This window comes from Physcomitrium patens, chromosome 13 (genome assembly GCF_059467195.1).
Source record: "Physcomitrium patens ecotype Gransden chromosome 13, ASM5946719v1, whole genome shotgun sequence".
NCBI classification, from domain to species: Eukaryota; Viridiplantae; Streptophyta; class Bryopsida; order Funariales; family Funariaceae; genus Physcomitrium; species Physcomitrium patens.
In genome coordinates, this window is record NC_143422.1 from 17,307,607 (window position 1) to 17,451,785 (window position 144,179).

Sequence of the window (144,179 nt, forward strand, 5' to 3'; positions counted from 1 at the left end):
CTCCCAACCTGGTTTCCCCGTATCATCATCCCCTTGACAATCTTTGCAAGGGGAAACATTCATGGTATGTTCTACACACCGTTGCAGCGAATGAACCCAAAAGAATTATAAAGCCCTGCCGCTGGATTTGTCCATGATTTGCAGGCCGAAATTCTACCTCACTTTGTTGGAGTCTGTGAAGTTGAAATGTGCGGTTTTACTTTGATTCTACATGAGCTTTGAATGGGCACGACCTTCTAGTTAGAGATGATGTAGAGGAGCCCTAGAGCAACCAGTACATCTAGATAGAAGCGACATCATCATGGCTATGGGCTGGTGAACTAGAACAATCAGATCCAGCTCTGATGCTGCAGTTAGGAAAACATCCAACGCAAGTCTTACAGTTTGAGTGTACACTCCGCACTCACTGAAAGCCTTGAGGAGCTCATTCAAGGCTCATTCCGGACCTTGGAATCCTCATCATAGCAATCAGTTTCGCACAACCCATTTTCCCACCTCACGGAACCCACACGCCAAGCTGGCACGCCAACTAGTTGGAAATATTTACCAAAAACCGGGCATATGGGCATCAACTTGGAATAATGCTTCTCCCTACATATTCCGAAACCTACTTCTTCTCTATTTTATTTTTTTTAATTAAAAAAATCAATACTTCTTACATCGTTCCGCTGACCTTTGACTCCGACGGAGAAATTTGTAGCCTGATCATTAGCCAATAGATTCCACCAAATTCCAAATGAGGCAAGACGAACAAACAGAATGTGTTGGGAAGAGTAACAGTTCCGGATTCAATTAGTGGGGGGAGGGCTTTTGTGCTGTGATTTGCGGAATTGGGGTGAGCTCCAATCCTGGAAACCAGGACTTCCAGCAGATCCACATATTAAAAAATGACAATATGTTTCCCCCAGAATTCCACTGAATCAACCCCCCCCCCCTCCCCTCAAGAATACCATCCACGGAAATACCGCCTGCAACTCAAAACTTGCCTCGGTTTTTTCCTTTGCCGGTTTCCTGACGAAGATTGAACTTCACCCATCTGGATCAACTACCTTGTTTGCCGGTCTTTGCAGAGCTGGGGATTTGCTCTAAGGGTCACCAAGGCAAAGGGTGGTGCCACCATTGGGCCAGTTGTGGGGTTCGTGAATATGAAAATGCTATATTGGAGTTTTGTAGGCTTGTACTGCATCTGCCACTCGTTCGCATGTGGGAATCTTGTTGCGTGAGGTTCAAGACTTCCAAGGGATGCAACGGCACCATCACTGTTGCAAAGCTGGAGCGAGGTGTGTGTATGTGCTCTACCAGGCTTGGTAGGTATTGACCAGGATTGCAAAACTATTCCGGTGATAAATTAAAAAATAAAAAAAACTTGAAATGTCTTGTGGTTGTGTGTTTAGAATTTTGACAAGTCATGCTATGAGCTCTGAAACGTTCCTAATCAGGCAAGTCTTATAAGCAGGGTTTAACAATTTTTAGACTTGGAATGTCAAAGTTGAAAGGTCTATTTTTAAGTTAAGAATATACCTGCTTCCGCAGATATTTAGGAAACTGATTTTGTATGATTTGACAATCAGATGGTGACAACTTGGTCAATGTATCAACGAAAAAAGAAAACAGGACAAAAAACAAATTGCGATATGTATGTACTTGAGTGTGTATGTGTGTCTGATGGTTTCGTGGGGTGTGTTTGGTTTATTTATTATAGAATGTGATACATTTGATGTCTTTTCGTTCGAAATTGTTATTTACTGGAATATGCATAAATTTTGATGGAAGCTGAGAGACTACATTCAGAAAAAATTCCTTCTTTTACCATTTATGAGGTTTTATTGATGGTTGTATTGTTAGATGAAGTCAATATTCGAAAATAAGTGTCATGAAAAAGTAAATATTTAGAAGAAAAAAACTTTGATTGAGATGCACTTATTCTCAATGAGGACTTTCCTTCAAGTTCGAAAACTGCAAAAGCAAATGGATAAGAATACAATATTACTTCAACACAAAATCTTTAGTATGATGAATGTGTATAATCATTAAATAAAAAGACTTAAAAATCTATTGTTTAAAGAGTTGAAGTATTATTCTCAACCTAATTGCACATACAGTATCAATTCTACAATAATAATAAATTGACTCAGGTACTTAAATGTTATGTTATAAAAAAAAATTTAAAAAAAATACATATAAAAACAAACAACAAAAAGGAAGACTGTTTTTAATTTTTTTCTAAAAAAAATATGTTTTCATGTTTTTGATTTCATGTATTTTATATTTAATTTCCATTAAGTAGGGAAGGGCGTTGTCATCAACATACCCTTTACAATTCACTTCTTGTATTGTGGTCAATACCAACTCACAGAATTGTATATATATATTTGCAAATGGTATATGGGCATTACAAATGAAAAAAAATTGATTCTAAAATTAGAAAAAATCACCTTCACTATCTATATGTAACTGAATGCACATGGTTTAGCTCATGCTGTGAACAATATTTCTTATTATGCATCCCTATAAGTGGACTAGACACCCATAGAAAATACAAATAAATAAAAAATACAGGGATTAAAATTCATAATAATAGTAATAAATAAATAAATAAATAACAAATAAAAACTATTCATCTACACATTCATCCACTTGTGAGTATATATATATATATATATATATGCAAGGCATGAGAACATGTTTGACTCCCACCACCATCCTCATGGATGAGACATAGGGTGTGGTGTCCCACACTTCCATCCCTTCAAATTGTCCCATTCTGGGGCATGGGCTGCAGCTGCCACTCTCTAGATTCAATATGTGTGACCCCCCATGCTTTGCTTTCTCTTGCTCTAACTAGCCATCTCTTTGCATCCATCCCCTCTTCAGCTCTGGAGCTCTCTCTTGCATGTGCCCCCAATGCATACAAAAACCCCACCCATATTCAATCACTTTCTCTGTTTTCCTCTCATGAAAGAGGGCAACCTCTCCTCCACTACTTTGCTTTCCCTTCTGTTCATTTCTACATACATTTATTTTAGTGTCTGTGGAGTGGAGGTGGTGGAGGAGCAACAGGCAACTGAGCCAATGCTACCACTAGAGTGGCTTCTTCTTCTGTTGGGTGGGTGTTGCTTCAGTTGGTTGGTTTGTTAGATTGTGTGAATGTTTTGTTGTTTGTTTGATTGTTTGTTTGTTGGCTCAGCTCAAGAGTGTTGCTGCATTGAAAAGGGCTGCCTGGCAGGGGGAAGTAGTGCTGGGAGCCAGGCCTTGTGATCCTAACTGAATAGTGGAAGAACTGAATAACTTCTCTCCTTACAGGGACATAATCACATACTCCACCAGGACTGTTGTGATTTATCATTTGAGCCCCCCACCCTACCCTTCTCCTCTGAGCTAGTTCCTTCACTGGCAGCCATTCCCTACCATGTCACCACTCTGCTTCATTCCCATTCCCCTTGTGTTTTTCTGTAGCCTTGGTCTCTGGTCATTCACTTGCCCAGCCCTGCAAATTCAATCACTGGGGGGCTAAATGTGTGCATGCATTTCAATTGTTTATTCAAATACTGAATCATGGTCAACACATTATTCTTTGGCAGAGATGGTACATATATTGTTTATGAGATACTGAAACACATGGGCAAGATTTACTCTGTGGAACATAGCTCAATGGCAGCACCTTCACATACTGTGTGGTATGTTTGGTGGTGGTGGTGGCTTTTTTCTTTTTTCCCCTCTCTCTAGCAACAATCACAAATAGAGTCAAGTATGTATCTATACAGATTTGTCATAAGCAAATCTGTATAGACAAGGTAACTGTATGTAGAGAGAGGTTTGTTGTAGACAAAGTCATCTGCATTCATGTATGCATATAGAGGGTTTTGTTACTGCCACAAGAGTTTTGGCTATTACTATCACAACTTCTCACCATAGTTTTTGCTAATTCCATCACAAGTTTTTCTAAACTCGTGCTACATACCACAATGTACTTTTATGGAAACATTACTAATGCACATCACAATGGATATATTGTATATTCTTTGTATATATATATATTTTGGTATTTCATAAAATGCAGCATGGTGTGCAACACAAGCTTGGAATGGTTTGTGGTGGAATTAGCTAAAACTATGATGACACATGATGAATGGCACGTCATGATGGATAGTAAGATGTGATTCTTAGCAAATAGTGGTGGTATTTGCAACAAAGTATTCATATATATATATATATATATATATATAGTGTAAAAAGTAGTAAAGATATAAGAAATGTCTAATAAATTTCAATTTTATTTACACAAGAAGTGTGAAATTACTGTTTCATGGTTTGATGTAGATGTTAAATTCATGTGTTATCTGAAATTCTATGAACAAGTTAGCTCTTTCTTGACATTAGTTGTCATATTTAGAGGTTTGAATAAAAGATGATATTTAGAGTTTTTGTAAAATAAATCATGTGTACATATGTATACAGGGATGCGGTACAACAAGGTGATAATCATGCTCTTGTGCCCCCATGTGAAAAACCTTGAAGTTTGAGTAGAGTAGATTGGGACCATTCACTTCCAGAAGAGCCAAACCACAAAGAAGAGAAACTGGTTGGTGAAAAATCAAAACAAAACAAATTGCAGGATAATTTCCAAAGTAGAAATAGTGACTTTCATTCAATGACACAGCAGTGAGATACTCATTGAAACAGCCAGATTATTAATTTGATGTATATATATATACACACACACACAGGATGCTGTGCCCCATGTTCCAATTCTAGAGGCATGTAAGTTCTAATCAGTTTGGGCAGATTAGACAGCTTGATAGTGTGATGCAGACTGTACCCTCAAGCATGGATGCTTATTGCTTTGGGAACACTCACATAACATAGTCTCCCTCTCTCTCTCTTTGAGCATTGGGAATGGTGGGGGCTTTAATGCAGTGCTGCTTGACAACTCTTATCCATTTATCTATTTGAATAGCCCTCAATCAGTGAATAAATTTAAGGAAGGATGAAAGGGGTTACATGTATTTACATGTCCAAGTTTTGAAGTTGGGTTTCTATATTATACACCATTGTAATTCATCCTTCACAATGTCTCTTCTTATTGTTGTTGTTGTTGCTGTAAAGTGAAAATACTTCACTTATCAAATTTGTTGATCAAAATTGGATGCAACTGGAGGTAGTCATATTACATGTTAAAAGTCTATTACATGTTAAAAAAAATTACTTAGGTTGAAAAAATCAGGACATCAAAAATGGAGTTTGGTCATGTAGATTAAAATAAGAAGTCTTGTATGGATGATGTTCAGTTTATGTGCCATTGAGAACTTAATCAAGGCCAAGCATCCATTGCATGTGACAAAAGGCTTCCTGACAGTTAGAATAATCAGAATATTATCTAATTGTTGATGGGGCAAGAATATTACCTAAATGTTGAAAGGAAGGCATCATACGATCTCATCACTCTTTAACTAAATATAAAAGAAAATCGGTAAATAAAAAATAATAATAAAATAATGAAGAAATTATCCAAAATTTGCCTTAAATGCTTGAGGATCAATTTCAAGACTAACATGACTTTTCCTCAATTATGAATCCCCTATCAATAGAAAGCAGAATCATTGATGTCATGCTTCATACTTGAAATCAATCTCATGACCAAGAATACTCTTTAGTATTATTATTATTATTATTATTATTATTTTCTGGTTTGTGTGGAGAGGGTCCTTATAGCTCTACAAATTCACTAGTTTGGTTTTCTAAACAGTTGTACAAAGGGCACCATTCTATAGCAATAGATGTGGTGGCAGTCAACTAATAGGGTTGAAGGGTGCTTACATATGTGCCAATTGCTGTCAATGGCAACCAGTGATGAGTTAGTTCTATTGTGTGTGTGCCCCTAGCTTTGAACCATGTTTCCACAAGGGGAACTTGCCAAGTATGCACCTGTTTTCCTTGTGCTGCTAGCCCTTTGTACCCCTTTGCCCAGCTCTGACATGTGAAGTTTGTGTAGTGAGTGAACATGGGTTGGGCAGCCTCAGAAATTTTGAAAATAATAATAACAACAAATAAATAAATAAACTGCTCTGCCCAGGATACTCTTAGTGAAGGGGTTTTTTTCTGTCACCCAGGTGCTGAAAATGGTTCCATGTGGGATTGTGCACATGTGGGGTTGGCATCCTTCTCAAAAATAAAAATTTAAAGGAAAACTTGTTCCATATTTACATGCATATGCATACATGTATAGATATTGATTTTGACTATTTGTATAGATGTCCTTTGAGAAGTTGTAAAGGAAAATGTTGAACAATGATGTGTCAAATGTGTTGTTTAAGAAATATAAATATTGATTGTATTATTTAAAAGAGAACCTTGATTTCTGTGCTATTTGATTTCATGTAACATAGGCATGAATGGCTTGGATATGCTTTTTTGAGATTTTGAGTGCAAAAAGAAAACAACATTACAATTAAAATACATGGAGCAATTACACATATTTCCATTTAATTTCCAATGAAGAAATAAAGATGTATGCACAACCAGCATCATCATCATCATCCAAAATATTATGGCTTTAGTTGCTTTTTGTATCTACCATATTTTACTATAAAATGCATGTGTTTCATTATTATGGAAATTATTTAACTATTTTTTCACTCTTTATTCCTCATATATTTTTTAATATTTTTTTGTGGCATTGTAGTCAAATTTCCTTAGAATAATGTAATTTTCTGCTAAATATACTTGAGATGGTGGCCATTCTCAATCTTACATGGAACATGATTTCAAACAATTGTTATGTAATGTATGTCATCATATGAATGATGGTGAATCATGAATAAACAAACAATACTAATGAACATATTCCAAAGGCAGGTATTGTACATGGTGTCATGTGTACAAGACCAAAAAATTACAACTATGGCATACAAAACTTGTTTAAATAAATGAGTGTGTATGTGTGTGTATATATATATATATATATGTATATATTTGACGATTGAGAATTTGACAACCCAGAGTTCACCATAGCCATCCACAATATTAGCACCAAAAAGGTCCCACAAAAATCATGCCCAATTAAAGCCAAAACAAAACTAAAAATGAACAATAGTACAGAGAACTAGTTTTTTTTAATTATTTGAAATAGTTTTATCACAATTAAGTATCCTCCAACAAAAGCTAAATAGTACTGTATTATTTTGGTTGTTAAAATAGTATGTTTACTATTTTCCTCATTCTCATTGATGATGTTGCACCCAAGCAACATTGTGTGATGTGGGTGAGAGCTAGATGAGGAGTGAAAGAAACAGTGCCAGAGGCAAGGCAGGGGGGGGGGGAGGCACTGGGGCTGGAGCTTGTGCTAAGGGCAGGAGGGTCCGGGGGAGGCGAGCCATGTGCAGCGCGAGCTCAGACCCCGCAGGCGACGCGCCACGGGCGCCACGGTGGCTGCGGCCCAGCCCAGCCCAGCCCAGCTCGCGCGTGGCTGGCTATAAAGTCGTCGCGGTATCCACCTCGCAGCGCCATACTTACCGCGAGCTCCCTCCCGCGTTCCCTCGCGCCCGCGACTCATCGTCAGCGTCAGCGTCGTCGAAGTCGTCATCGTCGTCACCCCCGGCCCTCCCCACCACCTCCTCTGGCGACTCCCTCCCCTTTTCCATTCACCTCTGTATTGTTGCCCCTTGTTTTGCCTCCTCACGTCTCAGTTTTCTGTATTCACTCCCATGGTGAATCCGCAAACGTCGTGGCCGGCGTTGGCACTGCCCTCGGCGTGCTTCGATGCTCGCGTCGTTGGTGAGCTAGGCTGTTGAGTAGAGCAAGGCGAGTGTGGAGTGTTTTATGTGACCTATGTTGTGGTCGTTCTGAATTTGAGCCTTTTTGGCGGATCTCCATGATCGGGTCTGGTTCTGGGTCTGCTGGATATGGATAGTGGCGCCACGCGTGCGATCATCTGCAAGCCCTCTTGGGTTAGAGGCCAGTGAGGGAAATTGAAGGCGCGATGCTTGGCCTCGCGGTCGACGCTTGTTGCAGATTTCTTTCTCTCCTCAATGTTCAATTTTGTTTTTTGTTTTTTGTTTTTTTTATTTTATTTTGTTTTTGTTTTTTGTTTTACCCAGTTTGCTTGGGTTATCCCTGACTGATTCATTCTTGTACTCGACGCTGTCGTACTGATTGTTGCCATGTATGAGTGGAGTGAGGCTGTTTTATAACTATGGAATTATGTCTTGTTGAAATCGCTGAAGTCAGTGATGTGCCTCCGACGTAAATCAGTTTTTTACATTAAATCTAATGTCAATTAGTATGTGAGGCCTGTGGAGGTCTCTTGTGACGGTGTCTTCAAGTCTCAAGGTAGTACTATCACTACGTGCATGCCCTATATTTCTTTTCAGTATCTCTGAACAATTATCCTTCATGAGGGCTACTCACACTTCAGCTCGAAACATGCAACAGTGCACTATTCTTCAGTCTTCCATTCCTCCCCCTTTTTTGGATTGCTGTTGTTTCTCAATCCAGATTGAGCGCAACAATACTGCATTTTATTTATTTATTTGTTGTCTTTTGTTTGAGAGGTCATGCCCTGTGCGGTGCCTGTGTAGTATGTGACGAAGAGGCGTGTGCGGAGCACCGTGAGTCTTTTCCTGCCTCTCACTAGCTTCTTCCCTCCCTGCCTGAGTCGCAGTCTGGGAGGTAAGGAGCTATTGGTAGACAGGAATAGCGCGCACGTAGTCCCACGCATGTTTCTGTGAAAATATCTTACCGTTGCCCACCTCTCACAACGAGCAGCATTGCATGGGTCAGACTGCTGACTGCAATTACTGCACTTGTCGACCTTTGTGAGGGTAACATCTCTGCGGCCTCTTCCTGCCTCTCACTAGCTTCATCCCTCAGAAGCTGAATCTTCTCAGGGAAGGAGCTACTGAAGAGCAGGAATAGATTGCACTCTTGGACTCCAACCAATCTGTCTTCCATTATTTGTGTACTCAAATTCTTCTGTTGTAGTGGCCATTCTGGGGCAACGTCATTGTCGGTCAAATTCGGTGCTGATCTCTAGTAGCAATTCTGTAACGATGACCGCCGTCTATTTGTATATTAGATTTGCCAACTTCATCGGCGGCAGGAGCTCTCCAGAGTTTGCTCCAAAGGTAAAGGACATGATATAAACAATTCTTTCTGCGACACGTAATTGTCGTAAGATTGATTGCCTGCGCCCCTAGCATGCGTACTGAATGAAGCTGAGTAATGACACTGTCCTGTCTCATCTGATCGCCTTTAGCAGTCGCTGGTTGTAAGTTTGCTCTACACCCCTCGAGGAATATACATACAGTGTTTTCGGGGACACTCTGCTTTCGATTACCACCTGAGCTTAGCTAATCTGCAGAGCAAGGAAAGAGCAGACTTCCCAGTTACTGGCCGCAAAATAAGTCATGTGACCATCTAAGAGAAAGACGTGGAGTTCCATGTGTGGTGTCAGCAGGGCGGTGAAAGGCGAAAACGCTGGCGTTACGCGAATGCGACCGCAGAATACACGGATGGCTTCCACGACGGAACCTGTCAGCGGCTAATCTCGCTCTCCTTCTCTCGTTTTCATCTCTTGCTAGGTAATTTTCCTCCACCAATGCCTGCGCCATGGGCCTCACTTTGCCTATAAATGAACGATAGTCAGCTTCCGCTTAACCGTCGACAAGATATTCTTTCCAGATCTCTCACTTTGAAGCTGGGTCGGCGGCGTGCAGCCGTGCATCACCGTTTCTCACCTGCGCACTCCAAATGAACAGCAACAGGTCAATGACCAGGTTCGCAAGCAGCTTTGATGCGACCGAATGTGGAGGGTGGGTGATTGTTGTTGATCTGATTTAAAGCATGTTCACTATACGCCCACTTCACAAGCGCCACCACTCGTGCATGCTGCACCTCCAGACACTCACATTTCTACCGTCTCGTAAGTCAATTGTGGCAGTTTAACATGATTGTGAAGTCCAAAAACATGATATTTGCATGATTGGGTTGTAAATATAGCCAGCGCAGAAACTCACTCTTTTTACCTTCATTTTTTTGGCAAAAATGAAATAATATTTCATTACAGTTGGGATCAGTACAAGATGTTATGGTTCAACAGGATTAAATAATCCCTCCACAACAGGACTCCACACTGGACCCTAAGTAATTATGGTACAACCCAAAGCCTATTGGGGGTCGGACCTAGCATCGGCATGATGCATGTGAGGCCGCCACCGAAGTGACTCACATTCTACGTTCAATCATCTCATCGGATCCCCGTTTGGATGTTTGAATCTGTTCGAAATCGGAATAGATCCGGCCAGTTGTCAAGTGACCAGTTAGCAATTTATATTAGAACTTACCTTTGTTCAATAAATTACTTCACTATTTTACGCACATTATGTAACATCATGTCAATATGTCAATTGGTAGTTACCCAAGTTTGTCTCCAGAATCGCGGTTTCTTATTCTTAAGCGATTCAACATATTATAAAATATCGTTGATGAAACAAAAACTCTGATCAAGATTTTTTAGACACCAACGTACATTAATAGTGTGTAAGTTGACGTATGATTATTGCAATTCATTGAACAAATGACTGTGGACTACAGTATTAAAAGTTAGTTAGATGGACTTTCACTCACTGGATTATTGTTTTAAATGTGAGCTGACTACAGTTGTAACATGCGATTTATATGACATTCGACGTGCAAGTGATTCATTATGAGATAATGAATTTAGTATGGTTCATCACTGTTTATACTTGTGAAAAACCGTTTCATTGGTTTGTGTCACGGATAGAAATAATTTCCTTGTTGCATACCATGAATACGTAGTCATGAAATCATCTTCTTTTTAAACTTTATTCCAAAGTCATCCCTAAGAAAATCAAGCATAGTTGGAATAGCAAGTAGTGTAAATTAATAGGTGTCCCATAAATTACACTTTTCAAAATTTATTTTGGTTTTGGATTGAATCCATGACCTTCTGTTTTTGCAAATCTTTCAAGCTACTTAATTTTAAACAACGTTATGATTGTATTGTTTTTTGTTCGAAAATTGTAAACAAATTAAGAATGGATTGAAAATCTGTTTAAGAGCCTAGTAACATAACATTCAGAATAAGTTTTAGAAAAATCTAATATGATGGCTTTATGTTGAAGAATGTCCTAATTTGAAAATCAGCATTTTTGTTTTATTACTGGATATGTAACTCGATACAATTTAAATTTAGATATTCAAATTTATATAAAATAAATTACTACAAACAATTGTTTCATAATAGATTATTCAAACTAATAAAAATCAGGATTGAAACTAAGATTTCAGATTTTAGAGAAATATAGTTTTTTAACAGAGGTCTTATCCATGATAAATTATACAATTCACTTTAACTTCTATTTAACTACCATTATACATATATATATATATATATATATATATATATGAAGTTTTTAGAATATAATTAATTAAAAATCATTTTACAGATTAAGAAAAACAAAAAATTATAATCTTGTATTTACACTAATTTTAATGATGACATTATTCATATTTTTACTCAATGAAAAAATAACTTATTATAATAAAATTCTTTGAATTTTTTTGAGATATTATAATATTGATAAATGATATTAATTTTGTTGAATTTTGACCATCACACCTTCTAAAACATTTTTTTTTTCTTAAATGTTTCTTAGAATTGAATACTAAAATGCTACTACAATATATTCTAAACCATATTCTAAGAAAGATCATAATAAAAGAAGAAAAAAATTTATAATTTGGTTTCTATTTCTATTTTTGAAAATATTTTAGTTTGAATACAATTATTCCTATCATTTAAAATTAAACATAGTAAATTTACATGTGAATTATTACCAACAGTATTAATATTTTTGTTAAAGAATAAATAAAAAAAAATACATTCTTAATATATAGCTTATGCCACTATACTTTTAGTTTTTGTTATGGCTACCACAACCAGCCATCTAATCAACATATTTCTTAAATGAAATTTTCTTCTTGAAAAAATATTTTGTATATATACAAGTTATGTAGAAAATAATTTAAATTTTCTGAAAAAATAACTTAAATATAATTTATAATAAAATAAAAAACTTATTATTATTTTTAAAATACCAAAATTTATATATATATATATATATATATATATATAGCATTGACAATAGATATGGGAGGCATGTGGTGGATGATGGATTGTATTGGCAATAGAAAAAATTATGGTTGCATTAATAATACCCTATATATATTCAAAAAATATTGTAATAATATATTTTTACTAATATTAATGCATATTTTTCTATGTATATTTGTGAGTATATATATATATATATATATATATATATGTACATATGTATTCTCATAAGTATATATTTTAGAATTATGTTAAAGGTATAAGAATTATTCAAATACGTTATTAATTTTATTAAAATAGAAAAAATATATTAAATAAATACCATACTCTTAGTTTTGTATGAGAAATTATGTTAAAGGTATAAGAATTGGAGAATGAATAAAATAAATAAAATACATTTCAATGATATGTTTTGTATAAAAAACATAAATATTATTTGAAAGTATTTTTTATGCATTTGTAATTTAGATCTACCATATATATATATATATGGTAGATCTAAATTACAAATGCATAAAAAACATGTATATATACATACATATACACCAAAGTATTACCTACGATCTAAATTTTAAAAAACCACCACATTAAAATTTAACTATATATATATATATATATATATACATATACAATGTATTGAATGACTAATAAATATTTTCAAGAATATCCTAATAGATTTGCACAATTCAATCAACATATGCTAATGTTTTCGAAACCAAACTAAATAATAGTTTTTAAAGAATGTATAACTACTATAAACGTGGACCTCAGTATTCATAAAACTTTATAATATTACAGATGCATTGTATTTTTAAGATTGATGTTTCTGTCCACAAATTCATTTTGTCTACTCAACATTGAGTTGCACCCACCACACCATTATTGTTGTTCTGGATTTTTAACTTATTCAAATGTAATTTTGTTTTAATCAGTTTTCGAATGACAAGGCCCTTAGTCTTTATCATAATTTTTTTCTTTTTCTTCCAAAATGCCCAACTAAAGCTGGTGCTAAAATGCAATAAGTCACAAAACCAAAACAATAATAGTGGTGTAGTGGGTGCAATATGATGTTGAGTAGAAAAATCAAATCCCTATATTTATATATAAACACAACCTTTGTAAAGTAGCACACTATACAAAATCATGTATTTTGCATCATGTATTTATGATTTCTTAATGCTTTCATCCTCAAATTTCTAGCCAACAATTGCCATATATGTACTATGTGCCTCCAAAGCATTCGAAGTAAAGCAAGTGATCTCAGATGATGGATGTAATTTCTTATTTTTTTAACATTGCATGATGTGCAACAAGTACCCCTTTCCAAAATAAATGAATAAATAAGGTAAAACTAAGTAAGATTTTCAAAAAATTATAAAAAACAAAAAACAAAAAAAATATAGATAATGAGGATTGCCAAGAGAATGTATGGTTATGAGTTAAAATTACATTTCAATGGTCAAACCTCCATGCACAACAACTTTCAATCTTTGCCGAAGAGTACCATACACAAATGAACTTCTTCAATATTTCTTTTTTATATGAGGGAAGAGGGACAAGGTGTCAAGCCATGCTCAACACGGCACCAAAGCTTGAGATCCATTCTAATAACATGTTCTTGTGTTTATATTCTATTTCATTAGTGTGGTAGTGTTTAAGACAATTGGGAGCAAGGTGGGGATGTGGAAGTGGAGGCATGTGGGTGAGGACGAGGGGAAGGGGGTGGGGAGATTGGAGAAAGAGCCCACATGCCGCATGGTTAGGTGCACATGGGGGGTCATTGTAGCCCTAGTCCATAGCTTACCAAATTAGGGTTGATGCCCATCACATTCTTCCTTGGGATTTGAGCCCCACACTCTGAGTCTGTGCCAGTCTCTCTGTAATATTAGAAGTCACAACAGTAGGGCAGCAGCAGTAGTAGTGATGGAGCATTGTCGAATGTTGTTGTTAGTGTGTGTGTGCGTGTGAGATGGCGGGGTCCAGAACATGTGCTTGTGAACAGATGGAGGCATGGATTTCTCTTATTAATAGATATAATATGGATATATCAATAGTGGGTGTGTGTGTTTGTGTGATTATATATAAATAGGCCCACATGTAAATGATCCTGCAGTCATAGAATTTTATTGCAAAGATGAGCCATGAAAGAGTGTTCAGGGGGTGTTTTAAAGTAATTAGATATTACACCTAGTTCAAATAATTAGCATGATTTCATTTGCAGTTTAATTTGTTAGTGTATTCATTCTTTTAAGGAATTTTTAAGGTTGTTAAAAAAAAATTTGAAAAATTAAAAATATTGTGGAATATTCTCAAACTATGAAAATGTGTTTTGGGTTTGGCTTAATATCATGAGATTTTGCATTTATTATTCTTAATATTGTTATTTGAGATGTGTGATACTGGAAAAATAATGAAATCTTGATTAATAAAATATAATTATGCAGAAAAGAGTAAGATGGAATGAAGATTTGTAATATTTTTCTTGAATTTCATAAGTATGTAATATAACACTCAAAATGATCTATACATACATGTCACTTTACTTGGTGTCTTACTCCCATACATGCAATTAAAACTACATAAATGATGTTGAGTTGATTGATTTACTTCATTGAAAATTGTTTCAACATTAACAATCATTCATTTGGTATCAATAAACTTACTAGTGTAGCATATTTGAACAAGTGTTATAGGCTACAACAATTGAATACTATATGTAAAATATTAGTTACTAGTGTAACATGTTTGAAAAGCTTGACCACAATTATACCAAAATTGAAATAAGGATATATATATATATATATATATAATTCAATACCAAGTTACTGAGTAACATTTATTGAATGATATTTTAACCTCCACCAAGTCACTTTCATAACCATAAGTCAATATTTTTATTATTTGATATCTGATGCAACTTTCATGATTAATTGAGCTATGTAGCCAACCATCTAACAACACATAGTCAAACTAACTAACTACACGTCATTTCAGCTCTGTAAAATAAACCTCACAGGTTTTATTCATGAAATATTTCTTTTTCATAATTACCGTCATACAAAAGCAAAGGTTCTAATTTAATTTTAATTTTTAATGTATTGTGGTCAGTCCAATATAATTTTGAGGGAATCAGAATCAAATTGTGTAAACCATTATACCTCAAAGTATACATTTTCTTGTGGCTGATATGGAATACACCTTGAATACTTTTTTATGGAGTTCATAACATATCAACTTATGATGTCATTGTGCACAATAGACCCAGCAAAGTCACCTAATTTAGGAGATGTAAATTTTCCATCTTTGAATTGAGATTGACAGGCAGGAATCCGGGTGCTTTTAATATATATATATATATATATATATATCTGTAGATTAAATATAAAAAATAAAAATTATGTTAGATCAGAGCGGTAATGTAGCATTGGATAATAGTCTACCTTTGCAACAAGTAGAAATATATATATATATATAAATATACATACGCACTAACACATTTATCCAAATACTGCTTGAACCCAAAATTTTGTTTTGTAAATAGTCAAATTCAGTTCAATTAGCACTCAAAACGTGTAATTCACTTTGGTCCAGAATGACAACAAACTACAAAATAATGGCAGAAGTAGCACCACAATTAAGTGCAAGTTAGTACCTTAGAGATTGGCAATTCAAATCTCAACAATAAAATCCTCACATAACTTGTGCAAACAAGTACCCTTGATGTTGCTAGAGGAATGAAAGAAGCTTGCATTCTAATCACTCCTAACACGGTAATGTCCAGTAGATCCACGTCTTGTAGAGCTTGGACGGTCTGACTATGGGCTCAGACACCCTGAGTGTATGGGCACAAGCACAAGCTCACAACCTAGAGAAAGCAAAAATTCAACCTAGTCAGAAACAGGTGCAAGCAGTGAGGGAGTTGTGCATGTACTCATTGATATCTGACACCCTGGGATATGGAATATAACAAATTGAAGGTAACCGTATTTATTTTCTCATACATACATGTGAGAAATCACGTCACATTTCTAACTACTTCTTGGTAGTGTCGTCAGCACCATAAAATCAGTGTCCGTATTCACAGTCGTCACAACGTTTCCCAGCTTCCTTAAGATAATATACTAATAATAAAAAAAAAAAAACAGAAGTGGGGCGGCATTGTAACGCTTGTTGCTCGACGCCACAAAGACTGTCCATGATCGTGGCCACAGCGAGATTCAGACAAGGCAGGAGAATGTAAGGTGCTGGCGCAGCACCCACAGGCAGGCGGCACTGCAAGCTGCACTGTCTCTCTCTCTCTCTTTCTGTGTGTGTGTCATAGTGTTTATGATTGACGCAGCCATGCTGGAGGGTGTTGGAGATCCAGGCCGTGTCTGCTGCGAGGAAGGATCCTTTTTCCAACGGGAATGTACCAACTTCGTTGCGTCGTTTCGTATTTTAGGAGCTCGCTCGCCATGAATCCATCACGTACCACTTTAGCTTTTCAGTTCATCCAGGCCTCAGGCGGCTTGAGATTCGAGACTTAAAAATAAGGGGCTCTAGTGTCTCCCCAAACGCCTTGTGTTCAAGACTGGCGCCAATGCTGACACCATGACGAGAAGCTAGCTAGCTGCACCGCCCCCTAGGACCCAGCTTCTTATTTTTCACAGCTTTGCATCAACGGAGTCGCATAGAACACACGCCACGAAACGAGACGAAACGGCGTGATGGTGAGAGCATGTGCAGAGGAAGGATCCTCGCAGACTCGTTGCGACAGCATCTCCGTCCACACGAGGCTGCGCCTATGCTGAACAGTGAGGGCACAATCTCATGGCACAGTGCGCTGGTCTCGGAGCCCGCTTTCAAAGAGCGTGGATTCGGATCCGCTACAGCTCCGGTAAGACTCAGCGCGTGTTGACCCAGCTGCGAACTTGATGAGGGGAAGCAAAGCAAGGAAAGGGAAGCAAGCAGGCAGGCAGAATGGAGGTTGGGGTGGGGTGGGTGCAATTGGGGCTGCAGCAGCACCTCGCGTGATCTGAGCCAGGGGGCCATGTGGCCACCACCATGTGTGTCTCCTTCTGTGCCAGTGGGCTTCTTCACCTCCACCTCCTCCTCCTGCTCATGTTCTGGTGGCGCTGGTCCTGGTTCGTGCCGCATTCAACACAACTCCCCCTCCCCCACGCTGTGCACGCTCCGGGGCGGCTGAGCTTTAAGTCCACTACCTCTCTCTCTCACTCTGTGTTTCTCACCTCTCCCCCCTTCATCAGTTGCGGCACTTGGCTTGACCGTCTTAGCCTTCAACATATTTTTCATTACTTATAATATAAGCTTATATAAGCTTTTATAGTGACTATATATATATATATATATATATATCCTAAGTCATGAATAAATTCTTGAAAAAATAACCTAGTTGCAAGCATTTCATGTGGACTTAACTTGCATGAAGTATTTCATGCAAGAGGAAATTTTATCTTAAAATAATTTTAGAGCCAAAATAATAGAAAATTTACTTAAAGATATGTATATTGAGGACAATATGCCTAACATTTGTGGACAAATTTCCACATACATACATCTCTATTACACTTAATACATCTTTGCACTAAAATACAATCAAAGAAGCAAAAGTTTATTTTAATTGATGTTAGATTGTCTTCCTACTGTAAATGTGTCATTTGTCTTCTTTTGACTCCATGTGAAGTTTATGGAATTTAACAGCAAGTATTTTTTTTCATGTTTCTAATGTTACTGAAATTGCAAATTTTACAAATACAAGGAGGAACAAACAAATTACAGTGTCTATATTTCATTAGATCAACGAGGATGGAGTGATTCTTAGTTTGAAGAGATGCTACATAATCAGCCTCTGAAAAGGGTTCAGACATCTAACAGTTTAGTGCTCTGAAATTTTCTTCCAATCTTCTCCTTCAGAATCAATCTTTTTGGTTTGTTGTGTGGAGGTGTTCGTGTGATGAGTTGTGTGAACCTCCACATGTAAATATTGGCAGGAATTAAAAAAACAGCACATATTTTTAGAAGGTGAGTAATCGTTGAGGATTCTAGTTGAAAAGATACAGTGTCAATTTACAGCTGCTTCAAGTTCTGTCTGATATGTTAGTAACACTGTTTCAAAGCTTGACGGTTTTCAGATCCACAATGAAGCAATGGCCAAAGGAGCAAAACACAATACAACCCTTAGCTTGATTCTGCAAATCATTTGATAATAGATACCATGAGCAGGATTACTTTAATTAGAAATTTGAGCGAAATTCGATTATCAAAGTATCCCACGCAACTGCAGATGAGCATTGCTGCTGAATCTAACTTCGCTAGTCACGATGATCTTAACAAATTTGTAACTGCAATCATATGACTGATGTGTAGCTCAATCACTGAAGAGATTGTGTGGGACCGTTGATCAGGTGGAGGGAGCAAAGAGAGCAGTGTGCATCAACTCCCGGCAGCGGTGACAACAGCGGAAAAGAGCGGACACATGAACAAAGGAGTTAACGTCCTCACGAGGCAACTTGTGACAAGCGCAACATGCAACGGATGAAGCATGCAAACATGGGGTGGGACTTTTGGCATGGAAATGCTCATTGACATCGATTTGGATGTTATTTTACTATTGTTAGTAGACAGATGGAACTGTGAGGTTCAAGTGCATGGAGAGGAAACCAGTCTTTGACAACAAGTATCACTCTAAGTGAGTTTGATAGGAAATCAATCAATCAATCAATCTCCACATTGCAATCTATATCTCTCACACATCCTTCCTTCTGGCACCTCAGTCCCAGGATTAACGAAGGACCACATCTTTTGCATGATTACTATTCTAATTTTGCTTATGTGTTCTACAACAGAATTTATTATTTATTTATGTGTGTATGTATGTGTATTAAGATATGTGTAACTTTGATTCAAAGTAATGTCTAGTATGTGTGTATATATATATATATATATATATATATAGTAGTTTTGTGTTATGAATCATTTTAATTAAGTGTATTTGAATCAAATGATATTTAGTACAAATATATTTTTTCAATTACAAATATTATTTTTAAAATACGATTTTTATTGTTTCAAGTTTTAATATTTAAACCATATTTTTTTAAAAAAATTGAAATAAAAAACTATATCTCATTTCAAATACATTTATGATATATACATACATACATACACATAATAGTTTTTTGCATGAACATATGAAATTTTAAAATGAGATACAATTGCATAGTCAACAACATATCTTATTATTAATGAATAATTTTGCAATTTATTGAATCAAAATTGTTTGAAGAGATTTATGTATATGTATATATATCCATGTTAATTACTTTTTGATGGGTGATATAAATGCTATAATATTAACAAAAAAAAAAAAAAAAAAAAACCTAAACAAAAAAAACAAAAAAAAAATAGCTTTGCCGGAAGAAAACTATCTCTTATGACTTATAGGAGGTCCAAATATTAGTTTATAAATTGTATTGTATGAACATTTGAATAGAAGATTGTATATGCCATTATAAATTTTACTATTTTTATGAAAAATTGCTACTAATTTAATATATTTATTTTAGTTTTTATATTTTGATTAAATTATTTGTTAGTATTTCTATTATATCAATATAAGTATTAAAAGATATATGTTTTTTTTATTTCTCATTGACATATGGTGTAAGTGGCATGTATTGGACAATGGATTTTGGTGGCAATAACAAAAACTATAATGGCATTAATAATATTTTAAATTATTAGTCTTTTATTTGACTAATATATTTTTTTAGAAGAATGTTAAATTGATCCATCATATTGTAACCATCATTACAATTATGATCCTTATTCCAAACTCCCTTGTTCCTAACCTCCCACTCTTTCCATACCTAGCTTTCATCTCAATCCTCCTTGTTCCCAAGCCCCTATTCTTTCCATTCTTAAACTTCGTCTTGATCCCTTCCATTCTCAATCTCTCCTTCCAACGTCCATCATTGTTCTTTTGTTGCTTAAAAATTAAGTATCTTTTTTTATTCTTACAAAAATACTCTCTATAATCATGGATTTCCTTCACCATTGTAGCCACACCTAAGATTGATTCTTCTATCTAAAGTGAAATATAAGATGTTTAATTTAAAAAATAATAATGATTGTTATCACTTTTTAGCTTAACCCAACCTAGAAGAATAAATTATAAATACTTAATATTATGAATATTGGATTCTACAAGTAATTCTATTTCTATCAAAAAATGATTTTAATTTGAAGTATGTGCAAAGAATATTGAGATCAACTAAATTCTACATTAAAAAAAAAAAAAAAAAAAAAAAAAAATCCTTTGAAATGAGATTTTTCAAATCCTATCAAGTTGTGAAGCTCTAAGGAGTCATTTGTAGACTAAGGTGATTTTGCTCATATGATCCACGCCATCACAAAAAAATTGACATTTAATATTTGTTTTTAGCCCCCAATTGCAAGCTCAAATTATGGACTTACATGTCGGATCTTGGCCATCTTAATATGGTAAATATCCAATATTTTAATCATAATATCCTTTGCCTTTATTGCCAAGGTTGTTGCATTTGAAGCAACTAGCAATGTTGTACCATGCTTATTACAAATTGTCATATAGATTGTCAATAATTTCAAGATTTTTAATTCCAAGTGACCTTGCACTTTAAGTTGCTTGTATAGTGCTTTTTGCAACAATAATAAGAACAATTTCTTTCTCTTTTTGTAATCATAGCTCATCTTTTATGTTTCATATATAGCCAAGGTCTTAAATTTTTTTTTTCACTTAACAATTTCTTTTGCACTTACAATCAATCTAATAATCCACATTATAGACTAAATACTATAAGCAATTTTAACTCAAGTCTCCATATTAATAATTCTCTAAAACTTGCCTTCAACTAGAAAAGATGAATATACCTCAAATTATTTAATTGCATCATTTGTTGACATGTAACAACAATGGAAGTTGAGAAGGGAGGGAGTTGAGATAAGTGTAGGAATGGAGAGAACAGGGGGTCAATATGAGAGCTAGGAATGAAGGAAGTGGAGGGCTTGAAACAAGGGGGGTCGAAATGAGGGTCATAATTGTGATAATGGTTAGAATAAGGTAGATTTATTGAATAAAAATAATGGATCTATTAAGCATTTTCTTCTTTTTGTGACATTATTGTAATTAACATTTGAGCCCGAAATTTAATATAATTAAAAACTTTAAACATAAATATTAATAAAAAAATAATTTTATATTAAAAAATTAGATATTTTTTAGAAATAAATAATTAAAAAATATTTTTTAAAATATTTTTTAAATTTTTATAAAAATAAATAAAAATATATTTTAAGAAATATATCATTTTTTATAAATTACAAATTAGGAGTAAAATTATAAGATTTGAAGTTTTTTAACTATTTCTTTAAAAAAATATCTACTATAATTTAATTATTTCAGATAAAAATTATAATATAAAAACATATTAATTTATCAAAATAAAAGTAAGAACAACTATATTATTAAAAACAAGTAGCCAATACTAGATTCCTTATCCTTTTATAGCAGACATAAAATAGTGTTAAAATCTGAATTATCAAAGATCTTGACATAATTTTTTATACAATATTTTATTTATTTGTTTACCTAATAAACCTCTAAAATACTCTAAAATTTTTAAAACTTTTTTGAAATTGTAAACCTATAGTTGTTTAGCAGTTGTTGCAAGTCTCCTATATTTTTATTAAAACCTTTGTAGTTTCTTGTATCTATTTAGAGCCTCATCTAATCTTCCAAATATTTTTATAAATGTCTTGAAAATTTTATAACATTCTATAGTTATTAAATCATGTCTAGAACCTTCTTTATATTCTACTTAATTTTAATAAAAATGAGAAGACAAGACAATATGTACATTAATCTTGATTATACATTTTTTTGGAATAATCTAAGGAGTTTTTCTTTTTTAAAAATATTTATTTGTTTGAAATTATAAATAAAATTTTATTTAATTTATTTATATTTTTATTTCCATTTAAATTTAATTATTTTCATGCATAAATCTAGTTTTTTAGCATTTTTTTGAGTAAAAGATCACAATTTTGTGCAATGTTGGCACTCCTGTGTTATACAATTCTAAGGTTTAAGTATATTTTATAGATTTGGTATATAAATTTGGTGTGTTATGCAAGTAAACATGTGTTTATATGTAGGTGATTGCAATTCAGCACAATGTTATTATTTTTGAGTTCTTAAATGGATTGTTTTATTGATATTAAATATGATTCGTAATGAAAAAATTGCAAAGAATTTTTTACTTTCTTTTGTAGAATATTAAAAATTTACTATATACTGCAAAGCTTTAATGTACAACTTTGATGTGCTTTGTTAATTTTATGGGATTCAATTTGTAATTATAACACATATTGCGATTTTAATTTCTTACACAAGCATGTTTTTTAAAGCAAAGTTTTCGTATTGATTTGTGCCTGATTAATATTACATTTCTTTACTTTATATAGTTATTTTTTCTAATTAGATTAGGCGCATGAGAAGTCTTTTATGTTGCACCTAAGCAAAAAAAAAAAATTATAACTATTATATAACTACAATCTAAATTTTTCTTTTTAAAAATTAAATATACTTATAAATTTCCTCTTTTTTTATAATATATATTTATAAATAATATATGTACGTTCTATAAAATAATACTATTAATCCAATTAAAAATAAAATTGGAATATTAAAAAATGAATTGTAAATATATTAATAACTCAGATGTGTTAATACAAAAATTATTTTGATAACTCAAAAGAGAATAAGATTGTTGTGGCTTCAACATAGAAGAAGAAGAAATAAAAAGTGCACTCTTCTTAATAAAAAAATTCCCAATAATATCATTTGAAATAAATTTAGAAATATAAATTACATATGTATATATATAAATATATAATTTTTTTATAAAGCTATAATGTGGCACATAAAGAAATTATAATTTTAAAATAAGCATATTTAATTAAGATATTTCAATTTAACACTTAATTTAAACAAAATTTTATTAATATTTATAACTTTTTTAATAAAATATAAAGACTTCTAAATTATTAATAAATACTTAAATATATTTATATATTAATGTTTTATTAAATTTTACATATAATAAATACATGATAATTTTACATATTTCAGTGATTTCCTTAAAAAAAAAAATTGAGATATAAGGTAATTTTATTTAGTTAAACAAGTAACTTATATGCAATAAAATAAAAATCAAAAAACATACCTATAAAACAAAGTCTCTCATAGTTTATTTTATTTTATTTTTATTTTTTTTAACACAAATACACATACACACACACACACACACACATATATATATATATATATATATATAGATCAAATACCATTTATATCAAATTTTTAATATTTGATGTAAACACCATTTAAATAAAAAATTATTTATATATTATTTATATTAATCTTAATATGTATATTAAAAGAGAATGATAAAGTGATTCAAATTTTTACTAAAGCAATTTGCTCTATTTTAACTAGCATTGCACCCTTACAGCTCCCATCTTTGTTCCTAGCCATTCTCTATTTCCAATTATTATTAAAAATAGGGACAATGTAATAGAACATTTGTATTATTGACATATAGAGATAGGTAGTTGGAGCTGTTTTTGAAAAATTTCTAGAAGTTTTTAGAATTGGAATTAGATTACTGGTATATGTAGGATCCACCATGGAACATTCTAGAAGGGCTTAAAGCTGTTATTTAGATAGAATCAACTTCTAAAACCTTCTAAAAAAGGTGGTTATCTTGGTAGGATCTACCATTATGATCATTTTGGAAAGTTCCAGAATGGTTGAGCAAAGTATAAATAGGAGTGACCAAGGCCATTTGGAATATTTGGTCAAGTATGGCTTCAATTCTTTTCTCTCAAAAAAGTTTGGTTTGCATTTTTTATTTTGTTTTATTTTGTTCTATTCTCTTTTGCTCTATTTTGCATTATATGTTCCATTCTATTTATTTTTGTTTAATTTTGTTCTAATCCGCTTTGTCCTACTTTGTGATGAGATTTATGTTGCTATAGATTAGAAAGATATTAGATTTTAAAGAGAATTCAATCATGTTTTGGGCAGAGGACTGGGAACATCAGGAACAAGGGCAATAGTTGAGAACCATGGAATGGCTAGGAATAGGGACAAGGTTGAAAGGATACAATGATGGTTTAAATATGTGGGTTGATTTAATAAAAATTTGGATTTCTTTATTGTTTTTTATATTAAATTATATATATAGAATAAAATCAATATATTATTTATAAAATTTACATGTAAAATAATATATTTTTATATAATAAAATATCAATATATATATTATTCAATATATATATATATATATATATTTATTTAAATTCAAATATATAAATAACATATTAAATATGATTATAGATAAATATACTTTTAATATTATTATATTAATAATTCGATTTAATTTTATATTTATGTTAATTTTTTAATATCATTTATATATTTAGTAAAATTTTGAATTTTTATATATTTATATATGTATTTAAATATATATATATATATATATATAGAGAGAGAGAGAGAGAGAGAGAGAGAAAAAAAAAATACCATTTATTTAAAATATGTTTGTTAGATTGGATTTTTAAATCATGGACCATTGTATGCATATACTTTTTTCCATATCAAATGTTATTCAATACTTTAAGAATTTATACCAAACAACAATGATCTTTTCTACTTTTTAAAACTTATCTAGAATTGTTGGCATATATTTATGTAATATATAATTTTTAGCATATATTTATGTAATATGTAATTGTTGGCATATATTTATAAAATTACCAAGTACATTGCCTCATGTGATTTTTGTACAAAGTGGCTATTTGTCTTTAGAATAAAACACACACACACTTATATATATATATATATATATATACATTAACATATATGTTATTAATTTATTATTAATTATCTAACAAAAACATGCACATTTAAATCACCACATTCTCTAACAAAAACAAAAAACAATCTTGCAGTGTTGTAAAACTAATTGTGCTAAGATTGTATAGATTTTGAAGAACAATTATAATAACGATGAAAATAGCTGAAGAGCATTTGTGTTCAATGACATGATTTAATTTTAAAAAACTCAAAATGTTCAAAAAATCATCAATTTGCAGTACTTAACAATTATGGTGCTACTTACCTTCAAAATGTGAAGGTCTTTTACAAAAATATGGTTGACAGCTTTGACCTCTAGCAGCATTGTTTACCTTCAAACTAAAAACAACTTTTCAGTATTGTTAGATAGAAAGATATAGATTAGCTATTGTCCCTCAATGGCACTAATCAAATTCAAATCCCCATCAGTTTAAATATCAGTTAAAATAAAAATAATTAACACACGGTATTGCATCTCAACTTTCATTTTCAATTTAGATACAAATTCAAAATATAAACGATTTTATGCATGGCGTTTGCCTCCCAGCAAGTCTTATCTACTTCAATATATATATATATATATATATATATAAACACGTCTCATATTGTTTCTCCTTTAACAAGCTGCACTTTAAGATTGCATTCTTTGACCACAAAACCTAGTCCACTAAACCACAAAAGAATCATGATGTGCATGTTTTATTCTTTTATTTTCTGTATTGAATCAAATTGAATGGATGCTAGACATGGCTGCTCTCGAGATTTTTTTTTGTTGCTGTATGTTCCAAGGAAGTTATATCCTCTCAATCTTCACGCACAACTATATTGCAACAAGATGGATCAGCACAAAGGGCCACCACTTTCCCAAGCATCCGCGGCAGAATGTGAATGCATGTGTGGGAGGTTGCGTGTGACCCTGCGGGACTGATTTGCAATGTGGCCTGCACACAACCTCGATTTGGATTCCACGCTAGAAATCCGAGTCCGAGATATGGAGTAATGCCGTGTTAGAGAGAAGCGGTAGGAGGTGGCGTCGGAGACAGCAGGGCCTGCACCTAGACGAAACCAAGCAGGCAGACGACAACGACACAGTCAGCCTGGAGGGACCTGGCGGCAGCATCACTTCACTTGCCTGAATAGGGTGGGTTCGGAATCGCACGCGGCATCATCCATCACAGCATCCGCCTCTCGCACCCCAAGCCGATTCGAATGGTTGCTTCTTCGCCGTGCTGAGTCGTCGAGCTTGATCGCTTCTTCCTCTTCTACTTCTGCTTAAACTTCTTCACACCCCTCGTCGCGTTGCGTCGCCAGTACTTCATCTCTGCGCCAACTCTTGCAGCGCGGCGCACAATTCGATTGGCGCCTGCTTCCGTCCCGAGCAACGCAGTTATAAATTCTAGACTCTCGCTTGTCCCACTTCCGAATGCCATTTCCGGCACCATTTGTTCGGTGCTGTGTGATGGATTTTGTTTTTTTGTTTTTTTTGTTTTTTTAATTATTGTTCGACTCGTATGAATTAGCAATTCTGGTTTGGGTTGGAATTAGTTTCGGATGGAATGGAATGGGGATGCATCGAAGGCATCGCGCTCCGGCATCGGGGCCGCGCTGCTGGATCCCATCGACAATCCCACTCTCGCACGGAATCGTGATTCTTCTTCGCCACCGCATCTGGAATGGCGCCTGACGTGACCCAGGTCAACGAAAAATTCGATGAGAATCTTTGGAAGATTCCATGAGCTACAAAAGAATACTCGATAAATTCGTCGACGATCGGATCAAAGGGAATATGCGATTAATTGTTTATTTAATACTAATACTTTTGTGATACATATACATATATGAGTGGAAATCCAAGTCATGTGGCACTGCAATCTTTGAAACATCCATTCATCCCCTTATTCATCCATGTTCCCTCGTTCCCACGTTCTCTGGTTTCTATGTTCTTTAGTTATGTTTTCCAAGGTCTCCACATTCCCTTCTTCACGGCCAATCAAAAAGCTTCTTTGTCTCTTTGTACCCAAGTTGTTTTATATAATAGATCTTTTTAAGAAGTGAAATATTTTCAGTTTGGTCTTTAATAAACAACTTTGGTTAATGACTTTTTCAAAAAAAAATAAATTTAAAGCTTGCTAACAAAGATATTTGTTCACTATGCCTTAAGTGTGGCAATTTATGTAGATTTTTGGTTTTTTTGCTTCTTTCTGCAAGAAAGAAGATGAACAAATAAGCAAATAAAATCACAAGTAGAAGTAAAGTTTTTTTAATTTATTATTTTTTCTTCTAAATAAATGCTCATATGTTGCACTAACATATTTTCTATTTACTTTATGTTTTTAAAATAAATTGATTTTTACAGTATTAAGTTGGGTGTTTACATTGAATTGCTGTCACGGACATACATATAATTACCTATATGAATAGATAAAAGTATGTAAAAGTAGGTTAATTGTGTAATATCTTCTAGAGAAGCTTCTTAGAAGCTTCATAGACGCTGCTTTGACTTTATAGGAGTCTATAGTTGACTTTTAGGTTAGAAACTTGGTCAACAAGTTAGCCATGTGCCACACATGTTGGAAGCTTAAAGAACAAGCTAACTACGTGGTCCATCCATAGAAAACTTGCCTTGCAAGCAAAGGCATGTGGCCTAGAAAGTCAACATATATTGGAGGTCTTATAGAACATCGCCATGTGGCTTCTAGTTAGATAGTATATATAGAGGCAAGAGTGAAGCCCTCTTCACTCTTGTCAACTCCTTTCTTGCTTCTAGTCTAGTTTCAAGGGTCTCTAGTTTTCTTGTATTTTGGCAATAGCCATTCCAGTTTCTTTCTTAATATACATATTTCTATTTTGTCCTATTTCTTTTTGAGAAAAGTCTCACTTACTCTTTAGCTTTCATCGAGTTCTTGTCCTTGACAGATTGACAAGAGTACACTTACAATATCAGAGCTTTGTCTTTTCTTGATTAAGAGTGGATTACCCCTTTTTCTTGATAAGACATAAGCGCATTAGAAGTTGCGGATTACCCTCTTTTAAACTGATATTGTTCTTAGTATTTTCTTTGTTATCAATTCCTCTCTTCTATTTGTTTTGAGCGTTGTTAGACATCTTCTCTTTTCTAAGTGCTACTATGGCAGAGCTTGTTGAAATGAAGAGTGCAATGGCACAGATGCAAGAACAATTGAGGGAGTTAATGCTTGCTATGCATCAACTCAATTTACCACCACAAGGAGCAACAAGAATGGTAGGAAGTGAAGATATAGAGATGATTGGGGCTGCTTCAACATCTGCACCAAACCATGTCCCTTCTCCCAGAATGGAACACCCTTCGAGTGTTAGAGAACCGAGAGTTGCCTTGCCCGAGAAGTTTGATGGTACCAGATCCAAGTTTCGAGGATTCATCAATCAGGTCCAACTAGTGATTGAACTACAACCCCAGAGCTATCCAACTCCAGGGTCACAAGTTAGATTCATTGGTACACTTCTTTCAGGTTCAGCATTGTCATGGTTTTCATCTTTTCTTGAACGACGAGATCCAATATTGGATAATCTGGAGGCTTTTTTGGCGGAGTTTCGATCCATGTTTGGAGAACATGATGCAATTCGTGTTGCAACCAACAAGATCCGTATTTTGCGACAAGGCAATCGATCAGTAACATTATATGCTTCGCAATTTCGACAACTTGCAACTGATATCAAGTGGGATGATGCCGCACTTGTGAGTCAATTTCTCTACGGATTACAATATGAGGTAAAGAAATTGATGCTTAATTTACCTGATCCTCAAACATTGAGTCAAGCAATTGACTTTGCTGTGAAGTGCGACAATCGACTTTTTGAATTTCGATCCGAGAGTCGCACAAGTGGGCCTCAACGTTACTACAATTCAATGGCAACACCGACGTCTCCTCAACACATACCTTCAGAAGTAGAGGATATGCAAATTGATGCGGTACGTTTCAAACCTCTTACTGAGCAAGAAAAGTCTCGTCGTCGACAAGAAGGATTGTGCTTATATTGTGGAGAACCTAAGCACACTGCTCAACATTGTCCAAAGAAGCGACGTAACTACAAAATGAGGAGTACGGCTGTCAAAGAAGACAGTATGTCGGAAAACGAGTACGTCCAGCTACAATAGGGACCGTGCGGCTGGAATCTTGTACAACTTCTAATAAAGGTCCTATCTTCTCCTCAGAACCATCTCCTTGTTTTATAATAGATGTGCGTTTAGGACCTAATAATTACAAAGCCTCTGCCTTGGTAGATTCAGGAGCCTCATCTTGTTTTTTAGATGAAGAATTTGCTAGATGTCATAGAATATCATTAATACAAAAAACTAAACCTGTACACGTAGAAGTCATAGATGGTCGTCCGTTGTCTACTGGAGATGTAACTCACGAAACACTTCCTGTAGATGTAGTAATAAATGGTCATAGTAGTTGCGTAATTTTTAATATAATTAGATCTCCCTCTAATCTAGTAATTTTAGGCTTATCATGGTTAGAAAAGTATAATCCTCGAATAGATTGGATTTCTCGTAAACTTGATTTTCCTCAGAGCATTAGTAACAGTTCTATTAACCAAGTAAAAAACCATGAGTCTAGTATAGTAAAACTCGCACCTATAGGTGCAAAAGCATTTATACACGCAGCAAAAGAAGGATCAACTTTTGCTATTTATGCTGCACCTATTTCTGAAAGCGTAAAGACTTCAAGTGGCATTCCAAGTCAATATCAGGATTATCAAGACGTTTTTGAGAAAAAGAATGCAGATATTCTTCCTGAGCATCGCCCATACGATTGTTCAATCGATCTCAAGGAAGGAACTCTGGCACCATTTGGACCAATTTACAGTTTATCGCAAGATGAGTTGGCTGAACTCAAGACATATATTGACGAGAATTTAGCGAAGAATTTCATACGCCATTCAAAATCTCCAGCAGGAGCTCCAATTTTATTCGTAAAGAAAAAAGATGGATCTTTACGAATGTGTGTTGACTATCGAGGACTCAACAAGATCACAATCAAGAACAGGTATCCATTACCTTTGATATCAGGACTCCTTGACCAGTTAAATCAAGCTAAGATCTATACAAAAATAGATCTAAGAGGAGCATATAATCTAGTACGGATCAAAGAAGGAGATGAATGGAAGACTGCGTTTCGAACCAGGTACGGGCATTTTGAATATAATGTCATGCCTTTTGGACTCACGAATGCACCAGCTGCTTTTCAACATCTCATGAATGATGTATTTCGTGAATTCTTAGATAATTTTGTCGTCTGCTACCTAGACGATATCCTGATTTATTCTAAGAATGTTGAAGAACATGAAATACATGTTCGTCAAGTATTACAAAAACTCAGAGATGCAGGATTGTACGCCAAGATGGAAAAGTGTGTATTTCACACTACTCAAGTTGACTTTTTAGGATACATCATTTCAAATGATGGTCTTATGATGGATTCTAAGAAAGTCCAAACAATCATGGATTGGAAGATTCCAAAGACTGTAAGAGATGTCCAATGTTTCTTGGGATTTGCCAATTACTATCGGATCTTCATCAAAGACTTCTCACGAGTTGCAGCTCCACTTACACGCTTGACTAGTAAAGATAAATTCCAATGGAATCAAGAAGCGGAAGCAGCATTTGAAGCCTTGAAGACATCGTTTGTCTCTGCACCAGTCTTATATCGTGTTGACTTTTCCAAGGCATTTTTTTATGGAAACAGACGCATCGGATTTTGCCTTGGGTGCAGTTTTATCACAAATGGGAACAGATGACAAACTTCATCCGATAGCTTTTCATTCAAGAAAATTCTCAGCAGCCGAGATCAATTATGAGATCCACGATAAAGAACTTCTTGCAATCGTTGATTCCTTTCAAGAATGGCGTCATTATCTAGAAGGTGCTTCTAGTCCAGTCACTGTGTATACAGATCACAAGAACCTCGAGTATTTCATGTCAGCACGCGTGTTGAATCGTCGTCAAGCTCGTTGGAGTATGTCTTTGTCAAGATTCGACTTCATTATCACTTATCGGCCAGGAAAACAACAAGGTTTGTCCGATGCCCTATCTAGACGTTCTTATTTTGCACCAAAAGAAGGAGATGCAGCTTTTGAGCAACAAAGAACGGTCCTCTTGAAACCGGAGCAATTTCATCTCCGAGCAGTGAAATCAACATTGACTGTTGATTCAGCTTTTCTCAAGCAAATCCAGTCCAGTATGTCCTTAGACCCTCTTGTTCATGATATCGAGAATAATTCTTCCAAGTCTCATGATTCTTCTAAGTTCGAGTTCAAGAATAATCTATTATATTTTGAAGGACGCCTATATGTTCCAGAAGGAAAAGCACGTTTGCGTGTTCTTCAAGCACGTCATGACTTTCCAGCAGCAGGGCACTTTGGATATAATAAGACTTTGGAACTCATATCAAGAGATTTTTGGTGGCCACAAATGTGGAAGTCAGTCAAAGACTTTGTACAATCATGTGATATTTGTTCAAGATCAAAAATTCCTCGACATCGACCTTACGGACTTCTTCAGCCATTACCTATATCAGAACAACCATGGTCTTTTGTTTCTATGGATTTCATCACAGATCTTCCAAACTCAAGATCTTATGATTCTATATTTGTGATAGTAGATCGTTTCACCAAGATGGCACATTTTATGCCATGTACAAAATCTATCACAGGTGAAGAAACAGCTAAGCTTTTCATTGATAATATCTATCGCTATCATAGATTACCTAAAGATATCATATCGGATAGGGGAACTCAATTTGTGTCGAGATTCTGGAGGACTCTTTTCAAGATTTTAAAAGTGGACATAAAGCTATCTTCAGCTTTCCATCCTCAAACTGATGGACAAACAGAGCGCGTAAACCAAGTCTTGGAATAGTATTTAAGGTGTACCATCAACTATCAACAAGATGATTGGACAAACCTTCTGCCATTGGCAGAGTTTGCTTATAATAATACGGTACATTCCTCCACGCAACAAACACCTTTCTTTGCCAATTATGGCTATCATCCACGACTTGATACTTTTGATTTTTCAAAAGTTGATAATCCTGCAGCAGAAGATATGGCAAATCGGTTGTCAGAGTTACATGCAATAATGAAGGCGCAGTTAAAGAAAGCTCAAGAACGGCAAAAGATAAATGCAGATGTATATCGTAAAGAGCAACCACAACTCAACGTGGGTGATAAGGTATGGCTACTTCGTCGCAATATCAAGACCACTCGACCTTGTGACACATTGGACTATCGTAGGCTTGGCCCCTTTTCTGTTTCTGAACAGATCAACCCAGTTGCATATCGGTTATATCTACCGGAGTCAATGAAGATCCATCATGTATTCCACGTGTCTCTTCTTGAACCATATAAGACAGTGGATATACAAGGAAGAAGACAAATGCCACCGCCTCCTATAGAAGTAGATAATAATGAAGAATTTGAGGTGGAAGAGATATTAGACTCAAGGCGGCGCCGAAATAAGCTGGAATATCTTGTTCATTGGTGCGGATATGATATTAGTGAGCGCACATGGGAGCCATCCAGGAATCTAGCAAATGCATCAGCTAAAGTCAAAGTTTTTCATCAACGACATCCATCAAAACCAAGATGAAAACCTCTCTTATAAAAGAGACAAGATTGAGGCAAGATAACATTCAATTTCCTATCCTTGTTTGTAACTTCTTTGCATTTTGTGATGCTAATTAGATGGAGAGCCAACAACCAGCGGATTCAACTCAAGAACCTTCGTTTGCTGACTTACCGGATGAGACATTGCGATTGTCACAACCTTCAAGACGACGCAACCGAGATGAAGACCCTCAAGAACGACATGTTCTTCCTCGAATAGATGGTGAGATACAACGCGTTTGGTATCACGACCTTGGAAGAGATTCTCGATGTTTGGTGATATTATTGGAGATATGAACGACTCCTGATGGTGTTTCAAATGTATTATTTGAAGGAAGTTATGAAGGCCTCAACAGTGATCAAATAACAGGGTGGTCTTCTCGCCCTGGAATGGGACACTATCGATGGCTAAGAGGACCCATCAACTATCTTCGAAGAGAACAAAGATCAGAGTATGTAGCAAATACAATTCGCCGCATATTAGATTTTCTCAATATATAATCACCGATCCTCGTGGAACTCGTCCCTAGAAGGGGGGGTAATGTCACGGACATACATATAATTACCTATATGAATAGATAAAAGTATGTAAAAGTATGTTAATTGTGTAATATCTTCTAGAGAAGCTTCTTAGAAGCTTCATAGACGCTACTTTGACTTTATAGGAGTCTATAGTTGACTTTTAGGTTAGAAACTTGGTCAACAAGTTAGCCATGTGCCACACATGTTGGAAGTTTAAAGAACAAGCTAACTACGTGGTCCATCCATAGAAAACTTGCCTTGCAAGCAAAGGCATGTGGCCTAGAAAGTCAACATATATTGGAGGTCTTATAGAACATCGCCATGTGGCTTCTAGTTAGATAGTATATATAGAGGCAAGAGTGAAGCCCTCTTCACTCTTGTCAACTCCTTTCTTGCTTCTAGTCTAGTTTCAAGGGTCTCTAGTTTTCTTGTATTTTGGCAATAGCCATTCCAGTTTCTTTCTTAATATACATATTTCTATTTTGTCCTATTTCTTTTTGAGAAAAGTCTCACTTACTCTTTAGCTTTCATCGAGTTCTTGTCCTTGACAATTGCTTGCCAAGTTATATACATATATAATATTGTAGAATTATTATTGATGGTTTTAAGTAAATATTCCATGATTTCATTCACAATAAGAAATTTTTGAAAAAAGAAAAATGAAATGTGATGAGTTAATTAACAATGATCAAGTGCAATATTAAACATGCAATATCAAACCATGAAGATCTTTGAATGAAATATTTTAGTTTACTGTAATGTTTCAAGAAATTTTACAGTAATTTTATGTCTCAAAAGGTACTTACAAATTAAGAAAAAAAAAATGATTAGAATTAAATAACACTAATTTCTTATCTTGTATTTTTAATGATCTCTCACATTATATAAAAAATTAAATATAATTCAAATGAAACATCTATTCAATGAGATGATAAGAAATTAAAACAATTGCACCATAATGATTTATCTTAGTTTTTTTTTGTGTGATGTATGTATGTATGTGTATTTCTTATATGCAATGATATAATTTATTTATTATTTGTTAAAGTGCACAAGGCTTTTTGACCAACTACCTAAAAAACACAAAGCTTTTAGATCAATAATATAAGTTGTCCATAGCTTCTATAGATGCTTTTTAAATATAATAAACTTCGAAAATAAATTTTTATACCTACATGGTACACTTAAGGACACCTAAAGCTAAAATACTTATTTAAATAGATTATTTGAATATTCTTTTAAAAAAAAAGGTATGCTTGATATGTTTTCATCTACTTTTAATCATTTCTATTTATTTAAGTAGTTTAGGTAAATGTGGGAATTATTATAATTTGTTACCATAAGCAAAACATAAAATATATTTAATATATATATATATATATATTAAAGATAAATTAAAAATAAATATTATTTTATTAAATCTAAAATAGATAGAAAAATCAAATGTAAAACAATACAAGAACATATATATATATATATATATATATATATATAATATTTTACGACACTATTTAATAAAAAATTCACATTTTCTTTTCTAATATCAAATAAAGCAAAAGAATCAATAAATAAATAAATAAAGCAATAAAAGAATGAATAAATTATTTATGCTGACATTGAAGAATGTAAAAATAATACAACAAAGTTTTATAATGATGAAGTAAATAAATGGTTAAAAGAATCTTATGATATTCATCAAAAAAAACTTGAAAAAAAATCAATAATTATATACTTTTAAAAAATTATTGCATTTTAAAATATAATAAAACCATCCATAAACTTGAGATAGTATATTCTAGGGATGTTGTGTTCTCACTTAAGTTTTACATGTAATTGTTTTACTGAATTAAAGAAAAATATGCGTAGAATAAATATTTAAATAATATAAAAATAATAGTTATTTTCGAATTAATGATATATTTATAAGATTTAATTTTTAAAATTTCAATGAATAAAATTCGTGCAGTTGGATAGAACATTCTAAAATATGTTTTATGTTTTTTTTTTAAATGAGAAAAAGATTTTTGGAAATGTTGTTTTATATATATATATATATATATATATATATATATATATTGAATTCCTATCAGAAATTTTATTTCAAATGAATGAAGATAATTTTGATATTTTGATATTTATTATCTAAAAATTTGAGGATGTAAAATTAAGGGAATTAGTTTAAAATGTTAAAAACAATTGTGTCAATCACAATAACAATTGAATTCCTATCAGAAAATTTTGTAGCTAAACAATGACCCCTGATGCTACTATATATCTAGAATTGAAATTATTATTATATTTATTATTAGTGTGGGTAGTGAAAAGGAACATGCCAAGTAGGCAAAAACACCATCTAATTGTTCCATCCGCCACTATATTATTTGTGGCATTGCCTCCCACTCGTTCCCTCTTCTCCCTATTGAGTAATACAGAAATCATCTTGAATTTCCCATAAGAATAAGAACAAAATTAATAAAACGATTAAAATGGTGAGAACAACTCTAAAATTAAACACACATCAATATCGTTTATATCATGAAATGGACAAACGATTCCTAAAATGGAACGAATGCAAGTTCATCCAAATGGATGAACGTGCTTCCACCGGCACACAGCGGGCAGGGGCCGGTAAGAAAACGGGCGCGGTGGCGGAGGAGCAAACGTGACGCGAGGAACGCGTTAAGGGTACCGCACCACCACCACCACACCACACCACGACGGAGCAAAAGTTGCAAAGGAATGCATGCGGGCACGACGGGAAATGAAATCACTCTCTCACGCTCTCACACTCACTGCGAACGAAGCCCATGAGGAAGCAGAAGACGAAACAGCCCTCAAAGATGTGGGTGGGTTGTTGTTGAGGAAGAGAGCACACAAGCATCTCCGATAATTCGGAAAATTGGACCGCAGCATTTGTTTGCTTGCGGGAGCAAACGCCAAACCCAGCCAGGTGCTGGATGCATGGGGCGACGAGGACGGAGGCTAAAAAGGCTGCTGATGCAGCGCAGCGGCATTGGAGAACCCCCCGCCCCCACCTCTCCCACTTCTCCCACCATCCCTTGGATGGCGATGGTGGGCGAGAGCGAGCGTGTGGGGACTGCATTGCAGACTGTCTGCCCCGGAGCCGCCACATCTCTGCGGGATTATGGTTGACTGCTGCTATAAACAGAGACGTCGCTCGCCCCCTGACTCCACACCCTCTCTGTCCAGTCTTTGCCTCTCCCCCTGCTGCCCTGGGGAGAAGCAGCTTTTCTCGCTGGTGCTTGTATCCCTCTTCCCTTTCCTATAATTGCTCTGTATGCTGTTGGATTCCTCGTTGCTGGGGGTTTCAGATGGTGGGTGCGCGCGTGGGTAGGTCAGGCAGGTGATGCTGGCGCTTTCTCTTACCTGTGTTTCGTTGTCAAGGTTCGGTTGACGAGCTTTGAATCGTATCCATCGTTTTTTTTTGCAAGCGAGGTTCTGCTTCGACGCATTTGTTTGCAGAGGTGAGGTTTTAGTGGGTGCGAGCGGGGTTTAGGTTTAGTGCTGGCTGGAGATTTAATCTGGATGAGCTCATTTAGTAGCTGCGCTGCTCGACAGCTAAGCGCGCAATTTGTAGCCCTTTCTTGAGCATTTAGCTGTCCCTCGTTGTGTATTTGTTTTTTTGTTTGCCAGTGTGTTCTGCGAAGTGGAGAATGTAGATTGCAGAAGTAGCAATTGCTCTCAAGGGCTCTTTTTTCTTGATTTTCTCAATTGATGGGGAGTAAGGTTCACATTGTTGGGACTGAAGTTGCACGGACTGCTGCGAGAATTGTTGCCTCGTGAATTGTACCGGGAGGTGTCAGATTTGAAACACCAGCGTAGGAGTATATTAATCTTTATGATAACCTCGATGAGATAATCGACTCGTTTGATACTCTGGACTTCAGTGTGCTTATTGATACACTCCACGTACCGTACACTAGTATTTCGTTTAGAGCAAGATTATCAACAGAAATTTTCTTCATCTACAAAATGAAATAAAAAAATGATTACAACACTGCATGTAAAGCTAGCTGGTGAAGTATGTCCATGGCTTGCACGCACAAGTAAAACTGCTCTTAATCACAGTTTTTGAATTAGGATTTGCCGAATGGTCGAGCGAAGGAGATTAGCTTGTTTACGTTCAGTGGTTGGATTAAGCAGTCATTTGGGCTCACATTTTATCGGACACTGTTATCCATAACCAACCCAATTCATGCTTGTGTGCAGATTATCCGCCGCACTTGTGAATTCTTTCAATCATCATGTAGGTACGAATTTTCTTTACCTCAAAATTCCATAAAAAAATCCTACTACTGGTTTGGCTTTGACAACAAACAAGTGAATATTAAGATGCTGATCAGTTTGTTGTTGATGCTCTATGTCGTTGTATCCACGAATTGTTAAATCAAAAGCAAATTTGGAATTATTTCGGCTAGGTGAACTGTGAATGCCAATTCAAGTTTCTGATCCAAAACTCTTTGTTTACAACAGAAACGCGATTTTGTTGTTTGGGCCGGCTCATGAGCTGCAAATTCAGTTTTAAGAGCTTATTCGTACACTCATGTAGTTGAAACTGATTCATTTGGTGTTTCAATGTCTGAAGAAATGGTGACTCTCAATCGGATTGCTTAATTGCACTGTTGACGCTACCCTTCCTGAGCTAAGTAGGCACGTGGCCCGAGGCAGAGCTGCAGTGCAATCACTCTGAAAATGAGAGTGCATTGAAACTCGTCCCTGCCTTAAGTCTAAGGAATAGATTAGGTAGGGTGGAACGATTGCTTAAGCAAGCAAGTTCATATTTGCCCAACCAGCTACCCTTGAGACAAGGCTTGTTTGCCTTTGGGCAAGGGCTTTAGAGATATTCCTAAGCCCTTGTTGTTTTGTCTATCACTCTTGAGCTATTTGTAGCCTAGTTATATTTGTTCACCACTTTCCTTGATAGAAAAGGTTTGGGTTATATCTTCTACTGTAAGAATGACAAAATGGTAGTAAAGTAGATATCACATTTTGTCAATGAAGATGTTTATTTGTGGCAGTCTTGGTATTGAAATTTGAAGTTTGAATGGAATCCAAGTGAGATTTTTATCAAAAGTTTTTGCACAAATTTAAAATGATAGTAACAAGATGTTTTGAATAATTTAATGTCCATCGATCATAAATGAATGTAAAGTTCTATTTATTGAAAAAATTTAGAATTGTCAGTTAATCAACAGTTGTGTAATAACAGAACATGATGTGAAATATTAAAACTACAGTAGATATAAGATTATGACACTTTGATTTGAAATTTTCGAGTTAGTATTGCAAACAAAACATGTTGTATGCAAAATGTAAACTGTAATACTTGTTATTGTAAAAGTGACATATATATAAACAACCAATTTAGTTAACACGCATATGCTTGATTGAAATAAAATGAAACATTTGTTCTCCTGGAGAATTCAGAATTGACTTTAATGGTCTGGATCAAGAACGTCTTCTCACATTCATTAAAAACTGAATGCCAACACAAGAGAATGAATGATGCCAAATAGGAGAGTTTAAATATTTTCAGGAAAGTTATAAATAATAAAGATTTATTTCAATATTGTTAATAATACACAGTTGAATTATTTAACAATATTTAGATACCAAAAGTTTAATATTCAAAATATGATACTAAAACAGTTTCTTAATACATATTGATAATTGAGTATTAAAATATTAATGAATTATATTAGAATATTTTAAATATAAAATTAACAATTACATGTGTAATAATTACTACTGCAACTACCTCATCAGCTCCTTCACACATAAACGCAGACACAAAGGTGTTTTTGATACTCTGAAAAGATACTGCACAGGTAAGCTGCAAGAAAGAAAGAAACCACCACCCCCAACATCACCTCCTCCACAGTTGAACAAACACAACGCAATCCCATCTGAAGGTGCCATGCTTTTGAATGACCCGTCACATCGCAACTCAACCTGAAGTCATCAGAAACATGATCAGGTCCGAATTGGGTCCAAAGTGGAATACAGACAGATCCGACGACTTGCAGATCCACTGCTTCCCGATGACTTCAGTGATTCGCCTCGCTTTGGTGATTCATCACAAGATCACTGAATCTGACGGAGCTCCGCTGTCTACTTCGGTCAACTGCGCAAGCGCGAGTTCTAGAGTTTCCCATGACCGACAACTAGAATCTCGGCTGGTGTGAAAAGCTACCAGAGGTGAAGGGCGTTTCAGTGCGTGACCAAAGTGCAGTTGACATTTGGTGCTATTGACCTTAGGTCTATGATTTTGTAATACATCCCACTGAGCCCTCATTAAGCCTCATTTGAGCTTGCCTTCCTTGACTTATGGATTGCGTGGACAGTTGATGGGACAGACTTGATGGGGGCTCAGTGGAATTTATGTTCACTGCAATCCAGCTGTAGGTGAAAGTGTCGAATAAATGCTACTACATCCAATTTTTGTACCAAAGATTATTAACATATTGTTCTCTACTTGCACTTAAAGTGTGACCAACACCATTTTGTAGTGCTAGATTTTGCGAATATCCTAACTCATCTTTTTGTGAATGTTTTACTCTGTCTTTTGGTTCAATTTTTTTTTTAGCTTTGAAGTGGAATTGTCCAATATTATAGATAAATAACGGTAAATGAGGTCAGCTATTGCATTTTGGATTGTTTTCAATAGCATTCAACACCGTGCCAAACCCGAAAACCTGAATCGGCAAGGATATGTTTTTCACACAAACAATTCGACTGTCTCTGCAGCCTCACAAATCCTGATGCGATCAATTCACAGATGAAATTCTGCCACTCGCCGATCATCACATTGATCACGAATAAACGATCGACAAATAACTGAAGCATCAACACATCATATCAGAGTCTTCCGAACTACGAAGAGATATCCCGGTAGAACAATGCGTAGTGGAAATTTTCCGGTGTGAACAAATTGATAAGAGGAAATAAACAGTGTGCTCTACACATCATATGACGTATTTTTAATTAATCATCTCAGCAAAACTGCAAGTATTTGGCTCTAATTCTGGAGAGATCAATGTGTGAATTGCAGGTTGCTTTCGGCTGATTACGATTCGTACTACAGCGAGCTTTTTGATCATCGTAACAATAGAAAGATTAAGAGCACCCTGGCAAAGATCATGCGAGGAGGGCTGGAGAAACGCCGCCGCCGCCGAAGTCAGCGAAGAATGAGAGGCATCCGTCGAAGCTTGGCTGAGGAGACGCAGGGCCCGAATCCAGTTCGGGATGCGTAATTGACAACAGGTTCTCGAGGAGATCTGTCCCGAGATCTTGCAACTCCAAGCCAGCTGAGGATGCAATTGGGTCTGCTGCAGCGGGGGGAGGAGATGGACACTCCGTCCTTATGACGATCATTTCAGAATCCTCCGTGTAAGAGTTGGTGATAATTGATGAGGCTTTGAGCTCTAAGATTTGCTTCTCCAGTTGAGGAGGAGGAGGAGGAGGAGGTAGTAATTCAGAAAGTGCAGCTTCCAACGGGAAGTTGAGAAGCGCTCGGTATCCTCGCATTTCGAACGCGGCGGCATCGTAAGCCCTAGCTGCTTGCTCCGCTGTATCGAATGTGCCCAGCCAGACGCGCTGTCCTTGTCTAGCAGAATTTCGAATCTCGGCTGCGAACTTTCCCCATGGCCGTTGCCGAACACCACGATAGTGCGGAGTGCCACGCTCCACCTTCCACTGCGATGCCTGGGTGAACAATCCGCTTTGGGGTGTGGAAGAGATATGCGCGTTCATGATTGACGCTGGTTTGCTCGCCTGCTCGGGTTTAGTGATCCCCATGGCGTCTGCCTCCGGAAATCGGCGCCGCGTGCGCCTCAGCGGAATTCGCTTAGCGAGGGCTGATGCGAGTGGAGGTGCAGTCGACTTGTCCACAAGGTGCTCTTTGTGCAGACCGGCACCCTCTGAGTCATTGGCGTTAAGAGGCGGTTGAGTGGTAGGCTCGTCGAATAGAGGTGGTGCAGGTCGTCCTCTTGGATTATATTGATTCTGCTTGTCTGACCAAACGTTGGGCTCCTTTGCACGAACACGGAATGAATGCGGGTCGATTGCATTTGATTCTGGTGCTAAAGAAATTTTATTACATGGAGATTGTGAGGACCAGGCAAGACGCGATGATGATGTGGTGGTCAAGCCGTCTTCCTTTTTCACAACTTGACCGATGGTCTCGGCGAAGTTAGGGCCAAGAGAATGTCGCAACTGGTTGGCAAGCAACCAAGCTCGGTGGCAGGGCTTCTTCTGTTCCTCAAATCGAGCAATCTCCTCTGAGCGCGCTCGCTTCAATAGCGGGTACCCCGCTCCATGATGTGCCGCTGAGGAGGTTTCACAGCCAGCAGATAGTTCCTTGTTTGACAATCTTTTGACGGCAAATTCTGCTAAAGGATCACGATTCACAGCGTACGACCTGAATGCATCTAACGATGCTTGCTGCGGTTGCTGCAAAACTTCTTCGTCTATGACGCAGTCTAGGCCCGTGTCCTTTCTTTTCAAAATCCCTCTGCTTCTCATTGTTGATGCGAAACTGAAAATATTCATTCTCAATAACGATGATATAGACTCCGTTCTTACAGTCAAAAACAATTAACAAATCCCTCCTAGTTTCAACTTTCTGATGCTTAATCTCTCTCACACACGCGCAAACTCAAACAGATTTTTTAAAAGTGAAAATAAAAATAAAAGAATTAAATAAACGAACAAAAACTAAAAAAATCTCTCCTCGTTCAAGTTGGTTTCAATAAATCGAAATGCATTTCGCTCCCCATTGTGACATCCCACTCAAAAACCAACACAAATCACCCTTCTTGACCACACAAAGCAGAAACCCTACACGGAACAAAATACCACTACAAATAACTAACCAAACCAACACACGCACACCCTTCACACTGCAAGGAAATTTGTTCCCACAAAATGCAGATTTGGTTTATTTATGTTTCACCTATTCGCTTACAAAGGGAGGAAACTCAATTCCAGTTCCAATTCCAACCCTTCAATTCATCGTTCGCCACTCCAGGCCACTCACCTCTACTCTCACAACCACCCTTTCATATACACGCTCGTCGTGGCGCACTAGTGCCACTGCACGTTGGATTTGAGACTCATCAAACGGATTTAACACTCTCAACAAGACAACGAGTAGCCCTCGGTAGTTATAAATGAGGAGCACAGATTGGTCGCTGCTGAATTCCAAAGTCTTGCCCCCCAATACACTGCTCTCCTTTACACGGCGCCGCACTCCACACTGACTCACCCCCCCTTTGCCTTGGTTTTTCTACCTTGGGTCAAGGCTGCCCCTTGCTTCCCAAACCCAACAACGACATTCATGTCCACTGACTCAATCCCTACCTCCCTCACTCACTCTCCTCCACTCGCCTCACTCGCTGGCACCTCCTCCGTCAACCGGCGGCGAATGAAGCTATTCGCGGGGGGGGGGGGGGGGGTCCCATGCCACTTCGCCCCCATGCACCTGCCGCTACCTCTTCCAGACGAATCTTACTTGTTCACCAAGTAGAGGCTTCCATCTCGCGATACATGCAGTTCAGGGTCTCTCGCAGCGATGGGTTCCCCACACTGACGCCATTGACTCTCTCTCACGCGTTCTTCTTTCTTACCTCGTGTGTTGGTGGTTGTCTTGACACAATTTGTAGGTTTTGCGCTGCTCTCTCTTTTACTCTTTCTCTTCCTCTCTTCCATTGCTCACCCTCTCGAATGCGCGATCCCATCGTCAGCAGCATTCTTCTGCAAATTTGCCCACTTCTCCACTGCAGCAGCAGACTTTTCTCCTCTACCGCATAGCCTTTCGGTAACTGTGGCCAATCTCGGGGATATTGTCTCGCACTTATGGACAGAGTTCATCCATCCGTTTGTCTTTCGAACATTCGTCGGATGAGATTCGTTCGGGAGGCTGAGGTTGAACCAAGATTATTTAGTATTGCCATGTACCTTTGGAAACGATATTATTGGTGAAGAAAAATAATTTCGAGAAAATATTGAATCAGCTCCTCACTTTAACTTTCTTTTTACAAGCATCCTGATTTGTCTCTTTATGGTGGATTACAGGATTTGGGGTTTTTATATTGTTATAGGATTTGTGTTGAGTTCTGAGAGAATAATGAAAAGAAAGAAAAGATAGGTTGGTTAATATAGAGCATAGATTATCGAAATGTAAGGGGAGAAAAAGTATTAGAGGAATTTATTTGGATTCACAAGGAAATTGTGGGGTGGGGCATATGATAACACCTAATTGAGTACAGAAACAAATGACTTTGAAGAATTCATTGGCTTTGTCTTCTATCCGAAATTAAATAGGAGTTGAAGATGGATATGTACTCATTACAACTTATATATATATATATATATATATATATCTTTACACTAGTCAAAACCCATGTCATTGGGCATGAGAAAGTTGCAAAATTTAATTTGTGGTTGCTAACTCAAAAATTGACCACTCTTAAAGAAATGTTGACCAAGGAAAAAGAGAAAAAAAGAAGGAAAATAGTATACACACAACAATAGGACCATTTATGTTTCTTTAGTGTTATTGGTAAATACAATTCTTGTAAACTACAATAATTTAAATATCTAAGTTAAAAGAATGTTGTCTTATTTGTGAATATTTGTTGTTCTTTCATAATGTTCAATGAGTAGACTTCTTTATCTCTTTGTCTTATAACTAAGCTTTCTTATTACATAGAATGTATGTCTGTCTGTCTGTATGTATACATACATATGTGTGTGTGTGTATATAGAGTTTGTGAATATCTTTTTTCAAGTAAATTGTGTAAAAGAAATTTAACATCGTTGTTAAGCACTATTTTTGAGATATTAAGATTTGAGTCAGAAGGCATTACCAGCAGAACAGATTAACTACCACAGAATAACCACGACATTTTAAAAAAGACCAATTCATCTCCAAAATACAAAAAATAAATAAATAAACTCACAACATGTTATTCAAATTAAGACAATCTTCTCCATATGTGTAATACCATTTGAAAGTAGAAAACCATATTCCATCATGAATTTATTTGTTCAATCATTCCTTCTCATATACCCATTCATTCCTATGATCTTAGATTCTATGGACATGGGGAGATAATGATGTTGCTATTGTTTCGAAGAAGAGACCAAAACTTTTTGAACATGGACACAATGATGCTCTAGGGGGCACTGTTGTGTAGCGAGAGGGGACCATGAGAGCAGATGCATTGTGCACACATTTTGTCCAATGAATAGTAAATGTTCCATGGTAGACTTAGTAGTTGATCCTTTTACTATTAGTGTGTGATGGAACAATTGCCATGGGACATCACATTTATTAGGGTTTTTAATTAGGATTAGCCACTAACTAAACAACTAATACAAAAGGTGACTGTGTAGCCAGGTTGATCATAGCCTCATAAGCAGACATGCTGCAGTCAAGGATGGCACATGTGCCAGTAACAACCATGGGGGAAGAGGGCGATTGGAACATTGTAACCTAGTCCACCCCAGATCAAATGGAGTGGTTAGAAGATAATGCGAACCCGGCTGAAATTGCAGAAACCGAGATATAAACAACACTTATACGAGGATCGCCAAAATTTCAAGGACCAGAACCATTCGGGTTTAAAGCAGTTTGGGTTGACATTGATCTGAACCAAGGCCAAACCTCGCGCTCGGCCTCCATGGACACGAACAGACATAGTTTTCAGGGATTTGTGGGAGCATTGTGTCTTGCTCACTTAGGCGGGCACGAGCTGAGATCAGAAGGTACTTTATAATTCCATGGCATATCAACAAGAGTGATGCGCAGAACAAATCGGGGTATAGCAGCGTATTTAACCTCCATATTCACGGCATGGTTAAGAAGGCCGGGGATTATAAACAAATTAAAAAATTCCCCTCCTTAGAATCAAAAGTCCAATAAAACCATTCTACGCAGGAACCAACAACTGGAGGCACCGAGAAAGTAGCGCTCCCTTCGATTCATACAATAATAAGGAAATGGATGGCTCTTAGAACACATCGAAGATAGATCCCAAGATTAGTTCCTCCACGCCCTCCTCTCTGATTCTTGAAAATCGACATCCTAATGTAGAACATACGTGGTCTAAATGATCCAATGAAAATTAAAATTGTAAAGAATTACTTCCGCCAACATCTGCACAGGGTGGACGTTCTTTATTTACAAAAATAGAAACTGAGAGGAGTTAAATTAGCGGGTTTAAAAAACATGATATGGCGGGGAACAAGTTTCTTTAGCCAGGATGCGGCAGTGACGTATAACCACAACGCGGAGGATGCGAGTGCTGGTAGCGGCGGGGTGTCTATGTGGATCATCCCCCGCTTGGCACATTCAATAACATCTTCAGTTGAAACGAGGTCTAGAAGACCACATTGGGTGAGACTCAAAGGGACTCCCAGCAAGGGCACTGCAATACTCAATGTCTACAGTCCACATACTACGCGAGAGAGGTGCAAGTTGTGGAACAAGCTGCTATTTGCACTATCCATAGACTGCCGGTGGGTAGTCACGGGTGATTGGAACTGTGTAAAACATGCGAGGGATAAATCCAATGTCTATGGAATTGTCATATCAAGGGAGAAACAAAGAATGTTTACCGCACTCAAAAACACACTACAGGTCAAGGATAACTTCCCAACGGCGAATACAGTGCGGTACAGCTGGGATAACAGAAGAAGGAACGGGAATTGCACACTAACTCGGCTGGACAGAAACAACTGTTTCATATCACCGAGCGACAACACAACGGGTACTGAATATGAAATCCATGGAGACAGAATATTCTCAAATCACTTGGGGGTGTGGAGGCGGATCAACCACCAGCCAACACCAAGTTGCAAATCCGCTCATGTCATGAAAGCACAAATTTTGAATACGGCAGAAATACCAAGCACAAATTTGGAGCATATGGCAAGCGCACCCAAATCTGCCTTTCATTGGAAAGCTTCGCAGATGCACAAAGACGTACCGCAGTTATTGTATCACCATAGCCGTCGCACAAAAGAGGGAAAGGAACCAGCTATGTAAGGAGCTCACAGAAGTATTGGAGGTACTTCATTGGGACCCTAGGGGTGCGGCCCGATAATTGAAGTTGGCCGATTGTTCAGACCAAGTCCACAGACTCAAAATCCAGAAGGCATAGGGAAAAAGCGTACGCTCAAGGCTGAAGTGGCAGAGACTTGGGGACCGTTGTACGTCGGAATTTTTTCAATCAAACAGAGAACGACCTGCCTCCTTGCAAATCACAGAATTGGAGGATACATATGGCCAGTTGCATAATAACTAGGACATCATGGCGTACATATGTTAGAATTTTTATTGGAACTTATACCAGGCTAGGCCACCCACAAAAGAAACTAGGAGGGCAAGCCCGCTAGAAATGAATGGCATTAGGGGCAGCCTAGATCCGGATTCTATTCAAAAATTACAAAAGCCTCTCACAGTAGCAGAAATTACAACGGCATTAAATGAAATGTGTGTAGGAAAGTCACCAAAACTGGATGGAATGATTTAGGAGTTTTACAAGGAATTTTGGAACATAATTTGAGTTGAATACTTAGCTATGCTAGAAGGAAGCATTATGCAAGGGCGCCTTCTCTTAGTGTCACAAAAAGAATGGTAGTGCTATTCCACAAAGGAGAGCAAGGGCACCTTCTCTTAGTATGACAAAAAGGATGGTAGCGCTATTACACAAAGGAGAGCAAGGAGCAACCTTACTAATTGGAGGCCAATCACTCCTCTTAAAATAGCCTACAAGATTTATGCCAAAGCACTTTAAATTTGGCTCCAACAAATACTAACAAAAATTATTAGCAAAGACCAATTGGCCTTCTTATCCAAGAAATTCATACTTAATAATATAATTCTTACTTATGAAATAATATTGTGGGCAAAAAAGTCCAAGCAACCACTACTCTTTCTAAAACTTAACTTCTTGAAGGCATATGATATGGTGGAGTGGTATTTTCTATTTCAAATAATAGAAACAATAGGTTTTTCTAATGAATTCAATTGCATGGCTTGACTTTCCTTTCTTGATACTTGTACCTATATTAAAATCAATGGATTTTAGAATTATTTAAATAGAAAAATGAATAAGACAAGGTTGCTACTTGGTTCTATATATATATATATATATATATATATATTTTATCATTGAGGCCAAAGTTCTTAATACAATGATCATAGAGAAGATTAATAATAGTACTATCAAAAACAATGAGATTCTAATTGCTCATAAATAATAATTTAGGCTCAATATGTGGATGATACATCATTGGAATCATTAAAGAAGAAGGTAGTATATAAAACACCAATCACACACTTGAAACATTTTGTGGGGTTTAGGTTTGAAAATAAATTAGGCTAAATTAAATGAACATTGGAATAATAGTCATGAATTAAATCGTCCAACTTGGACAAATTGAATGGAGATTAAGTAAACATAGAAAAGAGAAGTTAGAAAAGTTTTAGAGGTTCTATTTGGTTTCTTTTTCATGGCAAAAGATATGGATATCTTCTTATAAAATAGAATTAATAAAAAACTATATTATTGGTAATCAAGAATGGTCAATACAACAAAAAGAAGAATGGTAGTTAATAGTATTCTATTGTCAATCATATTCTTTTTTATCTTACTATAAAAAGGTACAAAAAATCATAGCAAAAGTTAAAGCTTTATTAGATAATTACTTAGCAAATAGAACAATTCAATGGACTCAGATCAAAGTGACTCAGTTACAATGTTGTCAACCCATCTGAAAAGAAGGTATGAACCTTATTATCTCAATAGATGTAGTAATTGCCTTATTAATCAATTCGATAGTTAAAGCATTAGAACTTAGTGAATCCAAGCTGTATCTTATGTTGCATCATTATTTTAGCCAATGTCAACCTTTTATGTAAGGCAAAAGGCAACCAAGCCTTAAATTCTTCACAAAACCAAAACTCTAAAGTAAAAAAAGATCTTTGGTATAGAATAGGATAGTGATGGTATAAAAAACCTTCATTCTAAAAGTAACAACCTTTCTACCAACATGTTGTGAAGAATAGCTTAAATGTAGCATATGGCACCATTCAAATATTTTTAGTATTGAATTAGGCTTTTTCAAAATAAAAAGTACTAAATTACATAAATGAAGCCTATAGATATATAAAAACTTGTAATTAAAGTGGATTTTTTTGAGCTTCCAGATAGCATAGGAGCAGTTCAATCTAGAACTAACAAAAATAAGGGCCTAAGAGGCATTAGTAGCTGCCCTCTACATCTATTGGCATCCAATCTTCTTAGCAATGAAAGAAAAGTTGAAGAATGATAAATAGTTAGGAATTTTTTAAGACAAGAAGGTCCTCATAGCACATGTTGTATGAAAATTAACCCTCAATTTCCAATTGGCCATACGAACATCATAATTTTAGGTGCCAATGCATGTCAAGTTATTCTTTATGGACACCAAAAAAAATTGCCTTGCAAAGCTATTGTAAGAATAGAGAAATCAACAAAATCATAGATAAAGAAGAATAGAGCAGTATTTAACATTTATCTCAATAATTTTGAAGCAAATCCAAACTGTGTCAAAGGAAAAAAGACTAAAGAAGCTACTCATCTACTTGTGGTATGGAAGGATGGACATATTGGTATGAGATCCAAGGTGCCTTTAATAGAAGGATAAAACCTCATTTATGAATTACATTGCAAAGTTGGGCCACTTCTTTTTCTAAAAGCAACTTGCAATTCCTAACATAGTAGAAAAGAAATGTAGAGAGATTTCACCATGCACATTCAAACTAAAATGAAACTAAAGTGAACAAATATTTAGGATAAAGAAAGGATTTGAAAGGAGGCAAATTTCTTATAGCTAATTTGGCACCATATTGTAAATATAAACATATGGCAAGGTCAAGTGAGGAAGACAATTGACCGATGTCCTTCAACCTATTTATCAAGAATAAAATAATTTATTTTATGTAGATTTTAGTATTATGTTTTAGCTAAACAAGCATGGCATTGGGAGATTGACATCTTTCATTTGCTCATAATTGACCTCAAACTAGGTCAAATCTTCTTTTGAGTGACAATGAACCAAACAATAATAATAGACTAAAATATAGATATCAACCAAGCAACAATGAGACAAATATGAACCAAAGAATGTACCTCTTGCACTTTCATCCTTCCTGCAAATATTACATCTTTGCTTACTACATCTCATAGAAGTTCAAGAAGGCAAGTCATTTGTAGCTATTAATCCATGGTGTAGTAATATCAATATTGTAGATAAAAAAAATGATATTGCATTTAATAAGATATATTAAATGAAGAAATAAATCTATTAAAAGATATATCTTTATAACATTGATTATAGAAGAAATATTTGAAATTAAATCCAACATATATATATATATATATATATATATATATATATATACTCAACAAAATAGATGAATATATTGAGCTATTTTGTACAGAGTGATGTAAGAACAATGTTATAGAAATGTGAAATTACAACAAACTTATTTAAAATTTAATTAATCCTATTAATAGTTTTATATATAGATTTTAATATAAGTTCTTATACCTCACTAGACTTGGTTGGGTGATTATATACTAACCTATTATAATAGAGTAAAATCTTTATTTATGTCAAAAAAAAAAAAAAAAAAAAAAAAAAACTTTTGAAATATGAGATTTTTTGAATGGAGTATAAAAAGAGATAGCATAAAGATTGACAAGAATAAATTATAAATCAATTGAAAGTTTTTTTAATATATTCCATGAAAAGATAAATTAATTTATTATTTAGGTTTATATTAATTTATGAATGATATCATATCACACTAATTGAAGTAGTTATTTGTTGATACTATTTGATAATCTTAATGTGACCAAAATATCAATTCAAATAGAAATTAGGATTTAATCAAGACATTGGATAAATGAATTACTTAAAAAATTATTTAGTTAAAAATAATATTTTAGCAAATAAAATATTGATATCAAAATATAATATCAAAATAATTTGTATTGGCATTAAATCAAGAATTATATGGTATTTTATGCAATTATTTACAAAGAATATTATAATAAATTTAACAAGATGATATCAAATGAAATTACAAATACAATAACAAAATAAGATGCCAAATTGGGTGTAATGATAAAAACTACAACAATAAGTGAAATTATAAAAGACGCTCTAATATCTCTTACTTGTTCATCCTAATACAACTAATTCTTTTTAATTTAACAAAAACAAAGCTAATTTTTATATTATAGATCTATATAATTAAGATTAAAAATATTTATATTCAACTACTAATCTTGATGTAGTATTACATCTCTATAACATGAAAATACATTTATCAGCTATGCAATATCAAGTAATATTATAAATATCATGATACTCCAATGCATGAAAAGACTCAAGAATAATGATTTTTCTTTATAATGTAATTAAGCATATATCAAAAATATATATTATATTAGATCTAAATAAATTGTGTACTTATAAATACTAATATCAATTAATTTTATTAAAAATAAAGCTATAATACTTTCTATAAGATGTTATAATTTTTAACAAATTCACTCATAAGTGCAAAGATTAACAACCACATCAAAATAAATCATATTTAAGAGTAAAAATGTATTATATTAATATCTTTTATGGTAATTTAAGCACAAAATATTTCTACACATGTAACTTACAACAATTAAGACAAAAAAACATAATTCAAAAGATGATGAATTGATGTTAAAGATATTTTATTATAGCATTAAAAATTATAATACATCTCTAATGCAATAAATGTAAAATTATATTCACTTATTACGATAGAAAGATAGAAATAATTTATAGTATTTTATTGTGGAAGTACAAGATTTATTTTTAATAAATTGAAGTTGAAAAATTATTTATATATAGATTTAAAACTATTTTTTTAATAACATAAATATGATGTTAATGATTAAAATAATAAATATAAATAAAATAAAAATAATTAATTTAATCATGTATTTATTTAATTCTTTGATGTGATTATTTCATTCTTATTCATAGTATTGTTTTGTTGTACTCCTCTACTTATATTAGTTTTTTACTATGTTATTTTAGATTTTTTAACTAATATATTTTAGTCTTGTAATATATATTTTTTGTAGATAAATTTATGGAAGTTATAGTTCTTTTGCAAAGACAAGGGCCAACTTTCAATTGAGTTGGCATTGAGTTTGTCAAACTATCAGAGTAAAATCAAATATAAATGTTTGCAACCAATTAAGAATTCTTTAACAAAAAATTCACCTCCTCCAGTAATTTTTAATATCCTTTTATATGTTTATTTTTTTAAAAAAATGAATAAAACAGTCTTTAAGAAATTATAGCCCAATTATACTTTTCATTTCAGTTTGAAAATGTTTTTCTAAAGTACTAAAAATACAAATTTAAAATATTTTATTTGAATTCATTGCTAGAGATTAGATTTGAAAAAATAAAAATAAAAATAAAAAAATATTACAACACATTCTAGATAATACAGTTTTAATTGAAAAGATCAAATATCAAGATCACTCTTTTAAAAAAAAATATATTTTTAAGTGAGACTTTATAAAAATAAACCACATAAATTTGGAATTTAATATTAAAAAACTGAAATCTTTTGGTTTTTTCTTCTATTTTATTTAAACAAAAAAGTAAAATTTTTAGAATAAAATCTAAAATTGAATATCAAAATTTTTATCTCTTCAAAATTTATAATTCAAAGAGGAGATAGACAAGAATAATCAATAGATTTTTTTTTTATTTTTTTATTTTTTATTTTTTTATTTTAAATTGGAGAGAGGTATTCAACTTTAATCATAAATTGGCCTTGTATTAAATACTCAATAAAAAACTACATTATTTAGAAACAAATATCAATTATTTATCAATCAATATAAAATTGAATTAATTTATTTTTAATTTAAAAAACACAAAATTTAAATGGATATAAAAATCATCAAATATTTTGATTAATTTCTATCTAAACTTAAAATAGAAAAAAAGCTACAAAATAGTCATTCTATTTCTCTAAAATTCAATAGACTAAGAAATATAAATAAAATTGAATACATTAAGAAGAATTGAATCTATTTTTTGGTACAATTTTTAAAATATATGTAGACATTTTAATGATTTTTTACTTTATTGATCAAAGAGTAAAAAAACAAACTAAACTTTTAGTCTTCTATACGACTTAATTTAACTAGAGGTAATTTGGTGGTCAATCATGTAATTTTTGCTGCTATTTTTTTAATTTTATTATAGTTTTAAATTCTTTGAACTTATAAAAGCTATAAAAATATTAGCTATAAATTTTCTATGGTCAAGAAAAAATATATAGACGAAAAAAATGAAAATGAATAATACATGTCTTAATCAAATTGATTTTTCAAGTCTTCATTAAAATATCTTTAATAAAATGAGTGAGCTATAATCTGAATTGAAAGAAATTGTGAGGTAAAGCTCATTTCTACATAAGAATTTATAACATCTATAAAGTAGTTAGAATAAGTATTACTCAAGATTATTCATCAAGTCTTAATTAGAATATTTATATGCTTTAAGATTTGAAAATAAATTATATGGCCTACAAATTTTTTTATTTATTTTTAAATATAACTTATTAAATAATTTCTATAATAAAATAATTAATTTGATTTAACATGAAGAAATTTTAAAATTAATAGATACCTTAATATCAAAAGCAATTATAATTTTTTTACAAGATTTAATTATATCAAATAAAAATTTAGTAATAAAAAAATATAATAACATAAAATAATAAAAATAGCCATAATTAAGATTTTACTTTTTTTTAGAGAAGAAAGGTATTAAAATTTTATTAAGTCAATAATCATATTATTAAGTTAAAATATAACAATAAAAACCTTTGAAATTTGAATTCTAAAGCTGTATGAGATTATATAGTAATAAAAACTTTAAAAAATAATTTATTATTATTAATATATCATAAAACATAAATGAGTAAATAATAAATAAAAAAATCTTTAATAGATTATAAACTAATAAAATATATATATATATATTAGATATATTATTTAAATTTTAGATTTTAAAAACTTGTATCTATATACTTCAAATCTAATTATTTTATGTTTATTGTGGCTAGAGAAGTATAATTCTAAAATAGATTGAAATTCTTCTAACCTTAATTCTTTGCATAGCCTGATAAAGATCTTTTTAGAAAGTCATAAATTTTGTATAAGAAAATTCTAATTAGTAACAGGAAGAGCTTTCATGCATGTCACAAAAAAATAAATCACCTTTTGTTATATATGCCACATTGATTTCTAGTGGTAGAAAGACTTCAAATAATATTCCAAGCTAATATCAAGATTATTAAGAGATTCTTAAAAAGAAGAATGTAGATACTTTTTTAAAGCATTGGTCTTATGATTGCTCAATTGACCTTCAAGAAGAAGCTTAACTACTATTTGGACCAATTTATAATTTATCAAAAAATTACTTGGATGAATTAAAGGAATATATCAAAGAGAAACTTGCTAAAAATTACATATATTATTGAGAATCTTTAGTTGAAGCTCCTATCTTTTTTTCAAAGAAAAAAATTGATCATTGCAAATGTCTAAGGATTATTGAAGATTTAATAAGATTACCATCAAAAATAGATACCTCCTATGCTTGATATTTTGACTTCTTGATCAATTGAATGAAGATAAGATCTACATCAAAATAGATCTTCAAAGAGCATACAATCTAGTACTCATCAAAGAAAGAAATGAATAAAAGATCATGTTTCAAATCAAGTATAGGTATTTTGAATATAATGTCATGTCTTTTGGACTCATGAATATGTCAATTACTTTTTAACATCTAAAAAATGATGTCATTTAAGAATTTTTAGATGATTATTATTTTCTATTATATAAATAATATTTTCATCTATTCTAAAATTATAAAAGAGCATGAACTTTATATTTGTAGTAAGTTACAAAACTTTAGAGATGCAAGAATATATGCCAAGGTATATATATATATATATATATATATATATATATATTATACTATTCAAGTTAATATCTTGAAATACATCATTTCAAATAATGGCCTTATGATGGATCCTAAGAAAGTTCATACTATCATGAATTAGAAGATTCCAAAAATAATAAAAGATGTCCAATATTTTTTAAGATTTTCCAATCATTATTAAATCTTCATCAAAAAATTTTCTTATATTATGGCTCTACTTATATGTTTGACATATAAAGAAAAACTTGAGTGGAATAAAGAAGCCATAGCATCTTTTGAAGCTTTGAAGATAACTTTTATTTTTGTGCCAATCTTGTATTATATTGACTTATTTAAAGTATTTTTATGGATTTTATGACAAAACTTTAGTCTCAAGTTTTTATAACTTTATGTTTTTAATAGTGGATTATTTCATTAAGATGGCACATTTTATACCATGTACAAAACCTATTACAAGTGAAGAAATAAGTTTTTTTTAATAATATCTATTATTGTTATAAATTACCAAAAAATATTATATTGAATAAAAAGACTCAATTTATATTAAATTTTTTAAGAACCTTTTTCAAGATTTTGAAGATAGGCATAAAATTATTTTTAGCTTTCTATCTTCAAATTGATAGATAAATAAAGCGCATAAATAAAGTTTTGGAATAATATTTGAGATGTATCATCAACTACTAAAAAGATGATTGAATAACTCTTTTACCACTAATAGAATTATTTTACAATAATAAAATATATTTATCTATTCAAAAAATACTTTTATTTATTAATTATATTTATTATCCATAAATTAATATTTTTGACTTCTTAAAAGTTATTAATCATGTAGCAAAAGATTTGACAAATTATTTATTAAAGTTATATACTATAATAAAGGCACAACTAAAAGAAGCTTAAGAATAACAAAAGATTAATGTAGATACTTATTGCAAGGAATAACATCAATTTCATATTAATAATAAAATATAATTATTTTATCACAATATTAAGACTATTTTTTTATGATAAATTAGATTATTATAGACTTTAACTATTGAATACTGATCATACATATTTTATGTGTCTTCTTTCGAGCCATATAAGATAATATTTTTTCTAGAAAGAAGACAAATGTCACTTTTTTCTATAGAAGTAGATAATAATCAAGAATTTGACGTAAAAGAAGTTTTAGACTCAAGCTGATGCCAATTTAGGTTTAAATATCTTATTCATTGGTGTGGATATGATATTAGTAAATGTACATTGGAGCCAACAAAGAATCTTATAAATATAGCAAAGAAGATAAAAACTTTTTATCAACAACATCTACAAAAATTAAGATATTTAGTCAAATAATTTTTTATTAAAAAAGAAATGAGATTTAATGAAGATTGCATTCTATCTTCTATCCTTGTTTGTGGTTTTTTTTTGTATTACTAATGACTTAGACAACCAACAATCAATAGATTCAATTCAAAAGCTATTATTTTTGGAATTGTTGGATAAGATATTACAATTATTACAACTTTTAAGATAACATAATAGAGATGAAGACCTTTAAGAATGACATATTCTTCTTTAAATAAATGGTAAGATACAACACATTTGTTATTATAATCTTAGAAGAGACTTTTAATATTAAGTGATTTTATTAGAAATAGAAATGATCCTTAATGGTTTAAAAAATATTTTATTTGAAGATAGTTATGAAGGCCTCAATAATAATTAAATATCAAGGTAGTTTTTTATCCCAAAATCGAATATTATTGATGGCTAAGAGGACCTATTAACTACCTTGGAAGAGATCACAAATTAGAATATATGAAAAATATAATTTATTATATTATAGAAGCTTTATAAATGTGGTTTTATCTTTATAAGCATCTATAAGTGATTGGTAGGTTGAAAACTTGACCAAGAAGTTAGCCACATATTGCACATTATAGAAAAATTAAATATAATTCATGCAAGTTAGCCACATATTGCACATTATAGAAAAATTAAATATAATTCATGCAAGTTAGACACATGTTTGAGGTCTTTTAGAGCATCACCTCATAGCTCCTAATTACATAGCATATATAGAGGCAAGAGTAAGGCCTTCTTCACTCTTGTTAACTCTTTTCATGCTTCTAGTTTAGTTTTAAGAATCATTAGTTTTCTAGTCTTTGGCAATAGTCATTCCAATTTCTTCTTGAATATACATACTTTCTTATTTCTATTTTTTCATCTATCTTTGATACATATTCTACTTATTTATATATATTTTTTGAATTCTTGTCCTTCATATTTTTATAGAATCCTTTGATGATCTTTTGTTGGATTTCAAAGCCACATACAACTTATTGTAGTACTTTACTTCTTTGTTTTGGATGTTTTCATAAAAAATTGTCTTAAAGAAAATAATCATATACTTTCCATCAAATCCTCTTAAATTCTTAATTTTTCTAATCTTCTTACTTCTCCAATACATTCAAGTACATTTCAATATGTAATCAGTCTCTCTATAATTCTTCTAAAAACAACTCAAGTAATGTAACCAAACATAAGCTTTCTTTTCTTGCCAAAATAGTAGAATAAAAGTTAGTACCTACATCTTCTTCATTGTCAATTATGTTACCTTTATTGTCATATCTTTCTCCTAACAACATATCCAAAATCACATTGTCTTTTTTTCAATATGTTTAAATTCTAGATTTATAGATTTAATATATGCTATTTACCTCAATATAGCAATGTCCAAAGTAAAACAACTTGTAATCATCCCTAATAGAGGTAGTCAATTTGTCTCCACAACCACCATTGCACCTATCAAATAATCCTTCTTACTCTTCATAGCTATTAATACTCTCCACAATCCTTTCTTGACTTGTACATGAGTCCAATGTCCTCACTCTTATCAACTTCTTTTTTCACTTTTAGTCTAGTTTCAAAAATCCATAGTTTTTTTTATCTTTAACAATAACCATTCTAGCTTCTTCTTGGATATACATATTTTTTTCATTTCTTTTATGTCACCTTTCTTTGAGACATATTTCACTTATGTAAGTACATTTCTCAAGTTCTTGTTCTTTTAAAGAGTACAACTTTAAATAAAGGTGTTAATAAATAAATAAATAATAATAAGAATATAAATAATAACTTTAAACTTAAAGTTATTTTAAAGTATATTAAAATCAAAGAATTAATATATTGTATAATCTCTAAAGAATAAAATGATGTTTTATAATAAACTAAAATATTTCAATTAAAATTTATTTAAATATTTTAAAAATATAAAGTAAGAAAAAAATGGTTTAATAACCATTATAGATAAAAATAATTAAATAAATAATATTTTATATTTATAAAGACTTTAGTTATATTAGAATCAAATAATTTTATAATATTTTTTATAGTCAATATTTATTGGTTGGTGCTCAAGAATAGATATAATATAACTAAGGTGTGATGCAAGCTATTCAATATAGCATCTTTATGTTTATGTGTACTAATGCTTAACTTTGTGGTATAACCAAATTAATTCAATAACAAAAATCATATGTTTTCTTTGATCTAAGACTAAATAAACCTAATCAACTCAATAAAAGAATGTTATGTATTCTCTTTGATCTAAGAGTAAATAAATTTAGAACTTCAACAAAGAAAGGTTGTCAATTTCAATGAAAAGTTGTAAATAAGTAGTACATTGTATATTGAGATTGCCAAAATATGTATTACAGCTTTTTGAAAGAATTTCAACTTACTACAGGAATTTTAATAAGATAGGAATTTGAAGCTATTATGATTTATGATAGGATACTGATTTTTATTATTATTATTTTTTTTTTTTCTACTTGTAATCTCTTTTATGATATAAAGCATGTAATTACAACTACAATAAACAGAAGTACTCAAATGGTATTTAACAAAAATTACCTAAATACATTATTAAAAATGTATAAGTTGCAAGCAAATATATTCCTCCAAATCACACCAATGGCAGTTGATATTATTGTAATTCTAGTTTTTTTAATGAATTTACATACATAATTTTTTTGTTTTCCTTCTGATGTGCATTTTGGAATCACATAAAAGGTCAAAGTCTCAAGGACACATCACACTGGTTTGAAACAATGCAAATTTGAGAAATTATCTAAATTAGAATGATCCATTTATTGCAATTGAAATATGCACGATCATTTATTTAAGCAACGATAAGATACATACAGGTAGCACACTGCACCACATAGCAATTTGTACAAATAACATGTTACAAGAATGTTCGTTTCCAAATAGGTTGGTAGTAAAACTGCAAAATGGCTCAATCATTATTGGGTGGCATTTTCCTGACAAACTGCACACTTCATATGTAAATGAGAAAGCAATATTGATAATCTGTTTCTACAACATCAACAATGAATCGTTTAAGGTTGCGGGTTTCTTCAAAATAGACAACACCTTATGAATCTTAGAAAGACTTTTAAGCGTTACTGAGGAAAACAAGTGACCTAAATCAATAGAAAAGGAAGGCAACAGCTTTTCATGGTTGCAAAGCATAGCTCCTGCCTGAGAGACGCGAAGGCTAAGTGATAAAACCCTCTCTCTTGTCGAAGTGGAAAGATGGTTGCTTCGGAAAGCAATTCGATTCCTCGCACAGTTTTTAATGAATCAATAACTAAAATCTGGAGTGATAAGGGAGTGAATTAAAGATAGAGGTGCAGAAAAATGCTCCCATATACAATCCATTTAAGACTTTTTCTCCCAGTTGGCACTTAGCTAAACTGATATCTAATTCAAAAGAAACGCTAATAAGCCAAAACCTCATAATCTTCGACATCAAAGACCCATAATTTTCTAACCATAAACCTCTTTTACGTGCTACTCCACCACCTTTGCCTCGTTACCATCAACTCTCGCACTCGTCCTCACACCCTTGCTCACTAGGCTGACGAGTTCCTAGACATAAGAGCACGATGAACTAGCTCTATCTTCAGGCAACTACATGAAATTCTGAGTCCTCCAAGTCTTCAGCTGTATAGTTTCACTTAAAATAAAGTGCAAAATGTTGAGTATTGGCAATGACGACTGTTCTAGTCCTTCTTGTACAAGAAAGGAGTCCACCAATCACCCTCATATTTCGGATAAGGGGCAATCCACTTGGCTGGTCTCTCAAACTCCACGGTGGTAAGCTTGCCTGCCAATGCCTCCTCGGGGGAATCCGTAGTAATTTCCCCTTTCAGTACTCTGTCCAATCTCAGCTTCATGAACCTGAAATCATTCCGTCCACGCACATTAGGCAAACTTGATTCTATGCAGGATCAGGTTTTCCGGCTACACCTGGTTACTGACAATTAAATCATGAAGAAAAAAAAGATAAAAGGATAGAAAATGATAATTCAGGTACTCGGTTACAGAATATCATTCAAAACAACACCGCCATATGTACAGCGATAAGTACATTCATGATTCTGCAAGCACCCGCTGGTCAAGAGGAGACTTACGTGATCCAAACTCTGTCAGTTGACACAAGTGCAGCAGCCGGCCTTCCCACTCGCTTAGCAACCTCCGGGTGCTTGTCGAGGAACTCAGGCTCAATGACCATCCAGAAATCCTGCTCCTTGTTGCGCTCCCCATACATGCGAAGCTTCTCACTCATTTGCTCTTGGAAGTGCTCTTCATCGTCCAACATAAACTTGGCGTTCGCGATCAAGTAGTAATAGGTAGTCTTCTGCAGCAAGGAAGGACAAGTGTGAGTAGATTGAAGGAGGGGAAACTAAAGTCACGGATTTCATCAATCCACGTGATCGAGATTTTCTAAGAAGAAGCCAACTGTTCTTTCCATTGCGTAACCTTCTCCACACCTACATTAAATAGGGTAGCAGTCTTAGGTCTATGGACGCTAAAATCTTCGTACAATGTGTAAGTCAACCTGCATTACATGATTGCTATTGATGCAGTTGCACTCGTCTAAAAAAATCCAAGGCTGTCCACTTTCCCTAAGACACGCTAAATTCAGTATTAGCAAGAAGAAAACCAACCTGGGAAGTAACAGAGTCTGAAGTATCCTTACTGCAACGCCCACAGAGTAAAGACATTAGAATTACAATAAACTAATATTTTGTCCCAGGGCTAGACCTTGTAGCGTAAAATTGATAACAATCAACGGCGCATTCCTTCAAATTGAATACCACGTGAATAATGACTAAGAATGCCTGAAGAGAATGCACAAGGGAGCACGTACGAAGCAAGCTCATTCTCCACAGCTTGCGCCCGAATTGGCTGGATTCTCCTCACAGCCTCGAATCCTCTCTGCTTCTCCCCGAAAAGCTGAACCTGCATGATGAGCGTTCAAATGAGAAGAAAGCATTCTAAAGTGATGAGCCTGCATCATCGATTCTCAAGATTCAGAGACATGCATTGACCTAGACGACTGCCTCTGCAAAAATAGTCAACACATCTCGTCGCCGAGGCATTGCTTTAAACAAATATAAAATAAATAAAATCTCAGTTTGAAAAACACTACTCATTACTCATTAACCGGAGAATTTGAATGAACCAGGAACGTTCCCACGACAAACGCAAAATTACAATGCTCGTATAAAATATTGTTTTATGGAAGAAGAGGAAGACAGTACATTGGAATGAGAAAGGGCACATCACACAGAGACAATCGAGTACGACCAGGCTCAGAATGCAAGACACTTCAAAGGCATTCGCAAACATCCCGAGAAGCAAAAACCGAGAGGAAGTCTAAACAAGGAAGCGGAGCGCGCACCTTCTTCAAAGACTCGTCGAGCGAGAGAGCTCGTGGTGGGCATCTCACACGCCCGACAGAGGCTTTCAGCGACGCGTTACTGGGGCTCGACCGGGAGCCGGCTTCGCAAACCTGCAGGGCAGAAGAAGCTGCGGCCACAGCTGCTGCACTTGCGCACGCCATAGTGCTGCTAATCTGGGGTTCTTTCACACTCCACACAAAAACACACACACACACACACAAACACACACACCTCCTGGCCTCCTCGCGAGTGAGTGAGTGCGCTGCACAGCTTTGGCGATGAGGGAAGTGCCAGTGTGCAACAAAAAGCAAATTCCTCCGAATCCGCGGCATACTCGAAGATAAGGTGATCCATCACGAATTGCATTTGCTCTCCGATACGGCGCAAGATCCAGCCACCAGTCCCGGCCCGGATATAGGTCGCCGGGAACTCGTGGTGGGAACGCTCGGGGCACATACTTTTGCGTTGCGAACAGAAGGTCAACGACCTTTGACCAGCGTTCCCAGGGCAATAAGGGAGTTGAACCACACCTAGTTGGCTACTCATGTGTCTTATGAATGGCTGAGAGTTGGTTTGGAATAAAATAGACTGTGACAAGTGTTGTTGAAGTGTTGTGCACCTCTATTTCACAATAATAATTTGTCACCATCTTAAAAGATAAAATGCAAGATGAATTAACAAAGGGGATTGTAGAATTACAATGGATGAAAAATAGTGAAAATAATATTACTTGGTTTGTTTTAGAACATAACACAAGATAGTATCATTTCAAGATTCTAAGGATGAGTAAAATTTTGAATTGACTAAGAATGTTAAAAACTTAGAGTTGGTTGATAAAATACAAGTTGAGAATATATTTGCATGTGTGTTACATGTGTAGAAACAACAATCAATAAAAATTTCTAATGTTTGGTAACAAGATTAATAAATTTAATTATAATATGATTTTTTAAATCACTCAGTTTTCTACTTTAGTAAAAAAAAATTAATCACAAAACGTTTTTTATTTTTTTATTTGGTAAAAAAATATAAAATATTTATTTATTTATTTACAATCCATAGTATAATATATATATATATATATATATATATATATATATTTTCATCAATAAAATTTTAAAGTATGTATGCAAAAATCAACATAAAACCATACATGGAAAATTTCAATAATTTGCATACACCAAAACAAATTTTTCTAGAAATTATGTGAAAAACAAGTTTTTTATAACAATGAAAGTACACGAAAAAATGACCAAACTAACATAGCAAAGAGAAAATAAAAATGATTTAAAATCTCACAACTCCATGCCCAAATCCGCGCCTAAGACCAAGACCAGACCCAAGACCAAGACCGGTCCCAAGACCAACCCCATGCCCAAAACCAAGCCCGAGACCATGAGCATGAAATGGACAGTGGTGGCGCTGCGGCGATGATGGTCTGCAAGGTCCTCTCCGAGGCTCCTGTTGATGCTGTTCCTCCTTTGTTTCGTCGCATCGTTGTGTCGTAAATCCATCACAAACGTCGTAGAGACTCTCTCTTTAATTGAGATTGAGGAGTAAGAATGAGAGTTCCTTTGAGGTGGGTATCATTGGATTTGCAAAGACTTGGATAAGGAGTGTCCAAGCTTTATGTCTTAAACTCCTTTCATTTTCCAAGTATAATGCGTCATTGTGTTGATTTTCTCTTTATATTGCCATTGGCTTTCATACATAATTTTATGATACTTATTGAATATACTACTCGGTCCTTATCATAAATGTTGAAAAATTCGTTCAGGCTGTGTCTGAGTAACACTTCTAAATCGGCGAGTTTAGTAAAGAGTAGCAAAGGTTAAATAATATGTTCTTTATCTTGATGCGGTTATTATTACGTGAAGTTTCTATATTTTTATGGAATTTCATCGTTACTATTTTTAACCTCATGTTACATGGGTTCTTCGCTACATTGTGAAGAGTCTGAAGTTGGGTAGCGGTTATGGTTACATTGGATTGCAAAGATGCAATGCGCACGTATTTATCATGCTCAATTTTTTTTCTCTTTATGGATTAGAGATCTGTCAAATATGCTTTTGTCGAAAGTCTTGAGAATTTGTATCCGTATACCGTATTCATCTTCTGATTGTCTTGCTGCAAGAAGATAGAGAAGTTGCTCCAACAGAGTGTTAAGCTCTCCGAAGACATGAATGGATGCATTACAGAAGAAGCTTTAATTATTTGCAGAGGCCAAGGAGAAACCACCTTCAATTGTGTTCACTCATGAGTTGGATGTTGTAAGAGATTGCCGAGTTTGTAGTGCTAACAAGGAAAGAAATTGAACACTTAACCAGGTAATGAACTTCCATTGTGTTTAGATTGTTTAGACTGCTTCTACAAACTTAGTGATAAGTTTTGGTTCATGGTGAAGGTTCCATCACATGATAAAAGAAAGTCTCACGGCACACTTACAGGTTTGCAGAAAGGAAGAATGTCACTAAGAGTTTAGCTTCTAATTGTAATGTACCTGATATTGCTAAGCATTAAACCTTCCAATTGTATTACACCTTTAGTTTGTTACTATAGTAGTTGATATTTTTCTTCCTCAACAACACAATTCCTTTGTGTCATTATCTAGTCAGTTGATTGATCACAATAAATTTGTCTACCCACTTTTTCTTTTTCCCAGAATAACATGCTTTTTATTTCAATTTCATGTTCTAAGTTGCACATGACGTAGGATCGAGTTTAACGCCTGTGGAAGTGGACGCAGCCACCTTACATGTGGTGAAGGCTAAACTCACACCAGTTTTCGTGGGTACTGATCTTACAAATGTAGTCAATGAAGGTGCTCTTCTAGCTGCACAAAAAGGTTCATCTCATTCCTTATATTTTGAGTGTGTTCATGGTTAGGAAATCGCATACTGTATTAACTACTGTGTGAATTTTGGGTCAGATCTGTGGAGGGTATTGGATTGCCTATTGTTGAAGGTGATTTCCTTTGGTTTTGACTTATTTCGAATTTGTGGCGCAAGCATGTCGTTCAATAGTTCCTTTGAACGACTTCAAAGTAGCAGTTGATCGTGCCAGGTGTGGTGATGGTGAAAATAGGAACGTCAACAAGGCAGTCAAGAAGCAGCTGAATCAATTGTTCAACTGGGGTACACGTTCACCAATAGCCACCTGCAAGCCCCCGAACTGTTCCACATAGTGCTTAGAATGAGTCCAGTGTATGTGTATCAATACCTTGAAAATTGTAGGTTGTAAAGTTCATTAATTCCCAGATTGAACATTGTCGGTGGGATTTAAATGGAGACTTTGGAAGCTTCTGGCAAGAATTTGACCCTCACAACTCCGCAATCCAGATCAGGTAAACTGCATCCAGTTAGATGCTATCCATGGACCTCTTCGATCTAGTCAGATGAGTTAAGAAAAAGTCCCATGATTGCAAATTCCTTGTTCCAAATTGTTTGTCTTTGCAGTTTTTTTTTTTTTTTTTTTTTAATGTTTTTTTTAAAACTTTTGTGAAGGCAAGAGTTTGCAGATCTTGCCAGGACACACCAATCCAAATGAAATTCGGACCCTCAACGCCATTCGAATCTACTTCTCAAAATAAAGACTGTTCAATGGTTGACATGTTTCTAATAAGTTTGGTGGAATTGGCAACATGTGGCTGGTCTAACATCAGTATTTCACGTCTTTTTGAAATAGAGAACATAGGGTGCCGATGCCAAGAACAGTTTCTCAACTCAATCTAGTAGCGGTTTGGAAGGGCAGCAGTTGGCTAATATTAGCAAAACTTCGCAGTGCATAGATTCTTCGTCTTTCATGCAATAAAATGATATCTAAAGTAGGAAACCTTCCGACGTGAAGAGTGAAGCTGTTGTTGTGTCACCCTCGCCCAGGAATTTCAATGCAAGGCGAATGGATTCTTTCGTGTGGGCAGTGACCGTTCAACTATTATCTCAAGTTTGTGGGGGCAGGTTTGTCAAATTTATCACCCGCCGCCCAGTATTACGAAACAAGGACGACTGAAGGAATTTTTTTTTTTGCCTCTGTTGATTCAATAGTAAGGTAATAAGTCAATTATTTGATGTTTCCTCTCATCAAACACAATTTCTACACATATGAGTGCTTACTTTGTTGAAATCGTGCTTTAAAACGAAGGTCCAGAAACGTTAAGTTATCGAGTACGTTCACCGTTCATTCAGATGAAGTTTTTCACTTAAAAAATATAAAAAATAATGGTTCAAAATATTTTCCAGCATATGTGATACTAAAACTACCAATAATTGACTGATCAGTTCGGGACAATCATATAGTGTGGGTGCTTTTGACAGCCTAGTATACGCTGGCAACGCGACTCAAAATGATAGGGTAGCCCAGCAAACATTGCAAGGGTTCTATAGAGTAACGCAGTTATCGAAGGAGTGATGAAAGTGCGCCGACCTTGCCTTGCAAAGAAGCTCTCACCATAGTTATCAATCAACAAACCCACTCTCACCCGCTTCCCCTCCTCGCACTTCATATCCATAATGGTGTTGTTCAGATCAACCAACATCGAGCGTCCTTCGTGTGGAGAAGCACTGATGCAGAATTGGGCAGACCAGATATAGTGCGTGTAGAAGCTAGAAAGGAGGACTTCCATCACAAGAGACTAGAGTTTATTATTAGTAGCGAAACATTTGGTCTGAAGCATTGTACCGTAGCAACAGCGGTAGACTCTTGGAACGCGTCAATATTTTCCAAGGAGCGTGGAGTTTTGTTTTGTCTATCGTCCTCTCGGCCTTCTTCTTGGTCTTCTCCACAGGATTTTACGCGCAAGTGTGGGATTGTTTGAGCGACGAGTGAGGTTGTTCTGTTTTATTATCACTCACATATCATTAGTCATGGCTCCTCATCGCTATCTCTTCCCTCCGGGTTTTTCTCTATTGCTTTCATCTCACCATTTCTGAGTTGAGGATTTTGAGTTGAGATTTGCTGCTTTGGAAGCGTATTCTCTGGGCAGTCCAGAGTAGGGATTGCTAGGTTAAGGTGAGCTTGAAGCTATGGGGAATACCTTCCGCAAGCTCTTTGATTCTATCTTCGGCAACAAGGAGATGCGGGTACGCCAATATCCGTCATTATCGTGCAACTTTATGTCATCGTGACTGTTTGCGATAAACTTGCGTCTCTATTTGTTGTTTCGCCTAATAGGTTTGCCTTGTTTCTCCCACGGTAGAGTCTAAAGATATTCGAGGGAATACCATTTCCCTTTTGGACTCGTTGTTTTGTTCGGATTGGGATTTTCTTGAAGGGATGTTATCGTCAAGGGCATGTTACCGCGAAAATCTTGTGCAATTAGATCTACATTTTTAGAGTGCGTCTTCGTATCTTGACAAGTGGCGGTGATCAGCCTAGAAGGATTCAGAATAGTGCTCGTGGCTGTTAACTGCAAATCAGCTCTTCTTTACGGATTGAAATGGATTTCCGAAGGGGCTCTCGCAATTTGCGAATGCATTTGTGTCCCGCAGGGAGAAGTGGTCATTTCTGTGGAGAAGTCTAGGGATTTGTGCGTCATTTGTGAATGCTGGGTTTGGATTGCACCGGTTAAAGTGAAGAAAAGTTGTTTTGGTTGAAACTAACTTTCACACATATCCATGGAAAGGGAGTGCAAGTACAAAAAGTGGTTACACACGCATCAGACATCAAATGGTGGTTGCGTAGTAGGCTCATTGTTCATATTTTTATGCAGTTTTTGGAGCCTGTTTTGTGTTTGAATGACGATTCACAGCTCAGCAGGAATTTTGTACAGCCACTTGAGACTCATAGTGATCCCACCAGTCTATGACTTTTGCACTTCCACTATGAGGATTGCAGAACACGTACTGTCGTTGAATTTTGTGATTTAGATCAGATCGGGTTTGATATTCTATTAATTAGCAGAGAACTCGATTAACCATTATTTTGTTCTTTTTGCAGTTGGTGGATGTCAGAAAACAAATGATCCATGAAATTGGAGAATTTGTAGACTAGTTTATCCCTGCTACAATTTTTCTGCCATGCTACCTATCACTTATTGATCAAAAGTTACAATAAGTCGTCTTTTGGTGACTTGACCAAAGAATTGGAGAGGGCTCAGATTGAACCTGGAGTTTCATAATTTTCTCATGGCACCTTAATTGTTTGTACTTCCATTTCCTGTGCATCTATTTTACCTCCTTTAGTTTCTGTATTTTTTCCCTCTCGCGTTTTGAGAATTAATTCGAGATTTGTTCTCTGATCAACTTCTAGTCTGAATTCGAGCATCGAGAATTGTCATCGATTGTGCCGAGTTTTAGAAGTCCTGATTACTGAGTGCGAAGAACTAATTATCACTTTAATTCCTCCTTATTTGTATGTTGATGTACTTTGCGTTCAGTTTTAGAAGGGTGAAGATTGCTTAGTAAGTCATAACCTAGTTCCCTGTATAATTTACCGTCTAAATCTCTTTTCTTTTAAATTCTACACTCTTCCCACACTGCTATCATTTTATTCTAACATTGGATAATGCGGTTTATCTGGACTCTTTCATCACTTTCAGCCTGGCTACTGAGAGAATTGCTTTATTTTAACTATAGAAATTCATGCGGGTAATGATGTGCTGTGCATCTCATGTATCTGATAGGTGGTGATGCTTGGATTGGACGCGGCAGGCAAAACCACCATTCTCTATAAGCTGCATATTGGAGAGATTTTGTCCACAGTCCCCACCATCGGTAATTTGACTTATCACTTGTAGTCAATCCTTCATTTTTTTGGTAGTGCGCCTCTTCGTTTCTGAGTATAGATGGCACTGTTGTTTTATACAATGTTGCAACCGTATTTCCTGCCAAGTGCATGTGAGTGTTTTTGAGGGTAACATCTGTTGCTAAATTACATTTTCCATTCAATTTTCAGGGTTCAATGTAGAGAAAGTTCAATACAAGAATGTTGAGTTTACAGTGTGGGACGTTGGAGGCCAAGAGAAATTGCGACCTCTGTGGCGGCATTACTTCAACAACACTGACGGTTTGGTAAATTCTCTTCACTTGATATTCCCTTACAAGCAGTATCATCTTTATTGATACTGAGAAGGAGAATACATCGTGATACATTTTTATTGATGCCGATATTAAGCACACACTCTGTGTCCTTACATGTCAACATGGAAAAATCATGACACTAGATTTTGCCAATCAGTTGTGAACTTCTCTGCGTTTTGGTTAAGTCAATGTATTTTACAATCTATTGGATGTGGGATCCACGCCATTTGAGGTTGCTTGATATTTATCTGCATCGTCATACTGTCGCTGAACATGACGTTGCAGTTGTGTGTGATGTCTGTACTGAAATACGGCAGGTGCGTATTTCAAGATCTATGAGTTTCTTGTTACTTCAAAGCTAATTGAGCGCTTTCCGGAAATAGCTGAAGGGACTAGAAGTTTCTTATGGGTGTGAGTTTTGCTGGCACTTACAGATTTACGTTGTCGATTCATGTGATAGAGAACGAATCGACAAGGCAGCGAGCGAGTTTCAGGTACTACTTTCTCACGCTGGTTTTCTTCTTGGCCTGACTGAGTGATTCTTTCACAACGTGTGCGAACGTGAAAGAAAGCAATCGCTTGTGATTGTGCATTTCCTTCTAGTTCGAAATTTGTCTGGAAATTTATCTTAGTGTATCAATCACTTCTCTCGCAACGCGTATCTCTTGAGAGCAACAGCTTGTTCAATACGCATTTTACATATTAAAACAGTGACTCTATTGTGCGTGCTTCAATTTGTGTTGCAGCAAATCATAAACGATCCACTGATGAGGAACAGCGCAATTCTTGTGTTTGCAAACAAACAAGACATGGTAGTGCCCATTCTGAGTAGAATTGATGCTACCGAATGTTTATGAAATAGATGCATCGGTGATGCTATTCCATCTACTGTCGTCGAGTTCATATGCTTGCGTTCGATGTTCAATGAATTTGGTGTTTCTTTAAACAAAATTTCCCTCCAAATACTGCTTCACAACTATCATGTAAGTTCTTACTTTGTTGCTGGTGCATATTGAGCGCAGAATGGAGCTTTGGGCACTGCAGAGGTCTGTGAAAGATTCGGGCTCTTTGGCCTGAAAAATCGAAGATGGCAAATCCAAGGCACTTGTGCTCCCAAAGGTGAAGGATTATACGAGGGGCTGGATTGGCTGGCCACGACGTTGAAGCAGATGCAGGCAGCTGGAGTTTCCACCTCTGTAAAGGCCGCTTGAAGCCTTCTGTAGATTGGCAACTCATTCTCGCGGAGAAGTGAGATTGCCTTGCGCTAATCTTCTGAACTCTTGTAATTAGCGGATTATGCGGCATCTCCTCGTCTACATTTACCTGCAGCAATGTTTTTTGAAGACCCGTGGCGACTCTGCAGGGATCAACACTACGTTGCTCCATTCCTACTTGTGTGCCGCGAATTTATATGCTGCTCTTGCTGCTAATCAGAGAGCTTTTACTTCTTTTTGCCTATTTGGCTATGGTGCTCTGCTTTCGCATTTCCAAACGATTTTTTGGTGGGGAATCGCATAGAACATTGGTACTGGGGTGTGCATTATTATTGTCTACATCCACTCCACTGCTCTTTTCTCTTTCTCAGGTGGGCATGCTGACGCGGGTGAAACCTTACATGTCTTTGCTTCTGTGAGGGTTTCTGAGCATGACACTTTTCATTACACCAACCCTATTCACTCTGCGAATGGATATCTTGTGAAACAAAGAAGCCTTGTCAGTCACGTGGTGCACTTTGAAAAGTAGCATCAATAGAACCGACTTGCAGGAGCAATCGTGTAGTATTTTAATACATTGTTAAGTTTTTTATTTTTTCAGCTGTTTGTCTCTCAGTGTCGTGTTCAACAAAAGTTTTGTATGATACGTTATCTTATTACATGTAGTGACGAAATACATTTTTGAAAGAAAATTTATTACATGAATTATATATGAATTCCTAATCTTGTTAAATTGACGGATCGATTTGTGAAACCTCAAATTTGGAAGAAACTGCAAACAGCAGGTTACCTTTAATTTTTTATTATGGCATAATTTATTACAAACATGACCACTTATAAATAATTGAAGGATATAAAGTCGCGAGGGTTGGAATACAAGAATTAATTACAGATAAAATTTGGTCGTTATCTCAGTATAATCAAAATGTGTATCTTGTAAGTGTATGTTTCACGTAAATCTATTGGCTTAACTAACAATAGATGTTGCATGTGGGTCATAAGTGCATATTCTCAATCATGTACATGCAACTCATCTAGGTCATTTATGCATTTAAATAGTAGCACATTCTTGCATACATTTATAAGAAGTGCAAAGCATATAAATAATGTTTTCTGAAGAACGGCAAAACATTCACTCAGCATGCCTGAAATTTCTTAGAGAAAGTAATGACATCCCTAGGCCTGGGCACAAAGGTCGTCTTTGGCAAAGTAAAAGTATTTCTTTCACACTGAACGATGGGGATATTGGTGATGTCAGGTTGGGTCCAGGATTGTTCGGCAAAAGATCATCACATTTGGGAGCATGAACGAGTTCAATATTGCCGTGCACTCGGAGACAACACAGCTGCAATGCACTCTAATAATCCAGTGTTATCATAAATTATATTTATCTACAAACGAAACCGCGTCTATTCTCGTTACACATTTCTAGCAGGAGGCGGTAACTGCTAAATTGGACAGAGGCTAGGCTTGTTCAATTCGCCAGCCTTATCTATTAGTTCGAATAGTAGATGGGTTCAAGTCATTCAAAACAGGGAATGGCACATAAAAGACGATATCATAAGATGCCTCTTAAGAACGAACCCAGTACATAAATCCTTTGACTCCAAAAAACTGCGCAGGCAGTCTGAAATAGGGCATCACTGTTTTGGTCAAACAATGCGAATGCTTACCAATGCTTAGTGCTTGGCCTGATAGTTTGCAGTGTGCTCATCCTTTTACTCCGGCACCTCCTTCTCAAGAGTTGCAATCCCACATCAATTAGATGCACCGGCCTTGCTTGGAACTTCTAACTAGACTTTTCTCTTCTGAATCACTAGAGCACTTTTCAGATTAGACAATTCACTAACGATTTAACAATGACAAAAAACAAAGCTGCATATAAAGGCATCTTAGGAACTCACAGCTGATGAATTCTGCGAAGACTTTCACAATGGAAGGGCCCAGTTTAATATTGTAAAAATCCCAGTTGATGTTGGTAGGTTTCGGTCCTTTAAAATCTCATCAAGTTGGTAAGATCCAGGAACTTTAAGCCTCCAAAGATCCATCCAAGCAGGGAAACCAGACAGTCATATTGATCTAAACTACGTTAACCATCACAATTAACCATTGCAACCAGTGCATTACAATGCGTTGATCAGACAGTTATCGATTTGCCATAAATTGATTTGAGATGCATTTGCTGTTGGTCGTATTATTAATTCAAAGTGTACAGAATTATCAAGGCACACCTGGTGGGTATTTCAATGACTTCAAATCGATAAAATAACTCCTCTCCATCACACTTTAAGAAAAACACTCCAGGCTTTCTTCCATGCATCACTTCGTCCACATGAAGGATCAATTTCCACATACTCTATGTACGATCTACAACACGGAACCTGCATTTATGAAACTATTCAAACACTCCTTTAAAATGGTATTTCAATTTCCCAAATCAACTTATCGTTGAAGTTGACTATCACCCTGGATCAAAGTTTCTAAAACTTGCACAGCATGAGGTAATTATCATTTCAGTTGCACGACTTTCAATGAAGTAGCTACTCAGAAATTAGACCACGTGCACGGTTCGATCCTAGTTCCAGTAAGAAAGATTCCAAATCCTAAACATCTCTGCAGTGGGCAAACTGCCATTAACTCAAAATGGCCTTCAGCAACTCAAAAAGACACATTCACGAGCGCACCCAGAAAGAGAATCACAAAAAGCAACGCAATACTACAATGGATCCCCGAAGACAGTCTTTCTCCACTCTGAGTCAGGAATATAATTCCGTCACTGTGCATGTAATCACTGCCACAAAGCCATCTTCAATGCTGGCAGTGCGAAGCCCCAGAAACTAGACCCAAGTGAATCACAACCGTCGGACAATTAAGAGCCAGAGAAGCAAAACCCCGAGAAAAATCCCCGAATTGAGTCTCCCAAACAACCATCCCAAAATTCGGGATCCAACATATATTTGATCAGGATAGAGTTCTACTCACACAACACTAAATGAAAATAAACATGACACGAGATTGAAAATACGAAGAAATATAAAAAATGTGCAACGCAATTTGCTATAGTCCCAAAAACATTATTGAAACGACTTTTCCGCGTGTCATCACATGCATCCACCCAGGCTTGTGGCGTACTCCGCATCAATCGGACTCCAGACCTTTCAGTCTTTTGGGGGGTTGAGGGAATGTTGTAAGGTTCCTCCGTCTAAGGTCCGAACAGAAGCACAAGACGAGCCCGGCCTAACCAATCCACCGTTCGTCCGACGAACAGCAAATGGCGCCAAGTGGCACTCCTGAGCACCCTAGTATAAAAGCGACGGATACGTGGGTTTTGACCATTGGGTCAAGAACCTGCAACTTTCCAGCGATTTAAGATCACAAGATTTGTCTCGCAGTTTTGGTTGCAATTGTATAAGAATGCACTGTCCTACAGCTTCATATCAAGTGCCACTACGCTCTTCTGGCCTTGCAAGAGTTCGACTACATTCCATTTACACTTCTGCGCTGTTTCCTTGCTTGCCTCCCGGAAGTTCATTGAGTCCGTATCTCAGAGCACTCGTGAAATCCTTCCACAATGGCCGCAGCATCAGCGATGATGTCCGGATCCGTGGTCTCGGCTCCCTCACGCGCCACCGAGCTGTCCTCCTCTGCAGCTTTGGGTGATCGACAGGTCTCGTTTGCTCCTGTTCGCAACGCGACTGCGAGTCGGAGCCGCGTCGTGGCCGTGAAGGCCAACTATTCCGAGGTAAATGAAGCGAGCAATGCGGTTTGTCCCTAAATTGTAACCATTTAGTTTCTCGTTGAATCGTTTTCCCAAAAGCAGTGGCACAAGCGTGTGATGGAATTCGATTCCCACTCCGCTAAGAATCAAACTGCACACTGCATCCGTTCCTGAACCATGAAGTGCGGCATTTGAATGAGTGCAGGACGAGCAGCCCTGCTTCGCCAAGGTGGTTCTGGGCTCCGCTCTGGCAGCGGGTCTGGCCGTCACCCTGGCTGGATCTGCCCTCGCCGCTTCAGGCCCTGGAGCCGACGGAGCCGAGCGCACGGCTCGCAAAGCCGACGAACTGCTGCAAGCTGCAGATGATTTTATCAAGAACGATTCTCCTCAGCGATTCGGCCCGGAGAGGGGTCTCGGCAACGGCGTAGCCAAGGAGGATGAAGACCGCTTCTCCCAGAAGTAAGCCTCCTGACCGTGCTTGTGATTTCTAATTACGTGCGGTGGAGTCTACACAGACAATGCAGCAATAGCAATCTCCCAAAAGCCGAAGCCACAGTTTTCTAACCTTGCTCTCTGAAATCGTTTTGCAGAGCCGGAAGTGGAGCCATCCCTGAACTCCAGGACGCCACCAGCACCCAAATCTCTGGAATTCAGGCTTCGGGGACCCAGGGATCCGTGCCCACCCAGACTGCACAATGAGCTCCTCTATGTGTCGATTTGTACAAGACTTTGATTTGTATCGATTAGTTGATGTGTAGTAGGCTTTGAGAAGTAAGTCATGCCAGAGTTTGGCAAATTCGCAAGAAGACTTGCACCCACTTGTAACATTGACAGCCAGTAAACGAGAACGCAATTCTTTATCGAACCACAACTCCAGTCGCAGACGTCGAGCTCGTCGCGTACACTAGCATCTTGTAGGTGTCATCACACCAGCATTCCTCATGCCGCAGCAAAAGAGTTCATAAGTTTGCGATGCGAGCATTCTCCGGTTTGTGTGAAGATGATCGGAGTCCACGCATTCGTCTGGGGATGGATCTTTCGAGTATTAGCTGCGCAACGCCAAGTATAGGCATTGGCGGTTGCAGGATCCGGGATCGGCTTGAGATATGCGCACCACGTCGGTCGAGAATTCGGAATTTTAGATTGTAGAATGGATTCAATTTTGGTTGGGGACGTATTTGATTTATTGTGGAGCTGTTTACATCTTACGTTTTAAGGTCTATGGCCTGACTGGACAGAGTTGGTGATGATGAAGGAATTTCACAGGAATGGTTGTTGAGTAGTCAAGCAAGACGGACATGAGATCTCTGGTGGCAATTTCGATATTTTTTTATAGCCACGTGTTGTGCTGTAACTAGTTGTATATTGTTATCGTGAATGTTTTGTAGTTCCACTGATTGTCTTTGAGCAGAAACGCAGCATATGGTTTACTCATGAAAATGAATGTCTAACATGATGTTTGTCATTGGTATGTGAACAATTGTCCTAGATGCAGCAATTGTTTTCAACGATGTTCCAGCCGGTGTCATCGTGAGAACAGAAGCGATTGCAGAATTTGAACAAAATTTTGCTTTCGAAAATTTGTGTATCTTATAAATATTTTAAGTGGAATCGTCGAGAGCTCTTTCTTTTATTATTAATCTTGTTGCTAAGAAACTTACTTACAGCCGAGAAGATTCTCCTTCATGATTGTTCAAGAAGAGGCCAAGAGGTGGGTGGACTCAGAGTTGTTTAGACAAAACATATTTGTTTAGGCTAGAATTGTCTCTTCTTTTCCTGGGGGGGAGTGAACTTCAGAAATGCAATTGTCGACAAGCTCCTCTTTAAACCAAGTGTTTTGCATCACATACTCATTCTAGCGTTGAGAAATTTCAATTCACGCAAACCTGTGATTTCTTTGTCAATACTATTGGAATACAATAATACTAAAACCAAACCGTAGTCATAACAAGAAATTACAGTAAAAGTCACACCCTGCCGAGAAGTCGCGACCCTTCTGGTCGCACCTCCATATGCCAGCATAAACTTTATTCTCAGCTTTATGCAATAAGAATTGTAGCAAGAATTTATACATTGTTTTACTACAGAGCCTCTGTAATTCCAATATGGTATTAGAGTGTGTTTCTAAAAACTTCAGAATTCCAAAAAAAAATAGTAAACGACAAGCTCACAAGAGGAAGAGGTTATGTTGAAGTCGTTCTACACCAAAACTGAGGTACTAATAAACCTCTTTCCTGAAAAATGGCTATAAATAGCCTCACCACCTAGGATTGGCCAAAATTCAATGGATCTTGGTACATCATCTGGAAACAAAAGGTATAAATAAAGTTTGAAATAGAAGAAATGTAGAATCTAGTTTCTTGTATAGAAAAAAACCAAGATTTATCCCAAAAATAAATGCAACAATTCAAACACCTATGATAAATCAAGTTGTAATACTTAAATGGAAAAATAAAGATCATGTTGCTCTTACAACCATTTGGGATCATATAAACAATGCCACCTTTTTACTTAATAAAGCATGGAAAACATCCAATGAAGCATGGTTAGGTCTAGAAAATACATATTTAGCAAGTGATATTGTCACTCAAATACATCTATAAGAAAAATTCATAAAGTAAAAGATACAAGCAGGTGAATTAGTTAAGCAACCTTTACACAACTTCAAAACTTTATTCCCACAATGTTATTTATAGGAGTAATAATCCCATCACAAATAGAAATATTCACCCTTATGAGATCCATACCATTATAATATGGCACCATAATACAAACCTTGCACACTATGGGAATCGCAACACTCTCTAAACTAATAGCAGTTTTCCTTCAAGACAAGACCTCCATAAAAGGCTTGGAATGACAAGCACACTTTGTAGAACACAAAGGCAAGTGACAACTAAGATTACCTACAAAATATCCTACAAAAGACCATAAGAATCCAAAAATCAAATCTAAACCAACACCTCTATGTCTATATTGCAAAAAATAGGACATCAAAGATTTGATTGCTTCTAAAACTAAGCAAAAGTTGTTGCAAATTGAGCAGCAAACTCTCACAACAATAGGAAGAATAAACCAATATGGAAGTCAAAGAATATAGAAGAAATATCTCCTGCATTCTATACCCATGTAAATCTCACACAAGCATTGTGGTCCAAGAAATCTTCTTAACTGAACAATGATACAAGCACTTGCACATCATTTGGTCCATAATAAACACCAACATATCAACTTTGAATGATTTTCACCTTGTAAGAATAAAATACACTTTGGTTGGAGACTACATCACTTTTGTTAAATAAATCTATTGCACACTTTATTGAGTTATGTAGATAACCTTAAGTACACAAGAAAGTTACTCTTAGGTTACTCCAAACAGTCAGTCAAGAGTCACTAGCTCTGACCACTTACAAAGGTGATATGTTTGTCTATTGAACTAAGAGTCTAATGTCATCAAGGTGCTAAAACAACGTGGAGTGCATATTCCAATACTCCCTCTCTCTCCATGGTCTCTTAGATTTGTTTTTGAGAAATTTACTTGTGATGGATCACCTTCAGCAGGAAATTGACGAGATGTCCACTGTAAGAATCTGACTCGATTGCTTTATTTTGATTTTGCTAATATTGTTGGTGGTTCTTGTACTAATTATTCTTCAGTGGGAGATAGTTGATTATATTGGCAGTCCACTGATTTGTCTCGAATGCTTTCTCTGTGATTCTGGGTTTCACAGAATGCTTGCTCCAGATTTCTTTGAAGAATAGAAATGTGGAAAATGCTCCTTTTGATTCCATGCTTCATCAAGATTTTGCTCTTACTTTTGAGTCGGTAGGTTTAGATAGATTCTATGCGATTCAAATTAGTTACCGCCTTGGATTCTATCAATCACAGGAGTGTAGGTTATAGGTAGAGAGTTTCAAGGGAGTAAAGCTCAAGTGTTTTGAGAACCAAGCATTGGTTGAGAAGTTTCTGATGGAGAAATTGTAGATGATTGTGTAGTTGGTTTTGGTTTAGGTAGAAATCCGATTGCTTCCCGTAAGCAGCAGTGTGTAGCAATTTCCAGTGGTTTTGTCATAATGTTAGCCTGTTGTTTGGTTGTAGATATATGATCTATGAGGATATCTCCAGCCGCACTTCTTTTTTTAAATAAAGTGAAACTGAATCTCTAGGTGTTTTGGTTTGGAGTGTAGAATTGGATTATCCACAAGTTTGATGCAACCTTAATTATCGCTATGAGAGAGGGTTCAGTGCCGCACAACTTCAGCACTTACATCATTTGTTGTAAATATATAGCATCCTTTGCAGCTTCCAAGAGTACACGATACTTGGCTTCTGTTGTGCTCAAAGCCACAATGGACTATCTTTTGCTAGACCAATCTATTGGTACATCATCCAATTTATGGATGAGTCTAGAAATGGGACGCCTAGTGTCCAAGTCTTTGCCGTAGTTAGTATGGATCTTATTGTGCTCCACCTGACCACGGGAGCATAAGTATCGAAATAGTCTACCCCTGGTGTTTATTCGAATCCCCTTGCTACCAATCTTGCCTTTAGTTTGTTTGTCTTTCCATTGTTGTTCCTTTTAATTTTGAAAATCCATTTCAAACTGACGGCTATTTTCACTTCTGGCAGATCCACAATTTGTCAGGTGCCGTTTTTTTATTAGTTACTCTATTTCTTCCTATATGGCGGATTTCCACTCCTCTTATTCAATTGCTTGTTCAAAGCTCTGCGGTTCAATCTTGTTTTCTGCAGACATAGTAGTGAAATAATCTTTCAGTTTTCTATTTGGTTGTCTTTCTCTAGTGGGATATCGTTGTTGTGATCTAGTGTCATCAATTCCTGAGCCATTGTCTCGTTTGATTTCTACGTGATGACTTGGTTCTGTTTCTATTCTGTTGTCTAGTTCAAGTTTGTGTCCTGTTTTGAAGTCTTGATGTCTGGCACCCGTTTCTTCTGTTGATGATTGATCAAGTTGCCGATTCGAGACTGATTGAGTTTTTGATCCTCCATTTTCCTTTGTTGGTAACTGATTGGGTTGTCTTTCTACAACATGTTGTTTTTCTGTATTCTGGATTTCAGTATATTCATGTTCTTCGGCTGCTCTGGCTGTGTTGTGCTGAAATCCCAGCTTAGTTTCACCACACGCAGTGTCCCTAGAAATCAGAATTTGTTGTTTTGTTGGTTCGAACAGTCGATAATCTTTGGTTTGCTTGTCGAAATCCAAGAGTATACACTTCTGTGTTTTTTATTCTAGTTTGCATCTCTGAGTCTTTGGAGTATGAATGAAAGCTAAGCACACAAACGTTCTAAGGAATCTTACATCGGGTTTTTTTTAGCATACTATTTTTTGTAAGGAGTGGTGCCGCAATTAGCTGCGGTAGGGCTTCTGTTCACAATGAACGTAGCAGTATTGATAGCTTCACACTAGAGAAAACTGAGAAGATTACATGCGGCCAACATACTTTTGGCTCTTTCAAATATAGTCCTGTTTCGCCATTCCGCGATCCCGTTTTATTCAAGAATATCCGGGTGAGTTAGTTGCCTCCCAATTCCATTTGGATTATAGAATGCTTGGAATACACGAGCATGAATTCCCCTCCACGATCAATTCTTAAGTTCGCAATTTTCAGTCTCGTTTTTGTTTCTACTAAGACTTTTAAAGTTTTAAATATGGATAGTGTCTCAGATTTTGCTCACATGAAGAAGGCCTAGGACCTTCTTAAGTAATCGTCTGTAACCAACATGCAGTATCTGGATCCACGTGGGGAAGGCGTCGGCATTGTACCTACAAGGTCTGCATGTAGAAGTTATAGAATCCTTGGTTCGGGTGAAGGATTTCTTTGGGAACCTTTCACAGTGTTGTCTTTCAGCCAGACACTGCGCACATACAGTTTTGATTGGGTTGAGGGATGGCATACCTGTTACTTTATTGTGACGTGATAAATAGCTAAGGTTGTTATAGTTTAGATGCCCAAATCTTTGATGCCACAGTTCGATTAACTTTGAATCGCTACCTAGGGTTGTGTTACTTCGTACGATTTTAGTTGCATGGTTTGATTGTGTGAGGAGAATGTCAATCTTGTATAATCCGTTTCTTTTGCCACAATGTCCTGCCAAGATAAGTTTGTTCCTTTGATTCACAATCCAACACTACTTGTTAGAGAAGGCCACTACTTTTTCATTTTGTGCTAGGCATCCTAGAGAAATGAAATTCTTTTTGAGGTTGAGCACATAGAGAACCTCATTGAGCTTAATTTCTCCTTGTGAAGTATATAGAGTTACACTGCCAGTGTCTTCTATTGTGTGTTTCTCTCCACCTATTGTAGTATCATTTCCATGATTTCTTGGTTTGTGTATCTAGGAATCTTCTATTCCCTGTGACATGGCGAGTCGCCCCTGAATCTAGATAGCAAGGCTAAATTTTATCTGATCCTCTTGTGATATCTGTGAGAGCTGCGTCGATATCCTCAACTGTGCTTGCTATGTCATGTCGTTCATTTGTGACAATGTTTGCGTTGGTATCTTCTTTTAGTACTGAGAACTTGCTTCGACAGAGTCGTGCTGGGTGCTCTGATGATCTGCAGACGTAACATCTGAAGCCTGTGCTTGAAGAGGTTCAAAGTGTTTTCTGGTGCATTGCTCGTCCTATGTTGCGATACTGATTCAATTAGTGTAGGTTTTTAGTTCTACGCCAGTAGTGTGGGATGCCACGATTCAGTGAGTGCGAGCTGCTGTCTGATTTCGTGTGAATTGTACAGTAAGAGCACTGTCTTCTCCGAGCATGTTGCTGCGCAGTTCAAGCTGATGAGATACATTTAGTAACTTAGAGCTTATTGACGCAACGTTTGATAATTTGTCCAGAGCGGTGAGGCTTTGGATTATCCCTTTGTAGCTTGGAGGGAGCCCGTTAAGAGTAAGTTGAACTGGTGTTTTATCAGCGTCTTTAAATCCTAGCGCAGACATGTTACTCTTCAATGCTTGCCATGTGTCCGCTAGATTGTCAATCTTTGATAGTCTTTGTAAACTCATCCTTGACTGCCATTACAACCAGGGCTTGCACCTTGAGTTTGTGTATTTTGAATTGTTCTGTTGTGAAGGTAGATGCTCCGATTGTGGTAGGAAAGGAAGATGGTATCATTTTATTTTCTACTAGGTCCCATAAATTCTCCCTATAGCTCTCATTTTTAATTTTCATATGTTGCAGTTCCTCGCACAGTCTAACTTGTTGCTTTCACTAATTGTGATCATAGAAGATTGGTCGTTAGTCATGGTTGACTACTAATACAGTAGAGGAAATAAACATGCAAATTACAAGCTTCAAATAAATGGCTTCACTGGTGCTCTCTTCTCCTCACTCCAGTACTACCCTAACGAGTATAATAGTGCTAATCTAGGAGTAAAGTTCACTAGCAACTCTCTGATCTCTAACATTGCTCTGATACCATGTTAAATCTATTACACACTTTATTGAGATATACTTATAACCTTAAGTACATAAGAAAGTTACTCTTACATTATTCCAAAGAGTCAAGAATCACTGGTTGTGACCTAGTATAATTGCAATCTGTTTACTTATCGAACAAGGAGTCTAATTGATGATGTCTATTAGTATGATGTTATCAATCTATTTACTTATGGAACAAGGAGTCTAATTGATGTCATCTATTAGTATGATGTTATCAATCTATTTACTTATGGAACCAAGAGTCTAATTGATGCCATCTATTAGTATGATGTTATCAAGGTGCTAAAAAGATGTGGAGCATACATTCTAACAACTTTACTCATATGTCGTTAATGCAAGCTAAAAATCTCAATGATAAATGGACATATAATTTGACTCATAAACATGTTGTATGCCTCCAACCTCCAAATTATTTTTTAGTAAGTGATTATAATCAACAAAAATGAAGAATTTTAATCAAAAATCAAATATTTTATCTACTTGATAAAGATGATACAACAATAGCCTCTTGCTAATATTTTTGTTGTCTCAAATGAATCACATGCCTTCACTATTCTATCATCCTCACCCAATCTATCTACAAAATCCTATAGATCATCAAAATATCCCACCAATGTTGGCAATCTACCACTATGTTTAATTTAATAATTTGGCCACAAATAATAAGATAATGCTACTACTATCACTACATCCAACTGCAATGATCCCACCTTCATAATAAATTCCCTATCTTCATCTTGAAAAAATTCTCACCTTGCAGCAACTCTTACATTACTATAAATTAATCAAATATAGATAGCAATCATGGCTAACCTCTTATTCAAAGAAATATGGCAGTTAATGTTTGGTGTGAGTATTAGCTACTTCTTTGATAGTCAGTTCACAATAGTAAGAGTGTTCCATCCATGTAAGATCCGGAGGAAAATTATGATGCACTTTTTTTCTATCTGCTTATGAAATCTAATAAACTGGCTTGCATAAAAAGAATACTTTTTATTTTCTGCAATATGCCGCTAGAGCCTAATTTGTATACCGAAGCCATCACTTCCTCCAAAGCCTAGCATTAAGCTATTGTAGATAAACTAAATTCTTACACAACTAATTAAACATAAACATTTACAAACCTACATCTTTATGGATTGCCCGTCACTTATAAATGGATTTTTAAGATCAAACTCAATAGCACAAGAGTTTTCAATTGGTTCAAAATCAAACTTGTTGCTTAAGGCTTCAATTAAGTCCTTAAGCTTGATTATAAATAAATATTTTTTTGGGTGGTTTGAATCCAATTTATATGATTGATTCTTTATGAATTTGGAAAATCAATAAAGGGCATTCTATTTCAAGCTATTGTTTTGTATTATTACAAGGCACCATTAATTGAGGTACCTTCTTTCAATGGAGGATGGAACCTTTCCAATATTGAGGTTGAGTATATGGCCATGGCATAATAGCCTTTGAGATAGTTTGGCTTTACTATTTACTCCATTACTTGCAACAAAATAAAACCCTAAAACATCCTATACTCATTTATAGTGACAATTAGTCTACACTTATTCTTATCAATACTACAAAATTTCAATTACAAATCAAACTTATTACATTTTGCTATCATTTTATTAAGAAACTTGCAACTACTAATAAGGTTTGATTTTAGTATTATTCCAAAACTAAAATGCATGCCAATCTTTTTACCAAATCCTTGTCTAGGCCAAAACTTGGCCAACACCTTTCAATATTAGGCTTGTTTGTAGAAGAAACACCACCTATACCATAGCTTGGTTAAGATGGCATATTAAAATACAATAATATAATAATCAATTCATAATCATAATGAGTAATTATAGTAAAGGTCACATCATACTAAAGAGTTGTGATCTTTTTGGTTATACCTCCTTTAGCAGCATAAACTTTGTATTTTCAACTTTATGTAATAAAAATTATGGCAAGAACTTACATATATTTTTATTGTAAAAGTTATGTAATTCTAATAAATAAAATTGAAATATTTGACAATTGTTGGATTCATTTTTATTAAGTATTTAATATAATTAATAGTTTAAGTTGATGCTAAAAGATGTTTATTTTTTCAAAGCATGCTTTCTAATTTCATGTAGCATTCAATATTGGATGGATATTTTTAATAAGATGATGTATTTCTTTTTTGTAAATCCATCACTTATTAAATTGGAGTTTTAATTAACATTATGATCATTAGTGCTTTAATTATATTAAAAGAGATTTTACATAGAAAAATAAATTTGATAGTTTATCTTCATGATATTTTGTAGAATATTCTCATCAATTAATTAAAAACATTTGATATGATTTTAAAAAAAAAATCTAAAAGAATTATTTAACTTATAACAAATATTTTATAAAAATTTAATATTCTATATTTTTGTTAATTGTAATATGTCTATTCAAAGGTTTAAGTATTTTAACTAAGTTCTTTAATATTTTCTTGAATTTAATTATTTTATACTAGATTTCCTAAAATTACATTTATAGACAAAAAAAAAAAAAAAAAAAAAAAAAAAACAACAACAACAACAACAACAACAACGAAAATCGAGCTATAACTTTCTAAACTTGTAATTGATTAAAACCAAAAAAACCAAGCTTGATTGGCTTTATATTCAAGGAAAGTAAGTAAGAAGCTGTAAGAAGAAAACAAAATAACAAAAAATAAATTTTGTGTCACAATATTTGTATTAGATCTACCTCAAAAATTTGGTTTTTATAAAAATATTTTTTAAAAAATATTTTCAATTATTATAAATATCTAAATACATTAAATCAATATATATATATATATATATATATATCTTTTGTTGTAAAGGTTATAATTAAGATTTTATATGTAATATAAATATTAATATTAAATTAATGATTTAGTTTATTTTTTTTATTTTATACTATCTTTGAAGACCAAGCTTTTAAAAAATAGTTTTTTTTCAAAAGTAAAAAATCTTTATTAAGTTTTTAAACCATAGACTTTTAAAATAGACTTTTAGGTGTAAAGATTTCTAATCTTTACCATTATTTAAAAATATATATATTGTACTTTAATTGAATTTATAAAAAAATTTAAATGATATAAAATAAAAATATATACATACAATCTACATGCACAATTTGTTGATATTTGTCTTGCATTAAGAATTTCCACTGCATGCTTTGCTTATTGGTTTTTTAACAATTTCTTTGGAGGGCTCTAAAGAAGATGCCAATACTGCATCCTTAGCCTTCTCTTCTCTTATAGCGTGGGCAGCACCCTTGTGGATCAATGTAGGTTCAATTTGGAGTCCATTCTAGGCAAATGCTATAAATAAAAATATTTATTTATTTATTTATTTAAACGTGATATTTATGTTGTTGTCTTGCACATTAGGTGTTTTTTTTTCTTTTTTTTTTCTTTTTTTTTTTGTATTAGAATCAGATTCCTTTTGTATGCTTTTAGTAGACATAGTTTCAATTCTAAAGCAAATCCCTTACATCGTTGTGTCTTCTAAATTGCATTTCTATGACTCTAATCTATACTTATTTGTAATAAGTTTCAAAACAATTGTCCTTGAAAAATACATATATATTTTCCTGGCATATATAGTAAAAAAATCTCCTAATTGTAACAAAAGGTCATTAAAAATTGGCAATAATTTCAAATTTCATAATAATGTCTATGCAATGAGTCTAAACTAAGTTCTTTATGCACTCTAGAGTTGTTTAATACAAAAGCTATCAAATACACTTGTAATTTGAATGTTTAGCATTATAAACTTGCATTTGTATATAAAAATTCTAATACATCTAAAATTTTGGTTTTCTTGTCAATACATAATATAATTTAAAAAATTGGATTATATTGATATTGATTCAAATTTATTAATTTTTGAGTATAAGATATTATTTACAAATATAATTTTTTTTAAATACTAGTAACTTAAAAAAATTGCTTTGATTTTAGCTGCAATTCATACAAAAATATATTAATACAAAAATAGAAGATGAATAGTTTTATTGACTAATTTAGAACACGAAATTAAGCATCATTACTAAAAACATTATAAGATCTTAAGAGATAAGTATAGATTTCATCACAAACCTTTGAAATAACCAACTAGAAAAGTTTAAAAAATTGTACATCAAAAATAGTTGCTAGAAGTGGACCTATCTTTACCATGTATTATCATATGACCTTTCCTAATGTAATCCAGTACTAATTAAAATTTAACAAATAAATATGAAATATTCATAAAAAGTCAAATATATAACAAAATATCAAAATAAATACCATGAATAATATATATTAGTTGGCACGAAGTTTTTTGAAATATATTACTTCTTAGCTAATTGTGTGTGATTTTTTCCTTAAAATATAATAATAATAATAATAATAATAAAATCTACAAACTTAGTTATTGATAAATATTTTTTAAATTTAAGATACAAGACATTAGTGGTGTCAATTACAACAGTTAAAAAAATCTCAAAAACTCATTAGGTATATTGATTATAATATCAAAATAGAGATTTATTAAAAAATAACTTTTTATCAAGTTGTTAGAGGTCTCAATTACAGCATCTAATTAGAAGTTCTTGGCAGTTGTACCCAATTTGTTTTTAAATAATTAATTTTTCAACTAGAAAATTTTCTCTTACAACTTTTGCAATCTCTATTGCACCTTTTGAAGCACTTACTTCAATACTACTCAACAAAATAATATATTAAAGGCTTCTTAAAGGAATATTAATTAAAATAAATATATTAAGAATTTTTTCTACAAGGGTAATTTAATAGTTTTGTTTGTATTTAAAAAGATATGGTGGAACTTAAAATCCTTCAAAACAATTTAAAAAAGAATAAAAAAAATAACTGAAAAATTAGAAGATTAGACATTGCTACTATAGATTTGGAGTTTATAGATTATTGCTAAAACAACCATAGATTTATAGTTACAATCTACTTTTACCTTCATCTATTGTTAAAGTTTTGTGCAAGGCAAAGAAGAAAGAAAAAAGACAAAACTTTTGGGAGAGGCAAAGATGAAAATATATTATTGTGAAAAAAGTAAAAGTAAAAAAGAAGAGAAAGAAAGAAAAAAAGAAGAAAAGACATAGACTTCTATTTGTCACGTTTCTGTTTTCTTTTTGTCATATTTGTTTTTGAAATTTCATAACAACATTATGAGATATATGATTTCATGTTCATCAATACTCTATCATCTAAACTTTATATGCAGTCACATATACCTTTAAATAAGGGTTTGTATTTACAACGTGAATTTTATTTGAAAGTACATGAATAAACTACATTATAAAATTGAATAATAAGTAAATAAATAAATAAAAGCAAGTTAGTGTCAATCAATCATACAAATAGTATTATAATATATATATATATATCTATATATATATATACAGGGACATTTTCTTACATGTCAGATGGCGTTTACATTTACAACTTACAGGATGGCCAAAACATCCACAAACACTGAATGGAGAAACAAAGCTGGAAGCTTCTGGAAGGAGAAACACATACACATGAGGAATGAAGAAAGGAGGGGGGTTAGGCCCACAAGGGTCATGTGAGAGTCACTTTCTAATGAGGACTTCACCTCAAGTCATGAAAATCAGGTCCTACTTTAAGCATCAAAGGGTAGACCTTAGGATGAAGGGAGCAATCCTTTGTTGACCTCTGAGCCATCCACGGTCAAAAGCAGCCATTCAAACGAGGTGGGTGCACGTAATAGTGGCAGTCTAAACGGGATTAGATTCACTAATCTAGTTTAGGAAGCCACTAAATGAACGGATATTGGATGTGTGAGCGCATTCATCCACGAGGGGGAGTGAATGCTTGAAGTCTTCTTCGTCCCTGCTGGCTCAAGTGTGTATGTGTGGCTGAGTTTGTGAATTTGCTTTGCTGCTCGCGGAATGGCTTCCATGGCCGCACGCTGCGCTTCTTCGGCCCTGCTCGGGGCGCTGGAGCCTCTGCCCACGGCGGCTGCGTCTTCTCTCGCTGTTTCGAAAGGTGTTTCTGCCGTTTTTCCAGCCAAGAAAGGGCTGGAATTGGCCTCAGGGGCGGTATTAAGAGGTGCGAGCAGCGCTCGAAGTGCTGTATGGAGCGCGGAGAGTAGAGCGGCCGGGGTTTGCAAGGTGTTCAAGGGAGTGAGGGCGAGTGGTGCTGGAGTGATGGAGAGCGCGCCTCCTGCCACGCGCGAGGATCCTGTCATCGTGAATGTGGACCTCGGTGACCGAAGTTACCCTATCTACATCGGCGCGGGTTTGCTCGACCGGTCTGAGCTTCTCCAGAAGCACGTCAAAGGCAAGAAGGTTAGATAATTCCGGTTCAACTTCTTTCCTTTAGTATTTTCCGTCCTTTGTGTGTTGCGTGCCTACAGCCTGATGGGTGATTTGTTTCTCCATTTGGGGATTGATAGAGTATCTGAGATTATTAGGGGTGTATTGTTACCCATTTTTGTTGCTAAGGTGCCCCGTTATACAGTCCTAGCTATATTTTCACTATGCTCTCTGTTAATTCCTTTTTGGCAATTATCAAGTTAAGCCCTAAAATGGGCTAGGCTGGTTGCAAACTGGATCATGGTGCTCATTTTGCAGCTTTTCTTGTATTTATCATTCTCGTGCATTAGCTGCAAAAATAATAATGATAATCAATCAATCAATCAATCAAAATAAAATCTAGTTTCTTTCAGAGGCGATAGAGCAATCTTTAAGATCTATCAGATTCTCGTCTGCTTGGCTCTGGCGCCGAGGGACAAGTAACGAGCATTTTAGAATGTTATGTGTTTGCACTTGTACTGGTTCGAAGTTCTAAGAGCATGTTGAATACTTCTGGACAGCCTGGCCTTTGATCTCTCATACCGCCGAAGTGCGTTGCAGGTACTGATTGTGACAAATGAGACTGTTGCCCCAATCTATTTAGACAGGACGATCGCAGCGTTGAAACATGGAGGCTTCGATGTGGAGATTGAAAGTGTGATACTTCCAGATGGAGAAAAATACAAGGATCTTCCAACGCTGATGAAGGTTTACGACAAGGCCATTGAGACACGGATGGACAGGCGGTGCACTTTTGTTGCATTGGGAGGTGGAGTAATCGGGGACATGTGTGGTTATGCTGCTGCTTCTTATCTTCGTGGTGTCAATTTTATCCAGATTCCTACGACCCTCATGGCACAGGTTGAATCATGATTTCCTTTAACCCCGAACGTATGTTTCTTCCAGTATATGATAACTTTTTGCTCTTGCAACCTTGTATTTTTCAGCGTCGAGATTCTAGAATTGCAATACTTATCGAACTGTAGATAGTAGTGACCTGGTTCTGCAAAGTCTTGCATCCACTGCTGGAGAGAGACATGACTTCGTTGCGGGTGGATTGTGCAGGTAGATTCTTCTGTTGGTGGAAAGACTGGTGTCAACCATCCACTTGGAAAGAATATGATAGGGGCTTTCTATCAACCTCAGTGTGTCCTTGTGGACACCGACACCCTCAACACGCTTCCTGATAGAGAGCTTGCCTCTGGCATTGCTGAGGTTACCAAATACGGACTTATCCGCGATGCTGAATTCTTTGAATGGCAAGAGGAGAACATGGAAGCATTGCTAAGCCGCGACCCCAAGGCTCTCGCATTTGCAGTAAAGAGGTCCTGTGAGAACAAGGCAGAAGTGGTAACCCTGGACGAGAGAGAAGGTGGGCTTCGGGCAACCTTGAATCTTGGACATACATTTGGGCACGCAATTGAGGCAGGTATTGGTTACGGTGGTTGGTTACATGGTGAGGCGGTAGCAGCTGGGACTGTCATGGCTGCTGACATGTCCTTGAGACTCGGCTGGATCGATGAGACCCTGTTCAACCGAATTGTCAATCTGTTAAAGCGTGCGAACGTTCCTATTTCTCCTCCGGAGTCTATGGATGTGCAGACTTTTAAAACAATTATGGCTGTTGATAAAAAGGTTGCTGATGGCTTGTTGAGGCTCATTCTCCTGAAGGGACCTCTTGGTAACTGTGTGTTTACTGGGGAATATGATCGGAAAGCTCTCGACGAGACCTTGGAAGAGTTCTGCAAATCCTAGACGACGAGCAATTTTCTTCCAGTCTCATTCTTCAATGCTATGAGCAGTTCAGTCTTCCCAGTTGTAGTTTTGTAGTGCAGCACTTGTAATTCGTAGTGAATTCGCAGTGAGCGGAAGAGTGCTCTAAACTTCTCCACAAGTCATTTATGCGTGTAGTATACCTTGAGTTAACTTCAGCCGGAAAACCTACCAGGGACTTTGTTTCTATCTTTATTTTTAACTCCTAATCACCTAAAGCCCATTGCTGTAATGTGGTCACGTAGAGGATTGTACTCGTCAGGGTCGACTTCGCTAGGATTAAAGACCGTTGACGACCAATTTTGGGTCAAGACTTGTCACACTCTGACAGTTTAATTTCATGCACTCAGCGTTTGTGGAACAGTATGCTTCAGATGTTGACGGCATTTTCTACTTGTTTCTGACCTTGCACAATGCCAGTAGCTTGAAACACTTCTGGTACACTGTTGACTGAGCTATGCAGAGCCCTCAATGGTTGTGGGAAATGCTCAGTTTTTTCGAAGAATGTTTTTTTCTTTTTTCTTTTTCTTTTTCTTTCATTTTTATTTATTCCTCCCTTGCTTCATTAAATTTAATCTCATGATCAATAAGAAATGTTTGTATATATATATATATATATGTATGTATGTATTTGCGTGTGCATATGATTTGAATGAACATGATCAAGAGGAGATTCATGCATTAAAAATGTTATAAAATCATAAAATATGGAAAAGCCATACGGGCTGTGGTAAGTGTAATTTAATTATTGGGAGAAATTATAATGCGTACCTTAGGGAATTTGAAGCTGAACTTGAAATCAAATCTGAAATCTGTTGCATTGAAAATCCAAATTTGAAACAAATCTTAATTCCTTAATTCTGTTTATCTCATTATAAACAATCAATTGAAATTATACTTAAAGTGCTTGTATGAAAGCAATTTCTTCTCATTCAATTTGATCTTCAAAGTATTCCATTTCATTTTCTGTGCTCAATTGCTTACCAAAAGATATGATTTGAAACAAATTAATTGGTTAAATATGCAAAATATATATGCAGCAAATATAATCTGTTACCTTGGATTTCAAAATGAGTTATTAGTTGTGTAGTGTTGAATTAATCATCATTGTTCTCACCAAGATTCTACAACAAAAACTATTAAAAATTTTGAGAGTTGAAAGCATTAAAAAATATTTCAATTAAAAAAACACACACACACACACACACACATATATATATATATATATATATATATATTATGTTCAATATTGAAAATATACCTTACAAATGTTTCTATGAAAACTTAAATTTATTATTTTTTTTTCAATTATGGGATTAATCATCTAATATAATTAATCATCTAATAAAATTAAAATCACCTTTTAGACATTAAATTTTAATTTTCATTTACTATGTAGTTAATTTTGACTAACATTTGTAAGAGTTGAGAATCGAATCTGAGATTACAAAACCATGATTATTACAATGTATTTTTCAAGTATAAAAATATTTGAATATAAAAATTTACTATTTTTATTACAGTAGTAAATTATAATAGTAGATGATTTCAAAAGTTGAAGCAATTTTTTGAAGTGTTTAAAGGTTCTTTTTTCTTTTTTCGTTTCTAAATTAGTTTAAATCTACATTGATCTCTAGTGACTTTTAACTACCAAAAGATGTGAAGTTGATATTGAGAGGCTGGCTGTTTGAATTCTAATTGTGAAAACATACATACATTTTTAATATATATATATATATATATATATATAATTTTTAAATTACACTTAAATGAATTTAACATACTAATTTACATTTTGCCAGTGGCAGAGCCTCAGTGTGAACCAGGCAGGTAAGCTTTAATAGTTTTTTTCTTGTTCTTTTTCCAAATGAAATGGAAGGGGAATTCATGGCTGTGCCATTTAGTATGATAAGCACCAGCTATTATGGAGAATTGACTTGAGTCTTCCAAAGAACGTGATGACCAGAGTTCACATGCAATTCATGAGAGATGTTTTCAAACTCCAAAGGAAAAGATGTCTTCAAAAAAAAAAAAAACACAAACAAACATATAAAAAGTCTAAATGAGGTTCACATGAGTTTATTTATTTATTTATTTATTTTTGGCACAAGAACCCATTCATCCATATATACAAAACACACACACACACACATATGTATATATACATAGAAATAATTTTAAATATACAATTGAAGAACTAATGTATTAGATTTGATAAATAAACAAAAAAAAATCTATATTATTACATTCAATCATTTATAATAATATCAATGATTACATGTTTGTGTACAATATACTAATATATATATATATATATATATTTATTTATTTATTTATTTATTTATAATTATTAATAACTTTAGCGATGTGCTAAATTTGAAGTGTTTTCTAATTTCTTTTGCTATTGTTTTTCTAATTTATACCTATATGTCATTTATACACATTTCCATCTTTTTTTATCTCTTTTTTGGTTAAATATGTTATATTAGTTTTACTAAAAAGATATATAAATTTTATATAAATGTTATATATCCTTGTATTGTAAATTCTATAATTGAAATATTGTTCTTATAGTGTAAAATTACTAATTATGAATGTACTGATTTATAATTTAAATAAAATATATGATTTATTATTTTTCATCTTCAGTTTTTTTTAATTATTATTAATTACAAAACCAATATGATAGAATTATTCAATATGATAGAACTATTTATCTATCTATGGTACTTTTATAATGTTTTGCAATCAAGTTAGTGTCATTTTTTTCAAAATTGTTGCAAAAAAAGAAAAAGAAAAAGAAAATCATACTTTTTAGTATTTTATGTTAAAAAAATCATAAAGGAAATAAAACAAATAAAAAAAATCTGAAATTGTCTACTTTTTAGGATTTTAGAGTTGAAGTTCATTGAAATTTTCAATCTATTTAAGATTAGTAAAAAAATTGAATTTAGCTTTATTCTTGCATTTTCAATGGTCCAATTAATTAAAATATGTAACCATCTTATAAAAACTCTTGAATTTATGATTAGAGTATATAAAAAAGGAAGACTGGATGGATGGAAAAATCAATTGAGAAATCAAGAATCAGTGAAAGAGTACTAAGAATGCACCTAATGAATAATGCAACTTGCTGGGAGAAAATAACTTTTTTTTAAAGTACAATAGATATAGACAAATCTATGTGTACAGATAGATACATATATCAATATATTAAGGAAGCATAGGAATAAGATGAAGAGATAAAGAAACCTTCTTACTAGCTGAAATCAAAGTTGTTCTTAACCCACAAAAAATCCTACATAACTTGCAAAACCTTCAAATTTTCTATCTATGCAACTTTCTTGTGCCCAACAAGAGGATTTTCCGCTAAGATTTGTATATATATATATATATATATATATATAAAGTAAATTATTATATTGATCCAAGCATTTACTAAATCAACCCACCCATCCTAACCATCATTAAAAAAATTCTCCAATGTTGGATCTGTATTGGTTAAAAACCAAAGAAAAATTGATTGGATCTGCAACTAATGATAATGAAGATAAATTTTGTAAATATCTGGGTCAATTTAACAACTCCAAATAGATAGATATCTATATCTATATATATATATATGAGATTTTTTAGTGGAGAATATGAAATAAGATGACACAACGACAATGGTGGGCTGGAGCACCACTACCAATCCCCCATGAAACTAGTTCCTTCTTTACTGAAGGCCTTCCATACTCATCCTACCATTGAAACACCATGAATCTCCACAATGAATCTCTCATCTACCATTATCTTGAACACATCTTCATTGTATTTTCCATGTGATATATCCACAACCATGAAGCTTCCATCGGAGATTGCATGCGCATACACAAAATTAATTGGGCAGAGACCATGCTCTCCCCAATGCCGGAATAATCACCCCATGATGCATACACACAATTAGGGTTTGGAAACATCAAGAGAAACACTAGCAGAAATAATCGGGATGGTGATGATGGTCTTGTAGCAGAGCAGGGGAAATGAGGGAGATTTGTCACAGATGAGAGATCGGGCATGGCGAAGAAGGCGGTGGCGACGGAGCGGTAAACGATGCGAGTGGCGAGAATAGTGAGTGGGTTGGTGAGCTTCTCCTCATCAATCCTCGAACTGAAAGGCTGCGCATCCTGCCATTCCTTCCTTCTCTCGCTCTTGTTGGGGCCCAGCTCGCAACATGCGCCATGATGCTTCGCAGCCCCACCGCAGCCCCCACCACTTCTGTCCACCGTCGTGGACAGGTAAACGTGGCGCGCGCTCAAGAGAGGGAGGGAAGGAGGGCGAGCGAGAGAGCGAGAGATTTGCGGTGGAATGTGAGTGACATGCCACCCTCCTGTTGAATGTTGCGGGTCAAAAGGGGCAGACAATGAGCCAGCCATGGATGGGGAAGCAGGAAGCAGCTGCAGTACCCCAAAAGCGCAGGGTGTAGTTGAGACTCCAACAGCTTCAGTCCTCTGCGCTGCACTTCCACTTCACCCTTCTGTATTGTCTGTCCCTTTTAGCCCCTCCACTCACTCACTTCGCCATTGGCTTGGACAAACCTCACCACGATCCTCGCATGCATTCTGGGATGCCATATCGTCTGACTTCCTTGCGGGATGTAGAACGCAGCACTTGGCAGAGTGGACCGGGCGCAGCTTACCTGCTTCGTTGCTGCGAGATAGATTCTCAGGTCCGGGTCCAGCTTTCACATTCATCGCGCCCGGCGCGCGCGCGCGTGTGTGCGTGTGTGTGTGTGTGTGTGTGTTTTCTTGGAGTGTTTTAGAGTTTGCCGTGTGAGGAGAAGGGTGAGTGATTCAGTTCGAGTTGGGTTTTGAGGCTCCGCAGAGGATTGGTCGGGATGGAGGTTTATGAATCGCTGTCCAGGGCGTTGATGCGGCGGAAGTACAGTCGTATTCATGAGGGGAGTAATGGGTTCGTGGTGAAGCGGAAGATGGTGACGGTAGCTCACTTGGGTCAGGGTGCAGCTGGTCCAAGAAGACGGGCGCACAGGTTCAGGCTGCGGCGCTTCCGCCTCCAATTCCTCACTTCTGCGCGGTTCCTCACAAGCTTGAAGGAGACGTGCCTGAAGGTGATGGCCGGCGGGAGTAAAAGCTCGCCTCAGATCACATCCCCGCAAACTCCAGCGATTGTGATGCTGCCCAAACATCGAACTCTGCGCTCCTCCTCCAACGAAGTCGTCGATGAAGGATGGTTTAATCGAGCCCTCCGCCGCTCCATCGCCGAGGGTCGGATCACCATTTGAGAGCTCGCACTTCCTTTGTCGATTGATCTCTTCTGTTTGAGGACTACCTCAGTGCAGCGTGGGTGCTGTCTCTCTCTCACAGGCTCTCTCTCTTTCTCTCTTTCGCTCCATGTACTCATTCCTCCAAGCTTTGAATCTCCTCCCACGCGATGCCTTCGCGCATATCACCAGCGAAGGGAGGGCTTCTCTGCCGAACTTGTAACCTGCCCCCAGAAGTCTTCTTCTTAGGAGTCTTGTCCGTCATTCTTTCGGTGGCGGTCCGGCGAACTGCAGTCCAACTCGCGGGGGATGGCGACTCTTGAAGCGCCTAGAGCATATTGCCTCGCTAGTTTTGGGATTGGTGACATCCGCGCATGCACAGCGCAATGGAAGGTGTCATGCAATCCTGGTCTGCAACGCGTGACGAAGGATTTTTTACACATAAGAATGAAATCGTTCAAGGGATCGTGGCGAGGTCATCCGCTGATGCTCAAGCACCGAAGCATCTGACGCTGCGTAGGTAGCCGACGCTGGCGGAGCTGAATTGCCCCACGACTGTGAACACAGTGGCCATCATTTGGGACCTCAAGCTTTTTTATACCAGAAGAATTCAGATATATATATATATATATATATATTCACACGTATCTTTTGTGAAATGACGAACGGTAACTACCCTGTGCAGATTTTAGTCGTGAAGGATAGTTTCAACAAGACTTGATTATCGGTTTTGTAAAATAACAGTGCTTCAACAGTTTTGTACCTAAATCAAAAAGAATGAAATTTCATTAAACTGATAAAAGAAAGAACGACGTACGATGAGATGTGACTGATTATTTTGTGTTTCTATGCATGTTTGGCATCCTCCACAGAAGTGCTGTGCATTGTCAACATGAGCATTTGTCTGTTCTACAGAAATGAATTCAAAACTCAAACAATAAGTCATCTGATGCTTGAAAGTGATCAGGACACCAGTGACACCGATATTCCAGGTAACGTGTTTTCTATAGCAAATGTAAATTGTAACTCTCCCAAGCGTCAACCAAGAAATTGGGTAATTCACCAGACTCAGTTGACTGGATAGATATCCTTGGAATACCTTCAATGAACTCCAATTGGAATCTAAAGGATAGTGCTCTTTAAACAAACAGTAAATTTTACCATTGAAAAATCTATGAGTCGTAGGCTAAAATATGAAGAGCAAAAATGTCATTCGATGCTTAACTAGCCCATAAAATCCGCAACTGTGCAATGTGGCGTAATAACTCTTCCTTGCCTTGGTTAGTCTCGGAACTTGTCATTATCCATGGAGGAGTCTCAGCGTACAACGGTTTTATTCTATCCAGAAAATCTTTAATGTTTTCTTCTGGTTTCCGCCCCCCATTCTTCTTCTTTTTCTTCCTGTCGCATTTTGTAAACACGATGGTGACTGGAATCTGTGGACCAAGAAATACCTCCCACGCATTTAGTTTCGAAGATTTCTTTGGCCTTTCCTCTCATCGGGTTCCGATGAACGTCACCTCTAAAGCCGAATCCAACAAACGTAGCACCCACGGCTATTTAAAAAATGCTTCAATAAAAATAAAAATAAAATAAAAAAGCACCATAGGCTGAGTACGCATGGTATCACACATTACCTTGTTACGACCAAGCCAGCCAACGCAGTCCAGATCAATTTGTTGAGGCTCAATGCTAGAGTCAACAAGAAGTAGCACGGAAACAAGTGTTTGTCGCTTCAAAAAATAACCTTTTGTAAACTCATTCCAATCAGTGCGTATGGCAGTTGGAGCCTTGGCATATCTGGCACAACCACAATTAAAATAATCAATTGCCGACGTTCGGAACAGATCACAAGTTCAACAATATAGTGGATGATGATACAATCAAGAACGCGATGTTGTGATTGTAACCAGTAGTTCTACACTACAAACATGGTGCCAGATAAATACAAAAGAGATGAGCTTCTACCCGTAACCAGGAAGGTCAACTAGGTACCACGTCTTGTTGATAAGATAGTGGTTAATGAGCTGTGTTTTACCTACACAATATTCAGAACTTTGATTAGCACAATCCAAAAGGCTCGTCACAGTTAGTCGGTATTATGTTTCCAAGAACAACCACTCTATCCAAACTTTCTCACCATTAGCAATCGGGAGGAAAGCCTCGTAATAAGTGAGTCAAGGTTCAAAAGCAGCGGACACCCAACAAACTCGTGACTTGTATCGTTTCCTGATTTTAGATCCGTTTGGTAACCAATACAGAGCCAAACTGTCCTTCTTTAACTCCCAGTCTTGTCACGGCAATGCCACCATAGGATCACAAGATATCATGAATCAATCGCAATCAAGGCATCTCCAAACGACGATCATGAGAAATATTGTAAAAAGCTTCACAACCTTGAACATGATATGATCGCAAACACAAATTACGTCACGCCATCAGAGGTGAACAAGTGTGATTCTGTGGCCAGTTTGGCTTGCATCATGTACCTCTCTACAATGCAGTGGTGACACAAGTCATCTTACCAGTCTAAAGCACACTTAGGAGTACGTGAATTTTGCAAAAACAATAATCTGATATCGCAGTCGACAGTAGAGTGCACAAACCACTTTTTGCTACATTAGTGATCATAAACAAAGATTGCACTGACCAGGTTTCTTGGATGTTTGTGCAAGCTCCTTGCGATGAACCAGCGCGTTAATAAGAGACGATTTTCCAACGTTAGAACGCCCCACCAGCGCAAATTCTGGGTGTCCCTCATGAGGGCACTCCGATTCCTTGCTACTACTCTTGATGAAATCAGCTGACTTTATCAGCGCAAGTCGACCAACCTCTGCACCCGCCGTGATGACTATGTTCGACCCTAGCATTGATTTCAAACCTTTATCGACTCCATCTCCAGGCTGCGCGGTGTGGTCAGTCAAATGCGTACCGATAGATTCAGAGAACTCAACTGCTGCTAGCGCCGCCCGCGACTTCTCCACCCGAGCAAACCTCCTTGTCGCAAAACCCCTCTCCAAACCATCCAATTTAAAATTCCGCAGCAAAGTCCAGCATTCCCATGACTCCTTCACACATCTCGAGCTTGGTTTCCCACCCAACAAGCCAGGAACCACAGCAGCAGCTGCCGCAGAACTAGAGGCATACGAATGGGACAGAGTTCGAGCCAGAGCCATGGAGGCAGGAAGGACGCAGCGACATTGATGAAGCAGCATCAAATGATGATGCAGCCCCATTTCAAAAGACCTCAAGCACGATCTGCTGAACACATGCCTTCACAAGGCACCGCACTAAACCCTATACCCCCATTTCACTTCCCTGTGCCCCTATCTCGCCTCAGCCATCGAAGCGCACTGAATCCCCCACCAAATCCGCTTCAAGTGCGTTCGAATTCAAGATCATAACTCGGAGAAGCGATTGGAACGCGACAAAGCTTCATAACTGTAGTACACACATGAAATTTGTGCTGCTGCAGGAAGCATTCTTCTGCTGCAAAATTGAGGAAGACGGGCTTGAGGTGAGGCTGGAGCATTGCGTCATAAACCCTAAAACCACACATTCATCCAATACACAGACGACGCTTAGTTCATCTAGTTCATCTAGTATTAGACGTATTTTCCTCGTCGAATACGCCTAGTTCATCCGTATTCGACGAGGAAAATAGGATGTAAAAGAAACGAAAGACAATGCCAAGTTCTCTTTCCATATTATTGTGTGAAGTTTTCATTTTAGTTGTGTGTGGAATATGAATATGAAGTCAGGATTAGAGAATGAAATAATATAATTATGGAACTAGAAACTCTCATTATTTCTTAAATTTATATTCCAAGAATTACAAGTAATCCTACGTCTTCTTGATACTTAATGTTAGTTTGATTTCTTTGGTAATTTAGACTAAAACTCTTAAGGTTACAATTTACAATATAACACACTGTAATATATATATATATATATATATATTTCTCTTCTAATATTTTGAGAGAATATATATACTAAAAAAATTGATTATTTTACATAAAAATTAATATATTAAAGTAATTATGATTTCATTTGTATCAAAAAAGTTGCATAATTATATCTTAATGTGTTTATAATTGTATAATAACAGATATTATTTTTAAAATAGATATAAAAAGATCTTGTTTTTTGGTAAAAAGATATAAAATTGATTAATTAATTAATTAATCAAAAAATTGTGCTAATTGAAGTTGTAAAATTTTATTTTTACTTTTATATAATAAGAAAGTTTGCCTTAATAAGAAGATGTATTGTGATGAACCTAAACATACTTTCTTTTATCATTATTTTCTCAAAAGAGAGACACAACCATATATATATATTATAAAAATTTATAATAAAAAAAATAAAAATTTCTTTTTTCACAAAATCATCTTATAAAGGTTTAATAATATTACAAAATTATCTCTTTATTTCACAATATAAGTTCTTCCGAAAATCCAAAAATCATTTTGTTTCTATTAGTACCATATTTCATTTCAAATCTTTTCTAATTTTTTGAATAATATTTTTTCATAATAAAAAATATGTAAAATATAAAAAATTAAACATTGCATATAAAAATCATAAAAATCTACTTTTTACTTTTTAAAGATGTAATCTATAAAATCTTTCAAATATAAATAATAAATCTTTGTTATTAAAATACAATAGTATTTAATGTATTGTGAAGTTTTAAATTAATTTTACTTTTTTAAGATTAATTTATCTTTAAAATAAAATATTATAGACTTTATTTCTTATAGTTTGAGATTTTATTTTATTATTCTATTATTTTTTATTTACCTAATACAACATCATAATATGAATTATATTTAATGACAAGAAAAATCAAACTCATGTTTGTGAGAACAAGAGTGACTATGTGTAAAATTTTAAAAAATTAAAAAATTAAAATTTTATATTTATTTTAATAAAACATCTAATAAAATTTTAAATTAGTGTCAAAATTGCTGAAATACATATTAAAATTGAGTATAAATATTTTATCTAAAATTTTGTAATTTAGATAAAATTACTACACTTAAAATTATGAAAGGCCTAAATCATAGTATGAACGTATCTACCTCTAAACTAAGTATTTCGTATTTGATATTAATGCCTATAGATGCAGACTAGGTATTGTAAGGCTAGTGTGAAAAAAACCACTTTAAACTAGTTACTTAATATTCATATTGTAAAAAAAAAGTCCAAATACAAAACTAATTCTTTCAAAATAATAATATACCAAAGCCTCATATCCTCTAAACTAAAAAATGTTTTACTTCCTGATGATATAACAAGGATTGCAAAGCATCAAAAATAGGAAGGTATGTGAATTCAAAACTCTAAAAACAATTATGACAAAAACCTTGGTAAGCCCTTTGTAACCTCTAAATTTTAAATCATAAATCATAAATTTTGGTAGTAATTTAAAAAAAATTCATATCTATTAAACTATAGATTTGTTGAAGATTTTAAGCATATCATTAGAATTACAATAATCAAAAATAGAAGAATGGATAAACTTAAAATCCTAAAAGAACAAAGTTAAAATATGATCAATAAAAAAATAATTTAAATCTTTTATTAGTAAAAATAGAAATCTATTTATAAATTACAAAAATCTTATAGATTAAAAGTAAAAATATATTTTATCACATTTGTTTATAATATCACAAAGAATCAATATTATTTTTTTTTCTAGGCTAGGCTATGGATCTTAACCTTCTTGTATAGATTTTGGCATATGCCTTATTATTGAGAAGCATCTTAATGACCATTTTTTATTTTGAAATTAGAAAGCAATAATTAGAAGGTAGTTGATAATAAAATTTAATGAAATTAAGAAATTTGAGTCATATTTTTGCTTAAGATAGCATACAACTAAAGAGATATAAGTTCAACATGTCTTTATTATATTGGCCAAAGACTTGAAAAAAATTAATGCTCAAGAGATTCTCTTATAGGATTTGATTTTGCAAAATATTTTATATCCTACTAACATTGTTAATTCACACACATTATGGTTATGAAGCCCCTCATTTATCTATAAGTGAGGATATTGGAAGCATAGGAGTTGTTTCATTAGTGTATAAATACTTAAAAGGTATATTGGCATAAGGTGGTACTCTATTGGTGAAGAAGAAGACCAAAAAGTTTGATAATTGGCACATCTTACTAGTATCAAAGTATAAAAAATATAGACTTTTATTTGCTTATATTGCAATTGTTTTTCTTTTAGACTTGAAGACCTTAAAGATTATAGAAGCAAATCTATTTGCATCCAATTAGAAGATAATCACCAAATCTTTCAATGACCTGATTGTTATGAATTTCTATTACTTTTTAAAGATTGGATAAAGATAATATTTTGGAAAATTAATAAAGATTTCAAAGATCAATTCTATCATTGAAATTTATGCATTAAATATGCATTACCAATTTGAATGCAAACGGACCTTCTTGTAATTTAAGTATTTTAAAATAGGACTTTATTAAAGCTTGATGGCATAGAGGTTGCAATAGAAAGGCAATTCTTGAATGGCATGCAACCATATACGTGACTTTGATGCTAAACTCTATAATTGCAATGCATGATCAAAGCTCACATGAGAATTATGATAGAATTTAAGTAATTAGGAATATGTGAGAAGACCTTATAGTCTAATACAAGCTTCAACAAGGAATTCTTTTTTAGCTATCTCTATTATAGAAAGAAATTGGATTAGTTACTAAATAACAAGATTTTTTTGAAAGAATGATTTTTTTTATTTTGTATGAAGCTTAATAGAGCTACATATTGTCATAGTAAAAATATTTGCTTTAGAAAAATATAGGATTTATGGTTGCAACTAGATATGTTATAATATCTTTCATTCAAATGAACTCTACTACTTCATACTCTTAATAATATGTAAAATTTGTCATCTCTTCTTCACTCAACTAGGTGCCATAATTCCATAATTTATTAGATTTGAGCATGTGATGATTCTTTGGAGATTTACTTAGTAAATAAATATATATATATATATATATATATATATACTTCTAAATTTTTTCTATAACTTAGAGAGTTACTAACTTCACTTAGAGCAAGTGAGATCATTTTAAAAAACTTACAAAGAGAAAAATTGCTATTCAAAATTTCTAAAAACTTTAAAAAAACCACCAAAGAAAATTCTAAAGAAGACCTTAAAGAATGGCTAAATCTCTTTTAATTCTAAATATACTTTGTCTTCATAATAATTCTCTTTGGACCAAATGAGAGCTTTTTATACAGCTAACAAAGAAAAAAACTATTCTTTAAAATTTCCAAATAAAATATTAAAATTAATATTAAAAAATCATTCAAAAAATAATTGATTATTTCTAAAGATAGAGAGTTCAAGCATAACAAAATAAGAGAGGGGTCCAAAAGTCAATACAAGTGAATGGCACTCCATCCTAGTCGATGTCTCTACATCTTACAACCATACTTGAAACAAGATAGGTTGTCAAGGACAAAGACTCAATGAGGGAAAATATACACAAAAAGGCTATCTCGATATAATAAGACAAAATATAAATAAGTATGTATATTAAATGGAAACTGGAATGGCTATTGCCAAAAGACAAGAAAACTAGAGACCCTTGAAACTAGACTGGAAACAAGAAAGGAGTTGACAAGAGTGAAGAAGCCTTCACTCTTGTCTCTATATATACTATCTAACTAGGGGCTACGTGGCGACGTTCTATAGGACCTCCAATATGTGTTGACTTTGTAGGACACATGCCTTGACTTACAAGGCAAGTTTTTCTACGTGTAGGCCACATAGTTAGCTTGATCTTCAAGCTAACAACATGTGTGGCACATGGCCAACTTGTTGACCACGTTTCTAATCCAAAAAGTCAATTAAAGACACCTATGAAGTCAAAGCAATGTCTAGGAAGTTTCTAGGAAGCTTATATATTAAATATTATAGAATTAACTTACTTTTATTTACTTTTACTTACTTCTACCTATTTCTATATGTAATTATTAGCTTACATGATTATGGCCGTGACATTACCCCCCTTTCTAGAAGGAAGAACATCTCACCATCTATTCGAGGAAGAACATGTCGTTCTTGAAGATCTTCATCTCGATTGCGTTGTCTTGAAGGTTGTGACAATCGTAATATCTCGTCCGACAGGTCAGAAAATGAAGGCTCTTGAGTTAAATCCGTTGGTTGTTGGTTCTCCATCTCCTGAGCACCACTACTACAACGAAGCTACGAATAAGAATTGAAAGTAGAATGTTATCTTGCCTAGATGTTGTTTCTTTTATAAAGAAGGTTTTCATCTTGATTTTGATGGATGTCGTCGATGAAAAGCCTCCATTGCCTTTGCTGCATTTACAAGATTCTTCATTGGCTCCCATGTGCGTTCACTAATATCATATCCGTGCCAATGGACAAGATATTCCAGCTTATTTCGGCGCCGCATTGAGTCTAATATCTCTTCCACCTCAAATTCTTCATTATTATCTACTTCTATAGGAGGCGGTGGCATTTGTCTTCTTCCTTGTATATCCACTGTCTTATATGGTTCAAGAAGAGACACGTGGAATACAAGATGGATCTTCATTGACTCCGGTAGATGTAACCGATATGCAATTGGGTTGATCTGTTCAGAAACAGAAAAGGGGCCAAGCCTACAATAGTCCAACTTGTCACAAGGTCGAGTAGTCTCGATATTGCGACGAAGTAGCCATACCTTATCACCCACGTTGAGTTGTGGTTGCTCCTTACGATATAGATCTGCGTTTATCTTTTGTCGTTCTTGAGCTTCCTTCAATTACGTCTTCATTATTGCATGTAACTCTGACAACCGATTTGCCATATCTTCTGCTGTAGGATTATCAACTTTTAAAAAATCAAAAGTATCAAGTCGTGGATGATAGCCATAATTGGCAAAGAAAGGTGTTTGTTGCGTGGAAGAATGTACCGTATTATTATAAGCAAACTCTGCCAATGGCAAAAGGGTTGTCCAATCATCTTGTTGGTAGTTGATAGTACACCTTAAATATTGCTCCAAGACTTGGTTTACGCGCTCTGTTTGTCCATCAGTTTGAGGATGGAAAGCCGAAGATAGCTTTATGTCCACTTTTAAAATCTTGAAAAGGGTCCTCCAAAATCTTGACACAAATTGAGTTCCCCTATCCGATATGATATCTTTAGGTAATCCATGATAGCAATAGATATTATCAATGAAAAGCTTAGCTGTTTCTTCACCTGTGATAGATTTTGTACATGGCACAAAATGTGCCATCTTGGTGAAACGATCTACTATCACAAATATAGAATCATAAGATCTTGAGCTTGGAAGATCTGTGATGAAATCCATAGAAACAGAAGACCATGGTTGTTCTGGTATAGGTAATGGCTGAAGAAGTCTGTAAGGTCGATGACGAGGAATTTTTGATCTTGAACAAATATCACAAGATTGTACAAAGTCTTTGACTGACTTCCACATTTGTGGCCACCAAAAATCTCTTGATATGAGTTCCAAAGTCTTATTATATCCAAAGTGCCTTGCTGCTGGAAAGTCATGATGTGCTTGAAGAACACGTAAACATGCTTCTCCTTCTGGAACATATAGGCGTCCTTCAAAATATAATAGATTATTCTTGAACTCGAACTTAGAAGGATCATGAGACTCGAAAGAATTATTCTCGATATCATGAACAAGAGGGTCTGAGGACATACTGGACTGGATTTGCTTGAGAAAAGTTGAATCAACAGTCAATGTTGATTTCATTGCTCGGAGATGAAATTGCTCCGATTTCAAGAGGACCGTTCTTTGTTGCTCAAAAGCTACATCTCCTTCTTTTGGTGCAAAATAAGAACGTCTAGATAGGGCATCGGACAAACCTTGTTGTTTTCTTGGCCGATAAGTGATAATGAACTCGAATCTTGACAAAGTCATACTCCATCGAGCTTGACGACGATTCAATACACGTGCTGACATGAAATACTTGAGGTTCTTGTGATCTGTATACACAGTGACTGGACTAGAAGCGCCTTCTAGATAATAACGCCATTCTTGAAAGGAATCCATGATCGCAAGAAGTTCTTTATCGTGGATCTCATAATTGATTTCGGCTGCTGAGAATTTTCTTGAATGAAAAGCTATCGGATGAAGTTTGTCATCTGATCCCATTTGTGATAAAACTGCACCCAAGGCAAAATCTGATGCATCTATTTCCATAAAAAATGCCTTGGAAAAGTCAACATGATATAAGACTGGTGCAGAGACAAACGATGTCTTCAAGGCTTCAAATGCTGCTGTCAAGGACAAGAACTCGATGAAAGCTAAAGAGTAAGTGAGACTTTTCTCAAAAGAAATAGGACAAAATAGAAATATGTATATTAAGAAAGAAACTGGAATGGCTATTGCCAAAATACAAGAAAACTAGAGACCCTTGAAACTTAGACTAGAAGCAAGAAAGGAGTTGACAAGAGTGAAGAGGGCTTCACTCTTGCCTCTATATATACTATCTAACTAGAAGCCACGTGGCGATGTTCTATAAGACCTCCAATATATGTTGACTTTCTAGGCCACATGCCTTTGCTTGCAAGGCAAGTTTTCTATGGATGGACCACGTAGTTAGCTTGTTCTTTAAGCTTCCAACATGTGTGGCACATGGCTAACTTGTTGACCAAGTTTCTAACCTAAAAGTCAACTATAGACTCCTATAAAGTCAAAGCAGCGTCTATGAAGCTTCTAAGAAGCTTCTCTAGAAGATATTACACAATTAACCTACTTTTATCTACTTTTACATACTTTTATCTATTCATATAGGTAATTATATGTATGTCCGTGACATTACCCCCCCTTCTAGGGACGAGTTCCACGAGGAGCGGTGATTATATATTGAGAAAATCTAATATGCGGCGAATTGTATTTGCTACATACTCTGATCTTTGTTCTCTTCGAAGATAGTTGATGGGTCCTCTTAGCCATCGATAGTGTCCCATTCCAGGGCGAGAAGACCACCCTGTTATTTGATCACTGTTGAGGCCTTCATAACTTCCTTCAAATAATACATTTGAAACACCATCAGGAGTCGTTTCTATCTCCAATAATATCACCAAACATCGAGAATCTCTTCCAAGGTCGTGATACCAAACGCGTTGTATCTCACCATCTATTCGAGGAAGAACATGTCGTTCTTGAGGATCTTCATCTCGGTTGCGTCGTCTTGAAGGTTGTGACAATCGTAATGTCTCATCCGGTAAGTCAACAAACGAAGGTTCTTGAGTTGAATCCGCTGGTTGTTGGCTCTCCATCTAATTAGCGTCACAAATGCAAAGAAGTTACAAACAAGGATAGGAATTTGAATGTTATCTTGCCTCAATCTTGTCTCTTTTATAAGAGAGGTTTTCATCTTGGTTTTGATGGATGTCGTTGATGAAAAACTTTGACTTTAGCTGATGCATTTGCTAGATTCCTGGATGGCTCCCATGTGCGCTCACTAATATCATATCCGCGCCAATGAACAAGATATTCTAGCTTATTTCGGCACCGCCTTGAGTCTAATATCTCTTCCACCTCAAATTCTTCATTATTATCTACTTCTATAGGAGGCGGTGGCATTTGTCTTCTTCCTTGTATATCCACTGTCTTATATGGTTCAAGAAGAGACACGTGGAATACAGGATGGATCTTCATTGACTCCGGTAGATGTAACCGATATGCAACTGGGTTGATCTGTTCAGAAACAGAAAAGGGGCCAAGCCTACGATAGTCCAATTTGTCACAAGGTCGAGTGGTCTTGATATTGCGACGAAGTAGCCATACCTTATCACCCACGTTGAGTTGTGGTTGCTCTTTACGATATACATCTGCATTTATCTTTTGTCGTTCTTGAGCTTTCTTCAACTGCGCCTTCATTATTGCATGTAACTCTGACAACCGATTTGCCATATCTTCTGCTGCAGGATTATCAACTTTTGAAAAATCAAAAGTATCAAGTCGTGGATGATAGCCATAATTGGCAAAGAAAGGTGTTTGTTGCGTGGAGGAATGTACCGTATTATTATAAGCAAACTCTGCCAATGGCAGAAGGTTTGTCCAATCATCTTGTTGGTAGTTGATGGTACACCTTAAATACTGTTCCAAGACTTGGTTTACGCGCTCTGTTTGTCCATCAGTTTGAGGATGGAAAGCTGAAGATAGCTTTATGTCCACTTTTAAAATCTTGAAAAGAGTCCTCCAGAATCTCGACACAAATTGAGTTCCCCTATCCGATATGATATCTTTAGGTAATCCATGATAGCGATAGATATTATCAATGAAAAGCTTAGCTGTTTCTTCACCTGTGATAGATTTTGTACATGGCATAAAATGTGCCATCTTGGTGAAACGATCTACTATCACAAATATAGAATCATAAGATCTTGAGTTTGGAAGATCTGTGATGAAATCCATAGAAACAGAAGACCATGGTTGTTCTGGTATAGGTAATGGCTGAAGAAGTCCGTAAGGTCGATGTCGAGGAATTTTTGATCTTGAACAAATATCACATGATTGTACAAAGTCTTTGACTGACTTCCACATTTGTGGCCACCAAAAATCTCTTGATATGAGTTCCAGAGTCTTATTATATCCAAAGTGCCCTGCTGCTGGAAAGTCATGACGTGCTTGAAGAACACGCAAACGTGCTTTTCCTTCTGGAACATATAGGCGTCCTTCAAAATATAATAGATTATTCTTGAACTCGAACTTAGAAGAATCATGAGACTTGGAAGAATTATTCTCGATATCATGAACAAGAGGGTCTGAGGACATACTGGACTGGATTTGCTTGAGAAAAGTTGAATCAACAGTCAATGTTGATTTCACTGCTCGGAGATGAAATTGCTCCGGTTTCAAGAGGACCGTTCTTTGTTGCTCAAAAGCTGCATCTCCTTCTTTTGGTGCAAAATAAGAACGTCTAGACAGGGCATCGGACAAACCTTGTTGTTTTCCTGGCCGATAAGTGATAATGAAGTCGAATCTTGACAAAGACATACTCCAACGAGCTTGACGACGATTCAACACGCGTGCTGACATGAAATACTCGAGGTTCTTGTGATCTGTATACACAGTGACTGGACTAGAAGCGCCTTCTAGATAATGACGCCATTCTTGAAAGGAATCCACGATCGCAAGAAGTTCTTTATCGTGGATCTCATAATTGATCTCGGCTGCTGAGAATTTTCTTGAATGAAAAGCTATCGGATGAAGTTTGTCATCTGTTCCCATTTGTGATAAAACTGCACCCAAGGCAAAATCCGATGCGTCTGTTTCCATAAAAAATACCTTGGAAAAGTCAACACGATATAAGACTGGTGCAGAGACAAACGATGTCTTCAAGGCTTCAAATGCTGCTTCCGCTTCTTGATTCCATTGAAATTTATCTTTACTAGTCAAGCGTGTAAGTGGAGCTGCAACTCGTGAGAAGTCTTTGATGAAGATCCGATAGTAATTGGCAAATCCCAAGAAACATTGGACATCTCTTACAGTCTTTGGAATCTTCCAATCCATGATTGTTTGGACTTTCTTAGAATCCATCATGAGACCATCATTTGAAATGATGTATCCTAAAAAGTCAACTTGAGTAGTGTGAAATACACACTTTTCCATCTTGGCGTACAATCCTGCATCTCTAAGTTTTTGTAATACTTGACGAACATGTATTTCATGTTCTTCAACGTTCTTGGAATAGATCAGGATATCGTCTAGATAGCAGACGACAAAATTGTCTAAGAATTCACGAAATACATCATTCATGAGATGTTGAAAAGCAGCTGGTGCATTCGTGAGTCCAAAAGGCATGACATTGTATTCAAAGTGTCCGTACCTGGTTCGAAACGCAGTCTTCCATTCATCTCCTTCTTTGATCCGTACTAGATTATATGCTCCTCTTAGATCTATTTTTGTATAGATCTTAGCTTGATTTAACTGGTCAAGGAGTCCTGATATCAAAGGTAATGGATACCTGTTCTTGATTGTGATCTTGTTGAGTCCTCGATAGTCAACACACATTCGTAAAGATCCATCTTTTTTCTTTACGAATAAAATTGGAGCTCCTGCTGGAGATTTTGAATGACGTATGAAATTCTTCGCTAAATTCTCGTCAATATATGTCTTGAGTTCAGCCAACTCATCTTGCGATAAACTGTAAATTGGTCCAAATGGTGGCTGAGTTCCTTCCTTGAGATCGATTGAACAATCGTATGGGCGATGCTCAGGAAGAATATCTGCATTATTTTTCTCAAAAACGTCTTGATAATCCTGATATTGACTTGGAATGCCACTTGAAGTCTTTACGCTTTCAGAAATAGGTGCAGCATAAATAGCAAAAGTTGATCCTTCTTTTGCTGCGTGTATAAATGCTTTTGCACCTATAAGTGCGGGTTTTTCTATACTAGACTCATGGTTTTTTACTTGATTAATAGAACTGTTACTAATGCTCCGAGGAAAATCAAGTTTACGAGAAATCCAATCTATTCGAGGATTATACTTTTCTAACCATGATAAGCCTAAAATTACTGGATTAGAGGGAGATCTAATTATATTAAAAATTACGCAACTACTATGACCATTTATTACTACATCTACAGGAAGTGTTTCGTGAGTTACATCTCCAGAAGACAACGGACGACCATCTATAACTTCTACGTGTACAGGTTTAGTTTTTTGTATTAATGATATTCTATGACATCTAGCAAATTCTTCATCTAAAAAACAAGCTGAGGCTCCTGAATCTATCAAGGCAGAGGCTTTGTAATTATTAGGTCCTAAACGCACATCTATTATAAAACAAGGAGATGGTTCTGAGGAGAGGATAGGACCTTCATTAGAAGTTGTACAAGATTCCAGCCGCACGGTCCCTATTGTAGCTGGACGTACTCGTTTTCCGACATACTGTCTTCTTTCACAGTCGTACTCCTCATTTTGTAGTTACGTCGCTTCTTTGGACAATGTTGAGCAGTGTGCTTAGGTTCTCCACAATATAAGCACAATCCTCCTTGTCGACGACGAGACTTTTCTTGCTCAGTAAGAGGTTTGAAACGTACCGCATCAATTTGCATATCCTCTACTTCCGAAGGTATGTGTTGAGGAGACGTCGGTGTTGCCATTGAATTGTAGTAACGTTGAGGCCCACTTGTACGACTCTCGGATCGAAATTCAAAAAGTCGATTGTCGCACTTCACAGCAAAGTCAATTGCTTGACTCAATGTTTGAGGATCAGGTAAATTAAGCATCAATTTCTTTACCTCATATTGTAATCCGTAGAGAAATTGACTCACAAGTGCGGCATCATCCCACTTGATATCAGTTGCAAGTTGTCGAAATTGCGAAGCATATAATGTTACTGATCGATTGCCTTGTCGCAAAATACGGATCTTGTTGGTTGCAACACGAATTGCATCATGTTCTCCAAACATGGATCGAAACTCCGCCAAAAAAGCCTCCAGATTATCCAATATTGGATCTCGTCGTTCAAGAAAAGATGAAAACCATGACAATGCTGAACCTGAAAGGAGTGTACCAATGAATCTAACTTGTGACCCTGGAGTTGGATAGCTCTGGGGTTGAAGTTCAATTACTAGTTGGACCTGATTGATGAATCCTCGAAACTTGGATCTGGTACCATCAAACTTCTCGGGCAAGGCAACTCTCGGTTCTCTAACACTCGAAGGGTGTTCCATTCTGGGAGAAGGGACATGGTTTGGTGTAGATGTTGAAGCAGCCCCAATCATCTCTATATCTTCACTTCCTACCATTCTTGTTGCTCCTTGTGGTGGTAAATTGAGTTGATGCATCGCAAGCATTAACTCCCTCAATTGCTCTTGCATCTGTGCCATTGCACTCTTCATTTCAACAAGCTCTGCCATAGTAGCACTTAGAAAAGAGAAGATGTCTAATAACGCTCAAAACAAATAGAAGAGAGGAATTGATAACAAAGAAAATACTAAGAACAATATCAGTTTAAAAGAGGGTAATCCGCAACTTCTAATGCGCTTATGTCTTATCAAGAAAAAGGGGTAATCCACTCTTAATCAAGAAAAGACAAAGCTCTGATATTGTAAGTGTACTCTTGTCAATCTGTCAAGGACAAGAACTCGATGAAAGCTAAAGAGTAAGTGAGACTTTTCTCAAAAGAAATAGGACAAAATAGAAATATGTATATTAAGAAAGAAACTGGAATGGCTATTGCCAAAATACAAGAAAACTAGAGACCCTTGAAACTTAGACTAGAAGCAAGAAAGGAGTTGACAAGAGTGAAGAGGGCTTCACTCTTGCCTCTATATATACTATCTAACTAGAAGCCACGTGGCGATGTTCTATAAGACCTCCAATATATGTTGACTTTCTAGGCCACATGCCTTTGCTTGCAAGGCAAGTTTTCTATGGATGGACCACGTAGTTAGCTTGTTCTTTAAGCTTCCAACATGTGTGGCACATGGCTAACTTGTTGACCAAGTTTCTAACCTAAAAGTCAACTATAGACTCCTATAAAGTCAAAGCAGCGTCTATGAAGCTTCTAAGAAGCTTCTCTAGAAGATATTACACAATTAACCTACTTTTATCTACTTTTACATACTTTTATCTATTCATATAGGTAATTATATGTATGTCCGTGACAGCTGCTTCCGCTTCTTGATTCCATTGAAATTTATCTTTACTAGTTAAGCGTGTAAGTGGAGCTGCAACTCGTGAGAAATCTTTGATGAAGATCCGATAGTAATTGGCAAATTCCAGGAAACATTGGACATCTCTTACTGTCCTTGGAATCTTCCAATCCATGATTGTTTGGACTTTCTTAGAATCCATCATGAGACCATCATTTGAAATGATGTATCCTAAAAATTCAACTTGAGTAGTGAGAAATACACACTTTTTCATCTTGGCGTACAATCCTGCATCTCTAAGTTTTTGTAATACTTGACGAACATGTATTTCATGTTCTTCGTCGTTCTTAGAATAGATCAGGATATCGTCTAGATAGCAGACGACAAAATTGTCTAAGAATTCACGAAATACATCATTCATGAGATGTTGAAAAGCAGCTGGTGCATTCGTGAGTCCAAAAGGCATGACATTATATTCAAAATGTCCATACCTGGTTCGAAACGCAGTCTTCCATTCATCTCCTTCTTTGATCCGTACTAGATTATATGCTCTTCTTAGATCTATTTTTGTATAGATCTTAGCTTGATTCAACTGGTCAAGGAGTCCTGATATCAAAGGTAATGGATACCTGTTCTTGATTGTGATCTTGTTGAGTCCTCGATAATCAACACACATTCGTAAAGATCCATCTTTTTTCTTTACGAATAGAATTGGAGCTCTTGCTTGAGATTTTGAATGGCGTATGAAATTCTTCGCTAAATTCTCGTCAATATATGTCTTGAGTTCAGCCAACTCATCTTGCGATAAACTGTAAATTGGTCCAAATGGTGGCTGAGTTCCTTCCTTGAGGTCGATTGAAAAATCATATGGGCGATGTTCAGGAAGAATATCTGCATTCTTTTTCTCAAAAACATCTTGATACTCCTGATATTGACTTGGAATGCCACTTGAAGTCTTTACGTTTTCAGAAATAGGTGCAGCATAAATAGCAAAAGTTGATCCTTCTTTTGCTGCGTGTATAAATGCTTTTGCACCTATCAGTACGGGTTTTATTATATTAGACTTATAATTTTTTACTTGGTTGGTAGAACTGTTAATAACGCTCTGGGAAAAGTCAAGTTTACGTGAATTCCAATCTATTCGAGGGTTATATTTTTCTAGCCAGGATAAACCTAAAATAACTGGATTGGACGGGGATTTAATTATGTTAAAAGCTATATAGCTATCATGACCGTCTATTGTTACTTTTATAGGATGAGTTTCATGAGTGACATCTCCAGAAGACAAGGGACGACCATCTATGACTTCTACATGTACTGGTTTAGGTTTCTGTATAAAAGATATTTTACGACTTTTAACAAATTGTTCATCTAAAAAACATGCTGAGGCTCCCGAATCTAATAAAGTAGAGGCTTTGTAATTCTTAGGTCCTAAATATAAGTCTATTATAAAACAAGGAGAGGGTTCTGAGGAGAGGATAGGACCTTCATTAGGAATTGTACAAGGTTCCAGCTGCATGGTCCCTATTGTAGCTGGACAAATCCGTTCCCGACATGTTGTCTTCTTTGACCGTCATATCCCTCATTTTATACTTGCGTCGCTTCTTTGGACAATGTTGAGCAGTGTGCTTAGGTTCTCCGCAATATAAACATAATCCTTCTTGACGACGACGAATCTTTTCTTGCCTAGTTAGGGGTTTAAAACGTACCGCATCAATTTACATGTCTTCTACTTCCGAATGTACGTTTGGCAAAGATGTTGATGTTGCCATTGAATAATAACGTTGAGGTTCCTGTGAATGATTTTCGGATCGAAATTCGAAAAGTCGATTATCACATTTTACCGCAAAATCGATTGCTTGACTTAAAGTTTGAGGATCAGGTAAGTTGAGCATCAATTTCTTTACTTTGTATTGCAATCCATAAAGAAATTGACTGATGAGTGCAGCATCATCCCACTTGATGTCAATTGCAAGTTGTCGAAATTGTGAAGCATACACTGTTACTGAGCGATTTCCTTGTCGCAGAATTCGGATCTTATTTGTTGCAACACGAGTTGCATCGTGTTCACCATACATAGATCGAAACTCCGCCAAAAAAGCTTCCAAATTATCCAATATTGGATTTCGTTGTTCAAGAAAAGACGAAAATCATGATAATGCAGAACCAGAAAGTAGAGTGCTAATAAACCTGACTTGTGATCCTAGAGTTGGATAGCTTTGCGGTTGAAGTTCAATTGCCAATTGTACTTGATTGATGAATCCTCGAAACATGGATCTCGTACCATCAAATTTCTCGGATAAGACAATTCTTGGTTCTCTAGTGCTTACAGGGTGTTATACAATTGGAGAAGGAACGTGATTTGTTGTAGATGTTGAAGCAGCTCCGATTATCTCTATATCCCCACTTTCTGCTATTCTTGTTCTTTCATGTATTGGTGAATTGAGTTGATGCATCGCAAGCATTAACTCCCTCATTTGCTCTTGCATTTGTGCCATTGCACTCTTCATTTCAACAAGCTCTGCCATAATGACACTAAGAAGAAAAATTTGTTTGATACTGCTCAAGACAAAAGAAAAGAAAGGCTTGATAACAAAGAAGATACTAAGAACAATATCAGTTTAGAAGTGGGTAATCCACAAACTTCTAATACGCTTATGTCTTGTCAAGAGAAAGGGGTAATTCACTCTTACTCAAGAAAAACAAAGCTCTGATATTGTAAGTGTACTCTTTTCAATCTGTGAAGGACAAAGACTCGATGAGGGAAAATATACACAAAAAGGCTATTTCGATATAATAAGACAAAATATAAATAAGTATGTATATTAAATGGAAACTGGAATGGCTATTGCCAAAAGACAAGAAAACTAGAGACCCTTGAAACTAGACTGGAAGCAAGAAAGGAGTTGACAAGAGTGAAGAAGCCTTCACTCTTGTCTCTATATATACTATCTAACTAGGGGCTACGTGGCGACGTTCTATAGGACCTCCAATATGTGTTGACTTTGTAGGACATATGCGTTGACTTACAAGGCAAGTTTTTCTACGTGTGGGCCACATAGTTAGCTTGATCTTCAAGCTAACAACATGTGTGGCACATGGCCAACTTGTTGACCACGTTTCTAATCCAAAAAGTCAATTAAAGACACCTATGAAGTCAAAGCAGCGTCTAGCAAGCTTCTAGGAAGCTTCTATATTAAATATTATAGAATTAACTTACTTTTATCTACTTTTACTTACTTCTACCTATTTCTATATGTAATTATTAGCTTACATGATTATGGCGGTGACACAGGTGTTGTGTTGTGATTTAGCTACTATGTGAAAATAATGTGTTTATATATTTAATACACAATATATTAGACAATATGGTGAGAGCCATATTAGTGGATTTTTTTTAGTTATAAGATGTGGATAGATTACTACCTCAAAAAGAGGTTGTTTGAAATGACTTCTATTGTCACAGACATACGACTGAAGAAGGTTCCAAAAGATTCTAGAAGATACCAATAGGTTCTAAGAAGGCTCTTGAAGGTTCTAGGAGGTTCCAGAAAGTCTTGAAAGGTTCCAATAGATTCTAAGAAAGTTCTAGAAGGTCATAGGAGGTCTTAGAAGATTTTAGGAGGCTTTAGATGGTTTAGAAAGTTACTGAAGAAGGACCTTAGGCTTTCTTTGTTCTCAAGTGTCATAGAAACTTCTCAAGAAGCTTCTTAGGACCTAGTATATATAAGAGTTGAGGCTGAGGGGATCCTTAATCTTAACAACTCACTTCTTGTGATTTAGCTAGGGCCTTCTTGCCTTGTATCAAGTTATTGCTCTAATATCAAGCTAACTCCATTTCTTAGTCTTGAATCCTTATCTTATATATGGTCTCTAAAAATTTGTCGAGATTTTCATAAAAAAATATTAAGAGCTTGATCTTTCTTGACAAAGAGTAAATTATCCGTCTTCTTGGAAATACTATAGCATTCTAGAGGTTTTAAATTATCCTCCTCTAGACTAATATTATTCTTTTTTTAATATTCTTTTAGTTTCTTTTCTTTATATCATAAATCAAGTTTTTTTTTTTTTTTTTTTTTTTTTTGAAGGCATGTGTTTCTTTGATTTTCTATGATAGACGATAAAAAAGTCAATATGACAAATTCAAAATAAATCAAGTTAGATTCTATTATTAATGCACTTGAAGCATTAAGGATTAGGATAGAGACTTTGTCGAAGTAGAATGACGAACTATACATGACCATACATAATGGTTAAGGAGTTGGAGTGCCTCAACCACTACATCAAATTACAACATAAGTTTCAAAATTTTCAAATGACTATGTCTATTTCAAACATGGGAGGTGCATCCACTCAATGCAATGATCTAACAATAATAACAACAAAAGAACCAAAGATCAACCTTCTAGAAAAATTTGATGGCACCCTCTCAAAATTTTGTAGCTTTGTAAATCAAGTACAACTAATTACCTTGCTTCAACCTCAACAATATTCCACTAAAACATCTTGTGTTGGTTTGATTAGAACCTTGCTCTCAAGTCAAGCTTTATCTTGATTTGTCTCATTATTTGAAAAGAATTCTCTTATATTGCATAATTTTGAAGCATTTTGGTAGTATTTGCAAAAGCATTTGGTGAACATGATAAGATTCATTCTTCAACAACTAAAATTTGAAGCCTTTGACAATGAACGAGCTCTGCATCAATGTATGCCTCAATTTTTTTGACAATTAGCATGTGATATAAATTGGAGAGAAGATGCATTGATGAGCTAATTTTATTGGGAATTAAGAGATGATATCAAGGACTTATTGTTATCTATGCCAGATCTTCTAACACTCAATGAAGCCATTAGTCAAGTTGTGAAGTATGATAATTATTTATTTCAATGATGACAAGATAAACGTTCTTCGATTATATGACATGTATATACCAATTATTCTGCAGCTTCTTCACTATCCAATTCTAATGAGTAATTGAAAACATAAGATATGCAAATTGATACAATTCACTTCAAACTTCTTTCTGAGCAAGAAAAAAAGCGTCAAAGGGAACTTGGCCTATGCTTATATTACAGAAAACCTGGTCATAAGGTTAATATTTGTTTAGAGAAATATTAGCATACATATCAAATGACGAATGCAGCCATATCATCAAAATTATTGCAAGAAAATGAGGGTGTCCAGCCACAGTAGGGACCATGTGGCTAAATTCTTCACTATCACAAACCAAAAAAGATCCTATACTCTCTGCCAGCCTTTCTCATTATTTTACTATATCTTTATAGTTAGGACTCACAACACTAGATTGTCATGCATTACTTGACTTAAGAGCCTCCACATGTTTTATTGACAAAGAATTTTTTAGATCACATAAAATCTGTATGGTGAAAAAATTCAAAGCTGTATATGTAGAAGTAATAGATGGTCGACCTTTATCCTCTAGAGATATCACTCATAAAACAATTCCATTAGAAATAACCTTTGACAACTATAGCAGCCAAGTAGTATTCAACATTATTAAATCACCATCACCTCCAGTCATTTTAGGACTTTCATGGCTTGAAAAATACAATCCACAAATAGATTGGATATCACAAAAGTTAGAATTTCTTTTAGTAGATTATAGAACCTCCATATCTATGAAAAATCTTCTAACACCTCATAAGCCAAAACTTAAATAACATTTATTTATTGGAGCTAGAGTATTTATAAGGACAACCAAACAAGGTACTACATTTGTTGTCTATGCAAATCCACAATTGGAACTTGTGGTTGCTACAACAACAATTCCAAAGACATATAAATTTTTTGCAGATATATTTGAAAAGAAAAATGTAGATATTTTGCCAAAGCATCATCTTAACAATTTTACGATTGACCTTGAAGAAGATGCTCAACCATCGTTTGGACCCATTTATAATTTATTCCAAAATGAGCTTACGACTTTAAAAGAGTACATTGAAGAAAATCTGGCTAAGAATTTTATTTGATATTCCAAGTCACCAGGTGGTACTCTAATATTATTTGTGAAGAAGAAAGATAGATCTTTACGAATGTGTATCAATTATCACGGTTTTAATAAAATCACGATAAAGAATCGATATCCATTGTCGTTGATATCTGGACTTCTTGATCAATTTAGCCAAGAAAAGATCTTTATGAAGATTGATCTATAAGGTGCATATAACTTGGTACGCATTAAGGAAGGACATGAATGGAAGACAACATTTTGCACTAGGTATAGACATTTTGAATACAATATCATGCCTTTTGGACTTACCAATGCTTCAGCCATATTCCAATACTTAAGGAATGATATATTTCTCAAGTATCTCAATGACTTTATTGTGATCTATTTAGATGATATTTTGAATTTTTTCAAGAATCCAAAAGACCATGAAATACATATCCATTTTGTGCTGAAAAAACTATGAAGTGCTAGGCTATATGTAAAATTGAAGAAGTGTGTATTTCATGCACCTCAAGTCAAATTTGTTGGATATATTATTTCTAAAATAGGCTTTTTTTATATTCAAAGAAAGTACAAGTAATCATTGATTAGGCAAAGCTAAAAATTATATATGATATCTGATTCTTTCTTGGATTTGCAAATTTCTACAGGATTTTTTTTAAGAATTACTTCAAGATTACTGCTCTACTTATGTAGTTGACATATAAGGATAAATTAGATTGGAGTTCCAAAGCAAAGAAAGGTTTACAAAGCTTAAAAGATGCTTTCACAACAGCTCTAATTTTGATACATTCAAATTTTAATAATCCCTATTTTATGGAGATCAATGCTTCAGACTTTACATTGAGAGTAGTTTTGTCATAATATAGAAAAGATGGCAAACTTCATCCAATTACATTCCATTCTAAAAAAATTTTAGTGGCAAAAATTAATTACAAAATCCACTATAAAGAACTACTTGCTATCATAGATTCTTTTCAAGAATGGCGCCACTTGCTTGAAGGTGCTTTTCATCTGATGATTATATATATAGATCAGAAGAATCTTGAATACTTTATGTCAATTCGAGTATTGAATCATCACCAAGCTCGTTGAAGTATATCTTTATCACGATTTGACTTTTGCATTACATATTGATCCGAGAGCCAATAAGAGTTATCATATGCATTATTAAGACGTTCCTACCTTGAACCAAAAGAAGGCGAGACAGTATATGATCAACAACAGGTAATCTTATTAAAACCAGAGTAATTTCATTTTCAAATAACTAATATATCAATACCTGTGGATTTATCATTTCTTGATTAGGTTTTTAAAGCTTCAAACATAGACCTTTTTTTTCTTAATATCAAGCATCTTGCCAACAATTTTCTTGAAGAGTCTTTTAAATCAAGCATGAAGACAAATTCTTATTCTTTGAAGAACCTTTGTTCATTCTTGAAGTACCAACTCGCTTGTGCATTCTTCAAATACACCATGACTTCCTTGCAGCCGGACATTTTGGATTCAATAAGACCTTGGAACTTTTATCTAAAGACTTTTGGTGGCCTAAAATAAGAAAGGATGTTAAGGAATTTGTACTATCATGTGATACTTGTTCAAGGTCAAAGAACCCTCAACATCGGCCATATCGACTTCTTCAACTCCTTCCTATTTCAAGACAACCATAATCATATATCTCTATGGATTTCATTACATATCTTCCATCATCAAACTTATTTGACACTATCTTCATAGTTGTTGATCAATTGATGAAGATGGCATAATTTATACTTTACAAGAAGTCAATTACTCGTGAAGAGATGGCAAGACTCTTTATTGACAATGTCTATCGTTACCATAGGTTGCCAGATGATATTGTATCAAATTATGGGCCACAATTTGTATCAAGGTTTTGGAAGGTAGTATTTAAGATTCTTAAGATTGATATCAACTTTTCTTTTGCCTTCCACCCTCAAACTAATGGCTTAACAAAATAGATCAACCAAATTCTTAAGCAATATTTGAGGTGTACCATCAACTATCAACGAGACAATTGGACCTCCTACTTGTCATTGGTGGAGTTTGTATATAACAATATAATCCATGCATCTATGCAGTAAACGCCATTCTATTTAAACTACGATTATCATCTAAAATTGAATATAATAAAGCCTTCAAAGTCGACAAATTGAGCAATAGAGGAGTTTACTACGAAGATAGCCAAACTTTAAGCAACCATGAAGACTCAATTAAAAAGGGGTCAATAATGTTATAAGCTAATGGTCGATGAATTGAGGAAGGAACAACTTATATTCCAAGTTGGTGACAAAGTATGGCTTCTTTGGCACAATATAAAAACCAACATGCTATGTGATAAGTTGGACTACCAAAGGTTGGGACCATTTGTGATTCAGAAACAAATTAATTATGTAACTTATCACTTAGAATTATCTTCATCCATGAAGATTCATCCAATCTTTCATGTTTCACTTTTGGAAAGGTATAAAGAATCAAACATACTAGATCAAAGACAACCACCATCTCCTATGGTTGAAATCAATGATCATATTGAATTTGAGATAGAAGAGGTATTAGATTCAAGGATAAGACATGGAAGGCTTGAATATTTGGTCTATTTGCATGGATATGATATCAACAATTGCATATGGGAATCAACAAAAAACCTTATAAATGTACAATATAAAATACAAGAATAAAAGATAATCTACTTAACACTCTTCTAAAAATATTTGCAATAATTATTTTTAGCTAATGTATAATTATTATTAAAAACTATGATCTTTAAATAATTTCTTTATATATTTGTCTTATTTTGGAAATAATGTGGCTCTATTTAATCTCTTTTTTTTATTATTTTGATTTGTATATAATGTATGTGTTTATAAAATGATTTATCTAAATAATCAAAATATCTAAACCTAATTTAGTTTTTATTAGAAGATGTTATCTTTGTAGTATTTTTCTAATTAATAATTAGAAAGATTATAAGTCAAGCTTATAAAATATAGTAAAACTTAATAAACAATATAATATCTTATTATAGATACATATATAAGTTTATTTGTTATATGTCTCCAAATAATATTCTAGAGTCAATAATTTAAAAATATATATTAATTGTTTTACAAACATTACAAATTTTAAGTCAAAATTTATAGAATTATAAATTTTACAATAAATTAGTGAGATAGAAATCATTTTTTGTGAGCTTTTGCATGTCTTGCAAGTAAATCTAAACTTTATAGCTTTTAATTCACAACATTTACAATAATTTCTTTTCATAAATTTTAAAGAATATAAGAACAAATAGAAAAAAAAAAAAAAAAAAAAAAAAAAACACTTTATAGAAGTGAATTGTGTATTATAACATAGACATGGATAATAGAAGTTTTAATTCTACCTAAATATTTATATGGATTTTTTACCTAGATATTATTTGTAAGGTAGATGGGATGTTGTCAAATTGAGAAGGGAGGGTGGTATAAAGATAAAAAGATGATGAAAGAGATTTGAGAGAAAGAAAGTACTTTAAAGTGTCTTTTCTAAAACATCTTAGTTTTTATATGATTGGCACAAATAACTAAACAAGAAGAATTTGGAAAAATTAAAATAAAAAAGTGACATTGTTTAGTACAAATATAAAAAACAAAGATAGAAAAAAATGCAAAATAACTTTATAGATATAACAAACATGAAAAAATTAAATTCTTTTAAGTATCTATTCTTTATAATCTTAACCTTTGTATTGGAGACATGGCATCCAAATCATAATTATTTTGGAAACTAAAATTATTATACTATATATTGAAGTGTGAATTTTATATTAAAATTAAAAAATAAAATAAATGAAGAAGGAATAAAAAGTATTATTTTTTGCAAATCATTCAAGACGAGAGGATTGTTTTGTAATACAACAAGAATAATAATAATAGTAAATAAATAAATAAATAAATAATAAAAAACAAAACATATCACAATATATCTAAGTGATCTATAAATATAAAATTTATATCTATATATATATATATATATATATAGTAAAAGAAAAAAAGAAGAAGAAATTAGCTATCCAATAGTTTAAAACCTACAATACTTCTGTATCATTTGCAAGAACAAATGTCATTACTACAACTATGCAACAATTATAGACTACTTGATCTATTAGAGTAAAAGTGAAACATCATTAAACATGATGTAAAAAATATATATTTTCATATAGCAATAGGTTGAGAAATTGTATTAATTCAAAATCAACAGCAAAGACAGATATGTGCTAGAATTTTATAATCAAAAGCATACATTTGACATAATTATTTACATATATTTGCAATGTTTTGCATTTAATTCAAAGTCAGTCATGGTAAAAATAAGGGTCGGTATAATAAGCTACAAAAACAATATCTTTCTAATTCCTCTTCTTCTCAAACAAAGTATACTACAAAAACATAATTACATGACCAGACAAGCACATTGTCAACATGCCTATTGCAACTTCAAGTGTAAGAATCAAACACCAGTCAAAGTATCAATTATCAACATTAGTAAACACAAGTACATGAAGATTAGTGAGCAAATCATGAGAGTTCAAGTTTCTGCAAACAGAATCAGGGCAAACAAAACCATCTCAACAAATCGCTGTGTGTTGTCTACATGTCCAAATCACTAATCCTTAACACGAAAGGATAATTCAATCAACTGCGACTTCAATAAGAATCGACGAAGTTGTAGAGGAGGCGTATTGGGGAGGTAGAAAAGCAGAGCTATGAGCGTCAAGCACCGCCAGCGCCGACTGTCACATGACAAACTTGTTGCGTTGCGTTGCATTTCCATCTGTTCTTATCGTCACTCCACTCCAGCATAATCTGAGAGCTTGGGTTCCTCTGTTATGGCTACTTTGAATGTGGGTTGTGCGCACTCCGGCTTCCAATGTTGCGTTCGAACCGCTTCGCCTGATCTTCTGGTTAGTCTCTGCGCCTCTCTACACCACTTTGTGCCTTGCGCTCGTTTCCTGTGTTTCTGTTAGGGTTTGTGGGGCTTATGGTTTAACAATTGTTGTCGTTGCAGGTCGGGCAGTGCCTATCTGCGAAAGTTTTGAAGTCATCTGTTACCTCGAGCAGATTGAAGGTCCATGGACAGTACATTGAGTCCAAGTCGGGTGTTGCGCACGCGGACCTGAGTGATGGGGTTCGTCAAGGTGGTGAAGGGATTTGGTGTGGCCTCTGCGGAGATGGGGAGGGTTGGTTGACGTGCGGGAGGTGTATGGGAGAGGGTGGATTTCCGACTCGCCCTGGGTTAGCTGGCGTGAAAGGGAAAGTAGGTTGGGGAAGGTGTAAGACATGTTTCGGGCAAACGGTAGTTCCTTGTCTGCTTTGTGGAGTATCGGGTGTAGCTGAATGGAAGCTTTGGGTAGAGCATGCCCGACGACATCCCCGTGAAATTGGCAAGCGGACAATTGCGCCGTAACGATGAAACCGCCATGCTCAATTCAGGCTGGAGATATAGTTGTTCCGTTGGAGGTGAGATAGTTATGAGTATGACAAGGACGGCTAATGAAATCCTATTTTTGGTAGTCCATCACTGCGGATGAGCGAAGTGACGCTTGTTTGCTTCGGAGATTTCTGTTTCATGCTGGCGTCTGCAGGCATCGATGTGGCATGCATGATACAGGCCTGCCCCGACACGGGTGGTGGTGCAGAATCTGTCTTGAGGACGTCAGGACGTTTCCCTCTGCTGCCCTGCCCGAGAATTTCTGCTTATGCTCATCTCTTCATTTCGACTCTAGAGGTAGCGAATTCACTGAAGCGACCAATGTGGAAATCTCATCGGTGCTCGAAGGCCCCAAGGTATGCAACGTGTTTTCGCAGGTTTGGCTACCAAGTTGACCTGCTGAGCACTCAGTCGGATACTAAGCTATATTTTTTAGTTGATCAAAGATGCGGAACTTTTTGGAGCACTCAAAGTAGATTACCTTCTTGAGATTCTCGCATATGCTTGATCTAAGTTCCGCAGAGAAATATGTCGGCTTGCAGTGACCGCACTGCCCAGCTACATTGCATATACATGCGGGCCGCATGTCATGCAGCAGAGGGGTTTCGCAGCTTGTGTGAGCGTTATTTTAGCGACCTCGTACGCTTACGGCGAATCAAGTTTCGATGTTAAGAAGGCTTGAGTTGTGTGCTGAGATTCGTTCCTGGTTCAGTGACGATCATACGCTTTTATGACCTGTCAGGAGGGCACAATCAAGCCACTCTTAGGACACTTGGTTCATCATCCCTCTCAGATCACTATCTTGACATGAAACTCTTTCTCTGCATTCAAAGGTCAGCTTTTGAAGAGGAAGAACCCTACGACTTGCTCTGACGATCAAGCACATTGGCAGGGGCTCTCACCTAATCATTAGTCCTCGTCAAGCTGCACTATTCATGTCGCTACAAACATGATTATCGCTGAAAGGAAACACCTTTTGTATACGCCTCATTTGTTGTAACACAACGAAGCTAACAGTATAGACTAGTACAGCAGGTCTAGGGATTAGGATTTAGAACTAGAATCCGGCGCAAAGACCACCAACCAGGAGAAATCACCAGCCTGTGTTTCACGCGTTAGTGCCCCAAGGCTTCAATTTAACAGTCCCAGTTTCAAGGCTTGAGGAAATCTTTGGATAGGCTTGCTTCGGAAACTGCTACGCCTGGTCTAGATCCTACCAGGCAGCAGGTAGTTGCTTGATGGAAGAGGCTGGTTGCATCAACCAACTAGCTGGGCTGGGACGTGGGAGCGTAAAGCTCAAGCAGCTCCCGATGACGGTGTGATGGCAATGTCGAGGGGCGAATGATGGTGTGGGTGCATGCCGGTATGGAGAAGGCAGCCTCATCTGCGAGGGCGTGTTTGATGTAGAGTGGATAATCAGGATGCTCAGCTCTCATCCAAGTGATCTGGAATTAGGTGCTGGGCCTCTGACTCCTCCAGGGGTGACTGGCTATGCCCTCTGCCCACAGTACTTAGAGAAGTGTACCAGATATCATCCGCACAAGCAGCTCATTGCCTTCCAGGCTGCAATCCCATCACTTTACGCACTTAAATGTAGGAGTGGCGAACTGTCTGTGGTGCCATATCTTACAAGCAAGTGAACGTGTAAGTGCCTATATCACCAGTGTGAGAATTGAGCTGCACACGGGTGTTGTGAACGCAGGATGCCGCACTGTCTTCATTTGTGCTCTGTAGTTGGATAGATTGTTGGATGAATTTTGTAAAGTACACGACTTGAAGACGCCTAAGATTTTCAGTTTAGCGTCAAGTTCGTTCAATCTCAACTCACAAGGCAAAGCATAGAGTCTATCTCGTCAAGATACGTCCCTTGCTGTTTTGTACTCCAACCACACCACGCACATGCTCACAATGAGCGCTAAGCAGAACTCTCGAATGCTCGGCTCAGGATAGATGAACTGGTCGATGGGTTGATTGGTTGTTCATGCATGATCTACCCATCTAGGTGTGGAATTATAGAGTTTAATGTGATCAATATTGTGCATTGAGTTGTATAACTTCAAAGTGCAAGTGTGAAAATCACTCATCAAGTGAGCATACCATAAATAAATGGATGGAGGATGACTGAGTCAGTTCAAATTAGATTTCAATACCATGTATCCAGCTGTGCAGAAGTGTCTCAGCAAGGGTATTGAGCTAATTTCGTTTTACTGGTTTGCTACTGCCCCGATTCGTCGACATTCTGGTCATCCCTGCAGATTGCAAAGACGAATACATCGCTGAGCTTGCCTCTCAACCTGACAAAATTGCGCAGCAAACCTTCTCGTTGAAACCCACACTTCTCCAGAACCCGTTGCGATCCAATGTTGGTCGGCAGCGTGTAGGCCTGGATACGGTGGAGCCCAAATTCTGTAAACCCGGCCTTCACAGCAAGCGCATTTGCCTCGGTCATGACGCCCTTGCCCCAATACTCCTTGGCAAGAATGTAGCTGACATCTCCACGGACGCGGTGGGCCCCTTTATTAAGAGTCAGATATATTGCGCCTGCCGGTTCTCCGTCGACACAAATCAGACGGTACCAGGGGTGTCCCGCAATGTTGGTTGCGAAGTACCGTTGGGCTTCTCCTTCCGACTGGAAAGAGTCATTTGGGGTTGTCACGGTCACCTCATCGTCTCCAAACCACTTTAGACTAAGTTTCATATCCTCGGCTGTGAAATGTCGGAGCGTCACTCCAAGTAGACAGTTTCTGGGACGATCACAACTCCCCATCGTGGTAGGTGCCGACATGCGCTGGATGCTCCTGAACCCAATTTACTTCTGTTGATCAGTCGCAATCTCAATTTCCTGCAGTTATCCTTACCAATGCCACGAAACCGACCCTCTTGGTTACATTTCATAAGAAAATAAATATAAGACTTAATCAACACATGATTCACGCCATGGTCAGAGAAAGCGAAAGCACCTAGCAACTCTGAGGTGCGGTGGCCTTTCGTAACGGGTACAGGGTTGGGGGCCAAAATGTACTGACGAGAAATGTTACCAACCTGATGCCGTCCCAATCTGACACTGACCCAAGAGATCGCTTCTTCAACCTAGGCAGATGAGAGGCTCGCACCAGCTTCACACCAGCTCCGATTGGACACTTTCTGGCGTTCACGACCAAAGCGGCGTCACCGAATATTGCTTGGGAGCAATACATCGGCACCACTATGACACCACAAGACTCAAACTTAAGCTCTAGTAAAGATGATCACACGTACAACACATTGACATGAAGGGAACCCACCAAATGTATCGCCAAAAGACGAGGCGACCACTACTGGCTCAGCCCTTCTCACGTCTATCACGAAACTTCCATCTCCGGCAAGTAAATATGTACCGGAAGAAAGCGATGGTGTGGGAGCAAAGACGTCTGCCCGTTGGAAAGGTCAGTGTGAAGTTCCGCTGCCAAAATTGACTGTCAGATGCTGAACGGAACCGCACAGGAAAAAAATTATAATAAATTTGGTTTCATTGAAAATTTTGTTTTTTTGGATACTAATTTTAAAGTTACAAAAGACTACAAGTAGAGTTATGTGTTGTCTATGTATCCTTGCATATTGAATTATGATCTATCTTCTTTAAGATGCAAGGACAATAGACCCAGACATAAAATAGTTTGGAAGAAATAAGGTATTACATTCCTTACAAGGTTGGATACAAAACTAAGAACACAATAATAATAATAAAAGAAAGAATATATGTACAAATAAGTCTCAAGGATGAGAACTCAAAGTATATAAATAAACAAGTGAGACATTTATCAAAGAAAGATAACAAAAAATAAATAAGTATGTATATTCAAGAAGAAACTCAAATGGCTATTACCAAAGATTAAAAAACTAGAGTAAAAGTAAGAAAGTAGTTGACAAAAGTGAGAAAGGGCTCATTCTTGCCTCTACACATACTATCTAATTAAGAGCTATATGGCATTGCTCTAAAAGACCTCAAATATATGTCCAACTTATGAGACACAAATCCAACTTGTAAGGCAATTTTCCTATATGTATAATGTTGTATTATAAAAAATAACTTTATGGTGAAAGAGAAAAATATGGATTCTATTATTAAAGAGCCTAATTGAAAAATATAGTAGCAAAACATAAGTAAAAGATAGAGAGGTAATAAAAATATTTAATATTAATATTGATTTTTTATTAAGAAGGTTTCTATTTACTTTGTCTATCCATAAATAAGGTAAAACAAAGTAGATTAGAAAAATAAATAATGCAGAAACTTAAGAAAAGAATCAAGAGTAGTTTGTAACAAAAATTATATTAAAAAACTAAGAATCATTATTAAGAGAAGAATGGTTGTGAATCAAGGTTGTAATCAAATCTTAAAGCACAAAACCACGTACCTACAGCAATTCCAAGGTTCTTTTGTTAATCAAAGAGCAAGATTAGAAAAGAAACTTAGAGAATTTATTTTAACCTTATTTTTAAGTGATTTTGGATTAATTTTGAATTTTTGAGAGTTTTTCAAAGTTAAAGATGTTTTCAATGATTTTAGATTTTGAGATATAAAAAGAAGTTTATGTATTTAAAAAATATTATGAGTATTGTAGAGGATAGATGAATAGAATTTTGTGGATTTATAAATGTGCTTATTTGAAATATATTTTCTTGCAAAATATAAGTGTAATTATTTTTTATGCTATAATTTCATTTTTTCTTTCTAGCAATCACTTTATTTACTACATGCTCAATTGTCTTATTTTAAAACTTATATAATCCATTGATCAAGTCTTAATTTTTTACAATTGTAACTAATCTTTTTTGATCATTATTAAAAATATAACATTAATCAATTGAGAATACAATGAAATTTCTTGCATTTTTAAAATTTTCCTAAAAACATTAAGTTCTTTTTAGGAAAAAATATGTAGTTTAACTTCTTCAATATATAAAATCTAGTGTAGTTTAACTTCTTCAATTATAGAATCATTAATAATTGTGACTCCATAAATTTCTCCATCTACCATTGTTGTGTCATATCATAATTATATGATGAATAAAGAAAGAAAAGATTATATTATAAAGGATCTTAAATAAAAATACTTTAACAAATTATCTTAGAAAAATAGATAATAGATAAGGAGGTCACAAAATTAATAAATGATACTTTTTTGAAGAAGAGTCTTCTATTTACTTTGTAAGGGCATTAGTGAGCCAAATCAAAGAAAATAAGATAAATAATTGATATAGACATTTTTAAGAAGGAATTAAGAATAGGTTTTAGGAAAAATAACCTCAAAATATAAAGAATTAATACCTACAAAGAACCGGTTGTGAATTAAGATCAAAATCAGATATTGAGGTACAAAACTACACATCTATAGTGACTCTAAGGTTCTTTGGTTGATCAAAGAGTAGAATTTGGAAGAAGACTTGTGAGAGGATTTTTGAGAGTTGATTTCATGTGTTTTAATAGCATGTTGAGGTTTTGAAGGATTTTCAAAGTGAAAGATGTACTTAATGGCTTTAGAATTTGAAAAATAAAAATAAGTTTACAAATTTGATGATTTTGTAAGTATTGTAGCAAATTTACAAGTAAAACTTTTTTAATTTGTTGCTATGATTTTTTGAATTTTTTGTAAGAAATTTAATATTATTTCAACAATTAGATTGAAGGTTGTGAGAGTTTTTAAAAGTTATGGTCTTAGATAACTAAAATTTAGGATCAATAAGGATTTTCATGATCTTGCAACATCTTTTAGTTTGATTGAAGCAAAAATTGGTGAAAGCCATTTAGACTTAAAAATTTATAAATCAATAAAATTTTGAAGCAATTGAATAATTCAGCAAAGAAAAATTGCTATTGGAAGATCAATATTCATGTTGAAGAAGGAAGACAACCAACATCTGAGAGGTTTTGGAAGCTTTTCTTTCGATTGGTGAATTTAATTCTTTTCAAATTTTATGTGCTTGTTAATTGCATGTAGATTGAATTCTAAGTAAAATTTTAGTTAAGATCAATTGTTCAATTAATATTTATTAACGTTTTAAAATAACTACAATAATTGTTTAATATTTATTTAAGACCTTTTTTGAGTTTTTTAGAATTTAATTAGGATTTAATTAGGATTTAAATTTGGTTTAGGATTTGATTAGGATTTAATTAGGATTTGGCCTAGGATATAAGATTTGATAAAGATTTTGTTAGGATTTATTTAAGATTATTAAAGTCTCATTAAGATTTATTTAAGACTACATTAAGATTTTTTGTTAGGATTTACATTAGAATTTTATAAATTTTATTTATTATTTATATTTTTAATATTTTTTATTATTTATTTAAATATTTTTATTTTTAATATTTTAAAAAGATTATTATTATTTTTTAAAGATTTTTTATTTTTTAATATATTTTTAGGATTTTTTTATTATATTTTTTGAAGTTAATTTATAATTTCTTTATCTTTCTTTTGGAATGACTTTTAAAGTTTTAAAAAATTGGTTAAAATTTGAATAAGATCATTAAAAGTTACTTAAAGTTTATTTAAGATTCTATTAGACTTGATAGAATCTTGTTGTTGTATTTCTATTTACCTTCCATATTTAGGTGCTTCATGCATTTTTAAGCAAGAATTGATATTATATAATATTTTTTGAATATTTTAATTAATTTAAGTATAAATAACTTAATCTATCTTGTTTAGTTCTCCAATAATAGGAGTGTTAGTCTGATTGTCTATAAACAAAGAATCTTAATTTTGAAACTCAACAATTATAATTTTAGGTGATGGATATTCTACCCGATAATATATATATATATATATATATATATATATATATATATATTACCATGGTTGTATCATACATGTATATATTTACTCCAATAGTTATTTATATGATTAAGTAGAAGTAGGTAAATATAGATTAATTTCATAAAGTCTTCTAGAAAAGCTCCTTAGAAGCTTTATAGATGCGATTTTGACTTTAGGTGTGTTTTTAGATTAGAAACTTGGCCAATAAGTTAACTATGTATTGGTAGCTTGTGGAACAAGCTTATTATGTAGCGCATACATAGGTAACTTGCCTTGTAAGTTAAGACATGTGGATACCAAAGTCAATACATATTAGAGGTCCTATAGAACATTGCCACGTAGCTCTTAGTTAGAGAGTATATACGAAGGCAAGAGCAAAGACTTCTTCATTCTTGTCAATGCCTTTCTAGTCTTTAGTCTTGTTTCAAGACTTTCTAGTCTTCTTGTTTTTGGCAATAGCCATTTTAATTCAGTGACTTTTTAGTTCCTTTCAGTGATATAAGAGTGTATTGAAGATTTTATTTCTTCAAGATTCATGTCCTTGATAGTTTGATAAGAGTGCCAACATATTTTTTTTGTCTTGTTTTTGAAGAGAGTGGATTATTTGATTTCTATTTTTATATTTTAAAGATTACAGACTACTTATCTTTAAACAAAAAATCTTTCTAATACTAATCTTTTCCTTAAAGAAAGTGGATTATCGTTCTTTGAAGAAATTTTTATTAGAGGTTGTAGATTACCCTCTTCTAATTTAAATTTTTGAATTTGGTTGTAATATCTATAGAGGAAAAGATTAAGGATGCTACTCTCAGCAAAAGCGAGAAAAGATTTTTAACTATTACAAATCTTTATGAACTTGTCAATACTTTAAGAGTAAAAATCTCACGTATTTCCAATGTGAATCATAGAGGTACTATACCTACACCTATGGAAGAAATTCAGAGTCTTTGATAAGAAGTTAATCAGTTAAAAGAAACAAATAGATTGACCTTACAACGAAATCTAGGGAGTTTTGCTTCTACAAATATGTCAAGGACAATGACTCGATGAGAGAAAATATACAAAAGACTATCTCGATATAATAAGTGAAAATATAAACAAGTACGTATATTAAAAGGAAACTGGAATGGCTATTGCCACAAGACAAGAAACTTAAAGACTCTTGAACCTGGACTAGAAGCAAGAAAGGAGTTGACAAGAGTGAAGAAGCCTTCACTCTTGTCTCTATATATACTATCTAACTAGGGGCTACGTGGCGACGTTCTATAGGACCTCTAATATGTGTTGACTTTGTAGGACACATGCCTTGACTTACAAGGCAAGTTTTTCTACGTGTGGGCCACATAGTTAGCTTGATCTTCAAGCTAACAACATGTGTGGCACATGGCTAACTTGTTGACCACGTTTCTAATCCAAAAAGTCAATTAAAGACACCTATGAAGTCAAAGCAGCATCTAGGAAGTTTCTAGGAAGCTTCTATATTAAATATTATAGAATTATCTTACTTTTATCTACTTTTACTTACTTCTACCTATTTCTATATGTAATTATTAGCTTACATGATTATGGCCGTGACATTACCCTCCCTTCTAGAGACGAGTTCCACGAGGAGCAGTCATCATATGTTGAGGAAATCTATGATGCGACGAATTATATTCGCCACATACTCTGATCTCTATTCTCTTCGAAGATGATTGATAGGGCCTCTCAACCATCGGTAGTGTCCCATACCAGGGCGGGAAGACCACCCAGTTATTTGATCATTGTTGAGGCCTTCGTAACTTCCTTCGAATAGAATATTTGGAACACCATCAGGAGTTGTTCCTACCTCTAGCAAAATCACCAAACATCGGGAGTCTCATCCCAAATCGTGATACCAAACGCGTTGTATCTCACCATCTATTCGAGGAAGAACATGTCGTTCTTGAAGATGTTCATCTCGATTGCGTCGTCTTGAAGGTTGTGACAATCGTAATATCTCGTCCGGTAGGTCAGCAAACGAAGGTTCTTGAGTTGAATCCGCTGGTTGTTGGCTCTCCATCTAATTAGCGTCACAAATGTAAAAAAGTTACAAACAAGGATAGGAAATTGAATGTTATCTTGCCTCAATCTTGTCTCTTTTATAAGAGAGATTTTTATCTTGGTTTCGATGGATGTCGTTGATGAAAAACTTTTACTTTAGCTGATGCATTTGCTAGATTCCTGGATGGCTCCCATGTACGTTCACTAATATCATATCCGCGCCAATGAACAAGATATTCCAGCTTATTTCGGCGCCGCCTTGAGTCTAATACCTCTTCCACCTCAAATTCTTCATTATTATCTACTTCTATAGGAGGCGGTGGCATTTGTTTTCTTCCTTGTATATCCACTGTCTTATATGGTTCAAGAAGAGACACGTGGAATACAGGATGGATCTTCATTGACTCCGGTAGATGTAACCGATATGCAACTGGGTTGATCTGTTCAGAAACAAAAAAGGGGCCAAGCCTACGATAGTCCAACTTGTCACAAGGTCGAGTAGTCTTGATATTGCGACGAAGTAGCCATACCTTATCACCCACATTGAGTTGTGGTTGCTCCTTACGATATAGATCTGCGTTTATCTTTTGTCGTTCTTGAGCTTCCTTCAATTACGTCTTCATTATTGCATGTAACTCTGACAACCGATTTGCCATATCTTCTGCTGCAGGATTATCAACTTTTGAAAAATCAAAAGTATCAAGTCGTGGATGATAGCCATAATTGGCAAAGAAAGGTGTTTGTTGCGTGGAAGAATGTACCGTATTATTATAAGCAAACTCTGCCAATGGTAGAAGGGTTGTCCAATCATCTTGTTGGTAGTTGATAGTACACCTTAAATATTGCTCCAAGACTTGGTTTACGCGCTCTGTTTGTCCATCAGTTTGAGGATGGAAAGCCGAAGATAGCTTTATGTCCACTTTTAAAATCTTGAAAAGGGTCCTCCAAAATCTTGACACAAATTGAGTTCCCCTATCCAATATGATATCTTTAGGTAATCCATGATAGCGATAGATATTATCAATGAAAAGCTTAGCTGTTTCTTCACCTGTGATAGATTTTGTACATGGCACAAAATGTGCCATCTTGGTGAAACGATCTACTATCACAAATATAGAATCATAAGATCTTGAGCTTGGAAGATCTGTGATGAAATCCATAGAAACAGAAGACCATGGTTGTTCTGGTATAGGTAATGGCTGAAGAAGTCTGTAAGGTCGATGACGAGGAATTTTTTATCTTGAACAAATATCACATGATTGTACAAAGTCTTTGACTGACTTCCACATTTGTGGCCACCAAAAATCTCTTGATATGAGTTCCAAAGTCTTATTATATCCAAAGTGCCCTGCTGCTGGAAAGTCATGACGTGCTTGAAGAACACGTAAACGTGCTTGAAGAACACGTAAACGTGCTTCTCCTTCTGGAACATATAGGCGTCCTTCAAAATATAATAGATTATTCTTGAACTCGAACTTAGAAGAATCATGAGACTTGGAAGAATTATTCTCGATATCATGAACAAGAGGGTCTGAGGACATACTGGACTGGATTTGCTTGAGAAAAGTTGAATCAACAGTCAATGTTGATTTCATTGCTCGGAGATGAAATTGCTCCGATTTCAAGAGGACCGTTCTTTGTTGCTCAAAAGCTACATCTCCTTCTTTTGGTGCAAAATAAGAACGTCTAGATAGGGCATCGGACAAACCTTGTTGTTTTCTTGGCCGATAAGTGATAATGAACTCGAATCTTGACAAAGTCATACTCCATCGAGCTTGACGACGATTCAATACACGTGCTGACATGAAATACTTGAGGTTCTTGTGATCTGTATACACAGTGACTGGACTAGAAGCGCCTTCTAGATAATAACGCCATTCTTGAAAGGAATCCATGATCGCAAGAAGTTCTTTATCGTGGATCTCATAATTGATTTCGGCTGCTGAGAATTTTCTTGAATCAAAAGCTATCGGATGAAGTTTGTCATCTGATCCCATTTGTGATAAAACTGCACCCAAGGCAAAATCTGATGCATCTATTTCCATAAAAAATGCCTTGGAAAAGTCAACATGATATAAGACTGGTGCAGAGACAAACGATGTCTTCAAGGCTTCAAATGCTGCTTCCGCTTCTTGATTCCATTGAAATTTATCTTTACTAGTTAAGCGTGTAAGTGGAGCTGCAACTCGTGAGAAATCTTTGATGAAGATCCGATAGTAATTGGCAAATCCCAAGAAACATTGGACATCTCTTACCGTCCTTGGAATCTTCCAATCCATGATTGTTTGGACTTTCTTAGAATCCATCATGAGACCATCATTTGAAATGATGTATCCTAAAAATTCAACTTGAGTAGTGAGAAATACACACTTTTCCATCTTGGCGTACAATCCTGCATCTCTAAGTTTTTGTAATACTTGACGAACATGTATTTCATGTTCTTCGTCGTTCTTAGAATAGATCAGGATATCGTCTAGATAGCAGACGACAAAATTGTCTAAGAATTCACGAAATACATCATTCATGAGATGTTGAAAAGCAGCTGGTGCATTCGTGAGTCCAAAGGGCATGACATTATATTCGAAATGTCCATACCTGGTTTGAAACGTAGTCTTCCATTCATCTCCTTCTTTGATCCGTACTAGATTATATGCTCCTCTTAGATCTATTTTTGTATAGATCTTAGCTTGATTCAACTGGTCAAGGAGTCCTGATATCAAAGGTAATGGATACCTGTTCTTGATTGTGATCTTGTTGAGTCCTCGATAATCAACACACATTCGTAAAGATCCATCTTTTTTCTTTACGAATAGAATTGGAGCTCTTGCTTGAGATTTTGAATGGCGTATGAAATTCTTCGCTTAATTCTCGTCAATATATGTCTTGAGTTCAGCCAACTCATCTTGCGATAAACTGTAAATTGGTCCAAATGGTGGCTGAGTTCCTTCCTTGAGGTCGATTGAACAATCATATGGGCGATGTTCAGGAAGAATATCTGCATTCTTTTTCTCAAAAACATCTTGATACTCCTGATATTGACTTGGAATGCCACTTGAAGTCTTTACGTTTTCAGAAATAGGTGCAGCATAAATAGCAAAAGTTGATCCTTCTTTTGCTGCGTGTATAAATGCTTTTGCACCTATCAGTACGGGTTTTATTATATTAGACTTATAATTTTTTACTTGGTTGGTAGAACTGTTAATAACGCTCTGGGAAAAGTCAAGTTTACGTGAATTCCAATCTATTCGAGGGTTATATTTTTCTAGCCAGGATAAACCTAAAATAACTGGATTGGACGGGGATTTAATTATGTTAAAAGCTATATAGCTATCATGACCGTCTATTGTTACTTTTATAGGATGAGTTTCATGAGTGACATCTCCAGAAGACAAGGGACGACCATCTATGACTTCTACATGTACTGGTTTAGGTTTCTGTATAAAAGATATTTTACGACTTTTAACAAATTGTTCATCTAAAAAACATGCTGAGGCTCCCGAATCTAATAAAGTAGAGGCTTTGTAATTCTTAGGTCCTAAATATAAGTCTATTATAAAACAAGGAGAGGGTTCTGAGGAGAGGATAGGACCTTCATTAGGAATTGTACAAGGTTCCAGCTGCACGGTCCCTATTGTAGCTGGACGAATCCGTTTTCCGACATGTTGTTTTCTTTGACCGTCGTACTCCTCATTTTATAGTTGCGTCGCTTCTTTGGACAATGTTGAGCAGTGTGCTTAGGTTCTCCGCAATATAAACATAATCCTTCTTGACGACGACGAATCTTTTCTTGCCTAGTTAGGGGTTTAAAACGTACCGCGTCAATTTACATGTCTTCTACTTCCGAATGTACGTTTGGCAAAGATGTTGATGTTGCCATTGAATAATAACGTTGAGGTTCCTGTGAATGATTTTCGGATCGAAATTCGAAAAGTCGATTATCACATTTTACCACAAAATCGATTGCTTGACTTAAAGTTTGAGGATCAGGTAAGTTGAGCATCAATTTCTTTACTTCGTATTGCAATCCATAAAGAAATTGACTGATGAGTGCAGCATCATCCCACTTGATGTCAATTGCAAGTTGTCGAAATTGTGAAGCATACACTGTTACTGAGCAATTTTCTTGTCGCAGAATTCGGATCTTATTTGTTGCAACACGAGTTGCATCGTGTTCACCATACATAGATCGAAACTCCGCCAAAAAAACTTCCAAATTATCCAATATTGGATTTCGTTGTTCAAGAAAAGACGAAAATCATGATAATGCAGAACCAGAAAGTAGAGTGCTAATAAACCTGACTTGTGATCCTAGAGTTGGATAGCTTTGCGGTTGAAGTTCAATTGCCAATTGTACTTGATTGATGAACCCTCGAAACATGGATCTCGTACCATCAAATTTCTCGGGTAAGCCAATTCTTGGTTCTCTAGTGCTTACAGGGTGTTGTACAATTGGAGAAGGAACGTGATTTGTTGTAGATGTTGAAGCAGCTCCGATTATCTCTATATCCCCACTTTCTGCTATTCTTGTTCTTTCATGTGTTGGTGAATTGAGTTGATGCATCGCAAGCATTAACTCCCTCATTTGCTCTTGCATTTGTGCCATTGCACTCTTCATTTCAACAAGCTCTGCCATAATGACACTAAGAAAAATTTGTTTGATACTGCTCAAGACAAAAGAAAAGAAAGACTTGATAACAAAGAAGATACTAAGAACAATATCAGTTTAGAAGTGGGTAATCCACAAACTTCTAATACGCTTATGTCTTGTCAAGAGAAAGGGGTAATCCACTCTCACTCAAGAAAAATAAAGCTCTGATATTGTAAGTGTACTCTTGTCAATCTGTCAAGGACAAAGACTCGATGAGGGAAAATATACAAAAAGACTATCTCGATATAATAAGTGAAAATATAAACAAGTAGGTATATTAAAAGGAAACTGGAATGGCTATTGCCACAAGACAAGAAACTTAAAGACTCTTGAACCTGGACTAGAAGCAAGAAAGGAGTTGACAAGAGTGAAGAAGCCTTCACTCTTGTCTCTATATATACTATCTAACTAGGGGCTACGTGGCGACGTTCTATAGGACCTCCAATATGTGTTGACTTTGTAGGACATATGCGTTGACTTACAAGGCAAGTTTTTCTACGTGTGGGCCACATAGTTAGCTTGATCTTCAAGCTAACAACATGTGTGGCACATGGCCAACTTGTTGACCACGTTTCTAATCCAAAAAGTCAATTAAAGACACCTATGAAGTCAAAGCAGCGTCTAGGAAGCTTCTAGGAAGCTTCTATATTAAATATTATAGAATTACCTTACTTTTATCTACTTTTACTTACTTCTACCTATTTCTATATGTAATTATTAGCTTACATGATTATGGCCGTGACAAAATATGATGGGGATAAGGATTAATATGCCTGAGAAGTTTGATGGAATAAGATCAAATTTCAAGGATTTTTGTAACAAATCAAGTTCTATCAAAGGTTGTTCTCTTTTCAATATCCTAATGGATTTATTTATATCGGATACATACGTGCACTTCTATCAAGAGGTGCTCTCTCTTGGTTTGCACCTTTAATGGAAAAAAAATCGCAACTCTTTTATGATTTGAATTCATTCTTAAAAGTGTTTATGGCCACATTCAAAGAAATTTATTGAAAAAGAGTAGTAGAGACTAAGCTCTTATCTTTATGGCAAAGATCATAATCAACCACCATATATGCTATTGAATTCCAAAACCTTGCTTGAGATATGAACTGGAATGACAAAATCCTTATCAATCAATTTTGATATAGATTAAATGATAATGTCAAATACTTGTTAATGACAATACCAAAGATAGAATCTTTGAAAAAATTTATTGCTCAAGCCATTGTATGTAACAATCGATTATTTAAAAGACGTCAAGAACAAAGATATGATTAAAGAAGAATAAATCAAATAATGACGAGAATCCTTAAGTTTTAAGAAACTTATTTATCAAAGCTAAAACCAATGTAAATTGATACGGTACATTTTAAATCTCTTACAAAGCAAAAGAAGTATTGACAACGTCAAGATGGCTTATGCTTATATTGTAGGAAAGCTAAATATTCTGCTTGATATTGTCTAAAGAAACAATGCAATTACAAAATGAGAAGCATGATTTCCAAAGAAGGCAATGTGTCAAAAAACAAGTTACTCCAGCTACAATAGAGACCATGCAATTAGAATCATGTGCAGCATCTAACAATTGTCTTATAATCTCCTCTGATCCCTCACCTTGTTTTATTATCTATGGAAAGAAAGATTATGAATGCTACTCCAAGCAAACTTAAAAATTAATTTGTAACTAATATAGATCTTTATGAGCTTGTCAATACTCTAAGAAAGGAAATTTTACATATTTCTAAAGTAAATCATGGAGGTACTATGCCTATAGAAAAAGTTCAATGTTTGAGGAAAGAAGTTATGCAATTGAAGGAAGCAAGTAGATCAATTTGACAACCAAATCTAGGGAGTATTGATTTTGCAAGTATGACAAGGATAAGAATTAGTATACTCAAGAAGTTTGATGGAACAAGATCAAATTTTTGAGGATTTTTGCAACAAGTCATGCTCTATCTAAAGTTGCATCTTTTCCAATATCCCAATGGATTTACTCAAGTCAAATTCATAGACACACTTCTATCAGGAAATACTCTTTCTTTGTTTACCTCTTTAATGGAAAATAATTTGCAACTCCTTTATGATTTGAATTCATTCCTAATAGTGTTTACGACCACATTCAAAGAAAGTAATCGAAAAAGAGTAATAAAGACCAAGCTCTTATCTTTATGACAAGGATCACGGTCAATCACTATATATACTTTTGAATTCTAAAACCTTACTTGTGACATGGACTGGAATGATAAAGCCATTATCAATTAATTTTGATATGAATTAAAGGATAATATCAAAGATTTGTTATTGGCAATGTCAAAGATTTGTTACTAACAATACCAAAGATAAAATATTTGGAATAATTTGTTGCTCAATCCATTGAATGTGACAATTAATTATTTGAAAGATATCAAGAATAAAGATATGCCTTGAGAGGAATAAAACAAATAATGATGGCACCTCCTAAGTTTTCAAAAAGTTATTTATCCAAGCCAAAATCAATGCAAATTGATATGGTTTGTTTTAAATCCCTCATAGAGCAAAAAAAGAATTGATGACATCAAGAAGGCTTATGCTTATATCATAGAGAAGCTAAATATACTGCTCAATATTGTTCAAAGAAGCAATGAAATTACAAAACAAGAAGCACGATTGCCAAAGAAGACAATGTATCAGAAAATGAGTTGTTTCAACTACAATAAAGATAGTATGGCTAAAATCATATGCAATATCTAGCAAAGATCCTATACTCTCTTTTAATCCCTCACCTTGTTTTATAATATATATCCTAATTAATTTTTACATACTATAAGCAATTATAGTACGACACCAGCACCTTTATTGGAGAGCCCTATTTTCTTGCTCTGATTTATTATTGGCTTGGTGAGTATCAAGATTGTGAATTTGCCTTGTCTTGTTGGTACTTGCAATTTGACGTTTTGGACAACCTGTGATCTAATGGCTTGGCTCCTGACAATAAAAACTTAATTCTTTTTGTATCAATATTTGTAATTTTTGTAATATCAATGATCCTTGTAAAGCATCAATCTCCATTGGATGGCAATATAGGAATTTGTGCTATAGGTCATACTCCATAAGTTCTAAAATCTATAGTATTGATTCTTTCTATAATCCGAATTGCCTCTTCAAATGTTTGTGAATTCCTTAGCTTGACCTCTCACTCGACTCCAGGTTTCCAACTTGGTACAAATTAATCCATCATCTTCGCCTCCAAAATATTAAAAATTTAGAGATATAGGTACTTGAATTGAGAGACATAATCTTACATCAATTTAAGTTTTATAAGATTTACCAATTGATCTCGTGCTATCGTTTCTGCATTGATGGATCAAAATTAATTCCTAAACTTGGTTTCAAATTCCTTCAAGTCACAAAATCTACCTTTAGCTTCATAACTTTGAACTCAATGTCATCACCAAATGGGTACTGCATCTCTCAAATAGCTAGTTGCATATGTAATTTTTTTATTAGTATTTGCTCCAAATAGGTAGAGGTATTGTTGTAAGTTGAAGAATCATTAATATACATATTCTTATCTTGAAGTTTCAAAGTATGTACTAGACTTATTCAATTTGAACCTAGTAGATATTGACTCTCTTATTCTTGAGGCTTCTGTTTGCTCTTGTGAAGTAGATATCTGGCTTAAAAAATGTTGTATTTGAATTTCTATGTGGAATTGCTCTACCATATCTTCCATGCTGTAATTTCTCTGCTACACTTTACTATTGTAATATCTTTGAAGCTCTCAATTGACTTTTTAAGAGTAGCTCAAAGTAGCCTCAATATAGTATCTAGTATAACTACAACAATTGATTTTAGACTTAGTGATGATTATTGACATGCTACCAAAAGTAAACAGTCTAACTCTCAAAGATAAGAATCTTGAAGAAAGAAAATCCATAATACACTCTTATGTCACTGAAAGGAACTAGAAAGTCACTCAAAGATGATATAATATTGAATTAAAATGGCTATTGCCAAAAATATGAAGACTACAAAGTTTTGAAACAAGACTAAAGACTAAAAAGGCGTTGACAAGAGTAAAAAAGACTTCACTCTTGCATCTATATATATTCTCTAACTAGGGACTACGTGGCAATATTCTATAGGACCTCCAACATGTATTGAATTTATTAGCTACATATCTTAATTTACAAGACAAGTTATCTATGTATGTACCACATAGTTAGCTTATTCCACAAGCTACCAATATGTTGTTAACTTATTGGTCAAGTTTCTATCGTATAAATACATCTAAAGTCAAAATCATGTCTATGAAGCTTTAAGAAGCTTGTCTAGAAGACTTTATGAAATTAATTTATATTTATTTACTTCTACCTAATCATATAAGTAACTATCAAAATAAATATATATGTCTATAACATGGACTCTTCTTCTAGAAACAAGTTCCATGAGCAGCAGTTATCATCTTTCATGAATCTTTACAATTTTTTATCTTGGTTTTGATGGATGTCGTCAATGAAAGGCTTCAACCTTCTTTGTTGTATTTCTAAAATTATTTGTTGGCTCCCATGTTTGTTTATTAATATCATATCCTTGCCAATGAATAAAATATTCCATCCTATTTCAGCACCCCCTTGAATCTAAGACCTCTTCTACCTCGAACTCTTGATTATTATCCACTTCTATAGAAGTCAAGATATTCACAATCTTATACGACTTAAAAAAAGACACATGAAATATATGATGGATCTTCATAGACTCTAGTAGATGTAATCAATAAGAAACATGATTGATTTGTTCACAAATAGGAAAAAAGCCAAGCATATGATAGTCTAATTTATCACAATGACAATTAGTCTTGATATTACGACAAAGTAATCATACCTTGTCACTTATGTTCAATTGTGGTTGTTCCTTGCGATAGGCATCCGCATTAGTGTTTTGTCATTTTAGAGCTTCTTTTAATTGTATCTTCATTGTTGCATGTAGCTTTGACAAATAATTTGTTAAATCTTTCACCTCAAGATTATCAAATTTTGAAAAGTCAGAAGTATCAATTTGTGGATGATAACTATAATTGATAAAAAATGGTCTTTGTTAAGTAGAAGAATGTACCAAATTATTATATGCAAATTCTACCAATAGCAAAAAAATTAACCAATCATCTTAATGATAGTTGATAGTATACCTCAAATACTGCTCCAAAACTTAATTCACCCATTCTGTTTGTCCATCAGTTTGTCCATCAGTTTGAGGATGAAAAGCCAAAGATAGCTTTACATCCACCTTTAAAATCTTGAATAGGATTCTCAGGAATCTTGATACAAATTGAGTCTCTTTATCCAATATAATATCCTTTGGCAATCCATGATAGCAATAGATATTATCAATGAAAAGCTTAGTTATTTTTTTACCTGAAATAGATTTTGTACATAGTATAAAATATATCTTTTTGGTGAAATAATCTATAATTATGAATATAAAGTCATATAAATTTGAACTTAGAAGATCTATAATAAAATCCATAGAAATAGAAGACCATGATTGTTCATATATAGGTAGTGGTTGGAAAAGTCCATAAGGCCGATGACAAGGAGTTTTTGATCTTGAATAAATATCACATGATTGGACAAAGTCTTTTATTGCTTTCTTCATTTGCGACCATCAAAAATCTCTAGATATAAGCTTTAAAGTCTTATTGTATTTAAAATATCCTATTGTTGGAAAGTCATGATGTGCTTGAAGAACACGTAAACATGCTTCCCTTTCTAGAACATATATGCATCTTTTGAAGTAGAGTAGGTTGTTTTTGAACTTAAACTTTGAAACATCATAAAACTAAGAAGAAAGATTCTTGATATCATAAATAAAAAGTTCAAAGGACATACTTATTTGAATTTATTTGACAAAGGTCAAATCAATAGTCAATGTTGATTTCATTACTTGAAGATGAAAATACTCTAGCTTCAAGATGATTATTCTTTGTTGATCAAAAGATATGTTTTTTTCTTTTGGTGCAAGATAAGAGTGTTTAAAAAGAGCATTTGATATACCTTGTTGTTTTTGAACTTGAAATCAAATCTTGATAATGACATGCTCTAATGGGTTTGACAAAGTTTCAAAATACATTTCAATATAAAATACTTGAGATTCTTGTGATCTGTATATATTGTGATTGGACTTAAAGTGACTTCTAAATAATGATGCCATTCTTAAAATGAATCTACAATTACAAGAAGTTTTTTTATTGTGGATCTCATAGTTAATCTTTGTAGTTGAAAATTTCTTGGAATTGAAAGCTAATTGGTAGAGTTTGTCATCTATTTCCATTTGTGACAATATTGTATCCAAAATAAAATCTGATGCATCTCTTTTCATAAAGAATGCCTTAGAAAAATTGACATGATATAAGTTTGATACAAAATTAAATCTTTTTTTAAAAATAACAAACATTACTTTAGTTTCTTTATTCCACTGAAGTTTATCTTTACAAGTCAAATGTATAAAAAGAGCTACAACTTGAGAAAAGTTCTTGATAAAGATTCAATAATAATTGGCAAAGCCTAAAAAGCATTATACATCTCTTACTATTCTTAAGATCTTCTAATCTATGATAGTTTTGATCTTCTTTGGATCTATCATAAAGCCTTGATTGAAAATGATGTATTCCAAAAAGTCAACTTGAGTAGTGTAGAATACACACTTTTTCATCTTCGCATATAATCTTGTATCTCTTAGTTTTTGTAACACATGAAAAACATGAATTTTACATTCTTCTATGTTCTTAAAATAGATTAAGATATCATCTAAATAATAGACAAAAAAATCATCAAGAAACTCATGAAAGACATCATTCATTAGATGTTTAAAAGCAACTGGTGCATTTGTGAGTCTCAAAGGCATGACATTATATTCAAAATATTCATAGCTAGTTTCGAAATCAATCTTCTATTCATCTCTTTCTTTGATGCGGACCAAATTATATGCTCCTCATAGATCTATTTTTGTATAGATCTTTGCTTGATTTATTTTATAAAAAATTCCTAAAAGTAAAGTTAGAAGATAACTATTCTTGATGGTAATCTTATTAAGTCCTTAATAATCTATACATATTTATAGAGATCCATTTTTTTTCCTCACGAATAAGATAGGAGCCCCAGTTAGAGATTTAGAATAGCATATAAAGTTCTTAGCCAAATTTTCATCAATGTACTTTTTAAATGGAATCAAGTCATTTTGGGATAGGCTATAGATTGGTCTAAATGGTGGTTGAGTTCTTTCTTAAAGATTGATGGTACAATCATAAGGACAATGCTTCAAAAAAATATCCACATTTTTTTTTTCAAAAATTTCCTAAAAATCTTGATACTAGCTAGGAATATCATTTGATATCTTGTCACCATCAGCAATGGGTATGGCAAAAGATGGCTCTTTATTTGCAACGTGTATGAAAGCTTTTGTACCTACCAATAAAAATTTTGATATACTAAACTTATGGATTTCTATTTGCCTAACAAGACTTTAGGCTAAACTATTGGAAAAATTGAGATTGCAAAAAAACCATTCTATTTGAGGATTATATCTTTCTAATAATGATAATCTTAAAATGATTAGATTAAAAGGATATTGAATCACATTAAATATTACTAAACTATTGTGATCACTAGTTGTTGCTTCTACAGGAATAATTTCATGTATAACATCTTCAGAAGATAATGAATGTTCATCTATTACTTCTACATATACAGGTTTGATTTTCTTAACTAAGAATATATCTTATTTTTTGACAAAAACTTCATCTATAAAATAAGTTGAGGCTCCTAAATCCAAAAAGCCTAAGACTTTGTAATTTTTTGGTCCTAAACAAACTTCTATTATAGAAAGGTCAAAGGAGATTATAGGACATTTGTTAGATGCTGTACATAATTCCAACTGCATGGTCCCTTGTAGTTGGAGTAACTCATTTTTTGACACATTGTCTTCTTTGGAAATCATGCTTCTCATTTTGTAATTGCATTGTTTCTTTAGATAATATCAAGGAGAATATTTAGCTTTCCTACAATATAAGCATAAGCCATCTTGACGTTATCAATATTTTTTTTGCTTTGCGAGGGATTTAAAATGTACCATATCAATTTACATTGGTTTTAGTTTTGATAAATAAGTTTCTTAAAACTTAAGGATTCTAATCATTATTTGATTTATTCTTCTTTAATCATATTTTTGTTCTTGACATCTTTTAAATAATCGATTGTTACATGCAATGGCTTGAGAAATAAATTATTTCAAAGATTCTATCTTTGGCATTGTCATTAACAAGTCTTTGATATTATCATTTAATCCATATCAAAATTGATTAATAAGGGCTTTGTCATTTCAATCCATATCCTAAGCAAGGTTTTGGAATTTGATAGTATATTTGGCGACTGACTATGATCCTTGCTTTAAAAATAAGAGTTTGATTTCTGCTACTCTTTTTGGATCACTTTCTCCTAATGTAGCTGTAAACACTTCTAAAAATGAATTTAAAGAGTCGTAAATTTTTTTCTATTAAAGGTGCAAATCAAGAGAGAACACTTCCTGATAGAAGTGCACCTATGAATCTAACATGAATAAATCCATTGGGATATTGGAAAGGATGTAACCTTTGATAGAACTTGACTTGTTACAAGAATCCTTGAAATTTTGATCTTATTCCATTAAACTTCTTAGGCATATTAATCCTTCT

General features: G+C 34.8%; 10 protein-coding genes and 3 long non-coding RNA genes across 24 annotated transcripts; 9 read left to right on the plus strand and 4 right to left on the minus strand.

Moving 5' to 3' along the window:
* The first annotated feature begins 7,358 nt into the window (after nt 1–7,358).
* LOC112290240 (uncharacterized) lies at nt 7,359–10,524 on the plus strand. The gene is made up of 2 exons (XR_002972080.3): nt 7,359–9,578; nt 9,679–10,524. It is a non-coding gene; the product is annotated as an uncharacterized LOC112290240 (long non-coding RNA).
* Nucleotides 10,525–15,913: 5,389 nt separating this feature from the next.
* Nucleotides 15,914–18,870, plus strand: LOC141046080 (uncharacterized). The gene is made up of 2 exons (XR_012218775.2): nt 15,914–18,154; nt 18,538–18,870. It is a non-coding gene; the product is annotated as an uncharacterized LOC141046080 (long non-coding RNA).
* Nucleotides 18,871–36,076: 17,206 nt separating this feature from the next.
* Nucleotides 36,077–38,277, plus strand: LOC112290180 (uncharacterized). 10 transcript variants are annotated; one of them, XM_073538379.2, is made up of 3 exons: nt 36,077–36,620; nt 37,491–37,531; nt 37,867–38,277. In XM_073538379.2, the coding sequence occupies exons 1-2, from the start codon at nt 36,218–36,220 to the stop codon at nt 37,508–37,510; spliced, it is 423 nt and encodes a 140-aa protein (XP_073394480.1). In that variant the 5' UTR covers nt 36,077–36,217; the 3' UTR covers nt 37,511–37,531; nt 37,867–38,277. The 10 variants fall into 10 exon arrangements, 8 of the variants coding, with proteins under 8 accessions (XP_073394480.1, XP_073394477.1, XP_073394481.1 ...); XM_073538376.2 differs by having other exon boundaries at nt 36,077–36,624; nt 37,491–37,527; nt 37,867–38,009; XM_073538380.2 differs by having other exon boundaries at nt 37,491–37,527; nt 37,867–37,996.
* A 1,908-nt stretch (nt 38,278–40,185) lies between these two features.
* Nucleotides 40,186–42,520, minus strand: LOC112290277 (uncharacterized). Its single transcript, XM_024536403.3, has one exon. The coding sequence runs from the start codon at nt 41,829–41,831 to the stop codon at nt 40,419–40,421; it is 1,413 nt and encodes a 470-aa protein (XP_024392171.1). The 5' UTR covers nt 41,832–42,520; the 3' UTR covers nt 40,186–40,418.
* Nucleotides 42,521–59,006: 16,486 nt separating this feature from the next.
* On the minus strand, nt 59,007–61,363 carry LOC112290727 (protein YCF54, chloroplastic). Its single transcript, XM_024537352.3, has 5 exons — nt 61,099–61,363; nt 60,565–60,656; nt 60,362–60,392; nt 59,825–60,051; nt 59,007–59,591 (listed from the first exon to the last, which is right to left on the minus strand). Exons 1-5 carry the CDS (start codon nt 61,258–61,260, stop codon nt 59,414–59,416), a joined length of 690 nt encoding a protein of 229 aa, XP_024393120.1. The 5' UTR covers nt 61,261–61,363; the 3' UTR covers nt 59,007–59,413.
* A 1,174-nt stretch (nt 61,364–62,537) lies between these two features.
* Nucleotides 62,538–65,090, plus strand: LOC149987983 (uncharacterized). The gene is made up of 5 exons (XR_016506170.1): nt 62,538–62,678; nt 63,237–63,426; nt 63,846–63,944; nt 64,163–64,442; nt 64,978–65,090. It is a non-coding gene; the product is annotated as an uncharacterized LOC149987983 (long non-coding RNA).
* A 369-nt stretch (nt 65,091–65,459) lies between these two features.
* Nucleotides 65,460–69,929, plus strand: LOC112290547 (ADP-ribosylation factor 1). 3 transcript variants are annotated; one of them, XM_024536915.3, is made up of 7 exons: nt 65,550–66,177; nt 67,034–67,235; nt 67,719–67,809; nt 67,991–68,106; nt 68,550–68,609; nt 68,862–68,927; nt 69,138–69,929. In XM_024536915.3, the coding sequence occupies exons 3-7, from the start codon at nt 67,725–67,727 to the stop codon at nt 69,324–69,326; spliced, it is 516 nt and encodes a 171-aa protein (XP_024392683.1). In that variant the 5' UTR covers nt 65,550–66,177; nt 67,034–67,235; nt 67,719–67,724; the 3' UTR covers nt 69,327–69,929. The 3 variants fall into 3 exon arrangements, with proteins under 3 accessions (XP_024392680.1, XP_024392683.1, XP_024392682.1); XM_024536912.3 differs by lacking the exon at nt 67,034–67,235 and having other exon boundaries at nt 65,460–66,177; XM_024536914.3 differs by having other exon boundaries at nt 65,558–66,177; nt 67,034–67,809.
* A 2,848-nt stretch (nt 69,930–72,777) lies between these two features.
* On the plus strand, nt 72,778–73,912 carry LOC112290548 (uncharacterized). The gene is made up of 3 exons (XM_024536917.3): nt 72,778–73,071; nt 73,253–73,506; nt 73,638–73,912. The coding sequence occupies exons 1-3, from the start codon at nt 72,901–72,903 to the stop codon at nt 73,744–73,746; spliced, it is 534 nt and encodes a 177-aa protein (XP_024392685.1). The 5' UTR covers nt 72,778–72,900; the 3' UTR covers nt 73,747–73,912.
* Nucleotides 73,913–86,413: 12,501 nt separating this feature from the next.
* Nucleotides 86,414–88,986, plus strand: LOC112290599 (3-dehydroquinate synthase, chloroplastic). Its single transcript, XM_024537048.3, has 3 exons — nt 86,414–86,846; nt 87,414–87,713; nt 87,918–88,986. The coding sequence occupies exons 1-3, from the start codon at nt 86,448–86,450 to the stop codon at nt 88,605–88,607; spliced, it is 1,389 nt and encodes a 462-aa protein (XP_024392816.1). The 5' UTR covers nt 86,414–86,447; the 3' UTR covers nt 88,608–88,986.
* A 5,888-nt stretch (nt 88,987–94,874) lies between these two features.
* On the minus strand, nt 94,875–97,415 carry LOC112290877 (GTP-binding protein At2g22870). The gene is made up of 4 exons (XM_024537691.3): nt 96,539–97,415; nt 95,857–95,926; nt 95,526–95,688; nt 94,875–95,324 (listed from the first exon to the last, which is right to left on the minus strand). The coding sequence occupies exons 1-4, from the start codon at nt 97,122–97,124 to the stop codon at nt 95,109–95,111; spliced, it is 1,035 nt and encodes a 344-aa protein (XP_024393459.1). The 5' UTR covers nt 97,125–97,415; the 3' UTR covers nt 94,875–95,108.
* Nucleotides 97,416–121,241: 23,826 nt separating this feature from the next.
* Nucleotides 121,242–124,143, plus strand: LOC112290857 (uncharacterized). Its single transcript, XM_024537640.3, has 2 exons — nt 121,242–121,466; nt 121,571–124,143. Exons 1-2 carry the CDS (start codon nt 121,392–121,394, stop codon nt 121,967–121,969), a joined length of 474 nt encoding a protein of 157 aa, XP_024393408.1. The 5' UTR covers nt 121,242–121,391; the 3' UTR covers nt 121,970–124,143.
* On the plus strand, nt 122,090–123,832 carry LOC141046129 (uncharacterized). Its single transcript, XM_073538366.2, has 2 exons — nt 122,090–122,349; nt 122,536–123,832. The coding sequence occupies exons 1-2, from the start codon at nt 122,090–122,092 to the stop codon at nt 122,663–122,665; spliced, it is 390 nt and encodes a 129-aa protein (XP_073394467.1). The 3' UTR covers nt 122,666–123,832.
* Nucleotides 124,062–125,354, minus strand: LOC112290856 (uncharacterized). The gene is made up of 2 exons (XM_024537639.3): nt 125,036–125,354; nt 124,062–124,791 (listed from the first exon to the last, which is right to left on the minus strand). The coding sequence occupies exons 1-2, from the start codon at nt 125,188–125,190 to the stop codon at nt 124,209–124,211; spliced, it is 738 nt and encodes a 245-aa protein (XP_024393407.1). The 5' UTR covers nt 125,191–125,354; the 3' UTR covers nt 124,062–124,208.
* Nucleotides 125,355–144,179: the final 18,825 nt, after the last annotated feature.

What these genes read in the sequence shown, in the direction of transcription:
- LOC112290180 (XM_024536203.3), top strand. Translation starts at nt 36,218, where the DNA reads ATGCATGGGGCGACGAGGACGGAGGCTAAAAAGGCTGCTGATGCAGCG. An exon ending in CGCGTGGGTAGGTCAGGCAG is followed by an intron (nt 36,625 to 37,490) that starts GTGATGCTGGCG and finishes GCTTGTGTGCAG; the next exon opens with ATTATCCGCCGCACTTGTGA. An exon ending in TTCTTTCAATCATCATGTAG is followed by an intron (nt 37,532 to 37,754) that starts GTACGAATTTTC and finishes TGTTTACAACAG; the next exon opens with AAACGCGATTTTGTTGTTTG.
- LOC112290277 (XM_024536403.3), bottom strand. Translation starts at nt 41,831, where the DNA reads ATGAATATTTTCAGTTTCGCATCAACAATGAGAAGCAGAGGGATTTTG.
- LOC112290727 (XM_024537352.3), bottom strand. Translation starts at nt 61,260, where the DNA reads ATGGCGTGCGCAAGTGCAGCAGCTGTGGCCGCAGCTTCTTCTGCCCTG. An exon ending in GTGGAGAATGAGCTTGCTTC is followed by an intron (nt 60,393 to 60,564) that starts GTACGTGCTCCC and finishes TGGGCGTTGCAG; the next exon opens with TAAGGATACTTCAGACTCTG. An exon ending in CAGACTCTGTTACTTCCCAG is followed by an intron (nt 60,052 to 60,361) that starts GTTGGTTTTCTT and finishes TCCTTGCTGCAG; the next exon opens with AAGACTACCTATTACTACTT.
- LOC112290547 (XM_024536912.3), top strand. Translation starts at nt 66,121, where the DNA reads ATGGGGAATACCTTCCGCAAGCTCTTTGATTCTATCTTCGGCAACAAG. An exon ending in GTCCACAGTCCCCACCATCG is followed by an intron (nt 67,810 to 67,990) that starts GTAATTTGACTT and finishes TTCAATTTTCAG; the next exon opens with GGTTCAATGTAGAGAAAGTT. An exon ending in TTGCAAACAAACAAGACATG is followed by an intron (nt 68,928 to 69,137) that starts GTAGTGCCCATT and finishes TATTGAGCGCAG; the next exon opens with AATGGAGCTTTGGGCACTGC.
- LOC112290548 (XM_024536917.3), top strand. Translation starts at nt 72,901, where the DNA reads ATGGCCGCAGCATCAGCGATGATGTCCGGATCCGTGGTCTCGGCTCCC. An exon ending in TGAAGGCCAACTATTCCGAG is followed by an intron (nt 73,072 to 73,252) that starts GTAAATGAAGCG and finishes GAATGAGTGCAG; the next exon opens with GACGAGCAGCCCTGCTTCGC. An exon ending in GAAGACCGCTTCTCCCAGAA is followed by an intron (nt 73,507 to 73,637) that starts GTAAGCCTCCTG and finishes ATCGTTTTGCAG; the next exon opens with AGCCGGAAGTGGAGCCATCC.
- LOC112290599 (XM_024537048.3), top strand. Translation starts at nt 86,448, where the DNA reads ATGGCTTCCATGGCCGCACGCTGCGCTTCTTCGGCCCTGCTCGGGGCG. An exon ending in AGCACGTCAAAGGCAAGAAG is followed by an intron (nt 86,847 to 87,413) that starts GTTAGATAATTC and finishes AGTGCGTTGCAG; the next exon opens with GTACTGATTGTGACAAATGA. An exon ending in CTACGACCCTCATGGCACAG is followed by an intron (nt 87,714 to 87,917) that starts GTTGAATCATGA and finishes TGGATTGTGCAG; the next exon opens with GTAGATTCTTCTGTTGGTGG.
- LOC112290877 (XM_024537691.3), bottom strand. Translation starts at nt 97,124, where the DNA reads ATGGGGCTGCATCATCATTTGATGCTGCTTCATCAATGTCGCTGCGTC. An exon ending in ACAAACATCCAAGAAACCTG is followed by an intron (nt 95,927 to 96,538) that starts GTCAGTGCAATC and finishes AATATTGTGTAG; the next exon opens with GTAAAACACAGCTCATTAAC. An exon ending in GCTGGCTTGGTCGTAACAAG is followed by an intron (nt 95,325 to 95,525) that starts GTAATGTGTGAT and finishes CTTGGTCCACAG; the next exon opens with ATTCCAGTCACCATCGTGTT.
- LOC112290857 (XM_024537640.3), top strand. Translation starts at nt 121,392, where the DNA reads ATGGCTACTTTGAATGTGGGTTGTGCGCACTCCGGCTTCCAATGTTGC. An exon ending in CCGCTTCGCCTGATCTTCTG is followed by an intron (nt 121,467 to 121,570) that starts GTTAGTCTCTGC and finishes TTGTCGTTGCAG; the next exon opens with GTCGGGCAGTGCCTATCTGC.
- LOC141046129 (XM_073538366.2), top strand. Translation starts at nt 122,090, where the DNA reads ATGAGCGAAGTGACGCTTGTTTGCTTCGGAGATTTCTGTTTCATGCTG. An exon ending in CGGTGCTCGAAGGCCCCAAG is followed by an intron (nt 122,350 to 122,535) that starts GTATGCAACGTG and finishes GTCGGCTTGCAG; the next exon opens with TGACCGCACTGCCCAGCTAC.
- LOC112290856 (XM_024537639.3), bottom strand. Translation starts at nt 125,190, where the DNA reads ATGTATTGCTCCCAAGCAATATTCGGTGACGCCGCTTTGGTCGTGAAC. An exon ending in TCAGATTGGGACGGCATCAG is followed by an intron (nt 124,792 to 125,035) that starts GTTGGTAACATT and finishes AATTGGGTTCAG; the next exon opens with GAGCATCCAGCGCATGTCGG.